This window comes from Bradysia coprophila (assembly GCF_014529535.1).
Source record: "Bradysia coprophila strain Holo2 chromosome X unlocalized genomic scaffold, BU_Bcop_v1 contig_35, whole genome shotgun sequence".
NCBI classification, from domain to species: Eukaryota; Metazoa; Arthropoda; class Insecta; order Diptera; family Sciaridae; genus Bradysia; species Bradysia coprophila.
In genome coordinates, this window is record NW_023503325.1 from 891975 (window position 1) to 1036153 (window position 144179).

Genomic DNA, 144179 nt, shown 5'->3' on the forward strand with positions numbered 1-144179 from the left:
TTAAAAAATCAACAAAAAAAAAGCTTAGAAAGATGTTACTTTATTTTTTCCGGCTGTATAGTTACATGCACCGCAAAATGCACAAGTAGCTGAAATAATGCACATTTCGAGAAGTATAATTCATTTTTGTAAGTAAACCGTACCATCATCGGCGTGAACTACAGAGATTTATACAAACATACTACCTTGCGAATCGAAAACGCATATTAAGTCCGTTTTGATGATGGCATTTTTATTAAGTACAGTTTGTAGCAGAGTATAAAAGATGAGGAGGTACTTCATATGGGTACATGTTATTTGTTTGAAAAGGTATATAAGAACCTTGCACAATCATCGATTGAGCAATACTCTTTTACGGACAGTGCCGCGATGCGGTAGTCCCATAATTCTATTCTTAAATTAAAGTTACAAGTAGACTCGAGTATAGTAAAGATAAAATAAATATATTTTTTTAATGTGTTGTTATACGTCTGAATCGTTAATAATGAGTGTTTCGTTCTTCTTCTTTTTTTTCGTTTCACATTAAAGTCTAAAGGAACGTTCATTTGATATTTGTTTATTATTGCAAAAAAAAAAAGAAAAACCATTTTCTTGATGCACAGAAAAAGTGATTTTGTTTATTATACGAATCTAAGGAAAAAAAGAAATTAATTAAAAAAAAAAAAAACAAAAAAAATCCAGGAGAGTGCTTTCTACATTTCTATACGCAAACTTTTTGGATTTTAACTTTTTTCTGTGAAGTGGTTGTTTATGCTTGTTGACTTTTTGTTTCATACACTCCGATGGATTAGTAAAAGGCTTGAATGGAATATTTTTGTGTTTCATAAAATTACCGAGATATAATTTCGTAAAACAAAACAATTTTTTTTTCGAAAAAAAAAAAATCAATTCGCCGAGTCTTTTTCGCACAGTGACAAAATACGAATGTTCTTTCAAGCAAAACCGCAAAACAGGACTTTCTTAAGTGCAAGAAATAAAATTAAAGTCAAGTGTTGAACGAACAAAAGTGTTTGGATTCGATGAGACGGCTTTCCTGAATTTTCAAAAGTTTCATCAATAGAAATTTACCGTTTCGACGATATATACACATTCATCGAGTGATATATATATATAATATTATTGAAGGTACGTGACACCCATATTTGAATGCTACATTATTAGACTATTAATAAAATTGAATCTGAATAAAATATTGGGAGTTTTAGCGTATAGGTTATTCGAAAAAAATCTGTTTTTGAAGTGCGGTGATGATGTGACGACGTTCGGTAAACGATTTGAATTTGAAATTGAAAATAAAATAGGGAACTTTTTAAGGAGTTTATTTGCGTTCCGAAGCGGAATTTCGCTTAATAGTTTTTGTGCGAGGCTATTTTGTAACGTGAATGTTTTAAATGACGTGAAAACCTCTAATTCCCTTAACTGTAAGTCATGGGTCTTACAAAAACAACGTAACACGTTCGTTCACTATGATTAAAAATGTAACGAAATGTGATAAAAAAACGTTAAAAATATTCTGCTTTTTGTTCACACTTGAGGAAATCTCATCGAATTTCAAAAATTCGACACGAAATAAAATTCTGCAGGTCAAGTTCGAAAGTTCGACCTGACGATCTGGAAGTAGTTCTCAAGAGAAACATTTCTCCTCTTTGTTTTACTCAATGAAGTATTGAAATCTTCAGGTCAAGTTCGCCTTTTTTCCTCTTTGCTAGGACGATAACTAAAGGCATATTAAACCAATTTAAAAAAATTAATGGAGTAGGAGTAGAGTACGATTCCTGAGGTTAGATTCCAAGATTTATTATGTTGGGCTAACGATCTAGCTGCATGGCATATTTTTGTAATTTTTTCCAAAATTTCAAAAAAATTCCAAAAACTGCGAACTTTAAAAAATCGAATTTTTCCATCATTTTGAACGGTTTTGTCAACTCCTGAGATCAGCCTTGTGCTCCCAATGATTTTGTTTAATTATTGCCGCTCTCATCTTTCAAATTAATCGTGCTCGACGTCATTTGAAAGATTTTTTTTTTATAATTGTTCGTTTAATCAAATCAAGTTTATACAGTTTGTTTACAAGTCATTTGAAAGATGATAGTGTCAAGAATCAACAAACAAGAATGAACAAAATCTCGCCATTTGATAAACAAAAACACTCTAATGTCAGCATAAAGCCAGGCATGTATGTGTCAGAAAATGAAACCAAAACTACGTATCGATTTATAATGTTTCAGAACATTTCGAAAATTTTCAGTGAAATTAAACAGAATTAAATTATTAATGAGAGATTAAAACCGTTCTTCTAGTAGTTCTTCTTATAATTATGTTTTCGTGGCCAGGCCATCAAAATTACATTTCATTGATATAAATCAATAAATCATTACCAACACAAAAACTATTGACAAGTTCAGACAGTCAAGGGATCTGACCCACCCAACAGGTGGGACCTAGTTTTAGATTATTATTTTTTTTACGAATTAAGAATCACCGAATTCATGTTCAATGATTTCCTCATAATGCAAAAAAATATAATTTTATTCTCATCAGATTTGAAAAGTAACGATAGACATAATAATGAAAATATCAGAATTTATAAGAAAATGACATTTTATAAAGGAATCACATTGATTAATAGAGTACATTACTTCAGGAAGTACTCACTTTGGTAGCATGCAAGAACCCAAAAAATCTCTATGGGAATTTTGAGACCCAGCCACTATCGAGAATTTTTAATAAATCCAATCCACCCACATTACATTCCATAATTTTAGGCAGTTGTCAAACGTACTATAGCTGCTAAAACAATAAAAGAAATGAAAAATTGATATGAATGAACCTTCTCGTGACGAGAATCTCGTCGTCATAAATCAATGGTTTCGATATTATTTTGACATTTGAGAACGAATATTGTCTTTAAAATAATATTAAGATCACGTTCCGTACCATACAGTGTGCGAATAGCGAAGAAGAGGCTATTCGCACATTGTGTCTTATAATACTGTGGCTATTCGGACAATGTGCGAATAGACTCTTCTTGTAAAAAGTATTACAAAGTGACTATTAGCACATTGTGCGAATAGCCAAAGTATTATAAAGGAAAAAATATCTTCGATTTGTTCCAGACAAGTAAGATTCTTGTGACGTTTAAAAATCTTTCATAAGATTCGAAGGATTCATAATTTCTTTTATTGTTTCGGCGCCTGTTATAGGCTAATTCTGGCACGCAAAACAACTGTATTATATTTCGATTATAGTCAAGTAAAGTAGAGCAAATTTACATTTGATACATTTACACGGTGAGCTTGAAACATTTTATTCGACCTCTCGTAAACAATAAATGTTTTATTAGTTTTTGTGGGGGCCGTGCAACGAGTAAGAATAACATAAAAACATATTTCGATTTTTCGGGCTTTTTGGGACTCTCGGGAAGCTTTGAAGACTGTTTGGACTCTACTGGAGGACCAGTTTGATCACAAAAAGTTAATTAATCTTAGGTCTAAGCTTTACAACGATACCAATCATGATATTCATTGTTGTAAGTATTTTTGAAGCATAGTCATTCTACTAGGTGGCTGTGATTTTGAAAGGCTGTATCACACGCGGATGATTTCTATTTTCTCTCAGAAAGTATTTTTAGTTATTTTGCATAATTTAAGGGGTAAATAAAGCTTTATTCTACAGTTTCGGGCAAAATTGGCCTATTATGGGCACCTACAATAAACTATCGTAAAACTCAAGGACTAAATCGCTTAATTAATCGCATCTCGGTACGTGAATAGACCTCCAATCTGTTGTTTTCTTAGTAGAATAATATTTCCAATAACGTTAAATTGATGAACGCCAAACCAACAACATACAGAATACATGATCTACAATCACTCAATTACATTTCCAATTGCCAATTAACAAACTTTTCCAATGAAAACTCATAAAATAGCCCAACTCTAAAAATAACAAAACCGGCCATAAATCCGTGAATCGATTTCATTAATTCCCTCAAATTTGCAATTTCAATAGATTTTCTTTAATTGAATAATCACGTTCAATGTAACAAAAACATAAAAAAAATCGAAAACAAATTTTCTTCGACTTCGTCCTTTTCATTCGTAATATTAAAGGTGAAACAAAGTTTTTGTTTATGTTCGCAAAAGGTTTTCTTTTGGAACAAAAACTTTATGATTGGTAAAAATTTAGACGAAGAAGGAAAAAAAATCCAACAATGACACCGAAATAGAAAAGGAAATTCGCGCAGTCAATCAGAAAGTTTATTGAAAAAGTTAATGTGGAGAAAAAGTTTAATTAAAATCTCCTCATATTCAGATAGAATTTAGAACTATAAACTTGCGGATTCGTTTATTACAAAAACCTTGTCATTTTAAGAAATTAATAGGCGGAACTGTGACGTAAAGATCACAATAATTTCTTCCAGAACAGAAGTCGCTACGTACTTTTCCAGAGTAAAATAATGGTTAGCAACACTGACAAAAAATATTTCTTCACATTACATGCGGCAGATAATATGTCCAATAAGATTACCTACTGATGGTAATGTTGAGAAAAGTTAGCTGACACAGGTGTTACAAGTAATATACATTATTGGCTGTGATGGGTAATGTTAATCTTATATTTGTTGGATCTTATGATCTAGCAGACGTTCGTCAGTTCAATCAAAAATAACTAATACATTTCGGTCACTTCACAATAAGTTATCTTGGTCATTTAGTTAAACCTGCATTTGTAATTCCTCCCGGATACTGTACAAACAACAGGTTATGGGCACGGAACACGGAATGTTTATTTCAATAAAAAAAGGAAATTAAAATTAAATTTGTAAAACGGTTGAATACGAGGTTGAATAAGATGAAAATAAACCGGCACGGGTAGATTGGCAGAATTGACTATGGTGTCTGGAATTCGTTGGTGAATTCTTCAGAATTGAGCGAGTTTAGAATTGTTTATGGTTTTAGAATTAATCGTGGTATTTAAGTATCAATAATGGAAGCCGGAATTTGGAAACCAATAATGGCAAAGTGAATTAGTCATGGAAACAGGAATTACTCCGTAGTGTCATTTAAAAATGGGAAAGGTGAATTTATGAGGGATAATAGAAGGTGACATACATGAATACATGAACACTTGAAATGATTCCGAGTTTCCACTCCTCCAACATTTCTAAAGGCTAAGTTCGAAGATGGGTGATTTCGTGGCCTCATAAGCACTTTAGGGTATTTCGAAGATATCTCCGAACATTTAGACGCTTCACTTCTAAATGATACGGCAAATGAAAGGTAACAATACTTACCAATCAGCAAAAAAATAGTTTATAGAAATCGGATGAGTTTAGAGCCCTTGGTGTGAACCAGGTACATGGCGCTGAATAGTTTTTGCATATAGGTTGGCCAAATTTGAACGGATCTCGACTGTTTTTGCTTTTTTAGATAGGTATTGATCAAACTAATCATTTTGAAATTCGGTTGACCGGATCGTGAACTAGGTCCTTTGGAGTGAGCGCATATCCGGCTCCTCTGTCCATGGAAGATGCTTTTACCTATATCTAGAGTAAACTTTACACGTTTTTAAATTATTTATTTTTTTGTCTGAAAGGTCTTGACGACTGTAAAGTGACAGTATTATTTCCGGTTTCATAACAAAATGGGCGCTAGTCGCCATTTTGGATTTTAGCTGTATAATAACATATTTATAGGTAAAATGGTTATTAATAGTTAAATATGGCGGTGTGTATCTTCAAATGGAGATATTTAAAGATGCTTAACAATCAGTAAAACAGTTGAAGAAGGAAAATGATTTTGAAACGATCTTCTACGGGTCCACCTCACTGTGACTGTAACGAGGTGTTTGCTATGTTTTGCTTCTAATAGTAAATATTTTGTAGTCTGAGCCGCAGGCAACCGACACAATTTCAAAGTACTGTACGTTTACGATGCAAACCACTGGTTTCTTGGTTGAGCTTAAATTTGTCTCGAAATTTGTGCAATTAGTTGCCCAATTAGTTGAGCTTATTAGAATTGAATTTATTAATTATGTTTCCATTCAACAAAGCGCCCATATTCCAGCATTATGCTACTAAAAATCAACGTCGAAACGTATACACATGTTGTGATGTCTACGATCATCAAAATAGGCATGTAAAAGATGACAATGTTCTATGTTCTATGTTGTTGTATATTATACGGCACAGTAGAACTGGTCAACAAATAAAGTAAAAACCATCCTCCGCAAAACTTTAATAAAATCCCATGTTCGCATTTTTTTGTTTGTTTTCACTCGATACAAACATGAGAATTAACTAGTTGTGGCTACATTCCCCGTACACATACATCGAGTATGATAATGCCAAATATAAACTTTTGATACCTACAATATTTAATATAAAAGTCGAACAAAAGTGCAATTTACGACATATTATCTTTATATGTTATCCATGTAGGAAAAAAACGAACCTTAGTTCGTTGACCTATCAACAAAATGTATACATTTTATGCGTACGATGTTACATATTTTAACAGAAACTGTCTTTTCGTTATTTGACAAGCGGACTCATTAATATTTACCTATACAAGGGAAAAAAAGTTTTATTTTTGCTTTAATTAACATTTTTGATAAAGTCGAAAAATTCATTTTTGTGGAATTTCTCAATATCTAATTGACTTTTAATTTTTATTTACCTTCCTTATAATGGTCAAAAAATATTCTGATCTCCGACAATCTGTAATGCATTTCAAGTTGCGGATGATCATGTTTTTATGCAACAAGTTCTGTGCGGCAAAGTAATGGTAATTTATATGCTTCAGCACAGCACTGATACTAGCATTAACACTGGTTTCTCATATGTCAAGAAGCATGTGTTGTGTGTTTTAACTCACACCAAGAACGCTTGACACCTGTCCGAATGAAAGAAATGCAAAGTCTATTACCAATAGCCTCGAAATGTCGTCAATGGATTTACCTGTCACATATGGATCTGTTATATGAAGAACGACGACAAAAATAATGACAAACTCTGGATAATATGGTCCTTTACATAGTAAAATGAATGTTCAAAAAATTGAAGTACAAGATTTGAAATTAACAGATTAAAAATACTTTGATTGATGGAAGTAATAGCCCCGTTGCTTGCCGTCTGTAATAGGTTAAGTATTAAAATTGATCGTTTATATATTTGTCAAACAGGCTAATAAATTACAAGTATCAGTGAAAAACCGTAAACAGAGGAAAAAGTGACACACTGTGCAATACTTACAAAATTTCTGATGTCGTTTGTACAGAAAAATTGTAAAAACAAAAACTTGAAGCAAAAAACTTTAGAAAGAAAATTTTACCAAAAAAAAATTTTGAGTCAAAAAGTGGCTTTTTCTCAGAGGCTTTTCCTCCAACCTATGCTACTTTGTGACGCAATTTTTGTTTTGGACTTGCGTAATTTTTAACTATTTTAAGGGTTTATGACGGATATCAGTTGTTTGGAAGTATACACTTGCGTCACTTTTTACAAAGTTTTTTCTGAACAGAGTGCTTTTTCGACGTTTCATGAGGTCCTCTATCCGAATCTGCAATAACCAATTTAATGCAAATTTCGTGAGCCCAGTTACAAAATCTCCTTCAACTTACTGTAAAATTTGCTCTACCATTATGGTAGTAACATACACATACACACACTCATCGAGGTTATATTGGAACTTGAAGGTCCTAAACGAGCACCCCCTATGTTTAATAGTATGTCTTAGAATGACTTCCAGAACCTACTCCAAATATTTTTTGATTTTTTTTTCTTGTAGTTGGACTTGCGTCACAAGAGGCTAACGTACGCCCATGATCTCATTTATTGAATTTATTGATCATTTCGATAATGTCATATTTTTAGCTTTAATCTGAAAATAACCAATATTTATCACGGCCCCATGTCACTAACGGGACCTGACAGAAGTCGAATACGAGAAAAAGAAAATTAAATATTTTTTTGTCGTATTGCGAAACATATAATGATGCACGTGAAGAAGTTCTTCCGTGAATCTGAGCATCTGGGTTCAACGCGTCCCACTTCATCAATATTTCGTTAATCTTTTGTTTGTCATCAGCCAAGTAACACATTTAATGGAGATCTTAATCAAAGTTTAAAATTGTTTCGAAGCATATAAGAAATTGGTTGAAAAAATTTTGCAAAACGGTTTAACAAGAAGAATTCTTGAAGACCACGGCTTCAGAAATCAACCAGTTTCTGTATATATTCGAAAAACCATCTTTATTTCAGATTTAACAGATTTTATGCAATTCTGGGACGGAATCAAACTGTTTCTTGCCTGTTTTTAAGAACGTAATGAAGAAGATTATTGTACGTAGTTTTAGAGTGCCAAAAAAACTCTAATGTATTTGGACTGAACCAATACTATCCTGAGAGACTTTAGTGCAATGCAAATGTTAACAGCAACAAAATCAGTTAACAGTTCATTCCGTGCCGAAATTGCATAAAACATTGTTTGCAACACGAATCGTATTCGATTCTTGTTACATAAATAACTATTTTCGAACACAGTGAAATAGGAACTTTTTTCGTTCGTACGCTACAGAACCTATTACCTTCAACGAAGACTGAATTTTTATAATTAAAAATCTTGCATTGACCAAAATTCGAACCCCTGACACCAACACTTTTTTGAACATTCGGCTATACAGTCATATAATTATACCGAACGTGTCGTTAAAGGGTTAAAGTGTATATATACTAATAATTGACTAATTGACTTTAATCAACGCGTCGCTTTACATCACAATGTGTATTATAATGCCGCCTTCTTGATCGTTCCATTGAATTTCTGTTTACACGTGAATTTTGGTACAAAATGTAGGACATGTTTTGCATAGAAGGGTGATTATGCCCCGAAATTAGGTAAAACCTTTTATCAACCATGGCAGGTGTGAAGGTATTTTCCCGCACACAACGCCTTAGCGACCTCGGCTTCGCCTCGGATTGACCAATCCACACCTAGTGCGAAAATAAACCTTCACACAATTCGTGTTGTACAAATAACTAATAACATCCACTTTCGTTTAAAAAAAATTTGCACTGCTAATTACCATATTATTAAATTGCGAACAATTTACAAATAAACCAAATTAAACCGTTCAAAAACACCCGAAAACATACTAAAGATTATTCGCATATCGCTCACGTACAACATCGATTTGTCATGTCATATAAACGACATGGTAAAATAACATATTTTCCTCGTCACATAATATAGTTTAGTTTATAGCATACCATCGCGTAAGCCTTACCATATTACCGCAAAATGTAATATAATATAACAAGCATAATATTACTTAATAATACTAGTTTTCAATTCGTGGCCAAGGTGAAAGTACCTGCACGGAATATTTTATACGCTTTCTGTGATATTATAGCGCAAATGTGAATATGTGCTTTCCAGATGACGAAAAATGTATGTATAGATCTGATACAATGCGAAATATTTCCATGAATCTGTTAAAGGAAGTGAATATGAACCTTGAACTTGACAATTTATGAAATTATTATCATTCCATCCAATTCGTAACGGTAATAATGGAGAGTTTCAATTTTCGTTTTAATTGACGATTTACTTGTTCAAATGAGGCATTCTAAATAGTACAACCTGTGCACGTGGACCATGTCAACATAATGGCTACGTTAGTTCCAAAGAGAAACTACTGACACAACTTCCTCAAGTTTGCCATTACCTCAATTAGTTGACTTTATTTTCACTGTGACAGTCAATATGTTATGCTCCTTAGAGGTTCTTTAACAGGGTCATACCGGATAAAGTATGCCAGATCTTCTTTTTTTTATGTAAAAACGAGGTATTTTTATTATTCAAAATGCAAACGTGATACGTGAAAGTAATTTGGATTTTGCAAATTCGAGGAATATTTATAAATATCCGAGGAACACTTAGCAAACACATTTAATTGAGGTTATCCACACCGATTCATGCTTGACATTTCGTTGTCATTTGGCGTGTGTTTTAAGAAATGAGAAATATAATTTTGTATCCCAATTGACTTAAGAGTCAATTTATCCAATGAAAGTATAAAGTGTGTTGACGTTCATTGAATTTATCAGACAAATTCTAATTTCTTTGCAACAAGGCCATCCCGATATTATTGACTTACAGCGCTCGTTCGGTTTGTCGGTCGATTATATAGTTCGATACTTTTTTTTCGATATTCCATCTACTCTTAGTGGAAAAAAGGTATAAGAACTAATTTATATTAATAAAGTCTCTCAAACGCGTTAATTCAGGGGCTTTAGTTGGAATTATTTTTTTATTGATAGGTGAAAAAAAGACTGCTGAAGCAGCCAGTAAAAAACCGATCTTTTCAAAAAATAAGTTTTACAATAGATAAAAGCAACGCAATTCAAGTAAAAGTGCTTTGAGTGACAGCTGCCAAATGGAATACTATTTTGTATGAAAAAATTTTCCAGATTTTTTTACAGTGCCAGTTTGACTCACTGTCCTTTTCAGTACTCTATTTAGAGTACCACTCATGCTTGAAGTGCGTTGATAAGAGTCGTCTACGCTAATTGTTCCACAGAATGAATGCAGCGTTGCCTCTTCGGTTTGCAATTGAAATTTTCTGCAATAAATAGTCCGTTGAACGCAGTTCCACTAAAGCATCCTTCATAATTGATCCTAATTTCTTAACGAAATTCATTGTTTCTGACCCCATGCACTTTCAAACTTTCAAAAGCTAAGGGAATAAATATTTGCATCACTTGGTTTCGACGAAACACACATACTTATGCAAAAATTATTCTCTCAGTATATGAATTCAAGCACATACTGTGATTGAGTGGTTTTAAGTCGGTGATGCACAAAATTTTACCCTTACCACACCATCAAATACACAAACAACAAAAACAAATACAAAGTATTTCTATCGCATTTGTACACACAAATAAATTGCTTCGCATCGTTCAAGGTGAGAATGAGAATAAAAGAGAGACCGAAAATACGCAATACAAAGCCGAATGAGTTGATGTTTCGATGTGCTACACAAACACTAATCTTTGATACGAAGAGTTATCTCCGCTTCGTCAAATTTCTCTCGTTGACAATAACACATACAAACACAGAGAATGTCCATTATTACGGAAAACATCGTTCCCATCCCTGGGTATGTTTTCAAGGTCTGCTGAGAGAGGTTAAGGGGTATTTAGCCATGAAACAACACGCGGGCAAGTTCGGGTTATCATCATCTCTAGAAATGCCTGGTCGTTGCGATTCACGCCATAAGTGCGCTACAGAATTTGAGTTTACTGTCGATCATAGTATGCAAATGAATTGATAGAAGCTAGTATTCCGAACCCAAGCTTTATGTACAATTTTTCTGATCGGACTCTGATTGCCTAGATCTTTAAGGAAATTCTTTTTTTTTCATTCGTGATGACCTTATTTGTCGTTGATTTGGCATATTTCCATATTTTATTCAGCTTCTATGCGCTTTACGGTATCATTAGAACCTCCACATTGATTTTCTTACGATCGAAGCCGTATACATAATTTTCGAAACCTAGCCGTATTGGTGGTATATTCCACTGTTTGCGAACTCTGTTTTTCGTGAAATTATTTTGTAACCACTCACCTTTTTCAGAATTACTTTGATGAGCACATTTATAGCTTCGGAAGGGTTGGCGTGTTACTGTATAGATCATATTATGAATTGATAAAATCTAGCATCCTGAAACCGAGTTTTATGTACAATTTTTCTGAATTAGTTTGAAACTACAACGAGTTGTCAACTCAACATATAAGATGAGTACACCGCGTGTGAAAAATGCATGCAAAATCGACCGCTACAAAATCTTGTTTACATCGAGCTTGCAAAATATTTGACATTTGACTCATACATTTTCTGTCATATTTTGCATGGGTCAATTTTTCACAAATTTTTCACGATCTGTGTACTAACCTTTAGTTTTGAAATTTCGGACTGTTCAATCTAGCTATCGGTATAGAACTCCGTCGTATTTCAATTCTCGGCGGCACAAATATATCTACTGTAGATCAAATAAATGTTCGTACTTAACATCAACATTTAATGAAGAGAACATCCTAATCGTGCTTTATCAGTACAACCGCCTGGACTAAATCTCGACAGTTACATAATATTTTATTACAAATGTATATGTAGCAGTAACGCAAGTGTAAGCATATTATGTATAAATAAACTCTCAAACTCCAAAAATAAACGCATACGTTACTCTACTGGTGTCCTTGATGCCAAACCAACATTAGCACGTATATTCCATTGCCCGTTGAAGACAAAACAAAAACATGAAAATACAAATTTGGTCATCAATTTAGTTGCCGAAAATTTATCTAAGGACCTGGCGGCTAAATTATTGTATTAATTTACGGTTGAATTGTGTAATTATATGACTTGGAAAAGGTAAAATTGATGGCACAGTGTAATGTAATATACGTGTTGTTAGGTGCTACATATCGTTGTTTATATTTCTTATAGCATGTGCGGATGAGGTGGTGATTGGGTTGCTTATTATATTATTTTTTACACGCTTGCGGCCAGTAAATCTGTCATTACATTCGTACCTAGAGGAATTATCTCGTTTTTAAGGATACGTTTGTGTTAATACACGGACGAAATAGATATTAAATAGAATCTATGTAAAATTTACGTAACTAAGCAAAATTTAGTCTGTGTACTTCTTCCTCTTTCTCAGCCTGTTTGTATCCACTGCTGGATGAAGGCTTCGAACGGTCCATTGCCACTTGTTGCCTGCTAATTTCTCATTTGTCCTTCCTCATTCTCCTTTATCTGTTTGTATTTTTTGTGAATTGACAGCTCATGCCTTTAAGTTGGCCGCACAGTCATCCGTCTTCATTCCGTTTTGCCTCCGTGTACTTGACAGTTGTCATTTCAAACAATAGGCTTTATTGTATTGAGTTTTAGTCTCTGCCTGTCCGCTTACGGATAAAAAGAAATGATATTCCTTAGCCTTAATAGAATGCTTCATTACTTCAGCGAAAATATCCCGTGAATTCGTGTTCATTACACGATATCATCGAGAAAAAAAACTTCTCTCAGATCTAGTAGTCATGTGAAGTGATTTCGATAATAATAGGTCTGTTCCAAGGCTATTTGCTGCAAGGCTTTCGTTCGTTTTCGGCTCGTTTTTTGTTTAATTGTTGGTTTTTATCGTACGGTGGAACAACCCTATTCCATTTTGTCGTGAGCAATGTGAGTTATTGTTTTCAAGGTTCTGGAAGAACAGGTTAAGACACTTTCGAGTTGATCACGAAGGCGGTGTGATCAAAATTTTCCTGTAGCGCCAACTAGGTTTGGAAATTTTTATATAACGATTTCAACTTAACAAAACAAAATTTGTTTTCAAGTTGACTTTTCAAACAACATACATGGCTGAAATGTCAAGATTTGTGTTTCACCCGCCTTCGTAAGTGTCTTAACCTGTTCTTTCAGAACCTTGAATGTTTTAGTGTAAACATTCTGATGGTGGGCTTGGAATGTACTTTTCAAAAATTTGCGTACAATTCTCGAATTGTGGCTATTCTACGTGAAAGTGACAGACGGGACCATGTTCTGGTAATACTTTTTCACAACATGGGCGAGAAAATAGTCATTTCCTCACCTGCGCTGAAACTTCGGGGCCGTTGTTGTGAACAATAATTTGTTACCCAAGAGAAGAAAATTAGGAAATTTCAGTTTATCGGGTGACTTGCGGCTCTCGCTACGCTCTGACCATAAACACCACCCTCAAAATGAAATTTATTACTTTTCTTCCCTTGGGCAACAAATACTACGTCAGTCCTTATTAGTTACTACTGCAACATCACAGCCCCGTGACGCAAGTCCTGCGACAACCAAAAAATTTGAGAAAAAAATCCGTAGGACTAAGAAACACACGAGCTTTATCCACTTTCCTTTCTTCTCCGAAATTAGTTTGAAGGATTTTTTTTATTAAGTTCAATAATTTCGGAGCTATCAGCGTTACAAGCTATTCAGTTATGAGAAGCGTTATTTTTGGAGTAAGAGAAAGAGTCAGATGAAATCCTTCGTAGCGTTTCAATTCTGACATTGTCCTAAAGAAAAAATGTTTGAGTAAAGTACCGATGCTTCCCAGTCCCAGCGCTGAGGCTCCCAATCCTTTGACATGTCAGAGCTCGGCAAATATAGATAGGGATTTAGCCAGTAAAATCAGTCTCAAAGTTAGTGGTTTTTTGGGACACTTTGTCGGGAATCCTCCATAGCTCGGACTGTCAAAGACCCTTGACAAAAAAGTTGTTCTGTAAGTTTAAGTTGTATAATCAACCTTTAAGAAAAACCGATTTTTAACGGCTCATGAAACCAAAAAAAAATGGTTTGGAAACTTTGACCCCTCATCCCTCAATCATATCCAATAGTCAAACTCCCGAGCGGAGACGACTTTTTCTGACATAGCAGCCCAGACTATCAACTTTACGTCAGTTTCAGATTTAAAAATATTTTGTATTGTCATTTACATCCTGAAATGCTTATTCTGCGCTATAGTTAGAGAGTATAGTAAGTAATACATACCTGCTATTGTTATACATTTAAATACATGATTTGATTGAAGATTGAATCAACAATTTTCTATTACAAAATTTGCATATAATTTTCAATTCACTACAAGATAAGATCACTTGTAATACATCACAATGCCATTAATATGTAACAAAGAAGTCAAGTTCAAGAATTCGATTCAGTTTAAGTATGTTACACATACCAATTATGAGTCATACCAGTCGCAATCATCCATTCAAGAAGAATATAAATGGAAATGATTTCAATGCTGTTAAAACAAGTTCATAGTCCTCAGTCACATACTGTCCAAAAGTTTAACACCGCACCCACATGGTAGTAATAAAATAAGCAGAAAAAAAATATCCCAAAAATAAACTAGGTCAGAACATGTTTTTGCACTTTATTAGCAGAAATGTTTTGATGTTGTTTTCGATATATTATATAAAGTTAGGTAGGCATGCATGGGCATAGCGGTTTTACAGGTATGCCATTTCATCTCATCATTGATATTGTTTTGGTGTTACCGGGCGATATTTTCAACAGAAGAACATACACACAGAATCAGCATACGGTGAATTGTGTAGGATAGGATACTCATAAATACAAAGTTATATGTTTCCAAAATGTATCATTCTTGAACTTGAAGAAACTTGAAAGAAAAACGAACGAAAGAAGTTTCAATTTTTAGACCCGTACAAAGTGCCACAAATGGCAGACGATTTCGGGTTCATAGCTACAATTGTTAAACGTTTCCTACGTGCAGAATGAGCACCAGCTGAATATCACCTTGAGGTGGGAGCTGGGTAATAAGCTCATATGATTTGTTGCAAACAAAAGGCCAATTCGGAATTATTGATAAATCAACCAGCAAGACTGCTGTATAAGTTGTCCCAATAGCATCTTCAAAAACATGACGCTACGACGACCAGCACGAAACACTTTATATATACACATATTATACACCCTGCGAGAAAACAATCAGTGAAAGAGTAGAAATTTTCTACCGTAAACTGTTGTCAGATGAAGCGTCAAGCTTTTGTTGAATATCTTCCATTTGTTAATCAAGAATGTTACGATACGAAAAACACTATTCAAGACAGCTTTCCACAAGCTGCAACTTACCGTTGAATACTATTGCCGGGGTCAAATTTATCTGGCTGTGTATATTATGGTCTATTTGTCTCTGGGACCGTAACCTGAGAGTAGTATACAACAAAAATGTTGGGTTCACATAATTTAGCCGCTGGACGGATTTCTTTAAGAGTTGGTGCTAAAACAATTGGTCGCTAAATATGCGTCACGAATCAACAATTTACTTCACTTGATTCTACATGTGTTCTTTCATATTGAGGAGGACATATAAGTAGGACAAACTTGTAGCATGCTAGTCCCTTCCCCGTTTTAAAATTATGACATTTTGCAAAATGTTAATCTTTGTTCTACTTACGTCCGTCAACAGACCGATTATTCCCCGATACAATGGTAAATCCTTGATGGATTTGAAAAGTAAAGAGTGGCAAAAATGTTGCTTTGAACGAAATACAAAATTTTATTAACGTAAAAAGAGGCTGAGATTTTTCATTACTAAATTTTCAGTTGCCTGCTCTGGAGGCTTTTGTATTAATTTATCCAATTTTATTAGACTTACACTTCCGAACGCTTCCGAACATCTTAGGTTAGGGCGCATCATCCGATAAATTTATCAGATTTATCCGATTGGTTACTGGCACAAACATTTCTTGGCACAAGGCCTTTTCACCAGAATTCATTTTCAAAAATGTACGTTTACGAATGTGTTAGCTTTCAAAAGAAAATAGATCTGGTCGTAGCAGTTTGACCAGCTCTGAAATTGCTCACGTTTCTCAGTGCCGCTCAAGCGACTACAACCAAAACTAATTTTTATTTGAAGCTAACACATTCGTAGTCGTTTTTGCACGTCGTATATTATTGAGAATGAATTCTGGTCGAAAGATATCATCAAACGTAAACTAAAATCCGGTATTTTAAAAACGCCCAAATGTGTGCTTTTCAGCAAAGCATCGATGCCTCTTAAACTGCTCACGTTTCTCAAAGCTGGTCAAACGATTACAACTAAAACTAATTTTTATTTAAAGCTAACACATTCGTGATCGTTGCGGTCGTACATTTTTCGAAAAGGATTCTGATGCAAAGACCTCATCAAAAATGAATGAACGAGGCACACAAATGCAGGCTACAATTTTAGCTAAATACCGACGTAATGTGGAAAAAGCGTTGGAGACGGGCAATTTCTTTTGATTGACTCTAAGCAACCATAAAAGCGTAAACGTAATGGTAAACTTATTAGCGCTGTCGTACGAGTCGCAGAACTGAAGAAATCCAACTCTATTTGAATTTCTTACTGTACAATTAACCTGCAATTAATACTACTGATAGATAATAAATTGCTAAAATAAACGTTTTAATCTAAAACGATGGTTAAACTCTTATTGAGTCACTTCAAACATATTAATTTATTTTCTCTACACCCATTATTGGTCTGAAACTGGTATATATGAGCAATAAATTTGAAAGATAAAATTAATCGGATATTAAATACCTACATGTAGAACGTTGACGGTTTGTAATGTTTATTGTACAGAATGAAATAAAGAGACAGCATATGGATGCGATATACACTTGTAATGAATATTCAATGCAATTAGATTGTCCCTAACCGCAACAACATCATTCACATCAAAGTGCTTTTGACTTGTTTCGATATTATTAATGCTTACCGATAATAAACGTACACCTCAAAACGATCAATATCACGCCGCACTGCATTCATGAATAAACAAGGCATTTGGTTGTCCATAATATATACTTCAGAATGATAACGAATTGTGAATATTTGTGTTGATTTTTCAATAAATATCTTCGACATTCGACATTCTATCATTCTAAGTAAATGAGGAACGGGATAATTTTGTGCGTGTATTTTCGTTCTCTAACTTGAGTTAAACGCATCCGATTTCGAAAATTCTTTTCGACCCCGTCCGGAAATGTGAAATGTAAGTTCGAAGATGAGCGATTTAAGGTTGACCACTCCCAAGCTGGGGCTCCATACGCGCTTAAGAGTTTTCGAATATAGATCATCTTCAAGATACGGTACTTTCAGACGTAACATCACTTCTAAGTGAATGAACGAAACATTTTACGAAACTTAACGGTTTCGTTAAATGTTTCGTTCATTCATTCATTTGTATGACATATGTTCTTAAACGTGGACGGCATTTCTTGACGTGGATGGCATTTCACACGGTCTTCAAGTGATCTTTCCTGACATTTGAACGCTAATAAATGTGGTTTCCACTCAACAAAAAGTACTCCGTGAGAGAGCGAGTTGTCGAGTAAACAAAGCAAAAATTGAAAAAAATCAACTTTGCCTCTCACACAAAGTACTTTTTTGGTAATCGAGTATTGTGCTTAATTACACTTACGCCGTTTTGCCTCCGTTTAACCATGCCTCTTTTTAATTGTTTGAAGAGTAAACGGAGAGCAAATGAAGTGTAAACATAGTAAGTTGATTTGTAGGCTTAAGTATGTTTTCTACGCAACAAAAAGTACTCCGTGAGAGAGCCGTGAGAACGAGCTGTCAAGTAAACAATTCGAAAATTGAAAACATTCAATTTTGTCTCTCAGAAATAGAACTTTTTTGGTAAATGGAAATCAAGCATTAAGGTGGCCTCAGAGTCGTCCGTATGCTCTATAGAATCTATTGTATGAAATGCCAACTGTGATGTATACGGAGGCAAAACGGAATGAAAACCGATGTCTGTGAATTAAGACTTAAGTAAGGTTTCCATTCAACAAAAAGTGCTTCGTGTGAGAGCCGTGTCAATTAAACAAAAATTGAAATCATTCAATTTAGTCTCTCACATGCAGTACTTTATTGGTAAGTGGAAATCAGCTATGTGGAACTTGTAACTGATATACCATGAAAGGTATTTACAATTAGGCTTCATTGGCACTTTCTTCTCAAAAAGACTTTGTAGTTGAGGAGATATTCGACTTTGAAAGTTTTCATATAAATGACTTTTCCGTCCGGAAAAACGATTTTCCATACTCCAGAAAAAAATTTAGTTCCACAACTTTTCGTGGCAAACAACATGAAACAAAGAAATATCCTAAAGAACTTAAAGCGCACGGATCCATTTTTTTCAACTCAACTTTCGCATAGGGCTAGCAATAGTTATAGTAATAATAGCAATTGGGTTAGTAAATAGTGTTGTTTTGCTCACTATATGTGAGTTTGTCCGGCAAACTTTGCCGATACGAGCGAAGCGAGTTCGACAACACATCGTCTGCGCAAAACTCCTCAATGTACTATTTTTACAGCCTTGGTCAATCGCATAACTAGGGATGGAAAAGTCACTCCCCTCCCGCTGTATGTGTAAAATACATTTCAAAATAGACCAATACAGACGCGGTGTATACTCGGTATACGTACACACCTTCAGTGCATTGGGCTATGTTGAAAGACACTATTCTAGGCACCAGCTGTAACATGAAACACACATGATGTGTCTAAAGTACCATTTATCACCGAGTTGCATACGATGTTTTTCTCTGAATGAAGGCAGCTATCCTAAAAACAGAATTTGTAAAAAGTTATTGCAAGAAACCTATCACTGTTACATTTTCTACATGCCAACCAAACTTCCTTACAACTTGAAAAACAAGTAAATTGTATCACTGTATAGTTATGTCAAACCAACAAACTAACACAATAGGAAGCTAGGATGCATTAAACATTTGACATTTGTTTTTAGCGGAAACCTGAAGATACAGCAACAAAGTGTGTTGCTTTAACGGTGCAACGATATTTTATGATTTGCGTGTATAATATCATTCTATAATATAAAGTTTAATGTTTGTTTGTTGGTTTGTTTGACTCTATATAGGAGCCCAGACGGAAAGTTCTAGAGACTTGCAACTTGGCATACCGACTAATTAGGAACGTGAGAAATAGCAATTTTTTTGCCTGTTTTTTGTTGTGGATGCATTTCTTAGACGTTGGAAGATTTTTGACGAAAATTGGACGCGTTAAAATATTTAAATGTTTTGTCAATAAAATAATCACGGGCAAAGTCAGATACACCACTAGTACAGTGTACAGTTTAATGTTTGTCTGTTTGTTTGTTTATTTGTTTGTCTCTCATACAGTGTACAGTGTACACTTTAATGTTTGTTTGTTTGTTTGTCTCTCAATAGGAGCCCAGACGGAAAGTCCTAGAGACTTGAAACTTGGAATACCAACTAATGATAAAAAGTCAGAAAGAATGCGAGATTTTTTTTTCACCTTCATGCGTTATTTGTCGCTTGTTTTTTGTCTGTTTACGTCGTGGACGCGTGAAAACATTTTCAACGAGTGAAAATATTTTTGTCAGAAATTTTGAGAAAATTTATTTTGTAAAAAATTTTACATCTCTCTCAAGTGTCCAATAAAATATTTTGTCATTAAAATAATCCCGGGCAAAGCCGGGTACGCCACTAGGCTTATATAAAATAGGTTGATAAAGTTCGGTTGGGGTTACTAACAAGGCGAAATATGATTTTATTGGCATATCATATGCCTGAAGCAGCCAATTTTTTTGGAACAATGTTAAATATGATAATATGATATAATGAAAATCTACTATCTTAGAATGAAGGGTACTCATAATTTACATTAATAATTAAATGAGATATTACGTAGAGATTAATCATTGAATCTGCCAAACAATGATAAATTATCTTCCCAGTGTTAGTTATCAAAATTACAGTGCGTATGACTCATCGTGTTTTTTTTGCCACTCTTCTTGTACTATCTAACATCTCTATTCATTTATTCAAAACATACAATTCAAACAATAGAAACTATCGATTAATACACTCAGATTAACAACAATAACTCATTCTAAGTAAATATCTGAGGCATTGAAAATCATTTAATCAATAAAATCAACCATCTTAATGTACTGTAATCAAAATGGATTTTTTTTTACTTTATATCCAATTTAATTATCCCATCAGCATAAATAATGAATATATATTCGATACGTTTCTTGTTATTATTTAAAAAAAAACACCATGTGAGACCGTGACAGACGCTGCGTCGGTAATACCGTTAATACCGTACCTTACGTAACCCTGTTGCTATTGAAGGACGTTTTTGATTCGTGGAGAACAACTGTTAGTCATACCTCGTACATATAAGAAACGTGTTCACTTCTGAAAGAAAATAGGAAATTCCAGCAAAAGAAAGGATGTGCGTCCAGAGCGTGGCGAGTAAACAAATAACTACACCATCGAACCTCTTACACACTTTTTTCCGACGTAAACACAATGTTCTTTAACGAAGGCTTTCGAACTTTCAGCTGAGTTAGACATGTTCAAAGCTATCGATAATAAATTTCGAATGAATAGAATAATAGACCTCTGGGAACTACCCTCAAACGTTCAACTATAGACCTCAAACGTTCATTAAATCAGGAAAAAAGATTATAAAACTGATGGAAGTACTGGTAATTCTTGAGTTCTAGCATTGGAAAGTAGGTGGACCATTCGGCGTGATGGAATTCTACCAACTGACCTCCAGACATCTCAATCTTCTCCTTGGGTTCTAGCTTTGGGAAGAAGACAGACCTTTCGCAGTGGTTCTAGGAACTCACGACCTCCAGACACCTCAATCTTCTTCAACTGCTGGAAATGTTAGTTTTCCTTGAGTTCTAGCTTTGGGAAGAAGATAGACCTTTCGCAGTGATTCTAGGAACTGAACTCCAGACATCTCAAACTTCCCTCAAGTCCAGAAGAAAGTTCGAAAAAACCGATGGAAATGCTCACCATTCTACAGTTCTAGCACTGGGAAGTGGGTTGACTCTTCGTAGTGATGGCATTCTAGGAACTAACATCCAAACACATCAATCTTTCCTCAAATAAAGAAGAGACAAAAAAACCTGGAAATGCTAGTTTTCCTTGAGTTCTAGCTTTGGGTTGCATTTGGGAAGACTCAGACCCAGTCATATAGTTACATATCATTCAAATTTATCATAGTCTTGTAATTTTTTGAGTAAAAGTAGTTCAAAACATTCGAAACGCTTACCAATTCACATTTTTCTGTGAAATAAACTTGTGAGAAAAGTACTGGTGCTTCTTAAATCAGTAGCGCCCGACTCTTTGATATGTCAGAGCTCGGCCAGCTATCGTTGGTAGGGTATGAAATGACCTTTCAAAAAAGCCCCCACACATCAAAATTGACGTATAATATAGAGTTGATTATTTGTGTGGACCAGCTGAAAACAGCTGAAGCAAAATGCTTAAATTTCTGTGTCTTCAACTGTAGCAACGTTGTAACTCACGACCCACAAATACAATCCATTTAATATTAGATTAAAACACTATACAATTGGGGTACCGTTTGTTATGTCTCACATGTTACACAAGACAATGAATGCGTGTGCCATGTCCAAAAAGTCATAGATAAATATACTTATGCGGCAGTGGATTTTGTGGGTTCAAAATATGTGCTATTTACGTAGGTGGAAGCAGAGTTTCTGACCTAAAAAATTATCGATATGAATAGCACATTACTGTCTTGATGTGACTTTTTTGTTGAGGAGTGTGGGAAGGTTGTATTCCCCAACAAGACGGTACGAATAAACTGGTTTTGAGCGAGACAGGAATGAGTCGTTTTCTGGGCACAAGCAAAGCACTGCTTCTAGCACGAACATAGAAAATATTCGGAGGCTGATGAAATCACAGTAGGCACTGCGTTTATGTTGTACAGATAGATGACTTGTTTTCGTTGTATGAGTTAAAACATACAATACAAACAACCCTAAACGCTCGTATCACTAAAGCCTCCAAATTCGACACTTGTCATTTCAGTGTTCATGCTAGTAGCAGTTCTGTGGCACAAGACAAAAAAATCATTATCGTCCATGCCAACAGACAGGGACTAACCTAGGGAGCATTTGTCCACCTACGCCTGCGTTTACAGCGGAAGAGAGAAAATGACTATTGACTAATGACTAAGTGTAAACCACCTCGGGTCTTTGGATTTGAAAATAGCCATAGCCAATACCCTTTCTAACAAACTTCGTATTGACGCTCGCTGTCAAAATACCACCTTTTTCCTTTGTTTGCAGAAACATACACTGCTGACTAATTTCTAATTCCCTTGACTGAAAGTCATGGGTCTTACGGATGATAAACACCCTAAAATGTTTGTCCCACAATGATCACTACTATGATTGAAAATGCATGAATGTATGACCAAAAACCTTAAATACAGAAAATGTTTGTCACACTTTGATGATTCGTTGATAACACGATAACTTGATTAATTTTCAACGGATTTTCAAAAACTTTTTTTTAATCGACGTGGAATTAAATTCCTCAGGTTAAGTTCGAAGATGGGTTATAACGGACGGGTGATCTTAGAGATATTCTCAAGAGAATTTTTGTCTGGTCGCTTGATTCCACGATAACTCGAGTAGTTTTCGACGAATTTCCAAAAACTTTTTTTTAACCGACGGGGAATTAAATTGCTTAGACTAAGTTTGAAGATGGGTCGTAACGGGCTGGTGATCTTAGAGATATTCCCAAAAGAATTTTTGTCTCGTTCCTTAATAACACGATAACTTGACGTAATCCTCAACGGATTTCCAAAAACTTTTTTTTAATCGACAGGGAATAAAATTACGAAGGCTACGTTCGAAGATGGGTCGTAACGGGCTGGTGATCTTAGAGATATTCCCAAAAGAATTTTTGTCTCGTTCCTAGATAACACGATAGCTTGACGTAATCCTCAACGGATTTCAAAAACTTTTTTTATTCAACGGGGAATTCCATTCCCGATGATAAGTTCAAAGTTGGGCTATGACGGTCGGGGGATCTCAGAGATATTCCTAAAAGAATTTTTGTATCGTCCCGTGATATTATCGTGTTATTAGTTGAGTAATTCTTAATGGTCCACAAAAGACAATTACCCCACTAAGAAAGACATTTTTGGGTTAAGCTCGTTAATGGAATATACTGGAGTAATATTCTAGGATTCATTCCAAAATTTTGTGTGTGTAATATCTTTATATCGATGATAAGAAAAAAATTAAAGTTTGGACGAGTGTGAACTTTGCGGCCAGAGCGAAGCGAGGGCCGTAATCACACGAGTTTCATTTTTATTCAATATGTAAGCAAGAAATTCGCCTCTTTCCAGGGTCTGTATCTCGTGCTGCCTTTTTGATGGTATCTTTTCATCAGAACCTTTTTTTCAAAACACACGACCACGAATGTATTAGCTTTCAACAGAAAGTAGATTTGGTTGTAGTCACTTGACCAGTTCTGAAAAAAGTGACCAGTGTACCGAAATTTTCATAAACTGCTCAGTTTTCTCAGGGTTGGTCAAACTGCTACAACCAAATCTATTTTATGTTGAAAGCTAACACATTCGTGGTCGTTATTGCGGTCGTACATACTTGAAAAATGATAATTTTGGTGGAAATATATCACCAAAAGACAGTATTTAAAAATCACCCAAATGTATACTTTTCAGCAAATCATCGATGCCTCTTAAGTAATGAAAATACGTATGAGCCAGTATATGATCAAGTGCTGGAATTTCTCATATACGTGTTTTGTATCGAAAGTAGGGTACGCATACCCTGGTATACTTTTATATACTTTTAGAGTGATTTTTTTTTGCTCGCATTACAAAAATCTTCTTGAGAAAAGTAGTCAGTCAGTCAAGGGATCTGACCCATCCAAAAGATGGGGCCTAGTTTTACATGTAAAATGGAAAGGCTACGTTGCATTTTTACCACCTTAATAAATGTAGTTAGGTTGCTAGAGAGGGTATTGCCCACGCTCAACTCAATTAAATGAGTATTTATGTCCATTCCACATGTATGCTTGTCTCGCTGGTATGATTGCACAAGTAATTAATTCTTATTTTAACTTTCTAGGAATTCTCCACCGCAATTGCAAAATGTCATTTTCAATGTTTGACTTATTGACAATTCTCATAATCGGTTGTGTGGTAACGACTCATGGTCAAGGTAAGCAAATTACAAATTTTCACAGAATACTAATACAACATAGCTTATAAGATTCATGTTTTTTGTTTAATTTTTGGATATTCTCTTGGTGGTTTAAAATTAAAATAAAGCGATATTGGTTTTTAATTATTTGACCCCAGGGACTATTTTGAGAAATCGAATTTCTCAAAATTTCTCAATTATTTCTCAAAGAATTTCTCAAAAATTTCTCAAATTTCTCAAAATTCTCAAATTTCTCAAAATTCTCAAATTTCTCAAAATTCTCAAATTTCTCAAAATTCTCAAATTTCTCAAAATTCTCAAATTTCTCAAAAATATAAAAAATTTCTCAAAAATTTCTCAAAGATTTCTCAAAGAATTTCTCAAAAATAGTCCCTGTTTGACCCGTGACTGAATCGGTTATTTGGTTTGCGTCCAGGATTTAGTACCGATAATGTGTCTCTGTATTACATGATTTCGGGGGCAAAAGCATGCGACGGTGTAGGTTTGTTACAAGGTCATTTCGAAATGTCAAATTACATCCACAGAAGGCAATATAACCTCAACTTTCAGGTTGACGAAAACTTTAACGAAAAATTTACAAAGAAATTTGTTGACATTTAGGTTATGTTCAATGAACATTGTTCATCTCTATCCATGAAATCGTTGTTGTTCGTGTTGTCAAGGTTCGGGTTTACAGTTGGGACAAACCTGTTGTCTGTCAAAACCTCGGGAAACAGGCAAACACGCCGACTGTTTTGAGACCAAACATAAAGAAAAATATGAGTTTTACGTCGTTTACCTCTCTTTTGCCTGCCCACCTAACTTTCTAGCGTAAAAACGTTGTCGCGGCTCAACGGGAAGTGCTCCAAAACAGCGACAGAAGTTTGGAGTCAAGCTCCCGGAACAGTGTTTTCGTTTTGATTTGTTTTGCCTGTTTTTTAAGCATACCTCTGGATGTTTTCACTCAAAAACCGTATGCGATACATTAATGAAAGGTATTGACGAGACGATCAGAATAACGAATTTCTAGGAAAGTCAGGCTTGTCGATAGCTATTTGCAGAAAGCAAACAAAACAGCTAGTTTTGCTTGTTTTCCCTGTTTTTCACTAGTTTTTCAATCATATCTAGGGATGTGTTCGCTCGCGACATATAAAATGAAAGGTATTGATGAGACAAATCGAAATAAATCGAGTCTATCAGTAGTTATAAGCGAGAGGGCGAGCAAAACAGCGTGTTTTGCCTGTTTTTCACTGGTTTTTCAAGCATTTCTTCGGAATTTTAGCCTAAAAAATGATGTGCGATATTAATTTTTTAAGAAAGTCTGGTTTGAATATACAACAGTAGCTATTGGCGAGAAATCAAGAAAAACTGCATATTTTCCTACTTTTCCTGTTTTCCCGCACCTCCATGCTCAACCGATACGCAATCATTTATTTTAGAAGTTGAAACACAAAGGCCACTCTTTCATCTTGAGAGTTTTTTTTTATGGGAAAATATACTCATTTTCAAACCTGTAACATTTTGGAACTAGAAGTCACTGTTAATGATTTTCGTCATTGTATAGCATTTTGTTTCCTTTTACCATATTTCAGCATAAAGCAAACGTATATGTGCACAAATTAATCATACTCGCATGAATATGATCAAACATCTCAATTTTAAAAATGTTTGGAACATCACAAAAAAAAAATTAAATTAGACTAACTTTGAACCGTAACGATTTTGCTTGAAAATTCCATTAAAATTTGTGTGAGGTAAATTTGAACATATGCTAGAGCTATTGTTGTTTCCGAGTGAATTAATCTGGTTTTTCTCCAACCTTTGCTATAATACGCATATTGCGGCTAGAATTAACTGTATTTTACGCTCAACTAGAAAATTTGAAAAAATCAAGTGCAGGGAGAAAATACAGATTTTTCACGACGACAATGAAAAATGTTATGTTGAAAGGTTTTAGTCAAAACTTAGAATTTGCTACATAATTGCGCCGTCTAATTCAAAATATGACATATACAGTGGGTGTTGAGGAATTTCGCGCCGTGTCATTCACAATAACCCGCAAAGTGACATTTTCATTAGAGCAAAAAGTCGGATGGAAGTTCGTTGAATTCTTAGGTTCTAAAACTTGGAAGATGTAGGTATCAATTTTTGAGGTGAAGAGTGTCCAACACATCGGAACTGACCTTTGACGATCACAATTATGACGATTTTTCATGGAATAGAGCAAAAAGTCGGATGGAAGTTCGTTGAATCCCTATGTTCTAGAACTAGGAAGATTTAGGTATCAATTTCTGATGTAAAGAGTGTCCAACACATACGAACTGACCTTTGATGATCTCAATTATGACGATTTTTCATAGAATAGAGGAAAAAGTCGGATGGAAGTTCGTTGAATCCCTATGTTCTAGAACTAGGAAATTTAGGTATCAATTTCTGATGTAAAGAGTGTCCAACACATACGAACTGACCTTTGATGATCTCAATTATAACGATTTTTCATGGAAAAGAGCAAAAAGACGGATGGAAGTTCGTTGAATCCCTATGTTCTAGAACTAAGAAGATTTATGTATAATTCTCTGATGTAAAGAGTGCCCAACACATAGGAACTGACCTTTGACGATGTCAATAATTGCATTTGGTGAGAAGAACACTAAAAACAACCGACAATTACCAGTCCGAGAAATGATGCCAACGTAGTTGCTCTTTAAAAATTTCGAGTTTTTGTTTTAAAATTGTTACAGATAATACAGAGGAAAAATGTTCTAAATTTAACGGAAAATTTTTATTTAGAGGTAGGTGGGAATCCTGGCTCTTATCTTGGGAACCACTAAACGGTTCAAGCTCCGCCGGGCCGATTTCGAAAGAGTTATTTATACCTTTCCAAATCACTTACTAATCAAAATTGACCAAGATTTGGCCAAGTTATTAGTCCACAACAAAGTTTTTTCCGTGACATTTGTTGGGAAAGTACCGATACAATTACCAGCATCGTTTGTTAGTCAATACGTCAGAGTTAGCTAAGCTTACCACAAACATCAGGTATGCTTGTGACAAATTCGTGGAGTGATAGGTCTGAAAATTTGTTTTTGACACCACCAATGGTTTAAACAGTAATAATAACATGGTTCCTGCAAACATAAACATGTCATCACAATAAGAAATAGAAATTTGGCATGATTGACCCGGACAATTCACGCCGCAAGTGTGACTAAAATTTGAAGTGTGAACGATTCGATGAAAATGTGAACCGAAAAGTACATTTCAACGCTTCGTTGTATGAAAATGACGCTACGTTAGAAAGACCTCCGCACTTTCCATTTTGAATTTCGACCGCACATACGGCGTGAATTATTGTGAAAAACATAATATTTCGCAAATATATCGGAAATAGTGTTTTATTCGGGGTTTTTCGATTATCTCTGCACACTTCGCCTTCGGCTCGGATATGCAATCTCTACAATTGTTAAAATAACAGTGTCCAAAGCTGGTTGCTTTCCACCTCACTTGTGAGTTCCGCTTGTATTTGTATCACAAAATTGATCCCTCATGTAAATTAATTACTTTTGCAGCATCCAAATCTACTATTCCTTGTACATATCATCGTCTGACTGTCAGGATGTGCTAACTAAGGTCACATGCATAAAACTTAATGTGCGTATAACAGCAACAATTAAAAAAGTATTTATTGAACAATGTTATGGCTTCCACCCCAATCAACAATTACAAGTACACTTCAAAACTAATTCCAAAACTTTGCAACAACTAAATTTGTTATTTAAGTTTTCCAAATTTCCTTTTTACGACTGACATCACATTGTGCAATGAAACGTCTTTTCCGAACCCCCTTCTTCATCAGTTAACCACCTTGTCTTATATACGTCTATACACTGTCTAAAACAGGGATTCGTATTTTCCCACAGATTTCATTATTAACAATTGTAATTCTTTGGTTGCGAATCCATGAATATTAAGAGCCAAAATGACACTTTGCATATGTAGACATTATCCCTTTGGGGCAGTTAGATAAGTTATCCTTAAATAAAATGCTATACTATGTGTTCGGTGTGTAGTGTGAGCTTCCACACCGCATAATACATATAAACCTTCCTTAAACAACCATAATTCCAACTAACATATTATATTTTGAGGGCAAAATCTGGATATTATGACATCCACACTATGTATTTGTATAGAGTGTTATTCTACAAGGTATAATGTGAACGCAAGCAAAACGAAAACCTTTAATGTGTGTTTGTACAGCATGTAAAAGAGGATTTAAATTGCCAATTTACATCCTTGTGGAAAAGTGTTTGAATGAATGTGTTGTTAGTTCTTATAATGAAAATATACCATGTATGGATGCTGCTCGTATTCTATGTAAAAGAATAAAATGTTAGTTTGCATTTATATCGAAAATGTGTAAGTCGGCCAATAAATTATAAATAAAAGCTCTGCTCAAACTTCAAAGCTGGTGGTATAATCGTACCATCAACCATCCGGTGAATTGTTTGGTGATGATTTAAAACCTTTTGCAGACCCAATGAATGAAAATCGATTTTATTCTTCTTCAAAGAGAGTCTCTCTGAATTGATCGGTATCAGTCAAAAACCCTGAAAAGAGTAAAAACTTACGCAAGTTCCTGTGTGTACTTCCAAAACAGCAACAACTCAATCAACGCCATTAGTCGTATAAATTTATACGTCAGAGAGAGCTTTTTTCTCCTTTGTTACGATCTGTCAGTTTTTCTATTTTGCGATTTACAGTGAACGACATCTCAAATGTCTCACTGTCATTTTTTTCAGAGAATGTCATTGTGAATTTGCAATGACACAATAAAATTCTCAGAAAAATTTGACAGTGAGACATTTGAGATGTCGTTCACTGTAGTATGGAAATGAATACTAAAATTGAGATATCTTTGCTGTTGTAAGTGGTTTTTCATATTTTTTTGGACCAAAATGTTTTAAAATGTGTTTGGAATCGATTGGCATTAACAGATTGTGTTACAATTTTTTTTTCTATTTTATTATTTTGTTAATGTCAATCGATTCCAAACACACTTTAAAACATTTTGGTCCAAAAAAGTATGAAAAACCACTTAAAACAGCAAAGATATCTCAACTTTAGTTTTCATTTCCATACTAAATCGCAAAATAGAAAAACTGACAGATCGTAACAAAGTAGAAAAAAGCTCTCTCTGACGTATAAATTTATACGACTAATGGCGTGGATACCGCAGTGTGTAAGTCGAGACTTCACATTGAATTATTGAATTGCCAGTTGTGGGTTCGAAACTCAACCGCAACACTAATTCGTTTCTTCAGGTTGTTGTCCACAATAATGACATCTGATTGAATCGGTTATTGCGTCTTGCATTTAGTACCGATAACGTCTCTTTGTGTTACATGTAAATTGTTCGTTGGTAATGTCATAGTTAGGCCAAAAGCCCGTTGACGGTGTGTGATGTCTTTTAAAAACAACTGATATCGGTGTAGGTGGAGAAAATGTTACCAAAAAAAGTTTGCGTCACAAAGTGCTTTCTTCTGTTTGAATTCCATTCTTTGAGGGCACATTTTCCTCACAGTAGTTTCCTCAACATCTGCCACTTGTGACTCATTTTCTTTCTAGAATTTTTTCGGTCAAATTTTCGTTTTTACATTTTTTGCGTACAAGCGTAGAATGCGTCGTTGTTTTGCTAGTAAACACATGTACTTGCGTCACTTTATTTTCTTTAAGGGTTTTTCACCGACTTTGACCCGCGACACTAATGTGCCGCTCGCATGACCGAGAAGAGAAAAAAAAATAAAAAAAACCTTTGGAATCTCAAAGTTCTAGAATGAGGAGTTGTGCAGCTTGAGGAGCCAACACCTCAATCATTCCAAAAGAGAAATTCCTCTTTATATCAAAATATTTGTATTTGTATTGTTGAATATTTGTATCAAAATGGGATTTTCTTTAGTTTAATGCAAAATGACGAAGTAGAAAATTCCTTTGAAAGCCTGTAGCCTGTATACAGTATAATACAGTTTCCTCGGTCATTCATTTCCTTTCCAGGTTTTAGTCTTCATACACGGACCAGTTTCCAATCTTGATAGCTTCGGAGCTACTAGCCCATATCCCTATTTATACAAGTAGATGAAGAGAAGCTGCGACGGAATTATTATTGTTGATAATAAAATATAAAATGTTTTAAATGCAAAAAGAGTTTGCAAAGTTTCAACATTATGGAAATGACTATAAATACAAATATAAACTCTATTCTGCATACTATTTGTTGGTGAGTAAGGACTTCAAATAAAAATCAAATCTGTATTGCATATATCTCAGTTGTATGTGTAGGCAGACATATAATCCAATAGTCTGGGCTGCTATGTCTGGAAAAGTCATATCGCTCGCTAGGGAGTTTTAATGTATTTTTACGATTGAATAAGATTGAGGGGTCAATGTTTCTGAATATTTTTTTTTCTGTTTCTCATGAAGTAGTAACCACCGCTTTTTCTCGAAAACCTAAAACTTAGAAGTCTCCGTCAAATCCGAATATTTTTTGATGAGTGCAACGGATTCTGAAAAGTTGATTCAATAACTGAAACTTATTTGTCAAGAGTCCAGGACACATCGAGCTATGGAGGAGTCCCGAAAAAGTCTCCCAAAAAAACGGTCACCTGTAGGAAGCATCTATAGTTTCCTCTAGGAAAATGTCAGAATCGATTAATGCTTCGAAGGATTTCAACTGTTTTAACTCTAAAAAATCGCAGGACCATGATGTCTTTTTATGATCTGCAACTGAGCATTCTTGATTCTTCCCACGCCCATCCCGAAGCTTGAACTCAAGGATAACAAGCATTTACATCACTTTTTTGCAGTTTCCTCTGAATTTGGAAAAATATTTAGGTGGCTAGAAGTCAGTTCCTAGAATTCTATCACTCCAGAAGGTCCACCTACTTCCCTGCTCTACAACTCTACAACTTTTTTAGTTCTAGAACTCGGTGATGACATGTATTTTTATCAGTTTTTTGAGCTAGTTTTTTATACAAGAAAGGCAGAAAGTCTCTACGTTCATACGATTTCATCACTCCTGAACGAAAATTCCTGAAACTCAAAGATGAAACTGTAGAGACCTTTTGCAGTTATTATATCCAAAAAAGTGCTAAAAATACAGATTGAAATGTTTGTCGTCCTTGAGTTCTCAAAAATTTCCTAAATCCAGAACAGTGAACAGATAAAAATACTGAGGCTCCCGATCCGTTGACATGTCAGAGCTCGGCCAGCTATCCGGGATAGAGTTTGAGATCAGCTTTCCAAAACTCCTTCAATCAAAGTGTAAATCATAGTCTAAATGAATTAAAGAATGGCCAAAGAAATCAGTCTCAAAGTTAGCATCCAGACCCTTGACAAGAAGTGGTTCTACAAGTTTTAGTTATTGAACTAACCTTTCAGAATCCGTTGAGATCAGGGCTTACTTTAGAGAATTTTAATTCTGAAAATTCCGAAAATTCTGAAAAAATTCCGAAAAAGTTCCGAAAAATTCTGAAATAATTTTTCGGAATTTTTCAGAACCTTTTCGGAATTTTTTCAGAATTTTCGGAATTTTCAGAATTAAAATTCTCTAAAGTAAGCCCTGGTTGAGATCATCAAAAAATATTCAGATGTGATGCAGATATAAAAAAAGAGTTCGAAAACGTTGACTCCTCAATCATATCCAATCGTAAAACTGCATTAAAACTCCCTAGCGAGCGAGATGATACCAGCAGCCCGGACTACAAGCTCTATTATATTTTTGTTATGAAATATCGACTCTTGGAAAATGCTAAAATGCATAATCAGATTATATGTATGTATGTAGGACGAGTTTAGGTATTTTACTTTTCAACGACAAGAGTGGAAACTGTGGGATGAAAAAAATAAAAAACAAAAATTAATGAAACGCTTTGTGTGGTGCATAAATTAATAAAACTTGTGCCTTGATAATCCTATAGCATTTACTGCTGAAGTTTGTGAAAATATTTCTACGTTAATGGTTTTTGATCGTTTAATCAAGAGTAGTTGCGGAAAAGAGCAAAACTTGTTATTTCGTTTCATGATCTGTTTTATTGTAATTTCTACTTTCTTATAATTGATGTAAATGGTTCTTGCAACTCAGGCAACATAAACTTTAAATTTGCTGCAAAACTGTTGTTATTGCATCTATCCATTCTCATTGAGGGTGGATTGGCAAAAAGACTGTGTGGAAGCTGATTGCCGACAATTTTCGCGAACTACGTTTTTTATTCATCTCCTTTTTTCCTATAATTTCTCTTAATGGAATTCACGCCGTAAGTGTGCCTATTTGAATTTCAAGTGAACAAGTCGATGAAACAGTGAACCGATATAGTCATTTGTGTACCTGTTTTGGACGATTGATTTTAGGCAATTTCGCGGATTGTAGGCCGAACGAAGTGAGGCTTACAAGCGAAAGTGCCTTAAATCAACCGTCCCAAACAGGTGCACATGTGAGTTTTCATGCAGAGGGCCGGAAACCCGAGAAAATTCGAAAAATTGCCCTCATTTTCGGGCCCGAAGCATGAAAAAGAAATTTTCATTACACTAACTACGAAAATTGTAATTTTCGCTTCCCGAATGAGATGCGAAAGTTTAAAAATTCAACTCTCAGTAAGCCACAACATCACAAGAGGTGCAAAAGTACTTTCGCCCCCCAAACGAGGATGCGAAAGTAAATGACAGCAACAACATGTGTTCCGTCTGGTGTCGTCTTCGGCCACGGGCTGCAAACTTCGCACACGGTTGAATTTTTTTACTTTCGTCCCTTGTGATCCAAATAACCATTCAACGCTTCCTTGTATGAAAATGAATAGTACATTGAATGACAAGGGGCGAAAGTAAAAAAATTCAACCGTGTGCGAGAGTTGATGCCCGCGCCGAAGGCAAGGGCCTCAATCGCACAGGTTGAATTTTTTTTACTTTTGCCCCGAGTCGTTCATACTATTTTTTTTGATATCAACATCGAAAGTTGATACGTATCGCAAACAGCAGAATACAGCAAAATGTTGAAATATGAAGGCATTTAGCCAGAAAATGCGGGGGTCCAGGGGGCGGCAGGCCCCTGGCATATCAAAAATTTAATTATTTAGCAATCACAACAATAACACACACAAAAATTTACAAATAACTAACAAATCATTCAGCAACAAATAGTGATTTACGTGCCTGTTTTGGACGGTTGATTTTAGGCAATTTCGCGAGTTGTAGCCCGAACGAAGTGAGGGCGACAAGCGAAAGTGCCTAAGATCAACCGTCCAAAACAGGTCCGTATACAAATTTTCATGCCGAGAGCCTAAATTACGAGAAAATTTCTGTAATTTATGCGTAAGGCATGAAAAAGTATCAACTTCGTATGTTAATTTCAATAAGAGCACTGGCGCACGCTTTATTTCAATTTTGATCGCAGTACACTTATTGACAGGAGTTGACTACTACATTATGTAGTCGACTTTCGCATTATATATATTGACTTTCGCCGAATTTCGAGGGCGAAAGTATCCACTTTCGATGTTGGTATCAAAAAAAGAATTTTTCATGCGTCGGGGCCGAAAATGAGGGCAATTTTTCGAATTTTCTCGGGTTTCCGGCCCTCTGCATGAAAACTCACATGTGCACCTGTTTGGGACGGTTGATTTAAGGCACTTTCGCTTGTAAGCCTCACTTCGTTCGGCCTACAATCCGCGAAATTGCCTAAAATCAATCGTCCAAAACAGGAACACAAATGACTATCACACTTTCCATTTTTAATTTCGACTGCACTTACGGCGTGAATAGTACAGCATCCTTAAATTGCTTGCAGTATTGTTGACACCGTACGAAGTCAAATTTAATAAATTCCTATAAACAGCTCACATAGCCAATCGTTTCTTTCGTGACAGCAAGTAAGCATCATTTTCACCAAGATATTTTATTTTTACTGAAATGCAATATGGCAGCCAGCGAATATTTTGTTTGGAGACTTGAAAATTTCCAGTGGTAATAGTATTACTTCTTTACTGCTTTTGTTTGAAAGGTATGGATGACTGTAAAGTAGCAGTGCTAACAAAATACCCGCCGGCCGCCATATTGGATTTTAGTAAAAGTGAAATATAAGAGGGAAACGATTTGTTATATATTGGACATGTTTCAGGCATCCATTTATGGAGATCTATACATAACTATATACAGTTATATTGATCTACATATAGACCTATTTTGAGCTGTATACTAGCATATTTAGCTGTAAAATGTTTATTTGTAGTTATGGGACAAGTGAGTTGGCCTGTAGAGGCGCCACATTTTTTTCATAGTACTTTATTCTCTACGGCTTATTTTCATGTGAACCAACTTCACATTGGTCATTACAGAACAAATGTCACCATAAAAGTTGGTTCACATGAAAATAAGCGCAGCTGTTGTTCCAAGCAATTTTAATGAGAAAAAGCATAGGTATAAGTGTAAATGGAGAGATTCAAAGATGCTTTGCTAGGTTTTTGTATCGCTGGGTTTTGGTAACGAATAGCTTATTCATGTATCGCTTCCACCCAATAATGAAAAAAAAACTTTTCAGTTCAGTTTGACTAGTTTATTGTTTACCCGTTGCATTCGGTTCATTGACGAACCATAATCATGGCTAGAAAACAATAAAGACAAAAAACTCAGCAAACTTTCACTTGATGGAGATTGATCTGGAGAGAATGCGAGAGGCATGTGAGAGAATTTCATACAAAATTGGTTAAATTCTCTCTCATAGGTGCCAGATGTCATTCAAATGTTTCTTCTATCACATGCTTACCAACTTAATATTTCTATGAGAGAAACTAGTAAAAACAGATGAATAAAAGACCAGGTGAGGAAAGAAAAGGCTTTTGAAGTAATCTCGTACGGGCCCATCTCACGAAGATTTGTTTGCTATGTTTCTATTTGCACTGTCCGAGAAAAGTAGAAAAACTGGTACAATTCTAAAAACACGTTTCCGGCAAATAGTCGCAGGACAAAGAAATTAACAGTCAAATTGCACGTTTTTTTGAATAATTCTAACAATTACTGTTTAATCGTTTGAGAATTTATTCGCATTCCTCGTTTTATAGTTTTTTATGCCTATGTTGTGTACCGAGTAATTTAATATTATTAAAAAAAAAGTTACAATCAAACCTGCGTGCAAAAAAAGAGGCAAACATGTTTGTAGTAGTCTCCTGTGATTACATGCACAGCCACTCTCTACGCAACATATGTCCATTTTTGATAAGTTCTTTTGCGGCTTCTTCAAACCCAATATCATGTCTTTTAATTATACATTTATCAAGACACGGGATACCCAGCAATGTGTTTTCGTTTTTCAATGTTCTGAGAATTTCCAGTTTCATCCGATTTATTAACATTTTGTGCTGCAGTGCTTTTTAAACAGCGGATACACTTTTATTGGAATGTTCGCGTATACATTTTCAACGTGTAACAAGGCGTTTAATTTATAGAAAATGATTAGATCAATTTTATTTTAAACAAGACTCGTTTTTTAATGGCTGGAAAATGATTTGTTGTGGACTATTGTGTGGGTTTTTTCCTGAAATTTTCAATTGACGTGACTTGAAGTATGACTATAATTTGTAGTATAGCAATAAGTACTTGAGATATTGCAGCTAGTGGTAGATTCTTTCGGACCTTTGAACACGTTTAAAATTTCAATACTCAATAAGTATGTCTTCGAATCGAATATACCTCACTATAAAGACATCAATTAAAGTAGGATGTAATAATAACGGATTGGAGTGGGCAGGGAATTTTGTTTGTTTACGCAACTGATTTATGACGGATAATAACGGCAGAGTCAAAATAGACCAAATCATAGTGGGCAAATGGCAACGGAACTGAAATTTCGAATTAGCCGTGTGTGTTGTGCTTTTTGCATTGATACTGTTGACACCAATCGAATTATATCTCAAGAAATATCAGAAGTCAGGAACATAGAAGTAACCTAGAGGAATTTTGACCCAGTCAGGAAGTTCGGTTAGGCCTATTTGCAAAAAAAAATCCTAATTTTCTCAAAATTTCACAAATTTCGTGAATCTTCACAAATTTCTTGAATTTTACAAATTTTCTTGAATTTTCACAAATTTCTCAAATTTCTTGAATTTTCATAAATTTTCGTGAATTTTCATAATTTTTTTCAAATTTTCTCAAGTTTCATGAAATTTCACACATTTTCTTTAATTTTCACAATTTTCTTGAAATATTTTCGCGAATATAGGTACCGCAACAAAGACGTACACATCTTTACAAGCTACTTAAAGAAATTGCAAACAAAATTCACTTCAGTCCCAATCTGAACGAAATTCTTACTAATTTTCCGAAACCATCGGCTAAGAGTATCAGCGGCTAGAAGCTCTGGAGATTCGTTGGAAAAAAAATCAAAAATATCATTTAAAACAGACCCGCCGTAAAATCTACGGAAACGACTCGTTTCAAACAATGTTTTTCAATTTTTCCAACAAGTATGGGATGAAATGACATGAAAAACGACAAAAAGAAGCTACCTTACATTGATTTCGTTGATTCTTTTATCGATCAACGAACATTTGTTGTCTAAAATTCAATTTGAAACAGGCAGCTGTAATCTGAAATCGTGTTCGTTTGGGCAGTCAAAATTCGTGTTTACAGTTACTTGCAACAAACCTATAATACGACGAATCTCCGTAAAACGCGAGGGGCAAACCACTCAAAAGAGTTGCAAAGAGTTGCACGCGAAAAAAAGAGTTGCATCGGAGTTGCAAATGAGTTGCAAATCGAGGGGTTTGCCCCTCGGTAAAACGTCAAAAATGGGTATGTTCAATTCTTCATTACAATTGGTTCAAGTTTTGATTTTTGACGTTGCAACGTTTGAATTTTGCAAGGTTCTGATAGAACAGCTTAAGACACTTCTTGATTACGAAGTCGGTGAAAGACATATTTTGATAATTTAGACAGGTCTTGTTAAGCACATTCATCACAGATTGTGTGAACTTGATAAAAAATCATTTTTCTTCTTCAAGTTTTCGTTTTATACATTCCCTAGTGAGTTTGTGTAAACAACCAATTCATGGTGCCACCCAGTGGCGGATTATGCCATGGGCAATTCGGGACTTTGTCCTGGGCGCTGGAAAAATTGGGGCGCTGGAAAAAATTATGAGCAAAAAAATGACTCTAAAATTACATAGGAAAATTTGAAATCGAAAATATCGCGCCAAATTTAGATCACTCTAGAGTGATTTCGTTATCAATATTTTAATGAAATTTAAACTTTTTATAGCCATGGCAGTATGGGCAGTATGTCACCTAAATGTTTACAAATTCTTCCAAGTCTCATTTTTATGTTGTATATTTTGTATTCATATACTCTCAAGTAATATTGACAAAGTCGGGTTTTAAAAAGCCTGGCGCAAAACTTGAGCCCAAAAAATTCACTTTAAAGGTGTTTTGGCTAAAACCATAAAAATACAAACTTTTTTCAACAAAAGCAGAAGATCTGTCGATTTTTTTATCATGAACACATACCCTAATATTTTAATACTATCACCCATCAATTTTTTATTCTGAGTTGATATAAGCTTGTCCTGCAAATTCAGGTGAAAATCTACGAGTTTCTGAAAGTATATATATGTGTCGAAGGTCACCAAAAAATACTTTATGCACTTCAGTGCGTATTTTATTGCTTCCATACATAAAATCTTGTTGCTAACTCGTGCCTATTTTGCGCATACGATGTGTTGTCAACCTCGGCTTCGCCTCGGATTGACAATTTTCACATCTATTGCGCAAAATTTCCATTTACGCAATAGTTAGCAAAATAGCTATTAAGCCATTACAAGTCCGATGAAAGTATGAAAAAAGTTGAAAAATATTTCCGAATTTCGTTTTGCATGATCATTGTGAAATTCAAAGTGAGCTCTAAAAACATGTGACCTTAAATATTGTCTTGTGAATCAGGAAAAAAATGTAACTTTGTTCGACTTAAAATCTTTACAGTGACCCGAAATTTGGTAAAACTAGAGTTTTTTGAAGCAAGTTGAAAAATCAATACTTCTGAGATAGAAACTCATTTTTTTATATTTAAGATTGATTAATAATAACTAAATAAGTCTCTTTTTTTGTCGTTTACACAATGTTGATTTTCCCACTTGTCTCAAACATATTTTACTGATATTTCGAACCAAGGTTTCGACAATAATTCTGATGTAGATCGGTAGTTATGCTGGACTTTTCTTTTTTTCTTGTTATCATCAGTGCAGATTCTGTGACTCTAGTCCGTACTACCTCCTTTCACTCATGCGAAGAAACTGTCTAACAAAACAGGAAACAAAACACCAAAAAACAGAACAAAATTGGCGCTAGATTTTTATTTGCCAGGGGCGCTACAAACGTTAATCCGCCACTGGGCCACCTAACGTTTTATAGGTGAGATAGTCAATAACTCCATAGAAATTTCAGATCAGCTGATAAAAGTGGCTGCCGCCATTTTGTCTGTTGGTTTAAGTTTCAATTAGGTTCTCTCCTAAAAATTTTTGTGTTTTAAAAGTATTGGTATTTTTAGCAAAGGCTCAAACCAAATCTCCTTTAAATTTTAGAATTTGACCCTTTAAATTTTGTTATTTAAATTCGTCACTTTCAATCAATTTTATAAAAAAAACAACACATTTTTTTTGGCATAGTGTAGAATAATTTTTAGTTGATCCTTGTATATGGAATTGAAATAAATTCATATGCGAGAGCCTAATTATTTTATTTGTTTTGTTTTGTGTGAACTAATAAATAAAATTAGCAAAAGTGAAACCATTAAAGCAACAAAATCATTGGTAGGAATCTGTGAAATTTGATGTGTGACGAGAGATTTGTGCAATTTATGGAAAAATTCGGTTGAAAACAGGAATTTCAAAAGATGAAAAAACAATAAACCGAATTACTTTTCCAAAAATCAGAAACCATTATTGCATCCAAGAACGTGTAAATAAGCGTGTAAATAAACCACAAGCCGTCTTGTGTTGTAGCCTTAGAGATATCACTTCAACTTTCAGGCCCTTTTTTTCGGTTTTGTACTATGAAAAAGGAACTCTTAAGGAAATATGTCTAAATTGTCAAAATTTGTATTTCACCAGCCTTCGTAAGTGTCCTAACCTGTTCTTTCAGAACCTTGAATTTTTCGGGATGAGTCTAAAGTTACGTAGAATTTTATTTCAAAATGTATTTCATTCAACCTATCCGAAACTGTGATTTCCCGCACTTCCCCCGGTGAAGTTACAACAGTAGAAGTCAACAAAATGCGTAATACCGATACGATTTTCGATTGAAATTCTACCTTTTCCTTGCCATTTCGTAATGCTTTTCTTGGCATGCTCTTTTGTTAAAACACGTCGGTCAAGTATGAGGAGGCAAAACGACGAGGTTCCTTTTGAGTGTGCGGAGGAAATAATTTGTTGGTGTTTCTTCACAATATCGATATTTCACAAGAACTCGTATGAATTTATGTTCATATAGAATAAGTGCAAAGAAGATATAAGAAAAATATGGCCAATTTACCTTGGCGTAAGCACTTATTCCTTTTGCTTGCTTAAACAATATTATCTATAATTCGAATAGACTTTCTTCGCTTCACGATTAGTATGAAGTGTGTGCATCAAATATTGCTCAGTAAGTAAAGTTACTTTGTTTATTTGTCTGTTTCTCACTTTTGCAATGCAAATCATTTAAAATATCACGTTTAATTAAATTTCCGCAGCAATACAGTAAAAACGTACAAAAAGAATCCATTAAAAACGCGAGATTATGTAAACGTAAAACTAGATTATTTACGTATGGTATGGATATGAAAAACATAATCATTTCGTTTTTGAATTCATGCTTTAATGCAGTGTATGTTATAATATAATATATTTCTTTATCGCGCAATCTGCAAACTGCGAAAAGTGACCATAGAACGGGCTATTAAATACGAAGAAGATTTTATTATAAAAACGTGTATACACACACACAACAAGCAAACAAGTTGTATGTTTATTTTTAAAATATAAAATAAATTAACGAGTTTCAAGAATCCTCGTATTGAGTATGGTCAGTTATTTGCAAAATGACGTAAACAAGACATTGACTTTAGAATAGGTATCATTTCCATGCACTTGTTCCGCTAAAGAAATGTTTTTTTTTTATGCGTTGACTTTGATTATGATTGAGGTTGCGTTTCTGTATGAAATGCGGCGTATTGAATGATAGTGCGATTTCTGTTGACAACTTTTCTTTGTCGGAAAGTGAATGAAAGTTTAATTGAAAGAATAAGTGTTCTTGTAGTTTTTGTACGTTGCACTGCGGACATTCATTTTTGGAATTGTTTTCTAATGGCTTTATTTCACTCATATTCACATGAAAACAATGATCCTGCTTCTTTGTGGTTCTATAAACTGACCGATTGGTTAAAATTTCCTGTTTCTCTATGACGCTAATACCAGTTCACGTAGCAATCATAGCCTGTATTGTGAAGAGGTGAGTTATGGAAACAGCTGAAGAGCACCGTTGTAAACGGTCAGTGGCCGCCATAACTCAGTGCCTCGAGGCCGAAACAGTTCTGATCTCTGATGTCCGGTTAGATGTGGCTTAACATCAACTAGCGTTACGATTCTAGTTATCTCCGTGTCGTCGGTCTGATCATTGTTCTTGTTTTGGTCAGTGTTTTTGTTGCGCTGGTCTCGTTCTCACTGTGGGATTTGTCTTTGGTGGGCAAATAGCAGTATAAATGCGAAGTTTGACATCGTCTACTGTACTGGACGATAATATCGATATGGATGATGATATCGTCCAGGCTGATAATATCGTTTTAATTTTTTTTTTTTTAAATAACTGGACGATATTATCGCCCAGGATGATATTATCAATAACTTATCGTTCCAAAAATTATCGTCCAAACAAAAGATAAAGTCGTACAGAAAATGATACTAACGATAGTATCGTCCAGCTGATATTTTCATCAAAGACGACATTGTCGTCCAAAAAACGACAATATCGTCTTCTGTACGATATTATCGTTCCAAAAAAGTTCAGGTTCGCTGGAAAGCTGAGGTCGTGTACTACCGGGGCAAATATTAATGTAAAAAAATTTGATGATAAACGGCTGAAAATATGAACTCTGGAAAATTTCTCAGAATCGATGAAACTTCGGTGAACTATAACAAGGGCTGTGACCTCCCTGATGCAATTACATGATTAAATTATTATTTAATCTGAATTTGGAGGACCTCAGCTTTACAGCGATACCCATATTTAGTAGCTCATCCAGAAAATGTTAATATCGTCCAGACAATATCTTAAAATTTTACATTTTAGACGATATTATCTAGGGTTCCTATGAAAAAAGAGAACGAAAAGAGGACGCTGTTTTATTTGGAAAAGATGATAGCTTGCCTAATATAACAGGCAAATTACATAGAGAAGAAAGCGAAATGAGCGAATTATTTTCACAACTTAGGGTACTAGGTGATAATGCCACTTTCGAATCCATACGCAAAACATTTGTGAAGTCGAAATTGAACGTAATTTAGTTTGTTACCTCCTTGAATTGCAAAAGATTTGTCATGTCTAATTGTGAAGAAAAATGCGAGCGAAGCAAGTTTTTTTTTGCACATAAAGAAAGCAGCGAAAAATTGATATTTTTCCTTCAGGTATTCGAGCCTTAAAAATTAACAGTTACCAATGTTTCATAAACTGTCTAAAGAAATGGCCGCTCATTTTATTTAAAATGTTTCCGAATCTACAAAGATTTGCTAAAAAGTAATTAGTTACATGAAAAAAGAGGACAAAAAAGGGCATTTTATGAAAAAAGTGAATTTTTGCAAAAACAAAGAATTCGACGAAAAAAGGGAACATGTATAGTATACATTGTATACTCTAAAAAGAGGACACCTGGGAACCCTATAATTATCTTACCTAAAGAGTTTTAATTGGCTCAGCCCCTTTAAGTTTGATTCAATTGCACGGTGTACCGCGAACCACGTATAATGCGAAAATTTGATGAACTATAATTATCGGCCTGGGTGAAAAATTTACGAACGATAATATCGTTTTTTTGACGATAATTGGTAACGTCGAATCCATAAGGTAATGGCAAATGTCTAATATATGGATCGAAAATAATTAAATTTTCACTCTACGGATTTTAATCAAACTAAATGGCAGTGGGTAGCGCTTGATCAAAGGAGCGTAATTAGTTTTCCAATCAGACTAAGATTTGATCAGCGATAAGACTTTCAAAATCATGAGGCGATATTTGTGTAAAAAAGTCCGTTTCGAACACTAATTGCTTTACCGGAGTCCTAAGATCATGCACTACACACACCGGCATGTTGATCGATCAAAATCTGTCGAGTGAATACTTAATTATTTTGCGTCAATTTGTGAATTTGCCGTTATCGTTGACAGTTGTCATTACCTTACGGATTCGGCGTCACCATTAGTGTTGGTGGGATTAAGCGTTAAAAAATCTGACGTTCTCTATTATCGTTCAAAAAACGATAATAAAGTTTTTTTTAACGATAATAGAGAACGTATATAGAAACGGTAACATCGTGTTTTAAACGACAATATCATTTTTCACTTACGCCCGTGCTTCAATACCAATTTATCCAATATTTCATACATTTCAACATTCGCAATATATATTTGACAGTTTATCTGTCAAATCGTATGGCGATTTTAATATGGTGTGTCTCCTATTGTGTGAGAGTGATATTACACACGGCATCGTAATCCTATGAGCCCCTTTGTGCTTCGCACGGGGCTAAAAAATAATACGCTGGATACTATCACAAAACTAAAGTTATTCTTTTCAAATTGAGACCAAGACATTTTATAAAAATTATTAATGTCAATACCATACCCATCAATGTCTCAATTGAAAAACAAACAAATAATTAATACTTCAAATTGTTTGAGAAAACTTTTGCAACAGCATTTTTGCCATTTTCCACATACTAACCCGCGGTATAAATATGAAAACAAGAACTTTTGAAAGCACTATCTATTTTCCAAACAATGTAAAAAGAAGTTTCAAACGTTCCGTTTGTTTTTTTTTTTCTCCAAATTCTGAAAATTCTTCCATTTTCTTAAGCTTTTCTTCGCCCTACAATTTTAACCATCCAGCGTGTGTACGTATTTATTTTGAAACCATTTTCACTTTTCCCTACGTGTTTAGAGAACGAGAAAGAAAACTACTTAGATGTGTATTTTATGTTATATCAAAAAATGCACAAACTTTAATTGAAGTATCTCAACAATTCGCAAATAAAACGATATAAAGCTGATACAAAGTCCTGGCCAAACCATAAAATTAGATTTTTACTTTGAAAGTTGGTAGAAAAGCCAAAATCAAGTCTTGATACATTTCTGATATGAAATAGCGAAAATAATTAAATTTATGAAAGTTTGTCTGGCACAAATGTGGATACGATGTAACACAATGAAGGTTGTTAGCTGAGGAATTGATCGTAGAATATATTTGATTTCGGCGTTTGAACTTTAGTTTGGTGCAAATTTATCTATGTATTTTGTGGAAAGTTATTCAAATTTTGTTTACAGTCAGAGGTAATGAAATTTCACCATGAATTTGATCCAGCTGTTTTGCAGCTGATCCACACATACAATCAAAACATTTTATACTTGCTTATTCGGTTGAAGCTCCGATACGCACGCGTGTGGTAGTGGTAAAATTGTATAAAGACGCTTTCATTATTTGTGTGGATCAGCCGAAAAACAGCTGAAACAAATTCATGCTGAAATTTCGTTGATTCTAATTGTAGCTTGAATTTGAAGCAAACGTGGGACAAATAACAAAACCGAAATTTTCTGCATTAAAGAAAGATATAAATTTTATAAGCAAGTCCGTACGAGTTCAACCACGGCATGATAAAGTAAACCAGACAGGAGCGCTTGATTTGACTAGGGACCTGAGTAATCTAGTAGACCTATTTTTTGCAAGTAAAATTGTATTAACATTGTATTAGGTTCCTTATTTGAAGTTTCGAAAATGAATCGCTACTGCCTGGTTTACTTCACTCTGCCGTGGTTCAACGAGTTCTCGCAAGTTCAAATCGGTGGAGATTGGGCAGGGTTATCAATCTTTCAAGAAGGTCAATTTCTATACAAATTGGTCGAATCCTCCGTTACTTTGTTAGTCCGTTCGTCCATGTTTCCAATTCGAGACCTGTCTCCTTAACGATTCATTAGAATTTCTTCAAATTTTTGGAGTAGGTACATTCTAAGACATTCTAGAAAAAAAACAATGGGTGTACCCATGCTCGCTTGGGAGCTGGGACTCCTTGAGGTTCCCATATAAGTCCCATATAAGAACACCTTTGTGTTTGACGGTATGGGCTTGTCAATGCTAGAATAAAATTTGTCGATTCGAGCGGGCCAAAAAGTTATCTTTTTCACTCAACGGTGTATAGTACGGATCCCTTTTGTCAATAAAAGTAAGGGAAAAATTTCGCGGTCAAATTTTTTTTGATTGCAGATTCGGATGAGGACCTTCTGCAATGTAGAGAAAACATCTTTCCGAATTTTTGCAAAAAGTAACGCAAGTCCCTGAGCATACTTCAAACTGTAGGTGACTTGTAGGTGACGCATTCCGCGCTGTTACGCTGAAAAAAAAAAAAAATTGACTCAAAAAACTTATGAAACAAAATTTCACGAAAAAAAATCTTTTGCCTCACAAAGTGACAGATGATGAGGTAGTACTGCCTGTAAGAACGGAATTCAAACGGTACAAAGCCAAATCATCTGTCAGAATGCGTCACCTATAACGATATCAGTTATTTTGGAAGTATACGCAGGACCTTGCGTCACTTTTTACTCTTTAAAGGGTTTTTGTCTGATTTATAATCAGTGACCATTCTTTAATGTGTCTATCTAAATTTGATATGAATTTGCAGCTTCAACGAATTCGATTATATCGTCAAGGTTGACCTATTTACACTTCATCATAAAATCACCATTTAAGCTCAACTATATACGCAACTACAGTATAGATAGATGTTAAATGCAAAACTATGTAAAATTATAACGAAAATTAATACTGAGAACACATAATATACATTCAAGTCAAATTAAATTTCTCGAAAGTTCGTTATTAATAATACCAACCCTTTTGTCTTTTACCGCAAATGTACGAGAATACGATCATTAATTAGTGTTCGGAAAAGCAATGCAGTTGGGTCCTTAGACTAATCATACATAGACAGGAAATTACGAACAGAATTACGTAAAAATTGTGGTCCCGACGTGAAATACGTAATGTTTGATGGTGCGAGTTTTCTCTACTAAATTAGTGGACAAATTAGCGCAAACAATTTAAATGTGCCTACTAGAATGATCAAAATTTTCAACGCCTAGGGTTAGTGAAAAGCTCTACGTAAAATTGTACGAAATGTGTATCGTATACAAACTGGTGTCGGGACCACATTTCATTGTACGAAATGCTAGTCTATGTGCTATTAGTCTAAAGTTGGGTCATAGTAAACATTTACTGTTTCCTGTACAAACATCATCCTTTCATTGTTCAATGTAAAGCTACCCATACACCCAACGTTATGTTCCTAATTTTACAAATAACCGAACTAATAGCGAAAATGTATTAGTTGGAGAACATTATTTTAAAGGCTGGATATTGTTGGTGCATCCACAAATTTATTGGTTATTACTTCATAACATTGAACTCTTATCCTGAAACGATTTTGATTCATAATTTAATGATAAGATTTTCAATTACATTAGGGGTCATTGAATCATCAAGGCAAAAGTGTTAATAAATCGTAAGTGCCGTCATATAATAATAATAATAATCCTAATATACCCATCCGCGATTTACATTTTACAGCGTTTTCTTAACGTTATGCATTTGAATAGAACTTCGCATTCGCATCACCACGAAGTGACTATATGAAATTATGAATAGAAAATCGCGATTTACATTCATTTGAGCTTCATTTTCGATTTAAAGCAATTAATTGAAAGTAATTTACATTCTATTGGTATGCAAATTCTTTCTATTTTGATGAGTTTAATTTATTGTAAAGGAGTTTATTACCCACACATGTGATGACTGTTCGTAGAGACAGAATAATATTCTGCTGTGTTATACCTAAGCAACGTATCGTCATTATGTTTTTGCTAAGACATAGATTTCGAGAGCTTTGAGCTTCGTTTGTATTCTAATGAAATTCCTATGGAATCTAAAAGAAGCTCAAAGCACGCTATTTTGGCGTAATACTGCAGTATTGTTTAGACCCGTACGACGGACTGTGGTCTTATAGGTTTACCACAACCAGGGGCGGATTAAGGTTTCCAGCGCCACTGGCAAACGGAATCTAAGCGCCAATTTTTCTATTCGAAATTCGTATATAAATAAACGAACATTACTGCTTGTTCAAGACGAACGTTACGTTACGGAGAGTATTGAAATGGATGATAGTGTTAAGATAGAAGTGGAATAAATGTAATTGCGAGCTCAGCGAGTAATATATCACTACAAAAATTCTGATACATCTGAAAAGAAAATGTTGTTTTGATTATTGTGGTATAGCACTGGTACTGGTATGAGTGAAAAGTTAAAAAATTTTAGTTCGAGCTTTTTCTTATTCGTTTTTTCACTTCTTATTGCGCTCTGGTATTATTTTCGAGTAGTCAGCATTCCTCCTCAAACAATCGAGGGCAATATTTATAAAGAAGGGCATATCCCCGATATCTCAGAAACTACTGAACTTTTTTAGTGAAAAATTATGAATTTCGAATCCGACATAAATTTTAGGGAAATTAGAATTATTCTAGAGTTTTGATTTTGTAGTTTCACCTTTAAAACTGAAATAAATAAAATGGAATGACCATTCATGGACTCATGCGCTTGTCAAAATAAAAATTGGGAGCTACTTGCGTGCTGTGCTTTACGAGATTATACAATGTGTATAGTTCATTCGCAAACTCTCTATAGGTTTGTGACAGATTACGAGCGCCGCAGGCAAATTTTTTTTAAATTTCAGTTTGAAACTAATAAACAATTTCTCTTCAGACAGTAATTGTCCATTCAGTGACTGAGCTCAGCGCCAAATTTTTCCAGCGCCATGGTCACGGTACCGAATTTCCCATAGGGTAATCCGCCCCTGACGCAACGTTTTAGTTTTTAGCAATCAGATTTTAAGATCGCAAAAAATTGGCACACAAGCGGACTCGACGGTTTTCTATAGGCCTTGCGGTCCTCTGTAACCTCCCAAAAGTCGCTTTCGAAAAAATGTCAGGGAATTGAAAAAAAAATCGAGAAAAACCGAAAAAAAATAAGGTAAAGTGTAAGTTTTTTTTTTCGATGTTCCGAGTTTTCCACTGATTGAGGTAGTTGTCAAAACGAATTGGCTGAATACTTCAGCGTGGCTTCTATTGAATTCAAAAATAATCCGATTCAAGTGAAATTCAGTTAACTCATTGATCATTTTTATATTTACTTTAGTAATTATGGCCCGATACGCGAGAAGAGAGTTGAGTTCGTTTCTATTTTACACATTTGTTCTTTGTGTTATTTATTGTACGAAATTTATGCCACAAAACCGGTACACTCAGACAATTTGGGCAAGACTAGAGGGTAAAGTCATCTGTTCAACAACCAATTTTTGTCATTTAATTTTTTATTTTGGTTAATTTCTTATGTCTTTGTATTAACATCGATATATCAAGATAATAACAAGATGCTCTGTGAAGACACAAGAAATTCAGTAAAACAAGAAAGGAAATGAAAAAGTAAAGTGATGTACCGATGACTTTACCTTCTAGTTTGCAGACGTCTATGGCTTCGATATGATTTTGACAATTGTCCTTTCTATAGGTTTGTTCCAAATAACTGTAAACGCAAACTTTGACAACCCGAACCACGACGATTTCATCCATAACCTGAAATTTTGAGGTGCCGTGCCGTATACTTGTTAAAAAATGTATGTTTAATGAGTGGACTCGTTGAATAAATTTCGTACATTGAATAACACAGAACAAATGGGTGTGTGAAAAATATAAATTAACTCAACTCTAGTTTCGTTTTGCGCGCAATAATTACTGAAGGAAACATCAAAATCGTTTGATCAATATGTTTGCTAATTTTACTTGAATCGAATTAATTTGAATTTAATAGAAGCCAAACTAAAGTATTCAGCCAATTCAATTCGTTTTGACAACTACCTCAATCAGTGGAATGTGAGTAATTTTAAAATCTTGTCATTGGCTGGTACTTAGATGTTACAGACTGTAGTTTCCCATTTTCACAGAAATTTAGAGTTAACACATTAAAAGCTGTAGCATGTCAAGGTGTCGTTTTTCTGTGATAGCTCGAGATACAAATGTTTCTAAAAGTTGAACTGTTGCAGTATTATAGCCCTTTGGCAGACCTTCATAAAGAGTATAATCATCGGTAAGGGTCGCCACCCGTTCCGGACTTATGACTCAAAATATGGTAAATGTGTGGACATTACTGTTGGCTTGCAACAGCGTGTATTTGCGGAAATAACAATAGGGTTCTGTAGCTGGACTTTTCTTTCCACGTATAGCACACCCCAGATATTTTGTGTTAGAAGCCAAATAAAATCTCTGTCCAGTAGACGCATATTCTCCAGTGTTTTCAACTTATTTTTGGTCGTCAAACAAAATTGTCCTGATGAACCGTGCAATCATTGGCCTTGAAAACTTCGTGGTAGGTGGAATACCTCATTTATAAGACTTCACAAAATGAACTGAAACAGAATTGCTTGCGACGAATTTGGGCTTTTTGTAAAGCATAGATGTGTCAATGAATGGTCACATAAAATTTGAAATGAAATCAAGTTTTCTGTGGAAAACTCAAGAGAAAAAAAAAACAGTCGAGAAATAAACACACAAGTTGAAGAGCGATGCGCCCGAATCATGGTGTTTGTATTAAAAAGCTACAAAATCCACGAATCGAAAGCTAGCTGGTAACTAGCAATTGTTGCGCGCTCCGGGTGAACTTTTGGGGTCAGATTATTGATAAAAGAAAGAAAATTCTTTGGTAAAATGTCGGCATTGGGATGAAAGAGTGGTCTTAGTCAAGGGGACAATTGTCATGGATAATGTCGTAATTCTATGCGACACAAATAAATTGTCAATGGGACGCATGAAGAAGGTTGTCAATGGGAGAGTTAACGTTAGTTTACTCTTACCAAAAAAGTACTCCGTGTGAGAGACAAAATAGATTTTTTTCAATTTTTTCTTTGTTTATTTGACAGCTTGCTCTCTCACGGAGTACTTTTTGTTGAGTGGAGTGGACACTTCAAAATCGTCAATTGCTCAACTAACATTGATCGAGTCAATGTGACCGACGAATGTGAGAGAGTTGTAAATGTGACGCGAACGGATTTTCTTGGTAGCAATGGTGGGAGCACAGTCTCGTTTCAGCCGTCGGCCGGTGAGGACTTGCGGCCCTTGGTAAATACTTCGGGTTCCCAGGTTTCCTCAGTGGAGTGTCGTATGTTTGAGCCAGTCTTGAAACAGGAGTGAGCTCAAATTGTGATGTAGTCATGGTTAGCTCGCCACCTTAATGGGCCGTGAAGTGAACGTGTTTTGTGAATTATACTTTGGTTATCCTACCATCTAAAAGGGAAATGCGTGAAAGACAAATAATTTAGACTTGTTTTACAAAATGGCGGTGACGCCATCTAAAATTTTGTGAACATTTGTACGCATGATCGACATTAGCGCATACGATATCTTAGACTTTTTGTAAATTGACCTGGCTGATAACGGATCAGTAGATCCACGCCACAAGGTTAGGGCTTTGCCCTACGAGACAACAACAACAACAATGGTGGGAGCAAAAAGAAAAGAATTGGTCGATGTATGGATCAATTTCTGAGACTCGTCAAAGTGTTGACAAGAAATGGCCGATGTATGGACAACATCTAAAATTGGATAATGAATGGACAGGATGATAGTCTATATATAGTTTGATGTATGGACAAATCATTAAAATGGTCAATTTATGGACAATGATTGAAAATGTGCAAACGATGGGAGAAAAGTCTTGGCACACTGACCCATATAAACCAGCATAAGTTCGTGTATGCTTGCATAAATGGAGTGGACCAGCTGAAAAACGGCTGAAGCAAAGTCATGCCTGAATTTTTGCACTCTGTCAATCTTATATCTGCCAGGAAATACATTCCCCATGAAGCACACTGGAAAGAAGAATCTTATATGAGTTAAACTCTCGAGGGAATGGCGATTTAATGTTAATCATTAAAACAGATATTGAAACACTGTTCGTCATAACTCGTACGTAATTGCCCAAAATAAACTTTCGTCACAACTACCGGCATAACTGCAATTTATGCACAAATCCCATAACAAAACGTTCTACCCAAAAACATGTTTACGAATTCTTCGTTCGTTTTCTTTGAATTGAGCTTAGTAATGTTATCATCAGTTCTGGAAAGTTGTTTCAATTAAGATAACCCCTAGGCGCATTTCCAACAAATTTGTGTTGTAACACAAGTTCTATACGGAAACGGTAAATATATGTGCTTTCACACAAAAACAATACATGGCTACACAACACTAAGAACACCAAGACAACACAAAGAATACACTATATGAAAGGGAGTGCAGGTGCTATGTTACGTCTTATAAAATAAGATAAATGTAGACTTCACAGATATTTTTCGCAACGTAAAATATCGCTGAATGTTAAATTTAACAATTAAGTTGAATTGTTTGGTTTCGAAGTACTGGAGCTGTTCTTATTTGCAGTTGGTCTTACTGTTACAGTAATTCAAAAATAAACCTAATTTTGCATTCACTGCTGAATTTTCAAATTGTTTTACTCAACAACGTGATTTTAATTGAGATTCTGTTCACGAGGCATCCTGGTATCCTGGATACCTGCATAATTTTACCTTCGTCGGGACTTTTTTTTTCTTTGCTAATGTAAGAAATTGGAAATTTCATTTTTTTACTCTCGGGAAATCGTTATAAGCGGGAAGAACTTATTGGGAAGTCTTTATGATTGAGAAGGAAAAGGAACTCATCGGGAAGTCTTTGTAAGCTGGAAGAGCTTAAGGTACGTTTGACAACTGTTTTGATCTGTGAGAAAATTAAATATGTCTTTAGACATATTGCATTAATATGCTGTTCAAAAATACCATTTCTCATCAGGCCATGGCGACAGTGGCTCTCGGAACACTATATCAATTTGCACACGAACAAGTATAGCGAATCATAATCGAAATGAAATTACAATTCATCACTATCCTTGCAGACTTGTGGCGGTCTGTGGTTAAGCCACTACAAATGCTAAACAACTTGTAGGGAACGCTTTATCAGTGGGAAGAACTTATATGGAGGGTTTTATTAGCGGGAAGAACTGATGTGGAATTCTATATCAGGTGGAAAAACTCATCGGGAGGTCTTTATGATAGGGAAGGGAAGAACTTGTAGAGCAGTTTATCAGCGGGAACAACTTGTATTTTTTATGCCCATATGTCTGGTAGACGACTTGCAATTAGCTGCTTAACAAAGTTTCTTCTCTACAAATTGAAGAGTGCAAATTCAAAGTTAGAAAGTCCCGAAAAGATTAGAACATTGAATTAACTACATTCATACTAAAGTCTTCACCAAAAGTAACGAAAAGACCGGAGAAATAATATTGACGCCACCGGGAAGTTGGTTGCAAATCAACGGCAAATTTTGGTCATAATTTTCGGATACCGAGAAGTTTTGACTTGGTTACCGGGAAGAAAATATTATTTTTATCCCGTCACTTTGAGTAAAATTTCTCAATTGGCAATGGGGAAAATGGTTTCTCATTTGTCTACCCACTTCAGCTTTACCTTGGAATGGCAGACTTTTCTTCTTCTTCTTCTTTTCCAACCTTTATGTTATCCACATCCATGTTATCCATAACATCGTGCAGTAAACGATAATATCGTATTTTGAACGATAAAACAGTTTTTCAGACGATATTGTCGTTACTGGCGATATTGACCGTGTAGAAATGTCGCCTGTTGTCAAAACAATGTCATCTGCGAATCGAAGGTGACTCAGGCATTTTCCGTTTTTGTTAATTCCCACCTTACTCCAATCCAACTTCTGGAAAACACTGTCTAGATTCGATGTGAATAATTACGGCAGACTTCACACAAGAAAAACCGTATAACAATGATCCACACATTACATTATAGTTACATACGAAACTGTCAGAAGCCTATAAAAGTGCACAGAAATAACCGTAATTAAATTCAACGCTAATTTCGTTTTGAAAGGAAGAATAAATATTTTTCTCTTCACTTAATATAAAATTACTCAGTGTTATATCCATTTAATAGCCTTCAGGATGTTAGTTTTAAAAAAACCCCAAACATTACTTGTATTTCTCATGTATAATTCCTCTATTATCGCACTCTGAATGGTCTGTGATTAATTGTTTCTAGTCCAAATGAATAATGTTAATTCTCGTATTCATTCATTAATCACTTTATAGAATAAGACAAAATTTATTTTGCCGGAAAACTATTAAGGGACTTTAATGGGTTCGTAACAAAAAAGTTTATTTTCCACTAGGTACTGCAACTTAAATACCCAGAATGTAATAAGACTTGAGACTATACCTTCTTATAATCGTAAATAGATGAATGCTACAAAATAATATCAACAGCGATGGAAGAAAGATTAATTCTTCCGCATAAAATGGTTGTTTTCGATAATAATTGTTACAGGCGCTGTGTCATTAATATTCACAAAATTTTCTAAAGGATCAAAGGAGGGTATTTTGAACTGAATTGAATAAAGTCAACAATCATCTATTGTATTAAAAATGGACAACATTTATCCTTTCCTTCAAGTCGTTCTATGCATAATGGAACCAAGACAAATGTTATTTATACCGAATCATTTATGTTCATGTTCGCACGGCTATGTGACTGTGATGAAGCGAAATGAAAGTTTAATTTCATTTTGCCAATGATTCGCTAGACTTGTACATGCAACAGGGTATTACTAGCCGCTTGTGTTGTTTACTTGTCACTGTCGCAAAGGCCTAAAAATAATTCTTTAAAACTTTTGAATTATTATGAAATTGTATTTTACTGTCGTTCAGTGACAGAAATCATGTCCCTAATTTCACTTATGGGTATTTTTCGCTAATTACTATTGTTGCGAATGTTGCCGAAAAATATTTAAAAATCGAATCTCTAGATTCAAGAAAGAATCGTATAGTTCTAGGCGTTAGATTGACCCTTTATCTATTGTCTCAAATTGTTGAAAGTTTTATTGTATTTAACTGGTCATGTAACACTACTGCAAGAGGCAGTCCTGCATTTTTAAACACATTTTGAACGACGATCTCCGCTATCAACATTTTTAAACGGGTGGAAACGGATTTTTTATTTTTCACAGTTTTACACACTCCTGAATGATTTTTCAGATTTTCAAAATTTACCATGAGTGAACCACCGAATTATGAAGGACAACCAAAACTTTCGGGGATGAAAAAACTGTGGAAACTGTTTACGCCCGTTAAAAAATGTTGATAGCGAAAGCATTACAGCAAATGTAGAGTATAATGTGTCCTTTTGGCAACCATTAGTGTAATGGCATTTGTTATTCATGTGAATATATATAAGAAAAACCATTATCAAAAACGTGGGGTGTATTTGTGAGCTGAGAGAATATGGTGACATGAGGCAGGTGTAGCAGTGTTTCAAAAATCCGAAAAAATGGCGTCAGGGAAAAATCAACCGATTTTCGTGATTCTTTTTTTGTTGTGTAAGGAATAGATGGGGGTATAAGATAGAGTACAAATACGTCACGGCGCCGGCACTGGCTCAAAGTCAAAAATTTTTTAGAAAATACGAAAAACGTCTCCATTTGTCAGTCAAATTTTTAAGCAGGTATTGTTTAGTGTCAAAAGGTAATTGCCGTAGCTTTCAAACGAGCTCCATCGTTCTACGCTTCGACTTCACTGTGCACTTTTATTTCCCTTCAAAGTCACAAGCTTAGCGTCCGAAAATTATTTCCCCTGTTGCTTGTCCATAAAACTTTTTCTTTTTTTAAATTCGATCTGAAATTATTGATGGTAGCTCCATTTAAAGTCACTAAACGCATACTATTTTTCATTTCAGACTATGAAGGAAAACTATCGTCTTACCCTTGCCAATCCGAAGGATTTCACGCCGACGAACAAAATTGTGCCATTTTCTATCGTTGTGTCGACCAAGGCAACAGCAAGTTGACGGCTTTCGAATTCTCATGTGGACCCGGTACAGTGTTCTCCACTGACCTGAACGTGTGCGTACATCCAGAAGATTCAGGAAGAGAAGACTGTGGAGCAAATTTCAATGAAATCGATAGCGATAATCGGAATCCGAATAACGATGGAGTCGCTACACCTGCTGTTTCTACAACAACTGGTACAACAACAGTACAAACTCCGAGCTCACAATCTACTTCTACGGCAATGTCGTCGACTCAAACAACTACATCGGGAAGTCAGACAACTTGCACTGAAGATGGTTTCATTGGGGATTCAGATGATTGCAGCAAATTTTATCGCTGTGTGTCGAATGGAAAGGGAAGCTATATGAAATACGAATTCAGATGTGGAAACGGAACTGTTTGGGATAATAAAATACAAGGATGTAACCATGCCTGGGCAGTTGAAGACTGTAGGAAAGCAGTTTCCAATGATTATGAATCGAGCTCACAGTCGTCAATGTCAAGTAGTCATGCATCTTCTACTTCTAGTACTAGCAGTCAGGCTAGCTCTTCTAGTAGTTCTACAAGTAGCTCAACAAGTTCTTGGAATCAAAGTTCCTCCACAAGTTCGAGCTCATCTAGCAATTCCAACTCAAATAGCCAGTCTACTTCTTCGTCGGCAAATAGTCAAACTAGTTCCAACAATCATAACGCTTCGTCTCAATCCTCAGGTAACGGATCATATAACAGTCAAAGTTCAAACCAAGGCTCATCCTCTAATCAAGGATCGTCTTCGAATCAAGGCTCGTCTTCGAATCAAGGCTCGTCTTCGAATCAAGGCTCGTCCTCAAATCAAGGTTCGTCCTCAAATCAAGGATCATCTTCGAATCAAGGATCATCTTCAAATCAAGGTACATCGTCTAATCAAGGATCATCTTCAAATCAAGGCTCATCTTCAAATCAAGGCTCATCAACTAATCAAGGCTCGTCTTCGAATCAAGGCTCGTCTTCAAATCAAGGCTCATCATCTAATCAAGGATCATCTTCAAATCAAGGCTCATCTTCAAATCAAGGCTCATCAACTAATCAAGGCTCGTCTTCGAATCAAGGCTCGTCTTCAAATCAAGGTACATCGTCTAATCAAGGATCATCTTCAAATCAAGGCTCATCTTCAAATCAAGGCTCATCAACTAATCAAGGCTCGTCTTCGAATCAGGGCTCGTCTTCAAATCAAGGTTCATCCTCTAATCAAGGTTCATCTTCAAATCAAGGATCATCTTCAAATCAAGGATCATCCTCTAATCAAGGTTCATCTTCAAATCAAGGATCATCTTCTAATCAAGGATCATCTTCAAATCAAGGCTCGTCTTCAAATCAAGGCTCATCCTCTAATCAAGGGTCATCTTCAAACCAAGGATCATCTTCAAACCAAGGATCATCTTCAAATCAAGGATCATCTTCAAATCAAGGCTCGTCTTCGAATCAAGGCTCGTCTTCGAATCAAGGCTCGTCTTCGAATCAAGGCTCGTCTTCGAATCAAGGCTCGTCTTCGAATCAAGGCTCGTCTTCGAATCAAGGCTCGTCTTCGAATCAAGGTCCTACTCCGAATCAAGGCTCGTCTTCGAATCAAGGATCGTCTTCGAATCAAGGCTCGTCTTCGAATCAAGGATCGTCTTCGAATCAAGGATCGTCTTCGAATCAAGGATCGTCTTCAAATCAAGGCTCGTCTTCAAACCAAGGCTCGTCTTCAAACCAAGGCCCGTCTTCAAACCAAGGATCATCTTCAAATCAAGGCTCGTCCTCAAATCAAGGCTCATCCTCCAGTCAAGGCTCGTCATCAAATCAAGGCTCGTCATCAAATCAAGGCTCGTCATCAAATCAAGGCTCGTCCTCAAATCAAGGCTCGTCCTCAAATCAAGGTTCGTCCTCAAATCAAGGATCTTCTAGCGCTCCAGCTGGCAGTAATGGTATTTGCGAAAGGGATGGCTTTATGGGTGACAATGACGATTGCAGAAAGTTCTATAGATGTGTAAATAATGGCAAGGGTGGATACGTAAGACATGAATTCACATGTTCAGATTCAACAGTGTGGGATCAAGATGCTCAAACATGTAATTATCCTCATGCTGTTAAAAATACGAAATGCAACTCAGCAATATCAAATCAGCCCAATCAAGGAACATCAATTCATCCCGAACAACAGACTGATTCCAACAAACCAGATAATAATAATCCCACACAAGCTACTTCATCTATTGCAGAATCGAGTTCAATTTCTCCTCCTGAAAATCAGTCAACCACATTTAGACCGGAAACGACCGTATCCACTGAAATGTCTTCATCTACTTTTCCAACAGAGACCATATGTAATAAGGAGGGGTACATTGGTAATCCTAGTGACTGTAGTAAGTTTCACAGATGTGTCGACAATGGTAAAGCAGGTTTTACGAAACACGATTTTTCTTGTGGCCCTGGAACAGTTTGGGATGATGAAATTCAGGCTTGCAATCATCCTAGAGATGTTAAGAATGAAAAATGCGGACAAAGTGGAAATTCTAACAACAACCAGAATTCCAATTCAACACAACCTAGCAGCAATGAAAGTTCCTCTACAACTCAAACGTCAGAAAATAACCAATCCGGTCAAAATACAAGTGAGCTTCCAAATCAACAATTGCAAAGTACCACGAACACCAATTATTTAACAACTACGCAAAGCTCAAGCAATTCGAATGGTCAAGGAACTTCAGGTCAATCGAACAACGAGAGTTCTGGTTCGACTGAAACTAGCCAAAGTACAAGTAATTCAAACAACGAAAATTCAGCGAACAACCAACAAGGACAGACAACAATCGAAAATACGGCAAATAATCAAGGTTCTTCTTCGATTTCTTCCACTGAGTCGAGCACCGCTGGTTCATCATCAACAAGTAATCAAAATCAAGGCAATACTTCATTTAGTAACCAATCTGCTGGTTCAGGAGGAATTTGTGAGAGAGACGGATTTATGGGAGACGATCATGATTGTAAGAAATTTTATAGATGCGTTAATAACGGTGAAGGCGGTTACACAAGACATGAATTCTTATGTGCGGAGGGAACAGTATGGGATCAAGCTGCTCAAACTTGCAATTATCCGAATGTTGTTAGTAACTCTAAATGTAATTTTGAAGAAAGCAAAAACCCCAATAGCGGGACAAATGCTAGCGTATCGACTACAGAAACAGATAACCGACCATCTACTGAAACAAGTAGTTCCAATTCTGCTGCATTATCAACACAATCGCCATCCATACAACCATCACCCACACAATCGCCATCCACACAGCCGTCATCCACACAACCGTCATCCACACAACCGTCATCCACACAACCGTCATTCACACAACCGTCATCCACACAACCGTCATCCACACAACCGTCATCCACACAACCGTCATCCACACAACTGTCATCCACACAATCGCCACAGTCGTTGTCAGGTGATCTTTGTAACAAGGAGGGATACACACCTAATTCTGAAGACTGTTCCAAGTTTCATAGATGTGTTGATAATGGAAATGGTGTGTTTACTAAATATGACTTTAGCTGCGGACCTGGTACCGTATGGGACAATAATATTCAAGCATGTAATCACCCGAGAGATGTAAAAGACAATAAATGTGGTAGTCCGGGAAGCAGCAGTCAGAGTAACAGTGATGGTAGTCCGAGTAGCAGCAGTGGTAGTACTGGAACTGGTGGTATTCCTGGAAGTGATGGTAGTACTGGAACTGGTGGTAGTCCTGTAACTGGTGGTAGTCCTGTAACTGGTGGTAGTCCTGGAACTGGCGGTAGTCCTGGAACTGGCGGTAGTCCTGGAACTGGCGGTAGTCCTGGAACTGGCGGTAGTCCTGGAACTGGTGGTAGTCCTGGAACTGGCGGTAGTCCTGGAACTGGTGGTAGTCCTGGAACTGGCGGTAGTCCTGGAACTGGCGGTAGTCCTGGAACTGGCGGTAGTCCTGGAACTGGCGGTAGTCCTGGAACTGGCGGTAGTCCTGGAACTGGCGGTAGTCCTGGAACTGGTGGTAGTCCTGGAACTGGTGGCAGTCCTGGAACTGGTGGTAGTCCTGGAACCGGTGGTAGTCCTGGAACTGGTGGTAGTCCTGGAACTGGTGGTAGTCCTGGAACTGGCGGTAGTTCTGAAACTGGTGGTAGTCATGGAAGTGGAGGTAGTCCTGGAAGTGATGGTAATTCTGGAAGTGGTGGTAGTCCTGGAACTGATGGTAGTCCTGGAACTGGTGGTAGTCCTGGAAGTGGTGGTAGTCCTGGAAGTGGTGGTAGTCCTGGAAGTGGTGGTAGTCCTGGAAGTGGTGGTAGTCCTGGAAGTGGTGGTAGTCCTGGAAGTGGTGGTAGTCCTGGAAGTGGTGGTAGTCCTGGAAGCGTCGGAAGTTCAACTCAAATTCCAATTACAACAGGTGGTAATAGTGCTTGTGATCGAGAGGGGTTTATGGCTGACAAAAATGATTGCAAAAAGTTCTACAGGTGCGTTGACAATGGAAAAGGTGGATACTCAAAACATGAGTTTTCGTGCGGCCAGGGAACAGCGTGGGACGATGAAATAAAAACGTGCAATTATGAAAATAGCGTACCGTCGTGTAATGGCTCACGTCCTCCCAAAGAAAGTTCGACATCTGCCCCAGTAGGCCCAGACCAGTCATCATCCAAACCGGATCCGTCTCAAACTGAAAATCCACAGAATTTATCGTCATTACCCACGCAAGAAATGACTACAAGTAGAATGTCAACTGAAAGTTCATTCAGTCAAACTTCGTCAACTGAAAATACATTAGGCCACACTTCATCGACTGACGCGTCATCATCAGAAAGTTCGTCAAACAAACCAGTGAACCCTGCAGGGAAAGACTGTTCAAATGAAGGATTTATGGCTGATCCTGATGATTGTAAAAAGTTTTACAGATGTGTAACCAACGGCGATGGTGGGTTAACAAAGCATGAGTTCTCATGTGGAGAAGGGACAGCTTGGGATGAAAAACATGAAACCTGTAATTATGAAAATCAGGTCGAAAGATGTAATGGGAAAAACAACTCATCTAGTAACAGTGTTGAAGGTCAGACAACTTCACCTTCGAAGAAACCAACAACTACGGCTGTAACAGAATCCACCAATTCTGGACAAACAGAGTATACTTCAACTTCTAGCTCTACGGATAAAGTTACAAATCAGTCAATCGGATCAGAAAGTACTACACAAATAGCACCGACCACAACGGGCAACATGACAGCAACCGCATCATCTATAACTTGCACATCGGCTGGATTTTTCTCCCATCCAGACGATTGTTCGAAATATTATCGTTGCGTTGATTACAAAGGTGATGGGTCTCAATTTTCGGTTTATCATTTTAATTGTCCCAACGGTACTATTTGGGACGAAAGTATAAACACCTGCAATCACGCCGAAAATGTTTTTCCGCCAAGAAACTGTTCAAAATCATCACAACCCTCGCCGCAGCCATGTGCCACAACAGAAAGCTCAACAACAGCTGAATCTACATCGGGTAATCCTTTTGACATTTTTCATTCATAATAGTGTTATCATTTATTTCTTGTCAGCAGATCCTACAGACACAATGACAACTATAGAAGGTACAACATCAAAAAATGAAGAGACGACGACGAACTCTCAGACAACAACGGAACAGGTTGCATCATCTACAAATCAACCTCAAGTAATAACCGAAGCAACACAAACAACGACAGAAGCTGCTCAGACGTCAACAGAAGCTGCTCAGACGACAACAGAAGCTGCTCAGACAACAACAGAAGCTGCTCAGACGACAACAGAACCTGCTCAGACGACAACAGAAGCTACTCAGACGACGACCGAAGCTGCTCAAACGACGACCGAGGCTGTGCAAACGACGACAGAAGCTGCTCAGACGACTACAGAAGCTGCTCAGACGACAACAGAAGCTGCTCAGACGACAACAGAAGCTGCTCAGACGACAACAGAAGCTGCTCAGACGACAACAGAAGCTGCTCAGACGACAACAGAAGCTGCTCAGACGACAACAGAAGCTGCTCAGACGACAACAGAAGCTGCTCAGACGACAACAGAAGCTGCTCAGACGACAACAGAAGCTGCTCAGACGACAACAGAAGCTGCTCAGACGACAACAGAAGCTACTCAGACGACAACCGATACAGCGCAGACAACAACGGAAGGTTCACAAACGACAATGCAAACAACTACGGATACACCTCAACCAACGACCGACACTCCACAAACAACAGAGCCAGCGTCCCAAACCACCACCGAAGTATCGCAAACTACGAATGAACCATCCGAAACTACAACTGATGCGCACCCAACAACAGAAATAGGAACAACTGAGACACCGAAGGATGGAAATTGCCCTCCATTGCAAAATGGGCAAAATCATTTTGTTTGCCCGACGGGTTTCAAAAAACATCCTACTGAGTGCAACATGTTCTATCAATGCACAAAGAAACCGGAAACTATGAACATGGACATTGTCGTTTTCAGTTGTCCGAATGGAACAGTTTACAATGAAGCGAAATGTCAATGCGAAGACAGTAGCTCCTGCAAAGTCGCTCAAACACGATCACTTGAAGAAACCTTTGATCAACGACATATGGTAAGTTACATTCGGTATTACAGATACGAAATGTACGTTTTATAAACAAAAACCTTTACTAACATAGTTAGTTTGGAACCTGACCTAAAACAAAATTGAATTCATATTTCCAGATTCAGGTACGTCACAAACGTTCAATTTGTCCCAGTGAAGGTCACTATCCGTTTGGCGATGAAATCTGCTCGTCAACATTTGTCAAATGTACCAGATCATTCGAAACAAATGTAATGGAAGGCACCATGTACAGATGTCCCCGTGGATTTTCCTATTGGAGTGTCAGCCGACGCTGTGAACGAACCGAAAAAATACCAAATTGTCGTACGTTGTCGATAGATAGCTCGAACAGCATTCCAATTGAATGGATTAATTTAGGGAAAGCGAGGCAGCTACGATTTTAGTAGGTTGAATTGAACGCCTGCTGGAGCATTCAGAAAGTGTTTCTAGTTTTAAACGTATACGCACTGACATAATAGAATTAAGATTATTTTAAGGTATAATCTCATTTTTTTCGATTTGATAATCATTTTGCATATTTGAGATTAAATGGGGTTCAAAAATGGTGTTTGGGTAGTTGTAATTATATTTTACCGCAATATTTTTTAAAAGATTTCCGTCTATGAACAACTAAAAGTGGCCTACAGCTTGCGCTAAACCGTTTTTTAATGAATTAAAAGGATTGCAAAAAAATGTCTGAACTTTTTCTTAGAGGTATCATTACAATTAAAAAAAGGAATTATCACATTTTCGTTTTCAATGGATTCTACATAATTTATAGAACCACAAATTTGACAGTCAAAAATTTCATGCAAAATAACAGTTGGCAGAATCTGTCGGTCTAGAAATATCAGATTCTACATAGAAACAAAAATGTGATAATTCCTCATTTTTTGTCACTGTAGGAAAGTGTATTGAGAATTAAAAAATTTATCACTTTTATTCAATACGACATGGAACTTAAATATATAGAAAATTAATTTTAATTTGTTCGCCATATAAACATAAACGAATCCGAAAATACTCAATAAATCGAATAATATTTTTAATTGCCAATCGCAGTTAATTTTGTGATAAGAATTTACGAATAAATTACCTTAAAAAATCATATTCGATTAACTTCTCTTTTTAAGGTATTATTTTGTATTTTAGTTTAAAAATTCAACATTTTCATTGTATGAAGAAATAGGTCCAAATAAATTATTTTAATATTAAGATTTTCTTTATTTTTGCAATTGCGTGTTTAACCAGGGTTCAAAAAATTATGATTTGATTTTTAAAACGGCTGATGTTCGCCAAAAAAAAGTTGTTCAAAAAAGTGGATTGATATTCAATTCAGGGACTAACGTGAGGAATTATTAACAGGGATGCATGTAACTCACTATTGTCACTTTTAGCAACTAACTTTGAAGACGACGATAGTGGGGTGCTTTTCAACCATTTTTCGACATTTCTCACTTTTTATTCACTTATTTCGCCGTTTCCATTTAAAATGAAAGGTTTAGTTTTAAGTCGAACATGGGCTCCAATAACTCCAAAGATATCAGACTTCACTGATTTCACTTAGAAATCCTATCAATATCATTCACATTTTATTCCCTGAAGACGAAAACTGTTTGTTTTACGAAAGCTCGAAAAAAAAAACTAAAAAATATTTCAAAATATAACCACGCATCCAATTATTAACAATGAATAGGAGACAATGTAACGGGAAGGTGGAAACATCCGAAATTAATCGGTACTTTTCACACAAATATGTTGCTTCAAAACTGAAAAAATTAAAATTTTATCTCTTTGATTTTCAAACGAAGGGTAAGCCCAAACGCGCTGCTTCGATTCATAAACAAATGTGAAAAAAAAACAATACGCTCGAATTGATTGATTGGGAGATAATGTCACGCGAAGGTGCAGACATCCAAAAAATAATTGGTCCTCAACGACAGCTTAAACGAAACTGGTTATTTGCATTCCCCTCGCCTACCCGTGGAAGTCGTCGCACCTGATGCATTTACAAAATAAGGCGTGCGAGTTGTAACATGGACAAATTCTGTTTTATTCTATTAGAGGTAATGTTTTCATCATTTTCTCTGCTATATATTAGAGTTTACGTGTTTACGTTAACTCGGTCGTCCTGCCCTTCAAAACGATTGTTTAGAAAATGTACAAGATAACAAATTTACATTTTTAAATACACAAAGCTCAAGATAAAAATGGTATAAAATTCGGGTTGTGCTTGAGGGTATTTCGTTTGAGTGCTCGTGATGCTATGTTGATGTTTTTCTTCAAGAGGAAAATGAGCAAAGCTGTGTTTAAGATAATAATAGAATAATTTCTGCATATTTTTGTAGTAAATTTATGGTTGCGAAAAACTTAGCTACAACTTTTGAATACGAAGATGGCCAAAACAGCGCGATAACACCGTCGTTATTACATGAAATGTAAATGGTTTTGTCATAGTTGAGTTAAACAAAACGTGTTTAATTGATGACGAAAATCAATTTGTGGAAGTCGTGCCACAACAGTGAATACCGATCCGCGAAATAGTAGATTACATTGGATGCTGCGGAGGTAGTTCATTACATGAGGGATCAATTTTGTGATACGAGCCGAACTCACAAGTGTGGTTATAAGCAACAATCTTTAGAAACGGTTATTTTGACAAGTGTAGAGTTTGCATATCCGAGCCGAAGGCGAGGTATGCAACTACACGAGTCAAAATAACCGGTTCCAAAGCGAGTTGCTTAAAACCACACAAGTGAGTTCGCGAGTTCACAAAATTGATTCCGAGTGTAATGAACTACCAAGCAGCGTCCAATGTATGCCGTTTTATTGAATATCCACCCGAAACATTGTTGTACGAGTACATTTTCCCACCCAAGGACCTGAGAGTTCAAAACTAAAAGTGTTCCTAGAACACTGTTCCAGTAGACAACTGGCAGACTCTAGAATATCAAAAGATTATTCTAAATTATTGTACAATTTCACAACATTTATGTCGCGCTATTTCATTCACTGCCAGACTAATACTAAATATAAAAAATACCGATACAACAAAACCAGCAAAACAATCTGTTGTTGCATTGGAACGTTATAAGTGAATCTAGTCTGCTCATGAAATCGGCTCACACTTCTTCGTAACATTAATCCCGAAAGCATCACTTACTGTTTTGATGTTGTGGGAATTAAAGAAAAGCCTATTGGTTGGTTTTGGGACTTTACGTCCACTTTATTCAACTGCTTAAAATTAACTCTCTATACATAGTACAAATCGCTTATTTATATAATCAGTCTTACACATTCATTCAATATCGGTGACATAAACATTACGCAAAATGGTTATGTGCACTCATCGTTTTCGTGTAAGTAGATCGACCTAGTTATACAAAACTATGTCGTTCTCATTACACGCCGATTACAATATTCATGACCAAGCTCATTTCCGCATAGTAAGGTAAATATAATCAATGTCAAATGCCCTAATACCCACACTCGGCCATTCGACTGTCCAGTCGCCCTCGACGGACACAAAACAACAAAAAAAATCAATTTTATAAAAAAACAAAAATTCAAATAAAAATTCTCACAAAAGTCAAAGATTTAGATTCGAACTCATCGTCATAGAAGCAAAAATCAAAATTTAAATTATACCTCGTAATATTCAAAAATATATCCGTATTCGTTGGTCATGCTTATTGATACTCAATTACATACATCATCATAATTCACTCAATTTTGTAACCATAAACTTCATTACATGCTTCCTCCATCAAATTTAAATTAAACTCAAATTCACATCAAAACTCATTCTTCATAATGATAATCTTCCAAAAAAAAATACATCTAAAAATTTCAAAATTAGTATTTCAAACTTTAACCAAACATTTCGAAAAAATCAATTTTTTTCTTCGATCAACATTAATTCACTTTCAATAATGTAAACTTCTCATAAAAACTTTAAGTTCAACATCATCGTACATCATAATTTCATTAAAAAAAATTATTCATCGTCAACAAAACATTTTATAAATCATAAGGTCATTCATATTATCAAATTACTAAACTTTTAATTCACGTCAACTTAAGTTACTTTCCAAAACATTCAAATTCCGCATTTTCGCATTTTTATTTCAGCATTCAAAATATCAAAAAATAAAGTCAGCAAAATCAGATCGCGTCATCAAAACAATAATATCGCATCATTTCTTCATTGTACATATTTTCACATTACTCTATATACATCGTAAATTAAATAACTGACCAACCTCGAAATCAAAATTAAATTTTACACAATCGGAAGAAAAAAAAATTCTTTCGTGACCTCGATATTTCGTGATTATTACTCTCTTTCAATATTTCTCTACAAAATTTTACAAACACCAAATTCTTCTAGAATCATTCCTCTTATATAACTCACATTGGTGTCAGAAGTGGGATTTTAATTAACCCGTGAAGATTCACTTTTATCAAAAATTAATTCACATTCATACCTGACCATTTGTCCATCCAATGTCTCATCGAATTTTCACTAGTTTTCACCGTTCTTCGTGCACCAGTTCATCGTGTACCAAGCCATCTGCCAGGATTTTCCATCGTGTACCAAGCCCTCTGCCAGGATTTTCCATCGTATACCAAGCCATCTGCAAGGATTTTCCATCGAGTACCAAGCCATCTGCCAGGATTTTCCATCGTATACCAAGCCATCTGCCAGGATTTTCCATCGTATATCAAGCCATAAAAATCTCGTCTCTGCCCCAACTAACTGTTGTCTCTGCACCAACCAAATGTTGTCTCTGTACCAACCAAATGTTGTCTGTACCAACCAAGTGTTGTCTCCTCTTAGATCTCCGTATTTTGTGTATGAATTTCCATCCCCTGTGCACCACCGTTACTTGTAACCAACGTCATATTTGAACACCAATTCGACCATTGCACCAACTCGACCATTGAATTCTATCGCCACATCAACTCGAAAATTGAATACCGTCTTTGTATCAATTCGACCATTAAATCATACAATATTACAAAGCAACCAACTTGATATTGCACAGTAAATTTCACCGAAATTCATAACACTACATTCACTTTACTTTAATCTTTGAAACAATTTTTTGGCCCAATCAGACCCATTGCGTAGAGTCTGACCGGTATGAGCCCCCATGTGGGAATTAAAGAAAAGCCTATTGGTTGGTTTTGGGACTTTACGTCCACTTTATTCAACTGCTTAAAATTAACTCTCTATACATAGTACAAATCGCTTATTTATATAATCAGTCTTACACATTCATTCAATATCGGTGACATAACCATTTTGCGTAATGTTTATGTCACCGATATTGAATGAATGTGTAAGACTGATTATATAAATAAGCGATTTGTACTATGTATAGAGAGTTAATTTTAAGCAGTTGAATAAAGTGGACGTAAAGTCCCAAAACCAACCAATAGGCTTTTCTTTAATTCCCACAATGTCATGTTGTCAAACTACTTCCAAAAGTTCCCACATGTAACGACCGCTTTCCGCGAGTGGGAAATGTACGTGTAACAACAATATTCCGGGTGGATAGGCAATAAAAAAAGGTTTATAGAAATCAGATGACCGTCTTGTGAGTTAGAGCTCTTGGTGTGAACCAGCCTGAGCGAGACAAAACGCACAATAAGTATATATGTGCAGTTCGTTTATAAGAAATACATTGTATTGTTCAAATACAATACTTCCCTTTACGACGAAAAATATATTTCGATTTGATTCCTATAACGGTTCGTATATTTCTACGTACAATTCAGATTATAAAGAACCACCTATATGGTACTTAGTCATTGACGAAAACATAGGTTGAATGTCACATTTGTTGTAAACATTTTGTAATGGAATTATTGATAGATGGATATACTGTGTAGCCTAGCAACATTCTCTAAAAAGCGAAATTTCTTTGTATATCATAACAAGGAAAAAAGGGGGTAATGTAAGTGATTTTGAAGGGCTGATAGCTTTTCAGCAGAGAAAAGAATCAAGTAAGAGAGATAAAGAGTTTCACATTAAATTCACTTTTCCAATTATTTCGAAAAGCGCCCGCTGCGCCACCCTACCCTTGGAACAAAAGTGGTTTACAATTATACAAAACAGCAAATTACGAAGAAAAACTTTTCAATTAAACTCGGTTCGTGTTATACATTATTTGCACACACGGCCGGCAGCCAGCGGCGATCGACCAGTATGACCAGTCTGTATCTGAACGAACCAAGGTGGAGCCGAATTTGAGGTTTAGTTTCACCAACGTCACGTAAACTCAACTTTACCTCACACCTTTCAGCAAACCAATAAATTATTCCCTTGACTGAAAGTCAGGGTCTTATCACGGAAAATAGCCTGAAACGTCCGTAGCAATAAGTTCTTTATGATATTTTGAAAAGGTTCTACATTGACAGAAAACGTTAAATAGAGAAAACGTCCGTTGTTACCGCGATAACTCGAGTAATTTTTAAGACCGAAAATACACCAGCAATTTAGCATTGGTGCGATCGACAATTGTGCGGCGTTTTCCATTGTATTCAGATATTCACCACAGGAAAAACAATTGAAAGCACAGCATAGTCGATCCTATCAATGCTAAATTGCTTGTGTATTCTCGGCCCAGCCGATTTTGAAAATTTTGGTTTTAATCGATAGACAATGAAAATCATCAGGATTCGTTTGTAGATGGACAATAATTGGGCGTAGTGAGATTGGAGTAATTTTCGAAAGAATTTTTTTCCTTGTTACCTTGATAACTTAAGTAATTTTTACCCGATTTTCAAAATTCATGAGGTTGGTAGGTAAATTCCTTGAGTCAACGCACTTCAAGCAAAAGTGCTTCGTGTGACAGCTGCCAAGTAGAGTACTATTTTGTATGAAAATTTCTTCCAGATTTTTTTACAGTGGCAAAATCTGTTGGATACGCTGTCCCGTTTCAGCACTCTTTCAGCAGAGTACCACTCAGTACCAGTCATGTTTGTAGTGCATTACTTTTCCAGAAAAAATTAAATTGCAAACGTGAATTTTGCAATCAAATACTGTTCTATTGGAACAAAAATTCTGCTGAATGATATTGAAGACTACAACAAACTTAAATCTCAGTTGAAGTCTGCAAATGTGGAATTCTTTTCTCACGATTTTTATTCAAATTAACAGTTTTCTTAGTGCAAAAACGTTTTACTGATAGTTTAGTACGGACTGCTTATCGGTCTGATGGAGGTTTTAGGTTTTCAATCACAATAACTGTGCACGAAGTGAAAAAGAAGACACCTGCAAATCTAACCTCAAAGTCGTAAAGAACAATCAACCATCAACACTTTCGTTAAGTATATTGATCTATTATATCAATTTTAATTTGAATTTCCACATTCAGTTTTACTTAATTTTCTTCTACTTTCTTTATTTTCAAGTGAATACCAAAACGAAAAACCAACACGTCAAACCTTCCGTACAAGATTACCGATCAATAGAGCTCTACTTAGTAAGACCAAACAAACGTAAGACCGAATAACTGAAATTTAGCTCTTTGATCGTGTTAATCAAGTATCGAATATAAAATTTACTTGTAAGATCAAACTGTAAGTCCTAATTTAAAATTATTATTTTCTCCCACAACTGTAATAATTTCATTCGCCAAGATGAGATTGAAAATTTACTACCAAAACGTAAACGGATTGAAAACCAAAGTCGGTAATGTAAGACGGATTTTGTTAACGAAGGACTTAGATGTTATCGTTCTAAATGAAACCTGGCTCAATCAAAAGTTTTTCAGCGAAGAACTGTTTAGCTCCGACTACGTGGTATACAGGCAAGACAGAGATTTTAGCTTAACAGGCAAACAGGACGGTGGTGGTTGCTGTATTGCAGTGAAATCGAAGTTTCTCTCTTCTCGTATGGAGAATTGGGAAACATCTAGTGATGATGGCATTTGGGTGTCATTGAAGCAAAAGAACGGCAGCAATTTTTATATCAACGTGAGGTACATACCGATTCGCAGTACCCTCGACCGTTATGAAGTCCATTACAAGGAAATCAATGAAGTGATCAATGTGAGTGAACCAAACGGCCAATTTATATTACTGGGCGACTATAACTTCGCAGATTCGATAACTTGGATTACGAATGATGATCGAATCTGTTACCCGGACGTTGTGAATGGAGGTATCGCTGAAGCTTTTGTTGATTTACTCGAATTGACTGACCTTGCCCAATTCAATCATGTAAAGAACGTTAATGACCGGTCTCTCGACCTTGTTCTGTCTAACGTTGATCCCGTTAAGTTAACGCTCTGTGAAGACCTGGATCCGATTTCTGTTGTTGACAGACACCACCCCCCGCTATTAATCGACATTGACACAGAGCCGTTGTCGACGGTGATTGAGAACAGGCCTCCCAAGTTTAATTTTTTTCGTGCCGACTATGTAGCTCTTGACTCGTTGATAAGGCGGATTGACTGGTCGAAAGAGCTTGATCAATTGAGTGTTGATGACGCCACCCAGAGATTTTATGACATTTTGCTAACTTTGTTCAGCCACGTGCCGAAGGTGAAGGTTGACAAATCCAAGTATCCACGTTGGTTCAGCAACGAACTTATCGGTTTGATTAGGGCTAAACTGGTTGCTCACGCCGAATTACGTACGTTCGAGAAACGCTGTAGGGGTCATATGAGTCTGGAAGAGCAACTACGGCATAACGAACTGAAGGAAAATTTCTCGACGTTGAGGCGACGCGCCAAAAGCCTCACTGAAGTGTGCCACAGCGATTACGTGGCTGATATAGAGGGAAAGTTGAGTAGTAACACCAAATGCTTCTTTTCGTATACTAAATCCTTGAAGACTTCTAATTCTTTTCCCGTAAACGTTCAGTTCGGTGGTGTTTTATCAACCGACAAGCAGTCTGCTTGTAACTTGTTTGCTAAATACTTTGCTACCGTGTACCAGAAACCTGACTCGAAAGTGATCGCGACGAAAACCCCTCGGAACCTCCTCCTAGCTCCCACCATTACGCCCGAAGAAGTGATCCCGATTCTGCGGAAGCTAGATCAGAACAAAGCATCAAGTCCTGACCTTATTCCAGCCATTTTTTACAAAAAAACCTTCTCTACGATTAGCGTTCCGTTGAGTCTGCTGTTCAATAAGTCTTTACAAGAAAAGGAATATCCATCTCAATGGAAGGTTGGTTTTGTGACTCCGGTGTTTAAAAGTGGAAGCAAGACAAAGGTTGAGAACTATAGACCCATAAGCGTGCTGTGTGCAGCATCCCAAATATTTGAGAGAATAATCTTCAGTCATTTATACAAAAAATTTAAATCACAGATTAGTCTATTTCAGCATGGTTTTGTCGCAGGAAGATCGACCGTTACTAACCTTCTCGAATATGTACACAATGTTGTGGTAGGAATTGCCGATGGTGGTCAAATCGATACGATATTCACTGACTTTTCCAAAGCGTTCGACAAGGTGTCGCACAACTTACTCCTCCAGGAGCTTAGGAATTGTGCAGTTGGAATCAGCTTTCTGCCGTGGTTTGAATCTTACCTGATTAACCGGTTACAATTCGTGGTTATAGGTGACACTAAATCAACAAACATCTCTCCTACTTCCGGAATTCCTCAAGGATCAATACTTGGTCCACTCCTGTTCCTGATCTTTATCAACAGTGTGCCGTCGGTTTTCGAATCAGCGAACGCATCGCTCTTTGCTGACGACCTGAAACTCTACCGGAAAATCGAGAACGAAAACGACTGCAAATTGCTTCAAGAAGACATCAACTCACTAAAAGATTGGTGTATCACGCGTAACTTGCACCTGAATGTCGAAAAATGCTTCAGCTTTACTACATCGAACAAAAGAAACAAAACCAATTTCGCCTACAATATCGATGGATTGGTTTTAACACCTTTAACCATGAAATCTGACTTGGGCGTAATTTTCGACGAAAAGCTCAGTTTTAAGAATCACATCGATGGTATCATCCGGAAGGCGTACAAAATGCTAGGATTCATTTTCCGATCGACCAAGTCCTTTAGATCACCAAAGAGCCTCATCATCTTATACAATGCATACGTGCGAAGCAGATTGGAGTACTGTTGTTCCATCTGGAGTCCCATCTACAACATGTACAGTGACAGCATTGAACGAGTCCAGCGAAAATTCACCCGCATGCTCTATCACAAATTCCATTGGCAAAAGCCGGACTATCACACACGATTAAAGTATCTGAATTTGCAGTCACTCGAAACGCGTCGGCTACAGTTCGATGAATTCCTTCTTCATAGACTGGTTCACGGCAATATCGAATCAACTCTAGGCTCTGAACTTAAATTCAACCACCCAATTCGTGTGACGCGCAACCAGCCCACGTTTTACCTGCCATTCAACAAGAAATCAAACATCCAACGTAATTCTCCTATGTACAGACTTCAGAATAACCACAACGAATATTTTTCTTCGGTTGACGTGTTGGAACCGAATTTCTTTGTGTTTAAAAGCCGAGTAAAATCTCTTTATGAAGTTTAGCGCTTGTAACTGGCTCGATTATGTAATTTTTTCTTTCTTGTTTTTTTCATTTGATTTTTATTTTTTATTCTTAATTTTCTATTGAATTCAATAACTTAATGACGATTTGTACAAAATGATAAACGATTAATATGTAATTAGGGCAGTGCCTGTGTATTGATCGAAATAAACAAACAAGCAAACAAGCAAACGACTTGAGAACGGAAAAATATGACAAATTCGTCCTGTCTGGCATCGCTAAATTGGATACAGATGAAATCGCTGAATCACTCAAGACCTACCAGCTTGAAGTGGTGGATATCAGAGAGATCACACTGAAAAACAAACGTTTTAATGATGAAGGTGTCTACATCGTCTCATTTGCACATGGCACCGTAAAACTGCCGAGCTTGAACAAAACGAGAATCAATTACACCATTCCGAAGTGGCGAATATACCAAGCATCTAAAAATAAAGTGACCCAGTGCAGACGTTGCCAGCGTTATGGACACGGAATGCAAAACTGTAATCTAAAACCGAAATGCTTAAACTGCGGGCTTGACCATTACCCAAATCAGTGCAACAGCCCAGTACAAAAATGCGCCAACTGCAAAGGGGATCATCTAGCAACTGACCTCAACTGCCCCAAACGTCAAGAGTTTTTGGAAATGAGAAAAAGATTGGCCTCCTCCAACAGGAAACCATCAACAAATAAGCCACCACCCGAGCAAAGAAAAGCCAACAGTAATTTCCAAATGAGATTCTACACAACGCAATCCCAACCAACATCTTCAAGTACCGACAAGCCCTACACAACAACTTGGTCCAGTTTGTTCAAACAGAACACAGCCCCAACCGTCCAACCAACTCCCAGCAACGACAAATTCAAGCCGGAAGAAATTGGTCCAATCATGTCAGAGCTACTAGCCGGTCTAAGGCACTGCCAAAATAAAGAGCAACAATTAATCGTTATGTTCGAAATTGCCACCAAATACGTGTATAATGTCCAACCCTAAAAACGCAAGTATCATGTTATGGAATGCCCAGAGCGTCCGTCATAAAATTGTCGAATTAACTAATTTTTTGCACACTCAAAATATTGACATAACTCTCATTTCAGAAACATGGCTTAAGCCAGGTGACAGTTGTTCAGTGCCAAACTATACTATTTACCGCAAGGATCGCGCTCCCACTAACGTTAACAAACGAAATGTAGGGGGTGGAGTAGCTATTGCGATAAAAAATGATATCCAACACAATCCTTTACCCGATCTGGGACTGGATATTATCGAAACTATAGGCGTGGAAATCCAAGGTGTACTGATCTACGCCGCATATTTTCCCGGGTCCAAATTGAATCCACAAAAGTTGAAATCATTCAAATCCGACATTATTAAGATCGCTTCATTGCGCAAAAAATTCCTTATCGGTGGGGACCTGAACTCCAAACATAGACTCTGGAATTGCTCAAAGAGAAACCAAGCTGGACAAATTCTCTTTGAAGAAATGTCCAAACGAAATTTCACCGTCCACTTTCCGGATGCTCACACATTCTTCCCACCCCAAGCAAATAGAACCACACCATCCACAGTGGACATCTTTTTGACTAGCGGGTTGAATGACATCTCCAATATAGCAACAACAAATGACCTCTCTTCCGACCATTTGCCCGTCGGTTTCAGGCTTGAATTTTTCTCTAAGCTCAAAGCTCCTGCCCCTTCTAGACGATGTTATGAAAAAGCTAACTGGAAGCTGTATAAAAACTTTATAAGCAATAATCTCGATCTTCAGGCAGCGTCCAAACTTGACTCTATGGACAAAGTTGACGATGGTATCTCAAGCCTCTCAAGCCTCTCAACACTGATCAAGAAGGCTGAAGATATTTCCGTTCCATTCTTCGAACATCGGAATCTTAAATCAAATCTTGACAACGAAACCAAAAGTCTGATTTCTCTCAGAAACTGTAAACGAAGACAATGGCAAAGAAGTGGTTCAAGCAATCTGAAAAAAGAAGTAAATTTTCTTAATAGGGAAATCAAATTCAGAATTAAAACTCACAGTAATGAAACATGGAGCGCTAAGCTATCCAAAATCAAAAGCCATTCGAGCCAATTATGGAAAGTCACAAAAATGCTAAGCAGCCCCATCAATAAAATTCCACCAATCAAGACCCCTTCCAAATTACTAGCCACAGACCTAGAAAAGGCAAATGAAATCGGTAGTGTCTTCTGTAAGGCTCATAGTACTACGTTTAACGACAAGAGTGACCCCGCCACAGAAATGGCAGTTGGTATGTCTTGCAATAATGTCAAATTCTTGCTCCCAGAAATCAAAGAAGTGAATCTACCAACCCCACGGGAAATCTCTAAATTGATACGTGGACTCAAAAATAGGAAAAGTCCTGGTGACGATTCAATTACCAACACTTTGCTGAAACAATTACCAAAAAAGGCTATCATTATGATAATGCACATATTTCGTTCTTGCCTCAGGCTATCATATTTTTCTACTTCCTGGAAATGTGCAAAAGTTGTTCCAATTCCAAAGCCTGGAAAAGACCATGCCCAAGCCTGTAATTACAGACCAATTTCCTTACTGAACTCTCTTAGTAAAGTATTAGAGAAGACTATACTTAGCAGGCTGAAATCACATATATCAGCCAATAACTTGCTCGCAAATGAGCAATTCGGCTTTCGCTCCGGTCAATCGACCAATCACCAACTTGTCAAAGTTTGTAATCATATCAAAGAAGCACTTAGGAAGAAACACTCGACCGGCATGGTGACCTTCGACATTGAAAAAGCATTCGATAGTGTATGGCACAAAGGTCTTATACATAAATTGTTTGTTCTCAAATTTCCATTGTATCTGATAAAGATCATTGAATCATTCCTACACAAGCGGTCGTTTTACGTATCAATCAATGATCATAAATCCAATGTTTTCCTAATTCTTGCTGGAGTTCCCCAAGGTAGCGTTCTCAGCCCCACTCTTTACAATATCTTTACTTCGGACCTGAAAATCACCAAAAGCGAAAAAGCATTCTTTGCAGACGACACTGCCCTATACAAGTCCGCGAAATCTCCAGCAAAAATCGTTAAAAGCCTGAACACGGCCAGTAAACAACTCACCGAATTCACCACCAAGTGGAAAATTAAACTGAATGACTCCAAAACAAATGCCATCTTCTTCACTAGAAGAAGAGCTCAAAAGTGGCTCCCTTCCACTGGTATTACGGTCCGGAATACTGAGATTGCATGGAAAAACTCTCTCAAATATCTGGGAGTCACCCTGGACAAAACACTCACGTTCAGGTCACACATTGACAATGTACAGGTCAAATCGTTGAAACTTCTCGGGGCATTGTACCCCATTTTGAACAAAAGATCCAAATTAAATACGACCAACAAAATTCGTGTCTTTAGAGCAATCATAAAAAAGTTGCCTACTATCAGCATGCCCAGTGTGGGGACGTTGCGCCATAAGCCATATTCAAAAACTTCAAACTATACAAAACAAATGCCTAAAGATAATTCTGAATCTACCACATCATCATGAAACTACAGACTTGCATAGACTCGCCTCTATCCCAACCATTACCGAACAAATTGCGAAAATTTCCCAAAAATTTCTAAACAAACTAATCTTCTCTGAAAATCCAATTATCAGAAATCTCACTGAACAACTGAATCCTGTGTAAATAGCCATGTAAATATGAATAGAAGTAATAACACGAAAAATTAGGAAATAATAAATACAAAATTCATTGGAAGTTTTTTGAAAATTTTCTTCTGCCCAAATTAAATCAAATAATTTCGCCAATAGTAATTCAAAACCAATTGAAACATCATCAGTATGAAAAGCTTAAACCACAAACTAGCTGAGCACTATCCATTGAATCTAAACATTGTAAAACCAAATGTAACAATTGCATAAATAAATAAAAAAATGAATGCCTGGTTTGTAAACATCAAAAAAAAAAAAAAAAAAAATTCTTTTCCAACGAGTAATGAAATTCTGGATTTCTTGTCTAACAATCTAGACGTACTTACCTCAAAGAGTTTGATTTGCTTTATTGATAACAACTCGAGGACTAAGATTGGACTAAGAATCTAGAACCTAAGACAATTTTTGCCTGAAATTGTATTCTTAAGAGAAGACTTATGAAAGAGAGTATTTGAACGAGTGTGAACTTTGCGGCCAGAGCGAAGCGAGAAGTAGGCAAGAAACGCCACCTTTTCATCGCATATAATATTGTAGACTAATATTCACGCCGTAAGTGCGCCTTCTATTTGAATACATACCGCATAACGGGTCATGTTAACGCTTAGTTTTTTACATTTTTTATTCGGTCTCCGCGTTATTTTATCAGCTGTCAGTTGAAAATATTTACATTTTTGGCGCACTTATGGTGCGAATTAGGAGTAAAGCAGTTATTGCTATATTTTGGTTTGTTTCCATATTTTTGTGCGGAGGATACATTTGTGCTAGGTGAATACTATCATTATCAGGGTGGTTCACCAATGAAAATAAAAGAGATGTAAAATTCATGGAGTATCAAATAGACATCGCACTTACTTACACCTGACTATCATTTTGTGATCTTAAAACCCCAACTCATTTAAAAATAGTAAGAAAACGAATACTGGAATTATTGAAAACATTAATAAGTCAGTAGGACCTGACCCACCCAAGAGGTGGGACCTTGTTCACACAAAAATCTAAAAATATACAGAGCAACCAGTTGACTAATTTACGCATAGTAAGTACGACAATCTAACAAAATATGTGATTAATAAATGATAATGGAACATAGTGGACTACGTGCAAAACACTATCGCACGAAAACGACATTGATACACGAAACCCTGTGCAGCTATGAGAGGCAACTATAAAAACTGTTCACCCAATGTATTATAATATATCTATTTTTACCAGATTAGCCAACGTAAAGACTACACGAGGAAAGTGTTGGCATATCTTGAATTGGTTTTGGTACTATCACAAGTTGATTTTAGAAAATTCTGGGATGTTTACATGGAAAATGACACTGATTGAATTCGTAGATAAGAGAAGGTGGAGCGCGTACAAGAATTTTATTTCATTCACTGACGTTAAGTTTTGTCGCTCAGTTAATGCTCTCAAAGATAACTGTGAGGTTATATTTTTCACAACCGATTTTGGTTCGAAAAGACCTTTCAGCGAAAGTTGTCATTAAAATTTTTGGTTTTAGTGCCACTGACTCTCTTAGTTATATACTGGCACTTCTAACCACACTGACCTTCCAGCCACTCTCACATTCCTAATCACGTTGACACTCCTAACCACGCTGACACTCCTAACCACGCTGACACTCCTAACCACGCTGACACTCCTAACCACGCTGACACTCTTAACCACGCTGACACTCCTAACCACGCTGACACTCTTAACCATGCTGACACTCTTAACCAAACTGACACAATGTTTTTTCTCTTGTATTTCATTTTAGTGAATCGTGGTTCCAAAGCAATCGTAGATCCTAGAATCGTAATTCATAGGTAATTGTAGTTCCAAGGGAATCGTAATTCCCAGAGAATAGTAATTTCTGAGGAATGATAATAATTATTCGAATGGAATCGCAATTCCAGAGAATAATCTCTGTGGCATCGGAATTACCAGGATATCGGAATTCCTAGAACATCGAAATTTCTGCCGAATCGGAATCCTATTGAATCGTAATTTCTTTAGAATGAAATTCCTTTTGAATCGTAATTACTGGCGAATTGGAAGGTAGGTGAATCCAGGTAAAGATAGGCGAACTCAAGTGAACCCAAGTGAAGGTAGGTGAACCCGAGTGAAGCTAAGTGAAGCTTAAAAACCATTCGGTTTCATTACTAAATAAAATTAAATAAATTTAGTTCGTATCGCCGTGGTAATTGTCAACAATTAGTTTCATTAACTCAGCGACTGGGCGACGAAAAAATAAATTTTCTAATGCTATTGAGATTGTTGGTTTTCCGTTTCAGAGCATCTCATAACTGGCATATTTAAGTACATGTTTCCACAAAAAAAAATCCAATCAATAAAAATGTTATATTTTCATTCACCAATATCAATTCAAGATAAATTATTGCTTACGATTATCAACATTTAAACAAAGTCATATAAAAACTTGTAGTGTCAGTCTATATTATCAGTATATTAAAAAAATTAGCGCGAGTTTAATATACTTGCAGAACGAAATCAATTTAAAGTTAAATAATTTATTTGTTATATTTAGTAGCTGGGATAAGCGATTGCGAAAGTAAGTTTTGCATGTTTTGTGATAATAATTTGTGATATGTTTACTACAAATTACTAAATTAGGAATAGTGAGAAAAGACTGGACGTTTCATATTTCCACATTATTGTTATGAAGTGCATGTGACTAGTAAATCACAAAAGGTGTTTTGCCAACGGCCTCAATTCGTAGTTAGTTCGACATTTATTATGAGTGCGTTTGAATCAATTGATTGGAAATGCCCTAGTCCCATTGCACAGCATTAGGTAACGTCAGATTTTTCGCCTATAAATGCCGAACAATAACACTAACACTAAATCCTAACAATAAAGGCAAATGTCAAACGATAAAGGCAAATGTAAAAATAAATAAATTTTGACTAGACGGATTCTGATCAAACAAAATGTCAGTGTACAGCTCGTGAAAACTAATTAGTTTTCGAGTCGGACTAATTCATGCCAAGCGATAAGACTTTAAAACCATGACGTGATCAATGTCAATGACATTGATCACGTCATGATTTTAAAATCTTATCGCTCAGTAGATATTGGTCTAATTGAAAAACTAATTGCTTTGTTGAAGTTCTGAGATCATGGTACGGAGGATACATTTATGGTTCTCCATTCAAATGACAGTTCGTTCAAACAGTAGAAAAGAGGCGCAACTTGTTTTAAACAAACAGTCAAGTCAACGGATTGCTTAACGACGAAATGCAATTACAGCTTTATGCACATGTTGAGGAAAGTACTGCAACGAAATCTGTTAAAATAGGGAAAAATATGCCCTATGGAAAGAATGGAGTTCAGACGGAAGAAATCCGAATCATCTGCTACTTTGTGCGCAACTTTTTTTTGTAAAATTTTCTTTCTAAAATTTTTTGGATCAAATTTTCGTGTACAGGCGCAGAATGCGTCACCTACAACGATATCAGTTATTTTGTAATTTAATTCACAAGGACTTGCGTCACTTTCACCTCTTAGCGTTTTTTGACTGATATCAAGTTGTTTGGGAATACGAAATTTTGCATTTTCTTCATTTCATACAACTTTAACACGCAATTCTCAGCCAAATCGCAGCTTGACTCGTTGAACTCGTTTGGATGCCTTCAATCCATATATGAGTCCGTTGGGATCAAAAGTAGGTTTATTCCATCTGTCAAAGTGACGTTTTAAACGTGTTGTTTAGTGTTGTCAACAGAATTAAATCATTTTATTAGATGTGCGGTGACACCGATCGTTTCACACAAAATAATTCTACCTCTGCGATAAGGTAATGTTATATGTATGGAAAATGGATGTTCAATGGAAAGGTTGCATTAACTGTGTAACAGCAATAGAAACTTGCCAGGAAGAAGCTTGCCTTCGGCTCGGGCTATAATCCCACGTTCCAAAATAAAATTTGGAAGTATTTTTGTACTTTACTATACGTGCTAGTGTTTTGGTGTGAATGGAATGACGATATACATGCATATACATCACATAAGTACTTGTCGTTTGCACCAACACATTCTCGCATGTATAGTAAAATCGCCCAAAACCACTTGCAGTGGAAGCAGAGCCTTTTTTAACATACAAAGTCGGAGGAAAAGTGCACCCCAGTCCCCTATCAGTGCACCACACTTTTGATAAATGCACCCCAGTGCACCCCAGTGCACCCCACTTTTTATAAATCCGTCCAGTGAACTTAATTGCCACATCGTTTCTTAAAACTTTGCGCTGCGATTCAAAATTTTCATTCGCTGTAATCCAAAAGTTTCATCGACCAATGATGCGACCCTTCAAATCACGTTAGAAACAACGACTCAAATAAAAATCATCGCGTCCGATTGAATTTGCTATCGATTATCAAATTATGCCCACCACTTACCCATACCCAAGCGCACTATTTGTCCGAAATCTTCGTAGAAAATGTCTGAAATTTTAATGAAAATTGTCCGAAAAATTCAGTGGGAGGTCTGACCTACCTTCACAGCTGTTAACGACAGTGCCGGCTTAGCCTATGTGCTAAGCCAAGGGCGCTGGGAATAAGAAATGGGGTGCTGGAAATGGTAGCTGTAATACGAAGCCCAGGGCGCTGAAGAGGTGCCGGAAACAGAAAACAAAAAATGTAAATTTTATGATAAACGTCGGCTTTTTTGTGAGGGCCCTTTCGAGAAAAAAATTGGGCCCTTCGGAAAGTTGTGCACCCCAGTGAAAAATCCTTATAAAAGGCACTGAGTGGAAGTGCGACGCAAGTCCCTTATTCTCTTACAAAAGAACTGATTCGGTGGGGGTGACGCTTCGAGACGCAAAAAGAAATGCGCCACAAATGACAGTATTTGAGGATAGTTACACTATTAGTGTAAACAACTCATTCAAAAAATTGGTTTTTAAAAATAAAGTACTATTTCATTATAAGGAAAGTGCGGCACACAGTGGCGCATCATATGGCTGTATGAATCGGCTCTATGAATATATTTCTTCCAGGACATGTTTTCTGTGTCCTTCAATTTTATTAACAGTCATTTCCTCAACATCTGCCACTTGCGACGCTCCTTCCTTTTAAAGAAATGGTTACTTATCAGTTCTTTTATAAGAGGATAAAGGGACTTGCGTCACACTTCCACTGAAAGTAGTTTTGGGAGATATTTGTTATTTTGTAAGTATTCCGTAATCTTTTCGATCGAAGTAGCCTTAAAAAATAAGGCACGACTAGTACGATTGTACTGTTAAACTGTTAAACTGTCTTGATATAATGAATCTACATGAAGTATATAACTCGAAACGTACTACCACTCGGGCAAGCTCTCGTGTACGTACATATCTCGTTATGCACTTCATGTAGCTGTTATCTTCGTGTGCGAGGACCCACTTTACCTCCCTAAAAACATATATAATGTCGATATCTGTTTTCGCACTTGCAGATAATAGTATATTATGATTCCTGAGAATATTACCAGCGTTAAACACAAGTGCAACGAGTGTCTGCGTAATATACAAGAGAATATTACGCATGCAATATTCTCCAGTATCATAGGTTTCTTCCAAGCACCGAAAACGCACCGATGTCATCAATAGAACCAGAACCACAATATATTTTTCTTTGTTATTTTGTATTTTGACAATTGTATTGTTAATAGTGTTGAGGTTATGGCTCTGTGGAAGACAGTTTGACATTTAATTTCATCTTGGAATATAGGTTTCATTATTTATGCATGAATATATCGACATTAAACACTGTTTTTCGGATTATTTTATCGAACATTAACTCTGCCTTAATTTGCGCTATGCGTGGCGTTGTTATGATTTACCTATAGTTGATAGGCCTACATTATTATGTCGATAAGTTGGTCTATAATAACGACGTCACGCATAGCGCACACTGTGGCAGAATTAATATTCGGTATAATAATCCAAAAAACGGTGTTTAATGTCGATATATTCACCTCAATGCAATAAAACACTAAACCCAATGTCAACAATTAAGAAATAGGTTATATTGCAGAAATGTTTGCGTAACATTATGGCTGTGCCATTTTTTCGAAACATAAAAGCGCTACCATTTCTGGTGACAGACAGCGTAGCAACAAGAAGAACAACTTGACAAAATAAAATTAAATTACCAGCGATTGGTATCGTACCATTTATATTCAGCGTTCGAACTGTCATTATTTGTACGTGACACATATTATTATTTTTCCTATCAATCGTACAAAAAAAAACGGGAAATCGTCAGAAAGGTATACATTATTGGTTGCGCATACTACTTTCTCTGCTATCAATTGTACAAAAAAAACGGGGAATTTATTTACATTCAAAAAGTCCTTATTTTGTGGAAATGTCCGAAACGAACTGTTAAATAACCGGAATGAACTTTGAGAAAATGAATTCCATGTTTCTTATATCTATTGAATCGGTGTTCCTATTTATAGATCTTCAAATATAATTATTATTGATCTTAAAAAGTTATAATATACCCGTGTAGCACTAATAGTATTTATTAAAAACTCTTTCTTATTGTTGTTGTTGCTGATGAAGATACTAATAATTTAAAAAAAAAAATTGTTGTTTTAGCTGTAAACCAATAACTCAACCAACAACAATATTAGTTTTATATCAACATAATGTGTGCGAAACGAGTATTACTAAAATTCATGACATCAGCATATATGTTGATGATTAAGCACCAATATTCAGTCTTTGCGCTGATCTTACTTAATCAACTATATCATGGGGCCTATGCTGACATAGAACCGCAGCCGAACTTGAACTATGATGACGCGACGATTCCGACGGTAAGTAAAATTTGAAGAAAAAAAAACCAACCAACCTTCATCGATCAATCAATTTAGTTCGGTTTGTTACCGATATGTATTCGATTTGTTATCGGTTTAATGTAAAGGAAGTAGGAAATGAATTTAACCGCTTGACGTATTTGAAACGATAGTAATTACAGCGGACGCCTTTCAATTTTGTGCATTATTTCGATTCAGCGGTTTGACCAGCTGGTCCGCGTAAACAAACAAAGTCAATTAATTTTATAATCAGGAGTAGATAAAAATGGCAATAGTGGTTTGTTTATTATCGTTAACAATACCTAAAACCACCCCTGATTAACTTTGTTTAGTGCACAAATAGTGCACAAAATTGAAAGTCGGTCATTGTATGAGTGTATCCTAAAAATAATTTTTATCTACTGTAGAGTCAAAATATTTATAATTTTGAGCAACAGTCTAGGAGTCTAGTTAGCAAATGATAGATATGCATGAACCGAAAGTTTTTTATTTGAAAAATGTCTTTTTGTGACGGTTAGTGCAACTCAAATGTTGATTTGACATTGAGTCTATGTAACACGTATGCGGCTCGATTTTTTTTTTTTGGCCGCTACATTGAACGGAAATGCAATCATACAGGAACACGGTGAACTTGAAAAAAAATTATTTGACCCATCGTGGACAATAAAGTTTTTTCCTTTAGACGTCACATTCTCTCACAAGAGAAAGAGCCGAAACAACAATTTTTTCTCTCACTTTTTTTTAACAAATTTTTCGTTCCCAGTTATGTCAATTTTATTTAGGAACTTTAAACCTTGAAACAATTTCGAATTTCATTTGTTATAAAGAATTGACGTAACATAAGCTAAATATAGATTAGATTACATACTTTGATTGACGACATAAAAAATGAGTGATATCACAGTGATCACTGTGATCGCAGTGTACAACCAAGTAAACAAAATATTCATTTCAAGTTTGTTGTTATGGTTTGTTCGGAATGTGACGTTTTGGTCAGCCTGAATAAAAAATAGTATACGTCACACGGAACAGAAAGATGTTTGTTCTTGACCACGGGTGGTGACAACCTGGGTCAAAAACGCAACTTTTTGATCCTAGTAGCATAATGTACTATAATTAGTGATTCTTGTAGGGGCAGTACCACGAGTCAGAATCACATTACAAGAAAATATTTCGATGGGAAATTTTTGTATTACAATTATTGACCGTAAAGCTTGTGCATAACTTCACCAGCTGATCGGCAAACATATTCTACTTGTATAATACACAATCAAAACACATTCTTAATAACGAGTTCATTACGTATGTATGCCTCTGAATTGTTTTCGATGCTGCTTGCGATCTTTGCTGGAGATGTTCAGCTGTTGCTGATTCTGCACAAGCTTTACGTTTAATAATTGTAGGTCGATTTTTCGTATTTTTTGTGATCTTTTTTGGAAGCTTCCAAGTCTGCTTTATAGCTATACCAATCATGATATTCATGACAATACTCTTTGGGATAAGTTATTTTGCATAATTTAAGTGGCGAATAAAGGTCTAAAGATACGTTTGGCTTTCATTTTGATAGAAATTTTTGCTGGTAGACCTAAACGACCATTCAATTTTCTTCGTTAAATGTATTTTTTTTAGTGAACTGAAATGTTACAGAATGGCTAATAGCCATTGGCTATGGGAGAAACTACTGGTTTGATAATATGCAAAACAAAAGAAAATACAGCCAGGAATTGCTAATTTTTCACTCGAAATAGGGCAGTTTTTTCGTGGGATTGATTTATACATAAACCTATGTCGAGTCAGAAATCTTCTTCCGACCTTCATTTACCCCTGAAATTATACAAATAAGCTAAAAAAAATACTTTTTCAAAGAAAATAGAGATCATCTGCTTGTGAAACAGCCTTTCAAATTCACAGCGACCTAGTAGAATGACTGCTTCAAAAATAAGTGGCTATAAAAGACGTCATGAATATCATGATTGGTATTGTTGTAAAGCTTAGACCTCAGGCTAAACAGCACCCATATTTTTGTGATCAAACGAGTCCCCTTGTAAGGGAAATATTTTCTTGTTGTGTGATTCTTACACGTGGAACTGTCATCTACAAAAACCAGTAAAAACATTTATTGTCTACGACAGGTCGACTAAAAAAATTTGCAAGCTCACGGTGGGCATCATAGAAGTAAGAATCACTCATCAGTGTTTTGAGTGTAAAAATGTGTTCAGAAATATACAAATGAGCGGTCGTAATCCGTAGACTTATTTGCACATCAGACAAATATAATTCTCGTCATTACAGTGCTCATAATCTGCAAGGAAATGAATTGAGTTCGTTATCAGGTAAAACTTTCTTGACCTGATAACGACCTCAACGAATATCCCAGCTGATTTTGAATTATTTTTTTGTTTTGTTTCTTATGGCCTTAAAAAGAGAACGGACTACAACCGCTCATCTGTATATTTTTTAAGTCATTTTGACAATCAATTTTGCATCAGAAATTGTTGATTGAGCAGATGTGTTACAAGTAGAGAAATGATAACAGATGGGGCTGCTGGCGAGGCGGTAGCAACGCCATCTGTTATCATTTATCTGGTCACAAGATACCTTTTTGTGATTTTGGAATAATTTGTGATAATTTCCAGGTGCCGGATAAAAGTCATGCGTCTACCACCGACAACAAATCTTCGTCATTCGTCACAGATCTTGGCTTCATTCATGCATTTGTTGCATCAATATCGGTGATTTTAGTATCAGAACTGGGCGATAAAACTTTCTTCATTGCTGCTATTATGGCCATGCGACATCCCAGATTAGTGGTGTTTTCTGGTGCAATAGCGGCATTAGGTTTAATGACTGTGTTGTCGGGTAAGAATTAATTGATTTATCTTTCCATTTTCTTTTTTGATTTAATTGACACTTATCCGATTGTTTCTCTGTTCTCTGAATACTGTAGCTGTGTTTGGTATGGCTGCAACAATTATTCCAAGAATTTACACGTATTATATCTCAACGGCACTTTTTGCCATTTTCGGTTTAAAAATGTTAAAGGACGGCTACTATATGTCGCCGACTGATGCACAGGAGGAGTTGGAGGAAGTACAATCGGATTTGAAAAAACGGGAAGATGAGGTCAGTATCTTCTTTAAGGAATCGAATTGTATTCTTGTTAGCAGAATGAGCGTTGGTTTTCTTTTCCTTGAGCATGTACATTGTACAATTTAAAAAAAAATGGAATGAATGAGGAAAACATCCTTTTTCGATGTTTACCTTATCTACAGTGATCGCAAATGTAGTTTCATTTCGTCATGTCGCCTCAATCCAATTTTCACTTCATCAAAAATAATTTGCAGTAAACCTCTCGCGTAAGCCTAATTCTATTGGGTAAAAAGTATCGCTGTGTTCAGGAGAGCTTTACTACTTTAACGGTATCTTGTAGAGTTGGTGGATATAGATATATCAGGTTGGGACGTTAATCCTTTTTTCCATTTCCGTTCATCATGTAAATCATGGTCGCCTTCCTGTTGCCGCTAGGATCCTGTCTGGAACGCCAGGTCCTATTGCAGCAATTTCTGAAGTAACCACCTCATAGTCTCCCAGAACAACCTGGGGCCACGTCTCCCACCAACAATGACTATTGCACCTTCGTGGTGGATAGTTCGTGGACTGCTTCTGAAATTTTTCTAACGAACAGAAGTAAATATTTACGCCATAGATGTCGTAAGTGTCTCTACACAAATCGGCGTACGCGACAATAGTCGCCACAACAACATCAAACGCCAATTTTTTCTGGTATGGCAACTCTAGCTGTCCATTTAGAGAGTGACGTATAGTGTCAAAATTTACAGAATTCCTTTGTTCTAATGTAAATTTTAACACTATACGTCGCCCATACGTCGCTCTCAAATGGTCAGTAAATTTCATTCATAAAATCAGATGAGCTGTCACTTTGGCATCGGCAAAATTGTTTTTTTTTTTCAATTTGCCATCGTATTTTTCCAGTGACTTTCCAATTCAGCAAATTAAACATTTGATGTAAACACTATCGACGTAGTGTAAACTTTGTGTTGTAGCGTAATTTCAGCGGTGAGATTTTTAAATAAAATGAAAATTTTTTAAATCTCGCGTAGCAATACAGCACTGGAAACCTCGCATAAGTCGCTGTGTAAGGACACAGTTAATGAGCTGAAAATTCAAAATGAAAATTGACACGGGCTAACTGAATTTCTCAACTACACGACATTCTGACTGTGCCTGCACACAACGACTTACTTGAAAATACAACAAAATACGACTGCCAAAATTTTCGGATATCGCAGCTCTTCATTGTATTCAAAAAAAATCAGATGAACTGACAATTTTGCATCGGAAAAATTGAATTTTCTCAATTTTGCCAATGTATCTTTCCGGTGAATTTCTCTCTACAACAAGAATTTGACGTAAACTCTATCGATGTAGCGTAACTTTTGTGATGTAGCGTGAGTTCTGTGTGGCGGTAAGATTTTATGAATGAAAAATTTGAAAATCTCGCGTCACAATGCTGCATTGCAAATGACGCATACACCGTGCGTCGAAATTTATTTTTTAGTTCATTTGTTCATCCACTAATTCACTTAAAACTTAAATTCTGAAGTCACTAAAACAGTGGATCGTTACTAATGTCAAATAAACTGGTTCGATTTATTCGTCATTTTTAATTAAGAGCAATGGACCCTTTGCAGATTTTTAGCCTACATTTAGGCGGGAAAAATCCTCAGAGAAATAATCAAAAAACGATTATTTTCCCGCCTAAATGTAGGCTACAAATTTGCAACATTGCTCTTATTTCCAAATAATTGCCAACAATGGTATTAGATGAAAAATGGTTTTAGAATACCGCCAAAAACGGCTATTAGTAGGAACATCATCCACTTACATCATAAATAAGTTTGTTCCATCGTACGATAAAAACTATTTTTGACAAGCCGAAAACGAACGAGATCTGTAGATGCCATAACCTCAACGCCTTTGCGAACAATTTGTCAACAATAATTTTTTTTGGTTATGGCTCTATGGATGACGCTTTGACAGCTCAAATAACCTTGGAACAGACCCAGACGATGTAAGCATTCTTACCGTGCATGTGTGTTTAACATTAATGTGGAATGAATTGGATTGAAAAGGCATGAAATGAAAAATTTGTTTGAGTTTACCGTTTATTTTGAAAATCATATTTTCATTTGATATAAATTTGCATTAACTGTTTTGCACCATTGTCTTCGTGCAAAACATTAAATGAATAAAAAGATACAGCGAAAAATCATCGGTGATCCGTTAAAAATCTCTGGTATATCTGCCGTTAGAATGTGAAAAAAGATAAGTTCTGTCAAAATATTAGCAATAAAAAATCAGATCATTTGTGGCGATAAAAAGACGCATCTTCCAAAATTTTGGAAATAACTTGACAAACTGAATAAACAGCCTCAGAAATTGTTGCTGGTGGTACACAGAGCGATGAAAATTAACGGAAAATTCAAAGCTCAGAGCCGATGTACAACAACTGAGCTTTCTACTGTCACTTTCACGTTGCAACACAGCAAACTCGCGTATATGGTACTTCGGTTGGTCTGTAGAGGCGCCACATTTTTTTTCAGTACTTTATTCTTTGCGCTCTATTTTTAAGTGAATTAACTTCACTCCCTTGTAAATTGCCATGAAACGTCATTGCAGTGAAGATAGTTCACAATAACGTAGGATCTCTGACATTAGTGATTTTATGACGAAAAAAGTAGAGTTTTCAAGCCGAGGTCTTGTAATTTGCACACGCCATATTAGATTAGTCAATGACATCTCTTTCATACAAAAATGCTGCGGAAGTGAAACTCATCACAAAATTGAATTTTTCGTAACTTCTCAGAGAGATATGCAGCCGAAAAAAACTTTTTTCCTAACTAGTGTTGAAATATCGCGAGGCGAGCATTTTAGCATGCATTAGGAAAATAACTAGTTCCGCTAGTTCCACACGCGAAGTGTGCATGCTTTGTTGTTGGTTTCTAGTGATGAAAAGTGAAATTTTTCGTAAGCTTGTCCCACTCGGCTCCGCCTCGGAAGTTGGATTGATTCTGCTGTATAAGGCTTCGTAAATGAAACCTGCATACACTGATTACAGGAATGCAATTATTGCATAAAACACGGCTCACGTTTGATGGATGCGAACAGAGATTTTTAACGCATTATTGTTGATTTAAAGCTTTTGTTTTCGGAACGTTTTTAGTACGATAATCACAAAAATTTAACTTTTGCTCATAATTTGTCAAACCGTAACGTATTCAACACAAAAATTTATTTTCTAAATATTCCTAAAATAATTGGTTTTTACTTCAAATTCAACCTCCGAAAATTCAACCCGAACCCGTGTCTAGCTCCTTAAAACAATGAAAGATGGACCGTCTCCAAAATCACTGTCCACATCGGTTACAGTTGAACCACTCGATGATGAAATTGATGTGAATGGACGTACTGACCAACAACCATCTACATCGATTGGATTACTGAGACAAGTTAGACATTCTGGAAATGATTTGGAAAATAAATCCAATTCGAATGGTGATCTGAATTCAATTGAGTTGAAACAATTGAATAAGCCAAATAATCGGGTTAGACATACATCAGTCTTTAAAAAAAAAAAAACACAAAATGGACTAATGGTTTTGAACGTTTTGCTTCTTTGTTTTAAGTTCGAAAAAAGTGTAAATCTGTCAGCAAACAAACTGTTATACACAGAAACACACATAATGTAGAGATATGAAGATAACCACAGTGAATTTCTACAGAAAATACCATTAAACTGTGGCTAATTTCAAATAATCACAAAACAAAATCATGTTTATCTTGCTAGCTTCTTAGTCTGATAGAATCAGCATTTCATTATTGGCATTTACATTAGGATATAAACTGGTAGTATCATTTCATCGCTTTTAAAGTACAAGCATAATTCATGCACTTAATTGTTTTCCTCTGTCCATATCTGTTATATGATTAGACGGTAGAACGGTAATCAAATTGTTTTCACATATTTTTGTTTTCCCTAGGGTCAAAAGTGGCTTATTACACACCTAGGAAAAACAAGAAAATTGATTAAGGTTTCAAATGCATGTAAAATCCATTACAAAACTCGGGATAAAAATGAAAAGTCTCGTTTTCGTGTGTTGTTTGACCTCGGCTTCGCCTCAGATCAACAAAATTCACACAAAAACTCAACTTTTCAACTTTTTATCCCTTCTGATGACTATTACATGACTGGGGATAAAAGGATGAAAAGTAGAATTTTCGTGTGAATTATGTTGATCGAGCGAGGCGTAGCTGATCACATGAAAGCGAGACTTTTCACTTTTATCCCGAGTTATGTAATGGATTTTACATGCTCATTGCGTCGAAAATTGTGCTTGAAACATGAAAAGTACGGGTTTCAACGCAAGTAGTATGTAAAATCCATGACACGATTAAGGATAAAAACATGAAAAGTAGAGTTTACGTGTGATTAGTGACATCGACTTCGCCTCTGATCAACAAAATTCACACTAAAACTCTACTTTACACGTTTTTATCTTTAGTCGTATCATGTCATTTTCGTAGAGACAATAATCAGTGGCCATCATAAATGACATCATATAATTTTGGGTGATTCTTGACACCCTCTCCAACTAGTCTTATTCCGTCCAAATTTGCTAATCGCCACTCGCAAATGACGTCCGTTTTCGGGATACTCGGGTATATGAATATCGAATTGCAGAAAGGAGATGTGTCCAAACATAGTGAATTATAAGAAAAATGAAACTTCATTTATTTAACTTTGTTTCCAACAGTCTGACGTCGTCAATAAAGGTTTTTTGATACTTCAGAAGGAAAAATATCGTCAGCCAATTGGAAATGAAACTAAGTCAATGAAATTTCATTTCTCATATAATTCGCTATAATTGCACATGTCCTCTTTATGTATTTAGATGTTCAATGAATTGCATTACAGGTTCGCCTCACTGTCGCCATGATGTTTACTAAATGTCCCCTGTCTAATTTGTGTGAAAAAAAAAATTTGTATGTAGACACAGCACTGCTTCTAGCATGAACATCGAAAATATTCGGAGGCTCATGAGATCACAGTAGGCACCGTAGGCACTGTGTTTCTTCTGTAAAGATTGATGACTTGTTTTCGTGGTATGAGTTCATCCTAGCTCTTATAACTAAAGCCTCCAAATTTGACAATTGTCAGTAAAATGTTAGTGAGGAGCAGTGATGTGATGGACTAGATCTCTATATTAAACTTAGAATCAATTGCTTTCATTAATGATGAATTTCAGATTCCCCTTCGTGCGTCGAAATGCAAAATACTTAGAAAACGTAGAAAACGCGCACGGCATTTACTAAATCTAGTACTTTGAGACCGATATATGTTGGTTGTGGTCAAAAAACAGAAATAGTATTTTACATGACCAGGGATAACAAGATGAAAAGTAGAGTTTTTGTGTGAGTTTGTTTGATCCGAGGCGAAGCCGAGGTCATTAAACACACGAAAATGAGATGGATTTTACATGCTGAGTTCGAAAGAAGTGCTTGAAACATGAAAAATACGGCTTTCGACGCAGGTAGCATGTAAAAGAAATTGATTCATCTTTTAGATATTTCTAAACTGATCTCATCATAAGAATGTAATTTTGGTGGGTTTCGTTTGTTTCTTTCGTTTTATTTGTTCCACACGTATTCCACCACATAAAAGTAGCGTTTGTCTTTACGTTTCTTCGATTCCACACGTATGTGTGAGTGAAACGATACTTTTTACGCTTCTTTTGTTGACAACATGTCGAACGATGTGGAACAATTAAAGCTGTAGACTGCTAACCAATTACAAACATTAATTGAGTTGAGTTTAAGCTATCAGACACCATCTTCCTCTTTGAGGAGCATACGTAAAATGTGAATGGCCCAGACTAACTCAACCACATCGATAGAATTAAACGTATTGATTCATAGCTTTAACATTTAACTCCATGTGTTTCGTTCCTTTTAATAGTCCGATCAAACTTAAATCACCAGCTTCTTACACTTACCACATCCCGAATCCTCATTATAACACCACCACCAACAGACCACAGACATTTTAATTTTTTATTTTTACATTTTCATTCATCGTAATAATAAAAAGCTTTAAATGATTTCAGTTTGAAAAAGAATCAGCATCAACATTGGTTCATGATCCGGAAACCGGCAGTATTCACAAAACGAAAAATCGAAACTTCGGTTTCATGACATCTCGTATATTAATGCAGGCATTTACAATGACATTTTTAGCCGAATGGGGTGATCGATCTCAGTTGACGACAATAATATTGGGTAATCTTATCATTCGATAATAATTATTGTAAAGAATACCGCACATCGACAGATGAACTATTCCATCCCACCCACAAAGTTTTGAGTCTGTTAGAGTCTGTCTACTGATTTATCAATCATCTAAAGAGTAAGATAATCGAAAGTGTTTCTGTAGTTTAAAGTCTGGACACCTGTTATAGCAAAGCAGTATTTGCCGTTACATTGGGCTAGTCAAAACTTGAAGTTAAGGCGAATCAAAACCACCTTATTTTGTGGACTCGGTCGCCAGTATTCAGGCTTTAAATGTCTGTGGGCGCAAAGGGTAACTGGCACAGCACTGCTTCTAGCATGAACATAGAATTCGGAGGCACCGTAGGCACTGTGTGTCTTTTGTAAAGATTGATGACTTGTTTTTGTTGTATGAGTTAAAACGTTCAATATAAACAATCCTAAGCATTAGCTCTTATCACTAAATCCTCCAAATTTGACAATTGTCAATTTAGTCTTCATGCTAGGAGCAGTGCTGTGCAACTGGGCTTTTTGTCCCTTGGACATACATTTCGGAATTTTTCTCGTAATTTAGACTCTCAGCCTGAAAAGTTGTATACGCATCTGTTGTGGACGGTATCACTTGTCGCACTCACTTCGTTCGGGCTACAACTCGAGAAATTGCCTAAAATATACCGTCCACCACCGATACGTAAATAACTATTCGCAATCTATAGAAGTATTGTTGCTTTACGATAAATCACAGGCGACATAGTACTCCCAAATAAATTGAAAACCCAAAATCATCCAGAAAACGGTTGTTGTTACTTTCGCTCTGTTATCAGATTATGGGCCCAGCATGCTTTGTGGACTATTCTAATTTCATTTTCTAAGTCATTGCATTATATTTTAGGTGCTCGTGAGGACGTATATGGTGTGATTGTAGGCGGTGTCTTAGGACATTCAATATGTACGGGTTTAGCTGTTATCGGTGGTCGAATGATTGCACAGCGCATATCGGTTCGGACAGGTAACTTTGAGATGAGACTAGCCGATTGTGATTGTAAATGTTAATTCTTCATTAATTCTCCGTCATTCAGTTACGTTGGTTGGCGGCGTAGTTTTCCTGCTGTTTGCGCTGAGTGCATTGTTTTTCAGTCCCGATGAAGAGAAACCAGCCATGAATCCTTAATTTATTTTTGTTACATCTATCCCAACGATATATTTAGAAACTATGGAAAGCGGAAAAGTATATTCGTCTAAAACATTTAATTAGAAAAATTATTTTATGTATTTTTCGTACAACTTGACAAACTGTTTCAATTTACAATAATTGAAAAAATATAGTGAATTGAACATCAATAAAATTGTGTCAAAATTAACAGAGTAAAGCAAATGATGAAATTCCGTTGTGGAAGTGCCCATAATTTTTGATTTTTTTTACGAAAGAGCTTTTACTCTTAATCCTGGGACTCAAGGATTACATTCGCTTCAAACAAGGTTTTTTAGGTTTTCTATTATATTTACAGCATTTTACGAGCAGAGTTAAGTTCCTGTAATTCCAACATTACCGTAGGAAGTTGTCAATGAGATGTGGTGAATGAAATATTTTCTGATGAGCGCCGCAGAATATTCATTCCCAATCCAAGAACTCACAGATTGCTATTCCAGGAATAGTGGAATTTCAGGACCTTACGTATGTTCACCTCAAAAATGGTACATATCCAGTAGAAAACCAAAAAAACTTGATGGAAGCGAATGTAATCCGTGAGTTCTAGGATTAGGGGTCGGATGGATCATTCAGGAATAGTGGAATCATAGGAAATCACCTCTGTTTACCTCAACAATGGTGCACATCCAGTAGAAAACCAAAAAAAAACTTGATGGATGCAAATGTAATCCGTGAGTTCTAGGATTAGAAGTCGGATGAAGCATTCAGGAATAGTGGAATCATACGAACTCGCCTCTGTTTACCTCAAAAATGGTACATATCCAGTAAAAAACCAAAAAAAACTTGATGGATGCAAATGTAATCCGTGAGTTCTAGGATTAGGGGTCGGATGGATCATTCAGGAATAGTGGAATCATAGGAAATCACCTCTGTTTACCTCAACAATGGTGCACATCCAGTAGAAAACCAAAAAAAAACTTGATGGATGCAAATGTAATCCGTGAGTTCTAGGATTAGGAGTCGGATGAAGCATTCAGGAATAGTGGAACTTAGGAACTTACGTCTGTTCACCTCAAAAATGCTACACATCCAGTAGATAACAAAAAAAAAACGTGATAGAAGCGAATGTAATCCGTGAGTTCTAGGATAAGGAGTCGGTCGGAGCATTCAGTAATAGTGGAATCATAGGATCTCACCTCTGTTTACCTCAAAACTGGTATACATCCAGTAAAAAACCAAAAAAAACTTGATAAAAGCGAATGTAATCCGTGAGTTCTAGGATTAGGAGTCGGATGAAGCATTCAGGAATAGTGGAATCATAGGAACTCACCTCTGTTTACCTCAAAAATGGTACACATCCAGTAAAAAACCACAAAAATTGATGGATGCAAATGTAATCCGTGAGTTGTAGGATTAGTAGTCGGATTAGTAGTCGGATGGAGCATTCAGTGCAATCATTGAAACTCACCTCTGTTCACCTCAAAAATACTACACAATGTGTAGTACACATTCAGTAGAAAACCAAAAAAAATTGATGGATGCGAAATTAATCCATTAGTTCTATGATTGGGAACGGGTGGAGAATAAGGGATTAAATATAATATTAAGTTCGAGTTACATGAAATGTCCAAAAGAGCCATTTTATAGTTTATAGAATATGCAAAATCTGTAAATAAAAAACGCTTTTGCTACTCCCAGTGTTTTTAGTAGTTTTTTTCTTTGTCACTGTTGGTAGTCCCAAATAGCTAGGACATTGTACCAGTCCCAGAAAAAAGTTCTTCCTTAAAATGTCGGCGATGAATCAGGCTTTAACAAAACCAAGCCACATTAGAAATTTTTGCTTTTTTTCTGAGATATTTAAGTGTTTTGTTTGTTCGTGTGAATTCTGTTGATCCGAGGCGTAGCCGAGTTATGTAATGGATTTTACATGCTGAGGGCGTCGAAAGTAGCGCTTGAAACATGAAAAGTACGGATTTCGACGCATGTAGCATGTAAAATCCATGACATAACAATGGATAAAAAGTTGAAAAGTCTAGTTTCCGTGTGTTTATTGATCTCAAATTCGTCTCGGATCAACAAAATTCACACGAAAACTCTACTTTTCATCTCTTTATCCCTAGTTCTGTAATAGTTAACAAGGGATAAAAAGATTAAAAGTGAAAAATTGAGTGAACTTTGTTGATCCGAGGCGAAGCCGAGGTAAATAAACACGAGAAAACGGGACTTTTCAACTTTTATCTTGAGTTATAAAGTAATAGATTTTACATGCTTGTGAAACCTAAACCAATTTTCTTGTTTTTCTAGGTGTGTACAAAGAGGTAATCTGAAAATAATTGATAATTAGTTCAGCTACGTATTTTTACCAAAAATTGGTACAAAAGCTCCAGATTTCAAATTATGACGGTTCGCCGAAATTTCTACTTCTATCTTGCAAATTTTATTGGTCAATATAGCTGAAAATCAGTAGAACCGCGGCGCTTAAGCAAAAGAAAAGGAAAAACAGTTTTGGATTTTGGAATGTTCTTTTTTGCTGCTCTCATTGTTTATTTTTTACCATTGTGTGTGTCGTTTGTGGTAGGTCTATAAGATTTTTACAAGTGAAATTGGGAATATTACAAAATGGATTTAGGCAGACAATCATAAATATTGTTATGAACGCTGCCATTCGATTTAAATCCCCGTATGAAGTACTGGATCTATTAAGATTACCGTTTGTAGAGCGTAGAATTCGTAAGGGAAAGAGGTTTGCCTATGCACTCCTGAACGTTCGTGAAACAGAAAGATGGAATTGTAGGATCTCATCTTTAGAGACCTTAAGCCTTTCTTGTAACCAGAAAAGAGCTAAAACCAGGTGGAAGCGTTTGTCATCTTGAGATCTAGAATAAGGAAGAAGAGTGACCTTACGGAATGATGTAATTCTAGGAACGAGCATCTAGAGACCTCAAAAATTTCCTTAATCCAGAAGAGAGTTTAAAAAAAAACTGATAAAAATACGTGTCATCACTGAGTTCTAGACCATCTGGAGTGATGGAGTTCTGGGAACTAACCTTTAGACACCTTAATCTTCCCCCAAGTTCGGAAGAGAGTTCAAAAAAAAACAGATGAAAACGTTTGTTATCAATGAATTTTAGCTTCTGGATTCTTGAGGGAACACTCTGGAATAGTCACATAGTTTCGGATCATTCCAAGAGATCAAGGAGCTCAGATGCTTCGAAGCGCTAGTCAATTATGACATTTTCTTGAAGAAAAAAAAATCGAAAAAAGTACGGACGATTCCTAGAGCTGAGGCTCCCGATTCTTTGACATGTCAGAGCTCGGCCAGCTATTGTTGGTATGATAGAAATGGCCAGAGAATTCAGTCTCAAAGTTAGAGCTTTTTTTGTGGGACTCTTTTTACAGAAGTGTCCGTCTGTTTTACGAGTTTTAGTTGTTGAACCAATCTTTCAGAATCCGTTGAGATCATCCAAAAATATTCAGATTTGACGGAGATAGGTATCTGAGTCATAAGTTTAAGAGAAAAAAAATCGGTTTTTACCGGTTCATGAGACCCAAAAACCATTTATTGTGGATACTTCGACCCCTCAATTACATCCAATCGTCAAAATACATTAGAAATACAATAGAGCCGTTGCTGGGTACTAAGTATTCGTTGCACATAAATCGAGCAACTTTCATCTGATTTTTGTTGCATTTGAAATTTCACTGCCTCTGACTTACCGTTTTTAGACCCGTACGAAGTACTGGGGTCTTATAGGTTTACGCATACGTTTGTAACACGTCGAATTGGACTCCCTGAGTAAGGGGAAACCTATTGTGGTTGTCTAGAGATGCCAAATCCGCGGGGGAAAAAATGTCCGTCTGTCTGTCTGCACGATAACTTGAGTAAAACGCATCCGATTTTGAAAATTCTTTTTTTTCCCGTTTGGTAATGTCAAAAGACAGGCTAAGTTTGAAGATGAGTGATTTTGGATCGACCCCTCCCGAGCTGTGGCCCAATAAGTGCTTTACGGTTTTTCGAAGATATCTCCGGACATTTAAACGTTAAACTTGTAAGTGATACGTCAAATAAAAGGTATTTACAATACCGATCATATGGAAATCGGATGACCGACTCGTGAGTTAGACCCCTTGGTGTGGAACAGGCACAGGGCGGCAAGCAGTTTTTGCTTGTAGTTCGGCCACATTTGAACATATTTCGTCTGTTTTAGCTTTATTAGATAGGTATTGACCGTACCAATCAGGGAAAATGTTTATTATGAAATTATGTTCTCCGGAGCGTGACCTAGGTCTCTTGGAGTGAGCTCTTATCTGGCTACTCGGAAGTACAGTGAACGTGGTGTATTTTGACAATATCTCGAGTAAATTTTGACCGAATTTCATGAATTTTTTTTTGTTTGAAAGGTATTAACGAATGTAAAGCGTCGGTACTATTTCCGGTCTCCTAACAAAATGGCTGCCGGCGACCATATTGGATTTTAGTAAAATAGAAATATCTTGGGAAAAATGATACTTAGAGAGTTTCTGTTAACATGGAAATAATTTGTTATGTGTGTGGGGTTTCAGGGATTCCATATACGGACATCTATATATACCTATATACAGCTATATTGAGCTATATACAGGCATATAGAGCTATATAATAGCATATATTTATCTGTGAAATGTTTATTTATAGTGAAATATAGTTAAATATAGCGGTATATAGCTGTTTAAATAGGAATTTATGAAATTTGACTTCGTACGGGGCTGTCTATATTGCCTCCGGCAATTTATTTGCAAGGCAAAGAGTGGATAATTCAAGTGATTTTAAAGCGCGAATAGTTTTTCAGCAGAGAAGAAAATGAAGTAAGAGAAATGAAGAGTTTCACATTAAAGGCTTTTGATACGAATAGGTGTTTCGTACGGGTCGGCGTTAGCTATGTTTATCACTGGAACCAATGAGAATGTCCAATGTTTTCATTGCATCAAATTATTTAATTAACCAAATTGTCACAAATTTAATACAAAGAGAAATATCATAAAACTTCAAAATGACACGGCACGGAAACGAATTACTTTTATCTTGTGCTCTTCATTTTTCACGGAAACGAGATCTAACCGCTGCCGGCAGAATTCTTTCTGGTCGTACCATTTGGGAAACCGGCAAAGTTCTCTTTACGCTCACTACCACCGAATCCATTGTAAATTGTACCGGACGGTTGAGCTCCAGACACGGGTCTACTCAACTTTCGCGGATTATTAAATATGGTTAACTGTTGCATGTAAAAGAAAAGAGAATTTGCAGACATTTAAAGGGAAGAATCGGTTACAACTACACTTACGTTACGAAAAGCGCCATGAGGAGCCTCTGCTTCAGCTTTTCGCTTCCTATGTAAAAGAGGTGTTAATCCAACGTTGCTCTGTCTTATGCTGAGATACGGCGATCCAGTTCTGGGGGTCGTGGAAGTTGACAATTGAATGGAGCGTGATGCTGGTTGCGAAGAATGAATCGTTGTTGCTGGAGCCGATGCGGCGGCCTAGATTAGCGACAAGTTTTGGATGAAACACAGATTCTCCTGCTACAAAGAAAAGAAAACAAGTTCTACGATCTGTTCCCTTTTCTCTGTTAGTAAATACAACAAATTTTGTCATTTTGTGCAGAATAAAGCCAATGAAGATCTACGTAGCCATTTCGTTGGCTAGTTTCGTCTATTGATACTGATACATTTACGCTCTCTCATTGTTCCCGTCGAGTTTGTTTGAATTATCAAAAGAGTAGAAAGTGACGCAAGTCTGTGTATACCTCCAGAACAGCGTACAATTTTGGTACAATTTTTTGGTTCAAATTTTTGTTTTCACAATTATTTCGTACAACCGCAGAATGCGTCACCTGCAACGATATCAGTTGTTTTGGAAGCATATACAGGAACTTGCGTCACTTTTTACACAGCTTTTCCTGAAAGTTGACCCTTCCACCTCCACTTCCATTGGCAACGTCCTCTAGAAATTCTTGAAATGGTTTTGGCAATTCCTGAGTGTCGCTCCACTGACGAAGTAAATAGCCTCAACCAGTCCGAAATATGCATCTGCACTGATAGTGAATCGTCAATCTAAGCTCACCGTATGTTGATTCACGCTTCGTCAAAGAATGTAAAGACATGCTGAACGGACTTGGCGAGCGTAACCGTGTAGGAAAATGGAAATGACTGACGAAAGCTGTCGAGCTGGCGAATCTAGGATGGGACAGTGACCTTATAGGACCGTAGCCAAAACTAGGGCTGTCTAAGGAAGCTAGGAAAACTTTTGTTGCACAATGGCTGCAACAAGAACATCAACAACTATGGACGGCCTGCCAAGGAGAAACTCATACAAAGTTCTTCCGGCCAGTTGTGAACGCATTAAACTTACGAGATTGGAAATAAGGCGAGTAGTTGGTGCAATCACGAATCACTGCAAGCTTAACGATTACCTCCACAGAATAGATCGATCCTCTCTTCTTGTGGTTTTGCACTTGAGACTGTACTGGTATCATGAACTCCAGGATGACGGTCTACCATCATTACATGGCAAGTGCCTCAACGATTTCTTATCGAAAACAGGGACGTTTCCCTGATAGAAATGTCATAAAGTAGGGAACAAAGAACCTGCAACTTTTTTAGAAACGTAGTTTGTGCACGAAAATAATTGTAGGGAAACATAAAGAGTTTTGGCAGCTTGAGCTATCATAACATGCGTGCGCTGTTTTCTCCTAAAGCAACAAAGCTGTGTCTCATTAACCGTAAACCGTTATTTCTACGTCTATTAAGGCTACGTTGATACGGGATGAAGTACACAATTGCTTGGCACATTTTTTTTTTTGGTTTATTCTGCGCAAAGCGACCTCTGTTCGTTAAGTTGAATTCGCAGTCGTCCGTTTTACGTGACGTTTCTATTGTTTAGATGACTTTTGCATTGTTTTAATTTCAACTGTCAAACAAACTGGAAAACGGACGACAGTGAATTCAATGTTATACTGACGTTATATTGAGAATTTTCACAAATTTCAGTACGACATAATTCACTTACCTCGTTTGCAGTAGTATTTAGATCATTAGACCGTTTCAATTGAGACAACTAAAACGAAAATCAGAATTTGTGTTAGAAAATAGTATATTTCAACTTAGCCCAATACACACAAGGTGCGTACGTACACTGAGCGAGAAGCCAGAGGGGATTATACACCTTGTGTGGGTTGGGCTATTTTGAACTACATTTTACTGTAATAGATGAGCGTGTGTTGGTGAAAAGGTCGCAACCGATTTATTTCTTCACATCTCACATCAATACACTCTCACCGTATGCAGTAAAGAAAATTTATGTGAAAATACGTACATCGTCTTGTAATTTATAGTTATCGCTTTCCAATGTGTTAATTTTCTCAGTTAGTTGCCTGGAAAAAAAACGAAACGTACAATCAACCGTAAGTCCAGACCGTAATATCTGGCGTGGGCAGCAGGCCCGTATCTTGTGCTAAGGTTTAGTGGACAAAGCTTATGAATACTCTGAAATCGCTCTCTGGACGGCTTGATCGACATTGATGGACCCGTCAGTAACGTAATTTTCGTCGCCATCGCTCAGACATGCAGCGATCACGACGTTGACGAAACAACAGCAGTTCGAACAGCAGTTCGATTATCAAAATGCTTAGCAGCAGAATTGGTGTCTCTTATGTCGGGTCATGCGTGAATATTGTGAACAAGACGGAATGTTGTCTTGTTATTGACAAAACGGATTGTGGGTGCAATTGTTGGATGTACCCGCGACTTAGCGTTACTCGCATTTCACCAGTTTTAAGCAATTGGATTCATACTAACGAATTTACTGTGCGGCACGTATGAGTTGTGTGCTTGTCTGCTCATAATCTTACATGGGAGAATCTTGGAATTGTGGAGCTGATAGGATACGTGGCACGAAAGTTGGTCCAATCGCTTTGTCGATATATGATCAGTTTAGACGAATCGGTTGCGGATATTGTTGGTATAGAGAGCATGAGAGCATTAAAATGTGAATGAACGTTAATGGGGTTGAAGTTTTCGAGTAACAGTAAAATGCATTGATGGTCCATAGCATAGGATAGATTGCGACAGATAATTAAAAATGGAATTCGAGGCCGGAATGTTTTCCAGCAAATTTTACAATTTGATCGAGCTATGACAAAGTTCAAAAATGGTGAGTCTGTTGTAGGGTTTCCCGATCGAAAATTTCAAAAAGAGTACGTCTGGGAACCCTAGCCTGTTGGAAATTGTTTTTCTAAGAAAATTATTTCACAAAAATCATGTGGATTGGCTGCATCTGCATCCATAATGCAGCAACACTCACATCTTCCAGAATGTTATTTCAAATTAATTACAAAAAACAATAGATTTATCGAGGAGAAGCGCCTCAGGCGAACTTTTTTATGTTATTTAAATCAGCTGGTCAACTGATTGTCTTGATCTTGATCCTGACTTGTAGTAGTCTGGTGAGATTATTGAAGTCTCATTTTAATAGTTTTAGGTGATTTTTGGAGTTGTAAATCGCTGAACGTATTTGCTAGTCTGCTTTGGAGCTAATGTATCAGGGAGGTGCGGGAAAACAGGAAAAGTAGGAAATTTTGCAGTTTTTCTTGCTTTCTCACCAATAGCTACTGTTGTATGCATAAACTCGATTTTCTTAAAAATTAAATATTTCGTCTCGTCTAGTCAATACCTTTCATTTGACATATCGCATACCATTTTTGAGTCTACACATCCAGAGTTTAGCTCAGCGTGTTTTGCTTCTTTTGGCTGTTTTTCACTGGTTTTTCAAGCATTTGTCTGAATTTTTTAGCTCAAAAATAGTGTGCGATGCGAGGGGTGACGCACTCGGGATTAAATGGATTTAAATCCATTTAATCCCATGTATTTCTTGGATTAAATGTATTAAATGGATTAAATTTGAAGAAGTGCGTGACCCCTCGGTGCGATGTGTCAAAGGAAAGGTATTGACGAGAAAAATCAGAAAATTTAATTTTTAAGAAAATCGGGATTGTACAAACAACAGTAGCTATTGGTGAGAAAGCAAGGAAAACTGGAAATTTTCCTACTTTTCCTGTTTTCCCGCACCTTTCAGAGATAAATTTATCGGAGTCGTCAAATATTGACAGAAGAACGACCGACTTTGTAACTTTCAAATAAATAATGACAAAGAACGTAACGGACGACAAGACTCGATTCGACTGTAGAAATATATGTTTTATAACATTAGGTGACTGTCCTGAACTAATCATTTCTACAGTAGTTTCAAATATGACGCTTTGATTTCAAAACCCAGCCCAACCCGAAATTATTTTATTTTTTTAAAACTTGACTTAGACTCAACCCGAAGTATTCACAATCCACCCGCCCAAAACCCGACACAACCCGTTCATCTCTAACTGGTGGAATCGTTCTGTGAACGATCGGTGAGGTCGAGCAATTTTAAAGTAACCGAGCATGACTTTAGTCGCTCAATTTTTAACGAAATATTTGAAGAAAGACAGACGTACCTGATGACGTTGACGAGTTTAGCATTTTCTTCTTGGCAATTTCGTCGGTTGTTTTGTGCCTCATCTCTGCTTCGCTTAACTTTTACGAGCTCCCTGGAAAGAGCACAGACGGTCAAGAAAATGCAAAGTTAAGTTGAAAAAAAGAGTCGTACCTTTTACATGTTGAAACTAAAGTTGCCAGGACTTTAACGTCCGATTGACCTTGTAGAATTTCTTCAACTTCAAGACTAACACTCGAGTCGATGATACTTTTGATATACTCTAAGTCTTTCGCTTCTTGCATCTTTACGTTAAGTCCTGCTTCCACCGCACGCAACCGATTCAACTCACTCTTCTGACTAGCAATCTGAGAGTTGGCATTTTGCAATTGTACCCTGGTCAATTCGAGTTGAGCGTCCAATCCCAAAATAGTTGATTTCGTTTCTTTATGCTTGTCGCGTAACTTCGTTATTTCAGTCTTTTTGGCATCAAGATTGGATCGCAGATTGTTCACTTCCAACTGTGCGTTATCCAAGTCTAGTTGAAGCGAATCCACATCGACCGATGAGCTGTTTAATTCGGCGCTGAAGTACAAACGACGCACTTGTCTCTCATCGCATCGGGCTCGACATTGTGGGCAGGTCTTTGATCTAAATTTTTTTTTGATTTATTTGATGCCAATCGGTGAGAACAGTAACGTATGGACAAACGAACTTACTGACGAAACCATCGAACTAAGCACGGCTCGTGAAATACATGGCCACAGGAAGCCGCATTAGCAGCCTCGGTAAAACTGAGACTAGCCATGCATATTGTACATTGTATAGCCATGTTTCTGGTCGCTCCTGTTCACATTCAGAAAAATTGAAGGTAAGTCAAATAATGCAAAAATAACTGTAAATTGGAAAGAGCATTTCATTTGAACACAAAGCAAATTGCAAACCTTAGGAAATTACTGTCAATGCGATGGTCAGAGTTTTAGTTGACCGGTTATCGTCTACGATCAATTTTAAGTTTTTTTTTTGATCCAATGATGTCCAAAATATTAAATAAATCAAAAAAAATAAAATTGAATGGATCAGACGTCTGTATTCTAAATAAAAGATCAACAACTGCCATTAGATTCTTCCAAGGCCGTCACACAATGCCGACTATGTCAAATGAACATATGGTCAGTCGTGTTGCAAAAACAGTGTTCTACGCCAATTTTCATTTTGACTCATAATAGGTTTCTTCCATCGTACGGTAAAAACGAATTTTGACATGCCGAAAACAACCGACCGTCATCCACAGAAGCAAACATAACCGCAACTTAAACAAATTTGTTCGTTAAAACTTCAAAGTGAGGTTGTGTTGGCTCTTCTGTGGATGACGATTGACATTCTGAATGGCTTTGGAAGAAACATGTAGTTACACTCCAAGGCTGTATACTTTGGAAAAGGTCACGCAGATGCAGACACACCACGTTTCACACAGCAAATTCACCACGCCATACAAATTAAATTTTGGTGAATTTGTTTGTATGGAAAAGGTGTGTTCCCGCGTATCTAATAAAACAGCGATCTGCGTGACCTCCCCAAAGTATACAGCCTTGGTTACACTCGAGAGTTGACAAGATGGCGCTTTTCTATGAAAATTGCTATTAAATATCGCCACGATTTTTTGTTTGGCGATTCGTCACATCTTGGCGTTTCTTCACAATTTGGCAGTTTTTCATGGCAATTCATCATTTTCGGTTGATTTGTTAAATTATCCAGAAAAATGAACGTAATGTGAAGAAACGCCAAGAAAAATCGCCAAAGTGTGCGTAAAGTCGGATTTTCAATTCTTTATCTTTCTTGGAGTTTCTACGTTATCTTTCGTGAAAGCGAGAGGGAAACAACAAGGGCGAATGGTGGGACAGGCTGCATTCGTCATTGGAGCGAATCGAATGAGTGGAACGAACGAGCGCAAATTATGAACGAATGACGAGAAAATGTGGTCGAATGGAGGAAAATCTGGGCGAATGAACAGTAAATATGAGCGAATGAATGGAAAATACAAGCAAATAAATGGAGCGAACGACGGGAAAATGAAGCGAATATAGGGACAGGTTTTTCCGTTGTTGTTTTCCCCTTACGTAAAAGGATAGTTTCCATAGGGTCAAACAAAACACATTTCCGTCACTATTTGTAAAAGTATAGTTTCCTTAGGATCAAACAACTTTTCTTCACTTTTTGTGAAAGGATGGAATCACTAGCATTACATCGAACATAACGCCTTTGCGTTATCTTTCGTAAAAGAATAAATTCACTAGGATCGAACGAGATCATCATCATTTTTTGTTGATTGTTCCATACCACAAAAAAATCGCCAGAGTGTGAAGAAACGCCAAAGTGTGAAGATTCGGCGAAACGGCAAATTTTCTATTTTATTAATGTTTCTGGGCGTTTCTTCACACTTACTTTGCCGAGTTTCCTTGGCGATTTGACTTTGACAATTCTTCGCAGTAATTTTAATTGAAAAAATAATGCAAAATGAAGATGTTTTTACATAATTTTCGTGCCGAAAAGTTGTTTGCTTTTAGAGGAACAGTGCAAAGCACCTAGCAGGGTAATAGAAAAAAATAAAGTAGTACTTTAATCGAAGTATGCGAATATTTCCATACCTTTTTTTCTTAATGTCATTGCAAAATTACCATTAAAGCTGCTAATGCCATTATTGGTATCAAAATACTACTCTATTTGACGTGTAAAAACCTCTATTACCCTGCTAGGTGCTTTGAACAGTGTCATTGACATTTCACAATAATACCGGCGACCGGCGAGGATAAATTAATCAAAATTAAGCAAACTGTTTTTGGAAGGGGTGTTCTACATTTGAAAATGTGCTAGAAAGAGACGCATGTAGTCGTCACGCGTGAAATACTTTATGTATGATTCCTGATTCAATCTAATAAAGTATAAATCAAAGTATAAAAACACTAAGTGTTTAATATACTTTTCATGTGTCGGGGCCGAAAATGATGGAGTTTTGAGAATTTTCTCTCGTTTCGTTCGGGCAAACAATCGTCCAAAACAGATACACAAATAACTATTGGATGTAAACCTGGTGTTGTTTAATGTCAACCTAAAGGACATAGATGTTTTGTAGACTCCTTTTAAGTACTATTTTAAGTAGGTCGGCTACACCTCTTCTTGTTTCATTGGCCCTTTAAACTAGAGCGGTGTTTTTTCTCGTTTAACAGAAAATTAAATAAAAACCCTAAATTATCGTATCAGCAAAACGCTAACAACACCGGCTGTCGCAGTGCTGTCAATGTTATTATTTTTAAAGGATTTGGTAACGTATTGGTAAGAACACCATACCATACGGAATTGTTATATAACTTACCAATAGAAATACTGATGGGCACAGAAAGTTTAAAAAGAAACTCAGGTTCTGATTCAATCTTAATTATTTACTGAAGATTAAAAAAAAAAACTATTTTTTACATGCTTTTGTGCTCCCAAGTGGATTATTAAAAACATTGAGGGAAAATAAGAAAACAGGTTTAGGTTTCAAAAGCATGTAAATAGTACATTACGTCCGTGGGTCCAAATTTTTATTTTGGCGAGTTGGGACGTTAAAGATCCCATAGATGGAAGGGAAGAGTGGTATTCCCACACGTCAAAATAAAAATTTGGACTAATGTACATACTGTGTTTTAAGCGATAAGGCAATGTAAATGGATATTTCATTTGAACAAAGCGTGATTTACGTTGCCGGAACACGTAAAATCTTATCTTGATCTAAGGCTTGAGATTGACCTATTACCAACATTTTAGGAAAATCTATAAAAACGTTTAGGGGTTACGAAATGTTCTTTTTTCATAGGAACTAAGTGACTAACGAACGTAGAAAATTTCAGTTGTCTATACACCAGAAAATTTTAACTTTGAAAGTTTTGTTCCCTTTACTTACCCACCCACAGTTTCTCAATCCACATAAAAGACTTCGTAAAAATGTCCTCTTTTTTTGAGTAAATTCGATACTCACAGAGTGCAAAATTTTCGCTGCGCGGCGTTAGCTAGCAATCTCAAAAATACAAGTAATTTCTTGTCTCAGAAATTTTCACTCTATCCGCTCGTCTTCTTCATCATCTTAATCTTTTTAAAATATTCTTTTACACATGAACGTAAAAGTTAGTAATTTTACAAGTGGGAGAGTAGAGTTGTGTCAGATACCAAATCATATTTTTTAAGAAATTTTGAAAAGCCAAAAAGAAGTCCGAATCGAGTAATATTCGGTGAATGTTATCACTGACAATGGGACATATTGTACAACGGATTTGGAATTCTTTACTTTGGTGTTGGTGTTAATTACACAATAGCAGCACAAAGTGCATGTACACTGGTTATAATTTCTCGCTAAAGTATAGTTTCCACTTAAAAAGAACACTCCGTTTAGCCTCCGTCTACATGACAGTTGTAAAATAAAACAAAAGAACTGTCACGCAAACGGAGCGGAAATTGAATTTATTTCAATTTTTTACTCCGTTTACGTGACAGTTACTTTGTTCTATTTTATAACTGTCATGTAAACGGAGGCTAAACGGAGTGCTCTTTGTAAGTGGAAACTATACTTAAAAATTCACTTTTCGACCTCGTTTTTGACGTCGAGATATCCTCTTTTTCTAAATTGACAAATGGGAATTCTATGTTACACGCCCATTCATACTGCTGTATCTCGCGTATAAATGTATGTGTAATCGAGCTATGTTTTGAATTTGATTTCATATGGATTGTATTTGAAGGTTGAATAACGTTTAAAACATAAAAAAATTTCGAAGCTAACTTCATCGGGTGTACACGAAATTTTGCATTTTTTCATTTAAAAATCAAAATTTTGAATTTCAACATCTCAACATCTCAATATAATCGTTACCGATTTTGACGTGTGATAATTCGTTGGATGCCTAGACAAATTACCAAGTTTGGGGTCATTAGAGCAAAGGAAGGAGAGGGGAAGTAAAAAATTTACTGCAAATATGATCCTTAGTCACTAAATAATTTGTTGTCTAGGACTTGCGTCACGCCCGCTTACTAACGTGTGGACATGATATTAGAATATTCAGTGTTATGTATGCCATTCGCGTATTGTATGAATGAAGGTGCATGTACGTACATTGTACACTCGAAGCACCGTTTCGTGCAGCTAATAGCCGTTTCTATGACGATTCCATCGAATCAGAAAAAAACAAAACCTTTAACAATGTCCGTTTTGTGTCTAGGGCCAAAATATTCGGGCAAAACGCATTTACTCACAAAATTGACGAAATCGCAGTTGGGTGAAAATGCAACATCACCGCACATAGTGCCCACAATCGGAACAAACATATTTTCGATAAAACTGCCCGCGAAACAGAAAACTACAACCAAACAAAAGTCAAGTGTTTATGCCCAAGTGCGAGAAGTTGGCGGTACAATGGCACCAATGTGGAAGAATTACTTGAACGATGTGAGGAAATTGATGTACGTTGTGGATACTTCAAATCTATGCCAGATATCAGCTGCGGGTATCTCATTTCGATAATTATGCTTTTCGTCCCACTCAGTTCAGAAACGTTTCAGGTGTTCTCTTGTATTCGCTTTTGGCTGATCCCCGGTTACAGCATGCTAAAGTCATTATAGTGTTGACAAAAATGGATTTGGCATACAGACAAATGCGGAACGAGGCTCTGTTAATGCTGCAACTGGAAAAATTGAAAAAACAGATTCGCCAAGAAGTTACAGTCGTCGAGACGAGTGCCATTCTGGATACTGGTAAAGAGAAAATCTTAGATTGGCTGGCATCATAGATTTTACACAACAATTCGTTCGAACTCTATCCGCTTTATTTGCAACTAATAATTCTAAGCTAAATTAAACTTCATCCACCAACTTGAATCTCTGATGTTGTTCTTCCGGCACAACGTTAAAATATTTTTTATAAATAGTCTGACCTTCACGGCCCGCATAATGCCGTTGAACCCAGTTGTGATCCCAATTCGGATCGATTTGTTCGCACGTTACATACACTCTTCCATGGTCCATTGCAAAAAGTGTACCGTTTCTACCGAGACCGACCTGCAAAATATTATTGTGAGAATACCAATAAGGACTAAACGTAACGTACGATATGAGAGGCTCAAATAAGCTTTGTGATTGGTGTTTTGCAGTTTTATTTGTTTCACATCGTTTCGTCATGATTGCACTGAAAATTCGACAAGTTTCAGAAGAAGAGATGAGTTTCTGACAAGCCTGTCGGATTGATGAACTCACCATTTCCTCAACAAGTTGTCATTTCTTCCCCTTTTTACATTTTGTAGAAAGAATATTCAACAATCTTCTCAAGTATACTCTTCGACTTACTCGTCATTTCACCAGACACTCACCGTTTCTTCAGTCGTCTATACCCATGAATTTTCAGTGCAATCGATTATGCAGAAAGCCTATACGCCAACAACTTACATTTAAACCGGGATGAAATCTTGGCGTTCTCTGCGTTGCCAGAATTGTACTGTTCGAAACGTAGTGACCATCCTGGACTCTCCATCCACGATGTTTCGGACGTCCTTGATTTTTGGTATTCCTTGTACTGCCGCCAGCTTTTTTGCTGGCATTGCGTATGATTGCTATTCAACATCAAATTAGTAGGAATCATTTAGTGGTTACTTTGACAGCAAGCAGATATTTTCCGTGAAATAGTAACATGTGTTCTTTTCACTATTTCCCAAAAAATATCTTTGTCAATAAACCTACCAAAGGCGGGCGTAAACACAGCGTTTTTATTTAAAAATAAGCCGAAATTCATTTTGTTACAATCTATATTTCGATGTGATCTGTCAAAAAGCGAGATCCATATGTTGACATTTTGACACATGACTTTTGTGTATGGGGGTTACAGGCGTTACAGGGGTTACACTAGGTTCACTTATTTGCTTAACAATTTGAACCGACCCATTACGCTTTCAAACAAAAAACTTCGAAAAATCAGTGAAAATCATTATCCGATTTTTGCATTCCGATCGACGAAATGCAATCAATAAATTCTGTTTGTGTATCCGTTTTGGACGATTGTTTTTAGGCAATTTCGCCTCAATGCGTACTTTCAATCAAGTGAATATGTGCTTTCGTGACATATGAGGACCGAAAGTAAAATGATGACAGTGACATTTACTTTCGGCCCGCATGGGGCGAAAGTAAAATGATGACAGTGACATTTACTTTCGGCCAAAGGCCTGAATTTTTGCAGTATTTGGCATAAAATAGTTATTTTCATTAATGTGTCGGGCCGAAAATGAGGGAGTTTTGAGATTTTTCTCTGGTTTTCGACCGGTATCCGTTGTGGACGGTAAATTTCGCAAGTTGTTGCCCGAACGAAGTGAGCTAAATAAGCTAAATAGGTGTGGCCTCCGTGTACGTGACAGTTGTCATTTCAAACAATGTATGAACTGCTAACTGTCATACAAAAACGGATGACTCTGAATTCAAACTAACTATAAGGTGACCTCACAGTCGTCCGTTTTACCTCCGTTTACATGACGTTTCTATTGCAGGCCTCCCACTCCTCATAATTTCCTTATTTTTGATAAATCCTCCGAATTCCTCCTTATTTTTCAATATTTCCTCAATTTTCCTTATTTTTCATTTGATTCTCTGCCAAAATTTTATTTTTCTCATAAAAATTCCAAAATTGAACCAAAATTTTAGCTCAAATGTGAAAAAGACGTTGGGTTCTACCTGAGCGTAACTGACGTTTTTCAACTTTATTTTGTTAATTGGCCTTTTTCGAGTTCGTCGTTAGTACTGAGTACTGTGATACTGAAATTAATTGCGGCTTGCCAACTTTCGGCACCCTGGACTTTACTTAAATAGTCGAGGAATGCCTCCAAATAAATTTCTAAAAATCCAAAACTGAATTCTAGATTTTTAGATTTGGATGTATTCCACGACTATTTAAGTAAAGTCCATGGTGCCGAAAGTTGACAAGCCGCAATTATTTTGAATTTGTTAAGATCTGAACGCAATTATGTTCTCCTTTCCAACGTTACCAAACTCGCAATGCATTTGTTACAATCCAAATTTATTCGAACGATATCCTCCGAAAAGTATTATTTCGAGTATTACTGACTAAAACCCCAGTCAACACTTGAGCGTTAAACAAGTAAACTTTCGAAAAACTTGCATTCGTAGGAACTACACTCGAAAATTCGTTCCCGGCGGCCGTATAACCCAAGTATATAAACACTGAAGGTAATGCAAATCCGCAAGAACACACGGATCCAATGTTTCGGGTGAATACAGTTTTTATAATGTTGAACACAAGTCAAATTCACTTTGTTAAGTTGCAACACATGCCAAAACTCAATACTTAACAACGCAGTTCCAACAACATTATCACGTCAAACGTCACGGATAGAACATGTCAAATCTTATATTCACCCGAAACTTTGGATACGTATTTCTTGCTTTTCCCTGTGGATTTGCGTTACCTTCAGTAGATATAACCCAATTTATTGTTCATATCTTCGGAACAACGTCATCACATTTTTCAAAAATAATGGCCGTAAAGGCTAGTACACAGATCGAGAAAAATGCGTCAAAAATGCAATGAACGTCAAAACAAGGTATGGCCTAATGTCAAACTTTATATGAAATCGCTATAGTTTCATTGGAAAAATGGACCCATGCAAAATATGACATAAAATGTATGAGTTATCTGTCAAATAATTTGTAAGCACCTAATGTTTACACTCTGACTTTGAAATATTTGACTTTTCGCATTTTGCAAGCTTTTTGCAGTGGTCCATTTTGCATGTATTTTTCAAGAACTGTGTACTCATCTTAAGGGCGAGTACACAGATCGTGAAAAGTGCATGAAAAATATTTGCAATATCCATCAAGCGTGTAAAATATTGACAGATAATGTATGAGACAAACGCCAAATATTTTACACACTTGATGTAAACTCTGATTTTGCAAGCATTTTTCGTGTCTTTTCGAACTGTGTAATCATCTTAGATGCATGCAAAGTTCGTGAAAAATGGTTGAAAAATCAACTCTGCAAAATTGTGGAAAAATGACGGCGCGAAGTTTGAAATGAGCGAATTAATTTTTTTGTTTTATGTGATTAATTGATAATTTATTTGTTGAAGTTCATTATATCGCATCCCAAAACGAAAAGGAAATAATTTCATCTAATATACTCAATGAATTACATAAAACAGAAACTTTACATTTCAAACTTTGCTCCATCATTTTTCAATATTTTTGCAGATTGTCAATTTTTGCGAAGAAAACATACTGAAGGTAACGGGAAACAAGAAATAGAGACCCCAAGTTTCGGGTGAATATGAGATTTGTTATGTTGCTACTTATGTTGCAACAGTGACATTTAACATAATAATGTTGGAACTGCGTTGTTTAGTATTGAGTTTTGCATGTCCTACAACATAACAAAGTGAATTACAATTGTGTCCAACATCATATAAATGAGCTTAACTTTGTTTAATATGAAATTTTAAAACTGAAATTTGAAGCTGAACCCATAAAAATGCTCTCAGTAATTTGTTCCAAGGTTCTGAAAGAACAGGTTAAGACACTTTCGAGTTGATCACGAATCCGGTGGAATCAAAATTTTGCCTGTTGCGTTAATTAGGTTCGAGAAACGATAATGACGATTTCACCTTAAAAAAGTTGTTTTCATGTTGACTTTTCACACAACATGTAATGACAACAAAATGTTTGAGAAAATTTGATTTCACCTTCGTGAGTGTTTTAACCTGTTCTTTCAGAACCTTGATTTGTACGAGCCTTATTTTTTTTTTAAAGTAAAACAAGAAAGAAAGTCTAACGCCACATAGTCCGTCAACACTGTGTATCGTAAACATTTCAACGATTTCAACACTATCTGAATGTCATAGAAGAAATGTCATATAATGTAAATATGTCATAATATGAGAAACTGTTTCACTGCAGTTCATAGATATGGCCTCCAGGCTGCTAATTTCGTCGAAAGAATTAATAAAATCGTTGAATAGACTCAGTTTAACCCGACAAATTGCTACGAATTTCCATACCAAATGTGAACCGTCAAATAGGTCGTTGTTGGAAATCCAACCACCGACTATAACATCGATGCGGCATACTAGCTTCTTTAACAAACGTACAGTTAACCTAAAAAACTTTCCTATTTTCGCTCATTTTAACGTTATGTAATTTGTTGTCATCCTCCACAGTATCTGCTGATCGACTATGGACCGGCTGTCTATCTGTCAGTAATCCTGGTAGGAAGAGAGGTCGTGCGAACCGACTCGGTAAAAAGAAAGACTTAAACAAGGGTCAAGTGATCGGTGTGGGAAAAACCAATATGGTGTGGCCGGGACTGAATGCTCCGGTTGTCCAGGGACGGGAATTAATTAAACAACGAAAGTTACCGGAAAATCCCGATTGGTATGTTGAACAAACATGCAGATTAGTGTGGGAGATTTGAACTAGAGTTGACCCCAAAACCTTTGCTTTCAGGGAAGGAAATCTTCGAAATGTCAGAGACAAAATGTCCGGAAAGAAAAGATTCAAACTGAGTCCTTTAGAGCGTGGATGGGCAGGAGGGAAAGCGAACGGTCGAAGTATGGGTCCGCCGGATCCAATTGGTGGTTATAAATTTGATGAATTCGATTCTCGGATCTTGGAATTAAAGCTGGTCTTCATCATGAAGGGTAACCTTGGACGGAAGCGACGTCAATCCGCGTTCGTTGTAGTGGGCAATGGAAACGGATTGGCTGGATTTGCCTCTGCTAAATCGGTGGAAGGTAGAAACGCTTTACGAAAGGCTAAGAATCGAGCTGCCCAGAAGCTCATGAATATCAAAATACACAACGGACACACCGTCATGCACCCGTTCTTCTGCCAATTCGGATTAACTAAAATTTACGTATCCATGAAACCGCCGGGATATGGACTAGTGTGCCATCGTGCAATAAAAACCATATGCGAAATGGTCGGCATTAAAGACATCCATGCCAAAATTGAGGGTGCGACAGGCGTCCAGCATGTGACAAAAGCCTTTTTTATGGGATTACTGCAACAGCGCACCCACGAAGAAATCGCCGAAGAGTCGGGCTTGCATCTCGTTGAAATGCGTTCGGAAAACGATTATTTTCCGAAAATTATAGCCAGTCCAACGGAATGTCGCAAAGCCGATGAGATTCCTAGCAACGAAAATCTGGACTTTACCCAATACATGATGAACGGCAAGATCATTCACAAAAAAAAGAAATTTCCACCATTCTTCACCAAGCATCGGTCGTGGGATATATACTGTCGCAAGCAGGAGAAGATTCGAAACCAGGACAAGGTGAAAATCGACTTGAGCGTACGTTACGGCGAAGTGCGCAGTTTTTACACAGACAAATATCCAGAATGCCGACAGACGCCGAGTAAACCGAGAGACGCGAAAGAGGCAGAAGATTAATTAATGAAAATGTGATTAAGACAACAAAAAAATCGTGTTTCATAGGGGCCGATCTCACGTTTGCTATTAAATACACAAAATATTGAGAAACGAATTTTGGTGAAAATGCTTAAACGTTGGTAGGCGTTGTTGATGATGTTAAATGTTAACATAAACTGTCGCTAAGTTATCAGAGATTGTAAACATTGATAAGACATAAGCCTCTGTGTCAGCATAGTAGGGATGAAATAGTCTTCTTTGTGATAATATCGTCTGCTGACTTCTTTGCGATAATATCGTCTGCTGAGCGATAATATCGTCTGCTGAGCGATAATATCGTCTTCTGGACGATAATATCGTCTTCTGGATGATAATATCGTCTTCTGGATGATAATATCGTCTTCTTGATGATAATATCGTCTTCTTGATGATAATATCGTCTTCTGGGCGATAATATCGTCTTCTGGACGATAATATCGTCTTCTGGACGATAATATCGTTTCCTAAGCGATAATATCGTCTTCTGGACGATAATATCGTTTCCTAAGCGATAATATCGTCTTCTAAGCGATAATATCGTCTTCTAAGCGATAATATCGTCTTCTAAGCGATAATATAGTCTTCTAAGCGATAATATCGTCTTCTAAGCGATAATATCGTCTTCTAAGCGATAATATCGTCTTTTAAGCGATAATATCGTCTTCTAAGCGATAATATCGCCTTCTAAGCGATAATATCGTCTTCTGAGCGATAATATCGTCTTTTAAGCGATAATATCGTCTTCTAAGCGATAATATCGTCTTCTAAGCGATAATATCGTCTTTTAAGCGATAATATCGTCTTCTAAGCGATAATATCGTCTTCTAAGCGATAATATCGTCTTCTAAGCGATAATATCGTCTTCTGAGCGATAATATCGTTTCCTAAGCGATAATATCGTCTTTTAAGCGAATATATCGTCTTCTAAGCGATAATATCGTCTTCTTGGCGATAATGTCACCTTCTGGGTCTGCTTTAGGTCTGCATTTATTACTCGGTTGTACCTGTGGTTGATAATAGAAAAATGTTTGTGGTCGATTATGGTATGTTTCAATAGTTATTTGTTCACCTTGGGAAGAAAAATTGGAAAACTAAGTCGGAAAGGGTCGCAAGTCACTCGAGAAAATGAAAATTCCTAGCTAATTCCCCAGGTTTCACAACCAAGATTCCTGAAGTTTCAGCTGAGGTGATAAAATGACCATTTCCTCCCCTGCGTTGTGAAAACGTTTGAAAGTCCAGCAATCAATGAATAAATGAAAAATCACACTGCTATTAAACATACATATGCGATGCAATAATATCGCCCAGAAGATGATGATATCGCTTTCTGTGGTATAATGATAGTTTTTTCGATCAATAATATCATTTCTGGGCGCCGATTTTCGTAAGTTCAAATATTCGTAACTTGACAGTTGAGTGGATAAAACTCAGAACTGTCAAGTTACGAATTCTTAAAGTTACGAACGTATGAGAATTGAGGCTCTGAGCGATAATATTGTCCAGAACTGAACATTTTCGTCTTCTGGTCGATATTATCGTTTTACATATCCACAGATCCCGTAAATTGTTTTTGACGATTTTCGACCCCTTATCAGTATTTCAGTCCGAAATTTCAACTGAACTGAAATTGCGCCATAATTTTATTTGAAAATTACAGCGAAGTTCAGTGGATTTTTCCAATAACGACCCCAGTGTCATATCCTCTTTTACGGCGGGAATTGCCGCCATGACTGTATTCACGCCGTTTGAGTTCCGTTTTTTGCCTTGACAGTTGGAATTAAAACTATGCAAAAGTCATCTAAACAATAGAAACGTCAGGTAAAATAGGCAAAACGGACGACTGTGAATTCAACTTTACCCACACATGTTTTAATTTTGAATTTTCAGCGGACCTACGATGTCAATTAAAATTGATTTGCTAATCTAGACAATAAGATGTGATTCCAACGTTATTTCGAAGTGACAAATTTCATCCACAGAAGGCCCTCCACCTCAACTTTCATGTTGACGTAATGACAGCAATGTAAATGTCGCTTTTCTATTTCTATTCATTTTGCAGATTGTCAAAACAAATTTCGGAGGACGGTGCAAAATGCATGAAAACAGTTGCAGACATTTTTGACGGTCTCCCGCGTGCCTAACTTTGATTACGCAATTTAAAACAGTGATTAACCGTGATTACTTGGGATAAAAGACTGTTATACATTAAAAAATCACGATTTGTAGCTGAATGGCGATGTTTCACCATGTTAATCACTGGTTAATCACGGTAATCACTACGTAATCATGTTAATCAAAAGAAGTGAGCTACCCTTCGGAAAAATAGGTTTCGAAATACACTCGAAGTGTACTTTCCTCGTGCTCTCGGCGGTATACTTACACACCTTGTGTGTATTGGCCTATGAAATATACTATGGCAGATGACTCATACAGTCATACTTGTTATGTCAATATCCCGCAGCTCCCACTGGTATAATGTCATCGGTATTGTAAAGTATTCGTCATAACGTTGATATGGTTTATATTTATATGATACCATTAACCTTACCGATGCAAAAACTATATGTATACCAGTTTGACATCGACATTCGGGAGTTTTGTTTTCAATTAATTCCATATCTAAAACCAATTTTCGTATCGTCGCCCAGAGCTACTTACAGAACATTTACATGAAATTAGCTCGAAAATGCTGTCAAAAATAGAGTTCGATGAATGCTTGAAAGACTCGCCGAAATTCAGGTAATTAATTCGAAACTAACACTTTGTTCAACATTTCATCACAGCGGAGAACATTGTTGTTGTTGTTGTTGTTCCATTTACTCCCTTTAAATATTCATACAATTCGTTCACGATTTTTAGAGCATTCCTTGAAGAAGAGGAAACAGTGATCGATCATTTAGAACAGAAATTGGATAAAGCAATTAAAATGTGTACGATCGCTGTAGATAGTGGAAAAGAGTATGTCAAAAATCAAAGGTAAAAGATTGGAATTTCTTACATTTAAGGAGGTCTGCTGTAACATTGGTCCATTGTTGTTTTTAGCGCCTTTGCCACGTCTCTATGGGATTTACGAACACATTTCCAAGAGGATACATCTGCACACAATGCACTGGGCAAAATAATTCATTGTCTTCAAGAAATGAACAAGTTTCACACAATTTTGCTGGATCAAGCCAGTCGAACTGTGCTGAAAAATTTAACTTCCTACGTCAAGCAAGACATTAAAGAGGTGAAAGATTTTAAACATTTATTTTCCAAAGTTTCGGAAAGTTTGGACACTGCCTTAACAAGAAACGCCCAAGCCAATAAGAATCGTATTGCTGAAGTGACTGAATCGGCAAATATCCTATCTGCCACAACTTCTTGTTTCCGCCATACCGCACTGGACTACGTGAATTTGTTGGTGATGCTGCAATCGAAAAAGAGACCGGAGATTCTTTGGACGGTAAGTCAAATTCAAAATCATGTGAATCAAAATATTAATTGGTAGGCGTACAGAGGTGGGGTCCTGATACTATAGATAGAGGTGTGAGACGGGACGCCTTACCTTTTTTGTCATATTTTGAGATAAATATGCATTTTCGGACCCGCGTGAAACCTTGCTCGTACTAAACATAGACTTTCACACATCGATTGATATTAGTCAAAAATCTACACCACTCACACCACTTGCACCACACACAACACTTGCACCACTTGCTTCACTTACACCACTTGCACCACTCACACTCAGCACAAAAGCTTTTTTTTATTTCCGTGTTCAGTTTTTTAAGTTTTTGACACAGTTTAGGCATTGCTACTTTCTACTCAACATTGGTGACTGGAAGGGATACTCTACCCGACGTGAATTTTTATTGAAAAATTTGAAACGTTTCATCTGCAAAACCATTTCCACTCGGGACCCGACACTCGTAACACCCGTCATTTTCGCGTTATGTTTCTATGTTTCGAAAACATATTTCGACTTCTCGAATTGGTCCGAAAAAATACGATTCTATGAGCGGATCTAATGATAAACAAATGAACGTAGATTTTAGGTAGACAGGAAATCTATTTTGTGCTACAAAAAAAAAACTCTTTTGTGGTGGAGATATCGTACAAACTCAATGAAACTTGTTAATCAGTGGGATCGCCATCAGATGAATTCAGTGGTATCACAATTTTAAAATTGACTTCTGTGACATAAGTCAACGGTACAAAGAAATTAGTGTCATATAGAAATCTACTCTTTGCTGTCTCAACACTGGACAATGACATATACAATGATTCGACGTTTCGTGTGTGTCACGGTCACCACTTCTTTCACAGTTCGGATCTTCACTGGGTCAAATCTTGTTCAGGTGGTATCTCAACTTAACACGACTCGTCAACACTACTATGTCATTTGCCTGGTTTGCTTATTGCGTCTCACCAAAAGCTCCTTCGCTTGCTTTCAACTTTGCAGCTCCTCTGATATCTCTCTTCCGTCTTCTTCAGAAGGGGCACTACCGTACTAACGGTTAATCCTAACGTCAGCTCCGAGCCTGCACAGCCAACTTCACTGTTCTTGCTAATTCCACGATACCTCGATTCGTTACCGATACCAGAGAAACTCAATTCTTATCCGATGAGTTTTCCAGGTACACTCTACATTTGAGAACCGATTTATCTGAAAATTTGTAGGATTCTTAATTCACTGAACCAATCAACACCTTTTTGCCCGCCGTCCCCCGAGTTTGTGAGTTAAAAGTGTCTCTGACTTGTAACATTGCACTTTTATAAATCAAAAATTGCGTACACACTTGGGTCCCTCTCCCTCCTCACCTTTTTTTTCGCTGAGTGAGCATCTCTAAACAACCACAATTGTTTTCCACTTACTCAGTGAGTCGAACTCGACATGTTACAAATGGACTGTGGCCTTACTTCGTTCGGTCTACAACTCGCGAAATTGCCTAAAACTTACCGTCCACAACAGATGCGTATGAAACTATAAGACCGCTGCAAAATTTATATTTCGCCGACTGTATTGTATTGTGTAAAACTAGGATTGGACACGTACAGCTGTTCATGTTTAAGTAAGTTGAAGTACAAGATTTGAAATCAACCGATTAAAAGTCTTTGAACGATGGAAGTAATAGACCCGAATAAAAGGCTATAAGCTTTTTAATATAATTCTTCTTCCTGTACGTCGTGTATGCGTATTGATGAAGTTTCTAAATTAGCAAAATATTTTCAGCTCCTAAGCTACTATCAAGCGTGCAATACTTTCTACCACCAGGGATCTGATTTGTGCAACGATTTTGAACAATTTTTCAAAGGACTCGCCGATGATGTAATTTTTTGAATTTCATTTTCGCCGCATTAAAACAGCATTTACGTTAATGTTCTTCAGATTAACGACATGCGCGCCGAATCGAAAGCTTTGGAGAAAACGATGCAAAATCGTCATATGTGCGTTAGCAGTTTTGTCGATGATAAATTGGAAAATCAGAGCGATAATACTCAAATCCCAAAACAAATCGAGGGTTACCTATTCAAACGTACGTCGAAAGGATTTAAAACGTGGAATCGACGATGGTTTTATCTGTTTGACAATCAATTAGTTTACAAGTAAGTAAAAAACGATAAACTAGTCTGGGCTGCCATGTCATACAAAGTCGTCGCGCTCGCTCACTAGTTTTAATGAATTTTGACTACTGACAACGACAACGACAACCCGGGCGTTCTGTTTTAGAAGAAGAACAAGAAAAAATTTAGTCCGAAATGTTTGACCACTTTACGATATCCAGTAGACTCGTGAGCGAGCGAGACGACATAATACCCTGGACTAACCGCTTAGATAAGAGCACCCGCTTGGATCGTCGATAATTTGAATTTCATTTTTTTATAGAAAAAGGGGTGACGGAGACGTCCCAACGGTAATGGAGGAAGATTTACGCATATGTACCGTTCGACCAGTTAACGATTCTGATCGACGGTTCTGTTTCGAAGTCATATCTCCAACAAAGTGTGTGACTACAATTAAGATGCTTAACCGGCCTATTCACACCTTCTATGTTACAGGTCACATATTCTTCAAGCTGATTCGGCTGAAATTCTGCACCAATGGATATCTGCATTGCATAAAGGTATCGGGGCTGCTATCAACTGTGGTCAGTTGAGTAAAGTAGATCAGCTAACGCCGGTAGGCTCTTTGCCGGGTGCAAGTAATTTCAAAAAAATGTGAGGAAATGTCTCCTAACCAGCCAGTACCCAATCTCACACCAATCCCCTTGTTTCACAGTAACTGGGAGCAATTTCTGAAAATACCCGGAAATTCTCAATGTTGCGATTGCCGTCATCCAGAGCCACGTTGGGCTTCCATTAATCTTGGTATAACGTTGTGCATTGCTTGCTCAGGTGTCCATCGCAGTCTGGGCGTTCATCACAGCAAAGTTAGGTCGTTAACGCTAGATGCTTGGGAACCGGAAATTGTAAAAGTTATGATGGAACTGGGCAACGAAATAGTGAATCGTGTCTACGAAGCTCAAGTGGATGAAGCAGTAGTTAGGGCCACAGAAAATTGTGACGGTACGATCCGAGAAAATTGGATCAAAGCCAAATATGTGGAAAAACGTTTTGTTTTGCCAATGGATAGTGGATTGACGAAACGAAATGATGGCGGTCATGAATTGTCTCTTCCACGGACAACGGTTCGGAAATGGAGTGTTCGGAAATTGAGAAGACGACCGAAAAGTAAATCGAAAGAGAAAATGAAAGCATGCGACGAGGAAACGGCTAGTACGGCGAGTGGAAAAAGTGGTGACTCAAGTGGAAGTGTATTGGTCATTGGAAAGGATCTATGTAATTCGGCGTTGAAGGAAGATTTTGCGTTGAGTTCGGATCAGGAATCAACTGGAGGCGAAGATAATTTGTTTGGTGAGTTTGATAGATTGTTGACCTCGTTCTCATAACAACCTAACGAAACTACTTATTAACAGAGGACGAAGACATATCGAGCTTAAACCCAAATTTACTGCTATATAAGTCGGCCGGCGTACATAACCTTCCTGTTATGTGTCAAGCATTTGCTTTAGGTGCAAGTAAATCTTGGACTAATATAAATGACCTAAACCGAACAGCATTACATCAGGCTATACTCTCGGTAAGTCTAGCAGTGTTTTTGATATGAGAAGACAAAGAAATTTCAATTTTGATATAAGGCTTATAAGTTCCATTGTTCAATGCATTGATCAGAGACAATGAACTGCTGAAACACGTAAACTAAGACGAAAGAATTGTCAGAATTTAACAAGGTACCCAGCTCACGATCCGGAGAGAGATTAGGGCGTCACTTCTCTTTTCTACTCTACCAATAGAGAACTATTTCACTATTTCACTGAACGATGTCGCCGCAACCAAGCCAATGTCAATCGAAATTCATTAAGTAAAAAATGTTCGAAATTTGTTCAAATTTGGTTGACCTATTTGCAAAAAAATGCTGTGCGTCCTGGTTCACACCAAGGGCCCTAACTCACGAGTCGGTCATCCGATTTTTATAAACTTTTTGTTTTGCGGATGGTAAAACCGCTGTAGAAGCAGTAGGGACGAGTAAGTCGAAAGGGTTTGAAAGTTTTAAACGACTGTGAATATTCTCCAGATAAATGATCGAGAGGGTGAAAGTCTCTATTTTGGTCGAGTCTCAAGATATTTGCTTCCCTTCCTCCCCCACCAAAATCGTGTTTTTCAGCATACTTTGGCTTACCAATGCCAAAATACAAAAAATAAAAATAATTTTTCATCTGGAAACTCTCACGAAAGTTTCCTTGGACGTAACTTGATGGAAAATTGATGGTGGTCCGTAGCAGCTGCCCAAGATCTAATTCTTCAAATTTTCGCATTATACGTGGTTCGCGGTACACCGTGCAAGAGCCAATTAAAACTCTTTGTTTATTTTAAATTGCACTAAAATATTCCAAGGTTGATTCCTAAATTTTGGGATGACAGATGATTCCACTGGCACTTCCCAACTTCCATCGGATTTTTAATGGATTTGTGTTATTTTCGATATAAGTGAGGTGTTTCAAGGTTAGTTCCTAAATTTTGGGATGAGAGATGATTTATCTGGCACTTCCTAACTTCCATCGGATTTTCGATGGATTTTGGTTATTTTCGATATAAGTGAGGTGTTCCGAGGTTGGTTCCTAAATTATGGAATGACAGATGACTCCTCTGGCACTTTCTAACTTCCATCGGATTTTTTGATGGATTTGTGTTATTTTCGATATAAGTGAGGTGTTCCACGGTTGGTTCCTGAATTTTGGGATGACAGATGATTGGTACTTTCTAACTTCCATTGGATTTTTCGATGGTCGTGACCACGCGACCAAGGAAAGTCTTGCTCAGAATTTAGGTCTCTTTGACATTGGCAAGCCATACTCAATACATAGATACTGCCGGTCTGCGGTTTAGTTATTGTTTTATATGAAAATCTCTTCTCAAGCAATATTCGTCGATTTGCCTTTTCAACAGGGTTCGGTAATGGCCTGCGAATATCTACTTTTAAATGGCATTCCAATCGACTCAGTGGACGATAATGGATACACAGCCTTACATCTAGCTACCGAAAAGGGGTGCACTTCGCAAGCATATCTGCTTTTAAAGCATCGTGCAAAACATGACATCGAAGCCAATGACAGCAAACGTCCCATTGACATTGCAGTAGACAAAGCAAATGCTGATATAGTAACACTGTAAGTATTTTGGGGTGGTGAAACGGTGGAGTGGTGAAACATAACGCAAATTGATTCCTTGATAGATTACGTTTAACAAAATTGCACGAAGAAATCGGAGTAGAGGAGCAGGGTAATGGTGAAAGCGATACATACAATCATGTGATGAGAGATTTCTCCCAAATGGCCGTCAATCAACCGCAACGCTTACAACGAAATCCCAAAACAAATGATCAATATGATGATGATGTAGAGAATGATTGATTCAATCCGTGTGATGTTAATTATTGTGAAATAATTTTAAGTAGAAACATAATTTGTAATTGAACATTTTTGGATGTGCTATTGTAAGGTAACTGTGCGGAAAATGACCGGCTTGTGAATTTTTAAATAATTGTTTGTCCAATTGGGGCAGTTAGGGAGTGGGGAACAAAGGAGCTTCTCAATTGAAGCAACCTCCCAAATCTCTTATCTATTATTGTTGTCCAATGTGCAAACATTGTCACAGAATTTTAGGAACGAGCTGCTTTCAAATTTTAACATGAGAGGCTAAGTGTGTCTGCTACTGCTTCTTACTTTCTTTCTTATTTATTACAAGTTTTGAAAAATGTCTACAATAGTCCGAACCTCACCTGTAATTACCTGGCAGTTGAGAAGCTTGCTTAACCTCACATAATGGTAGGTTGCTTTATAATCAGTGTTTTAATGGAAAAATGGTAAATTACATTGGATTTGGTGTAATGAATTACATGAGAGATCAATTTGTGATATGAGCCGAACTCACAAGTGAGGTTTAAAGTAACAAGCTTTGGAAACGGTTATTTTGACAAGTGTAGAGTTTGCATATCCGAGCCGCAGGCGAAGCATGCAACTACCCTAGTCGAAATAACAGCCTCCAAACCGGGATTCACTTGGAAGAGCTGACATTTTGGATTTAGCAATATGTCAGGATTTAGCCCATTTCAAGGGAATGCGTTAAAATACACGAGTAGTTGGCGAGTTCACAAATTGATTTCGAGGTAATGAACTACTTCCACCACATCCAATGTATGCTATTTTAATGCCAGCCTTATATACCCATGCAAACCAAATTCGTTCCTTACATACAGTTTGTGGAAGGTAGAATTCAGTTGGAACACTCAAAACTCCTTCCTCACACAGTTTTGTAGCGGAATGTGCGAATAGCATTTTTGATAATATACTGCTTGCGAACAATGACTTTTTAATTATTTTCAAGAGTTTTAATATGTCGCGTGCGAATAGTGTTCATGTTGACTATTTGCACTCGGATGCAAATAGTCACTTCGTTTGAGTAAAAATTGGCTAACATTCTTGCATGACCCCCTATAGACAAAGTTAGCCATTTCAATTTCAAACAGTTACCACAAAGTCCATTTTTGGTTGCATTATAGTTTGTTATGACCATTTTTAAAAGAAGTATTATGTTATCCAATATCAATTGTTAATGTTATGAAGAATGTTCGTAAATGTATTGTAACATATAAGTCGACTTAGAAATTGGATGTTTTAACGGAGACAAATTGTTCAATGAGTTTCAGTTTTGTCTTGAGCTAGGGGTCGTTCAAACGTTCGTTCCATTTTGAAGCGGGTTAATAGCCTCAATAATGTTGCAAACACATTTATTGTTTGTGAAGGCTGAGACATTGTAGAAGTTGAAACAAACAGCATGAAAACACGAACACCCTTACAGTCCAATTCGAATAACGTTTAACACTTGAAAACGCTAAAATTTCAAGTTTTTTGTCAACTTATATGAACTCTTGTGCATTCACGCAACATTGTTATGTTTGCATCGAGTTGCTTAAATTTTTTATTTGTAAAAAAATATTTATTTTACTTCCAAAATAAGTAAGATCTGCTAAAAGGAATTATCTTTTTATTCCATCATTTTCACAATCAACATTCTTAATTTAATTTATAAATTTTATTTTATTAAATAAATACATTCTAATAATCAGTAAGAGTGATTTTTCTTCGACAAAAATTCATTTATTATCAGCATTCGTACATATTTGTCAATTTCTACAAATAGCAATTTGTGCGACAATAGACGCTATTTAATGAATGTACAGAGTTTCGTTACGATATGTGACTTAAAGGCTTAAGAGCAATGGACCCTTCTCAAATGTGTTGCCTACATTTAGGCTGAAAAATATTCGTTTTTTGACCCATAATCTATTTTTGAAAAAGTAAAACCTTAGAAAGTTTAGCCTTATTTACACTTACTTCTTTCAAATTTATACTTTTATACTTTCACCAATTTACTATTTTTTCGAAGTTCGAACGGGATAAAAAACAACCGCTTTTGCAGTTAACGAGTTCAAAATCTAATCCAGCAAGTTTTTAATCTTGAGGGTGGGGTCAAGTAATAATTAACGCCGTAAGTAAGTCTTAAATTTCAAAAATTTTGTCGCATCGAAAACTGATTAACGTCCACCCTACAAAAACGATAGATAAAAGTCAAAATAAACAGTGATGCATTTTATTTTGAATTTTGAAGCGCACTTACAGTGATAATTGTTGAAGCAAAGCTTTGCTAAGAATCTAATTGAAGCCTTAAACGCGCCCAAAATATTCAAATTTTTATCGTGATAAAAGTGAATTTTACAAAAACGATACGTCAAAATAAACAATAATGCGTTTTATTTTAAAGTTGAGGTGGACTTCCGATGTTAATTGCTGCATCTTAGAATAATTTCGATTTTTATCGAAAAATTTCTCCTCATTTTTCCTTAATTTCAACTAAAAATTTCCTTATTTCTCCTTATTTTTGTGCTAAAACCTCCTTAATTCCTTAATAAGGAGTCCAATTTTTTCTCCGTGACGTCATTTATCCCACTACGAGGCTTTGAAAAAGCCTCTCCAAGATTATGATTGAAAAGTCCACTTCAGAAAGTATGTAGCCTCTTCGCGAGCCACAGTCGAGTAGCGAAAACCTGATCGTGAGTTGCTTCTTATAAATTGTGTTACGATGGTTCTAATACAACCAACTATCGGTTCCTCTCTTACTCTTGTTTTTCTGAAAACATTGAATTTAAATCCAAAACCTTTTTAATGTGTTAATTATTGATTAATTTACGATGCCAAAGGATGATTCTTCAATACAAAACTGATATTTGCTCCTTTTTTTAAAAAGTTTTCAAGCAATAACGCTTCGAAAGTAAAGGTACTTCGATTACCCCAACTCTCGGTTTAATACCTTACCTTTAGTATTACTGAACTTTTGAAATTTCTTCATCATCTTTTGAAATTTAAAATTATGAACTCTTCACCGCTCTTCACACGAAAGTTTTTTTTTTGGTAAATAAAACATTTATTGAAATCACTCAGGTTATTGCATTGTGTTTGTGCAATCTAGAAGCAAACTCAAGTGGTCAGCTAGGATGCAGCTTTTCAAACTTTAAAAACGTCTTTATTTTGTTATGGAATAAAGTTCATTAATTAAATAAAGAACTGGACGTTGGTATTCATTTCATTAGGCTACTATTCTAGTGTGTCTCCTCGAGTGTTCGACTTGAACGAGTTATATTACTAGTATAACTCCAACAACGAGTTGCAGATGATTCGAATTTCTTACGTTTGAATTCCCTTCCTCTCTACACTAGTACACAACCAGTCGGTGAAATCAATTTTGTTGGAATTTCACGGATTCCAATCCGGAATCTAAAATAAAACGACCAGTTTGTCGTCTCGAAATAGACTGAATTTATTATAGCAAATACACCGTATTTATATGATTTTAGTCCTTAACTAAGGTTACTAGATTTACTAATTCAATTAGATTACTATGTTCATTCACTCAACATAAGTTATTATCAAGTGATATCCAACACTACCCCTCAATTGATAATAATTTATGGATCCACTTAATGTTTCCCGCAGTTCTCCTACTCAAATTCGCTGTTGCCACCAATGATATTCTCGCTACCGTATGTCTTCAACAACCTCCAATCATTAAGCAATCCATTGACTTGTATGTGCCAACGACCACACTGCCGCTTGCTTTACCGCTATGCCCATACACAGTCAATACCGCATCTTGCCACCAAATGAATTCACTGTTGAGACCATCGGCTACCTGTCATTGACCTCATGCAACCATTGTCTGCCAGTGACCACCTCCTCAGACGAAACGATGCCATACCAATCGCCATACTTGGAATACTCCGCCACCGGCCCCACAACTTTCCACAGACCACACAACACAATTCAATCGTACAGCGAGTGTTATTGACACCCCTTCCAGTGCAAACTGGCGCTGTAGATTAATTGCCACAGTTTAATGTGCCTGGGCCCATAACCTGTTGGAATTTCACGGATTCCAATCCGGAATCTAAAATAAAACGACCAGTTTGTCGTCTCGAAATAGACTGAATTTATTATAGCAAATACACCGTATTTATATGATTTTAGTCCTTAACTAAGGTTACTAGATTTACTAATTCAATTAGATTACTATGTTCATTCACTCAACATAAGTTATTATCAAGTGATATCCAACAAATTTCTCATACCTTTTTCTCCACCAGCTGAACAGCTTGACAGATGGTCCATACCATTTTGTGTGAAAATTGCATTTCACTGGCTGGTTATATACTCGCGGGTTATCGGGACATATTTTAACAATTTTCCTAACAGTTTCGTCAACGTCTGCCACTTGTGACGCAAATATTTTTTGGTTTAAAATTTGTAAAATTTTTGGGTCGATTGTTCTTTGATAAAACTTTTGCGTGCAGGCGCAAAATACGTCACTCTCAGCGATATCAGTTATTTTGTAAAGGACAGAAGGACCTGCACCTGCGTCATTTTCACCTTTTAAGGTTTTTTTTTACTAATATCAGCTATTTTGGAAGTTTTGAGGTTGATCATAAATGCTTTAACGTTTATCATGACCCTTCGTTAGTGAAGGGCCGCGATGCAAGTCCGGTCACACTAAAAAAAAAAATTTCTGTAGGACCGAGTAACATATTATTCAGGAACTCTTTGACGTTTCCTCCTTTGCTCCAGCTGCCCCCAAAGTATTTTATTCGTACTCTAGGCGTCTATACAAGTTCAACGAGCTATCACATGTTAAAACAGGTTAACATTTGGCCGAGATATTGAAATTGATGAATTTTACCAACCTTGCTACAGTGAAACTTTTGAACTATTATCCACTCAATAATTCAAAAGTTTCACTGTAACAAACTCACAAAGGTTGGTAAAATTCATCAATTTCATAATGTATGAAAATCGGCTGAAATTTTTAGAGTATGTCAAGGACGTAATTCTAAGAAACTAATTTGAAGGGATTTTCGTAAAAGCTTATAACTCAATTCGGAGCTATGAGCGTTTTAAGCTATTGAGCTATGGGACCTATAACTCAGAAAATATGGCAGATAGAAAGTTCGTTTAAAAGACAAATTTATATAGTTTTACAATCTAGTCGACATGTGTTCCAGAGTTTTCTCCAAAAATCGCCCATTTGGGAGCTTTGACCGTTTTAGAAAGTTCGTTTGAAAGACAAAGTTATAGAGTTTCATATCCTAGTCGACAGGTATTTCCGAGGGTATATCAGGGTTTTCCCCAAAAATCACCCATCTGCCACTTTGTGACAGAAATTTTTTTGTTGATTTTTTTCTTTCTTGAATTTTTTCGGTTAAATTTTTGCATTTCTTTGCGAGTCGAAGCTGTATGCGTGATCCCCACCGATATCAGTTCTTTACAAAAAAAAATTGGTCCCTACGAAAATTATCCGTTTCATAGGGGTAATTTTTCGTTCATTGTTTTGAGGTGAGTGGACATACCAAATTTTTGTGCCCGCCCAGCCCAAAGACCAAAAAGCTTTGAAAAAAAAAATATTGTCCAGCCTATGTCCAAGTTTAAAAAAAATGCCGAACCCATATTTTCCGATCTGGCTTCTACAAGGTTGTAATGACAAACTTAATGTCGCTTGGCTCTCAATTAAAAGGTGCATTTCTTATCAGATATCGATATTTCAAGTATAATGAAATCTCAAAAATTGGCATTTATTGACAAAAATCGTTAATATCGATGAACTGTCCCCCAATCGGGGGACTTCGGAGTTTCCCGAAGCTTCTATTACCACAACTGGAACAATTTTATGATAAAAGCAAACTCCCGTTTTTGAGCAACAAAAGCTTCGGTAACTGTTTTTCGACAAGTGGAGTGGAACTTAAATAAAATTAAATTTCATTTATTTACAATTAATTAGAGCTCGTTCAGTAATTCTTCGTTTTAACCAGTGAATTTTGACAAGTCTACCCAACCAATACTTTCTCTAGCAATCAAACTACTCTTTTTAAGGTGGTGAAAGTGTCAATTTGTCTTTAGAATTTACGCTGCAATCAGTCAAAATGTTGAATAGTGTTCGTAGCATACAAAGAAATAAGATGTGAATTTGACACAAAGAGCTGAGAGTTTGCTTGCTAGAGAGAGCATTGATCCAACCAATATAAATTGTATGGGTAGACGTATCAAAATTTTCACAGTGAACTTCACCGGACTGTACGTACTCTTAATTGTGGTTCTTAGTAACACGCCTGTAATTATATTCGTTCTGTTTTGTTACATTATTTCTCTCTCCTCTCTGCATTTTCACTTTATTCCAAATAACCGACGTTACAATAGTTCCACTTTTTTAGTTCCACTTTTTTTCTTTACCTAAAAAAATCGGAACTATCTTCCTATTGCGTGTGTGCAGTGTGACAATAGTTCCACTTTTTTTAGTTCCACAAGCAAGATATTTCTAAATATGTTTGCTTACTACATCTGAAAAGTGGAATTATTGTCACACTGCACACACGCAATAGGAAGATAGTTCCACTTTTTTTTAGTAAAAGAAAAAAAGTGGAACTAAAGAAGTGGAACTAAAAAAGTGGAACTATTGTAACGTCGGTGTCCAAATATGCGATTTTGAATTAAACTGAAGTGAATTGTCTAATCCATTCACGATAGTACGAAACTTGGGTATAAACACCAGGATACGGTGCAACGGTGCATGGTTTGACACTCCATGACACTATTCCGACTTCGATTCCATTCACCAAAAGCGGACCTGTTACAACAAAGCCGACTGTGAGTCCTTATTGATCACTGGATCAGATAACTATTTCACATACCGCCAGAGTCACCCTACGGAATTTTAAGCATAAATTTAAGTTAAAAATGTTCGACCACCCGAGTCGGTAAATAACAAAAAATTGATTTTGAACGGCACTTACACTGCACTGTCCACGACCACCCTCTGGAACACCACCACATATAAACGATGGGTAAATCATGTCATCATGACGATGTCTACATTCTTCGTCAGAAAACACAATTAAGTCGACTTCTTGTAGTGTTTCCTGTACAGTACCACCAGTTTGCTCTAACCCCCATCCGAGCAATCTACTGGGCGTTTCATGGGCTACATCGGCAAATTGGTGTGGTATGATGGCGTATCGATTAACATAGACTGGCTCACTTAACTAATTCGGTACGAATTCATTCAGGCATTTCGAGAGACCGTTTTTTCTTCATAAAATAAAATGAAAATATTTACTCGAATCAATCCGATATCGTGCAGATGTGAGTCCTCTGGATCATAGTTGGGATGTCTTATAGTTTCAGCCGCTATTGTAACATTTACAACTGCATCAGATGAAATGACCGTCGAACTATGCTGAATTCTATAATAGCTTGCTGGTGAGTTCATTAGGCAATGTGCCGCAGTCAAAACCCAGTACGGATTTAAAAGAGTTCCACCGCACATGTGTGCACCCGTGATTCTTCTAACGGAAACCATATATGGATAGTTTTCAATATTGCTGTCTGTACCGTTCACTACCAGAGATCCAAGTTCATCATCCGCAAATGGTGCAGCTTATCGGATTATTGTAAAATGTTTATTCACTTTGTTTGAATACATTTTTTTAGGTTTACCCGTAACTGCCCCCAGACCAAACAGAACCGCTAAAAATATTTGCTGCAACATCCTCTCCGATTTTCCAAATTCTGCGAAATTGTGTGTTTGCTCGATAGTCAGCAGTGAGTGCTAAATTTAAATGTACGCAAACCACGCGAACTGATCGGCACTTAAAACAAGATTAGATTGTTGGACATGTAATCAAATTGTTCATTGAACAATTGAACTGAATATAACTACGAAGAATGTGTCTGATTTTTGTTGGCATTATCGAGAATTACTCGTGCCGATAAAACTAATTTTGTTGCCTATCCCCTACGGAAACATGTTGTTACAAGCACATTTGCTCCCATCGAAAGTATGTGTTCCCGTGAGAACACATTTGCGTCCGCAAGGTAAAGAACCTTCTCTCACTTGTAAGGGGAAGTAGATAACTTTCCCTCGCGATGCTATCATGCTATCAAAGTCTATAACTAATGCTTGCTTTCCACTTACCAAAAAAAGTGTTCTTTCACTGGCTCTATCACTGAGTACTTTTTGTTGAGTGAAAACCATACTTAAAAATATGGCTGTGAATGGAGTTGAGGAATTTTGCGCCTCGTCATTCACAATAACCCCCAAAGTGACATTTTCTTTAAACAAAACGTAGTCAATTACTGTGAATGACACGGCGCGAAATTTTATTCAGCACATCTTCACCTACTAATTACAAAACGATGGAAACATGGCACCAATACAACAGTAGTGACGTCGTCACAATATTAAACGATATGAAGTCCTCGTGGGGCAAATGTACGTGTAACAACAGGTTTCCTTATTGGACAGGAAAGAAAACAGCGTACATTGAAAATAATTAATTAACTCGGAGTCAATTTGTTATCTCGTGAACTCAATCGCTTAGTCTTAAGCAGCTCGGTTTGAAAACTGTTATTTTTATCGGCTCGGATAAATGCAAACTCCACACTTAAGACCTTTCGACCACTGTTTCGATCTGTGAGAAAATTAAAGGTGTCGGGGAATCTCGCACTCGCGATCATAGTATGCGTCCTTTTACGACATGTAACGAAACGTCATGACTGTGCGAGATTCACCACTTAGAGGTGAATCTCGCACACCATGAATTTGTGTGGTGTGCGAGATTACCCTACCCCAAATTAAATACGTCTTTCGACGTTTTGCATTAATATGTAGCTCAAAAATACCATTTCTCATCAGGCCATGGCGACAGTGGTACTCGATACAGTGCTCAATCGAACACTATACCGATGTGCACACGAATAAGCCTAGTGAATCATAATTGAATTCGGTCTCAAACTACACTTGCCTGCACTTGTTAAAATAACAGTTTTCAAACCTTCAACTTCAACCTTCAAACTCGTGAGTTCCGCTCGCATCACATATAGACCCCTTATGTAATGAGTTACTTCCGCCGCACCCAATGTATTCTACAATACAAACAATTTTTAACTTTCTGTTGAATTTATATTATATTTTAAATAGATGTAGTGTAGCTGTATTTTCATAAGATTTGTCAGGTGATGATGAATATAACTCGTCGATAGGATAGGATATAGTGGGTATGATCCTTATTCAGAGGTTGTGAAACCGTTGTACGAACGTAGTTGCTGTGACGTTTCAAACAGAACGATTTTCCTGAATAAAGTAGTAGCAACGTTGCAGCAACTGGCTTCGTAGAAAAAGTTGGGGTCGGGGCTGTTTTAGCAAAGTTTCTCCGAGCATTCCAAAGGACTACGGGATCCCACCGTAAAAGCATTTAGATGACATTTCGAGCATGGCCTAAAGTTGCTCTTGCATATATGATGATGCCGTAATGTTTATGAACATTTCTTTTTACCTATTGGTACATTTATTATCCTTTGCTTAGATACATTTGAATCTGTTTTATTATACTTACAAAACGTTTTTGAATTTGAGAAGAACAACACCAAAGAATTCTGGAATTTGCCTTCGACTTCTTTACCGAATGTAACGAATGTTGTTGATGAACTCGTTTATGTTTGTAGTGTATGTTCCCCTGAGCTAAGAGAAGTTAAGCTCCTCAACCTGTAGATTTCCCTGAAATCAAGATACAAGCTCGTTGATGAGTTAGTGATAAGTTGTCACTGATCAATAACTTCGTCTGACCTGATGTTATCTGAAAAATCATTATGGATGTTACTGTTACCTATGGAGTTCATCCACGGGAGGGATATTCGGTTCGGCCAACGGTAGGCTGATAGTACGATTATCCTGTTTTTATTTCATTGATTACTCGTTGTAATTCACAATTTACTTATTGTTACTATAATTATTCTGCATTTGAGCAGAACTTGTTGAACGAACTTCACCTAACTCATGTTCGTACAAACTATGACCTGTATATATACTTCAGCTATGCTATGAAACACTCATCGCAATAACTGACCATTGATAGCAAATAAAATGTTTACCATTCTTAAATATAATAATCGCATATTGATATATGCAATGTCGAGCGAAGCATTTTTACGCTTCCTCGATTATAACCATAACACGGAACATAACCATTTGTAATGTATGCAAACCTAAATTATGTTTACATGTACTCAATTATTACACACTCTAATCTCGTTTTGTTTCGCCGCTAATTCTCTTCTAGTTTACTTATTCATGTCTGTCCTTTTTTATTGTTTCTTTGGAACCCACGTTCTACACTCTCTAGTCCAACAATAGATCTAGTTCTGACCACACGTCTTCTTCTTGCACTTCTTCGGTTTTACTGTCCGATGTTGCTTCCAAATTGAATTTAGTTCAGTCAGCAATTTTAAAGCATACCATGCTCTGCTACCATGTTGTGAATCATTGTTTCTTCTAGACATGTTCACTTCCAAATAATCTTCTTCTTTTAAAGTAAGGAAGAACGTCTCGAAGATCGTCCTTCGCGTACAAAATTCCTGATGTAAGTCAAACAGGGAATTAAACATTGCGACGAATTTGTATTTTGAATAGAGCCCGATACGTTCAGAATCCGTTAATTCAATTGCAATCAGGCATAATAATGGATTCCAGGTTGGTACATAAGTAAAATAAATTAAAATGGATGCGCTTAACGTATGCGGCAAATCCACGCCATTAGTCGTATAAATTTATACGTCAGATAGAGCTTTTTTCTCTATTGTTACGATCTGTCAGTTTTTCTATTTTGCGATTTAGTATGGAAATGAAATGTGTTTGGAATCGATTGGCATTAAAAGATTGTGTGAAAATATTTTATTATTTTGTTAATGTCAATCGATTCCAAACACACTTTAAAACATTTTGGTCCAAAAAAATATGAAAAACCACTTAAGACAGCAAAGATATCTCAATTTTAGTTTTCATTTCCATACTAAATCGCAAAATAGAAAAACTGACAGATCGTAACAAAGGAGAAAAAAGCTCTCTCTGACGTATAAATTTATACGACTAATGGCGTGGATTCAGTTTCGTGCCTTTCAGTAATATGACGATAGTATCACGTTCTTATTCACTGAAACCATATTAAACGGATACGTCGATTTTACCTCGCTAATTGTTTTTTAGACAAACCTATCGACGTTATAATAATCGCACACGGAATCGAACAAACTGACAGGTGCTCAGTTGTATTGGTAGAGTTTAAACCGCATAAAGTATATGTCTCGACTCTTGGTGGATTTATTTCTTTAAAAAAAAAATTCTTCGTTTTATTGACATATCCATTAGTCCATATTATTCCATGAAGCGCCTACAATTTCAATAAATCGAGATCCTCCATTTAATTTAGGCGACACAAAGTCAAAAAGACAAATTTAATTTTAAGTTTAGAATTTTAGTTAGACATTCAAAGAGATCGATTGTTCTAGGATATATACGAAGATGCATTAGAGGGTGTAGTGGATGAATATGTAAATTGAACGTAGAAGGAAAAGTTTGCTATACTAAATTATGTGAATGTTACATGTCGTTTAATGTGATAAAATGTATATATATTGAATCGAGTACATGGTACTTAAGGACTTATGAGTCAAGCGTGTTGTATTAAAAATCTCAACTATAAGTTTGGTCTAAGTGTTTGGCACACTTGTTTTTGGACAGAAGATTTTTTGTTTTGTTTATTTATGATATTCGCTGATTACTATTGATAGAAATAAACATAGTCCCTAGCTTATGAACAATATAATAGTGATTTGTATAATGAATACGGGCAGCGTATATAAGAATTTTATAAGTGTTACACACCAATAACAATAGGAAAACTTGTAAAAAGAAGAATTTGTAATAATAAATATTATACCAAAAATTGACATTTATTTTCGCTTTTTTATTTACCATTCAGCCGAGACACTACTTCAAGAAAACGTTGCGTCACAACAAAAATAAACAAAATTGTAAAAACCCGTAGGACAGAACTACGCGAAATATGTTTGGCCGAGAAATTCTTCAAATCTATTTGAATCTACCATGAAGCCATGAAGGTTATGTGAAAGTGTACAAAACCAAGGTTCTGAAAGAACCTTAAATACAAAACTATAGATCATGCTGTGTCTTCTAATTTTCTTTACACAAAAATGAGCCATCATAGCTTCTTGGTGAAAAGTATGTTGTGAGTCGGTGTAGATCAAGCAAATTTTCAAAGAATAATCTATCCCCTAAGGTAAGCGAGGTAGTAGCTGACCGGCTAAGAAATTTTTCAACTTTGGTCATCAGTATCTCAGGATGATTTCGATGAAGCTAAGTTTTTCCTTCGTCAGAATTTAATTTGATCTGTTCCCATTTTGACACATTTTCTATAGCTGGGAACGGTCGTGACCTCTTGTGAAGTACAAATTAAATCTTGGGTGACCATTTATTGACTGTAAATGAACGATGCGCATCTCTGCTTTACAAAAAGCCCATATTCGGTGAAAGCAATTGAGTTCCTGATATTTTTATGAAGTCAAATAAATGATGTTTTCCACCTACTACGAAGTAGGAGGAAAGCAACATTTTCAAGGACAATGATCGCACGGTTCAGCACAATTTCGAGCTGAACATGTAATTTTGATTTAGTTTATTTCATTCCTATCGCTCCAGCCTGTTTGAACACCAAAAACAAGTTGAAAACACTGAAAAATATGGGTCTATTGGAGCGACATTTTACTTCGACTAACTTTGTGGCTTGCAACACAATTTTTCTGGGGTGTATTATACGAGGAACGAAAGAGGGTAAGTCCAGCTACAACACCCTATAGTCAGTTCCGCGGAAAAGTTCTGTTGCAAGCCAGCAGCACTGTCCAAACATTCACCATATTTTGAGTCATAAGTCCAGAACGGGTAGCTGTCCTTACCGATGATTATACTCGTTTTGAAGGTCTGCTAGAGGCCTATATTCCTACAACATTTCACATTTTAGAAAGATTTCTATCTCGAGCTATCACCGAAAAACTGTTTTCACGACCCATTGACATGCTATTACTTTCACGTGTTCACTCCGAAAATGGGAAACTAACAGAAAAAGTAAAAGATCCCTATTTCTCAGAATTGAATGACGATTCAAACGAGCTATAGCTTGCCCGAATCGCTGAGCCGTTGTTTTGAAATTGGTTCAAGTTTTGGCGATATCACTCTTAAATTAGACCACACCGATCTTACGATTTTCTTAAGAAATGTGCAACTTTGTACTGAGATGGTGCACTGGTTTCATTTTATGGTTTTATGAAATAAGTAAACATAATAATCGCATTATTTTCATGAAAAAATTAATCTTTAGGCTCGGTCAGCTATACCCTCGCTTACCTTAACTAAAACAAACTACACAACAAGAAAAAAATTAAAATTACTTCGAATTGTTGCCAACAATAAAATAAAGAATTAGTTAAGGTGCCTTTGGTGTCTTTCGTAATGCCTCACATTCTGATCATTTTCTCCACTATTTCTAACATTTTACCAATTTTGAGCGTTTCTCATTAAAAAAAAAACAATTTGTGCATCCGACAACTGAAATACGACCTATTTTGCCATGATTTTTCATTAAGAAATGTCAGTTTTTCCCGAACTATATATCGTGAGGGAAAAAACTTCTAGTTATTTATTTACCAAGGTAGGTATGAAGGTATTTTTTCGCACTAGATGTCGATTGTCGACCCGAGGCGAAGCCGAGGTCGACAAGACGTCGTGTGCGAAAAAATACCTTCATACCTACCGTGGTAGATACAACGTTTTTCACAATTTCGGGCCATAATCACCTTTCCAATGCAAAACATGTCCTACATTTTGTTCTAAAATTCTTGTGTTTACAGAAATTCATTTGAACGATCAAGATGGCTGCTTTATAATACACATTGCAATGTGATGTAAAGAGACGCGTTGAATGAAATCGAGTAGTCAATGCTTAGTATATACGCTTCAACAATACGTTCGGTATAATTGTGTGACTCTATAGCCGAATGGCTAAAGTCGCTGCTTTGTGCTCAAAAACCTTTTGGTGTGGAGGGTTCGATTTCTGGTCAATGCAAGATTTTTATTTATAAAAAATTAGCCTTCGTTGAAGGTAATAGGTTCTTTAGCGTGCGAAAAAAAAGTTGATATCGCACTGCGTGCGAAAAAAAAGTTGATAACGCACTGCGTGCGAAAAAAAGTTCATATTGCGCTGTGTCCGGGAATACAGTGAAATAAATACCTTCAAAACGACATTAAATGGATGCATGGAAAGGTGATGATTATGGACCGGAATTGCGAAAATTTCTTTACGATTTATAGTGCGGGAAAAGAATTACATGAATTTTTCTATGACTATACGATTGATTAAATTTAATATGGTGAATGTGAAGTGTGTATGTTTTCAAGTAAATTGATGTGTTTTGTCTATTTCAGTTGTCCGATGCACAAAACGTTGTTCGTACCTCGACAGGAAATGGATTTTTTCAGCACACGTCCTAATTTTCCTTACTCGCTTCGCTCGTAAGGAAAACTTAGGACTGGTGCTAAAAAAATCGTCATTTCCTGTGTTGGTACGAAAAATACTATTTTGATAAAGTTTAGGGCACTAAATAGTTATTTGTGTATCTGTTTTGGACGTTTGATTTTAGGCAATTTCGCGAGTTGTAGCCCGAACGAAGTGAGGGCTACATGCGAAAGTGCCTAAAATCAAACGTCCAAAACAGATACTCAAAAAAATTTTCATGTAAGGGGTCGAAAACCCGAGAAAAATCTCGAAACTCCCTCATTTTCGGCCCCGACACATGAAAAATTCATTGATGCATTTTTTTATTGGACCAATTTAATTTACAAAAAAAAGCTTTCCTTTCCCTAAATCATGCATGCAGGAATATTCTAAAGGATAACAGCAATGGAACTATCTGAAAGATTTTAACCTGTTATCGATAACGACGTCAAAAATATTGACAAGTTCTGTTTAATATGGTCCTTCATATAGTAAAATGCATGTTAAAAAATTTGAAGTACAAGATTTGAAATCAATAGATTAAAAATATGTACTTTGATCGATAAAAGTAATAGATCCGATAACAATACTGTCATATGCTTGCCGTCTGTAACAGGTTAAATATAAAAACATGCGGTCAAATATAAAACAAATATTTTTACATGCTACATGCGTCGAAAACCGTACTTTTCATGTTTCAAGTACTTTTCTGGCGCCCTCAGCATGTAATAGTATTTTACTATGCTGGTGCATTTTACATGTATAGGCAATAACCTTTACATCACTCGCATAGTAAAACGTCGTACTACACACGGAAAATAAAGTGACATCTCGTATCACGATGAGTAAAAGTACCTCGGGCTGCCGCCCTCGGATACTTTTTCTCATCTGGATACGAGATATCACTTTACTTCCCTTGCATAGTAATGTACTATTACATGACTAGGGATAAAAAGATGAAAAGTAGAGTTTTCGTGTGAATTTTGTTGATCCGAGGCGAAGTTGAGGTCAATAAACACACGAAAACGAGACTTTTCATCTTTTTATCCCGAGTTATGTAATGGATTTTACATGTTGAGGGCGTTGAAAGAAGTGCCTAAAACATGAAAAGTACGGTTTTCAACGCATGTAGCATGTAAAATACTATTTCAGATGCAGATGCGAATTTCAACAGGTGAATTTTCCAAGATCCATGGTGAATTTGCTTTTTTTAAAGTATTTAAATCTATAAAATACAGGTGGAAATGATTTCAATTTCATGTAAAATAGAGTACTTTCTGCAGCTGACCACTATGATCACTTTTGATTGAAGTGCGTTGGATCGACACATTCAGAATTTGGAGACGCCAGATGCCAAAAATACATTCAGTAATCATAACAATTCGATAGATAATTTCATCAAATTGTTTGTTTTGAACCAATTTTCGATGGCCTACGTCGTTTACAACATTTGTGATACAAGGAATGTGAGGGGGACTATTGTTTTGTATTCGTTTTTTACTCATTTACCTGTAGTGCTGGCGGTTGGAATTACGAAAATTACAATCAATTGCTTCCAACAATTTTCATTTTATCAGGCTGGCCGTCACACTTTTCATTTTGTAAATTAAATTCAGAAACAAACAGTTGAACAGCCAACATATAAAACTGCCACGACACACTTTCAACGATTAAAAATAAAAAAATGTTTGTTCTCAACGTACATAACCGATTACGTTCAATGATGTCGGTGTTCAGATGGACGAGATTATGGAGAGATGACGAGTCAGACGCTCATCAATTGGGAAGGAATATATTGCAATTAACATTGTTCCTCCATTATGTCACATCAACATTGATTATGGCCCGCATAAGTAACAACGCCGACGAAAGGAGATTTTTTCTGGCCGCTTCGATCATAATCGTAAATGTAACCATTCGGATGTACTACATATTGTGGAAGAAGAAAGAAATCATTGAATTAACAAACCGGATCGGTGCTGGTTTCTTCAAGAATCGAGAAACGTTCAATCGAGCCAACGAACGAACGAACCTGTTCATGAAATTTGCTACTGGAATGCTGGTGATGAATTACAGTTCCAACGTCGCTCTTATTATTTTCAAGCTACCGTTTTTTGGGGCTAAGAGACAATTGCCGGTGAATCTTTATTTTCCATTCGATTGGGAAGTGAGTGAACTCTATTTTTGGGCTGCTTATGCATTTGTTACTTATGAAATGATTTTGTGCGCAACATGCACGTTACTGAATACAATAATTTGGTATCTTATGATGTGGTTGGCTATAAAATACCAAGCATTAGGCGGCGATTTCCGAACGATGGGAGTCTTCAATACTGATGATGTAACGTCAGAACGATTTGAGGAGGAATTAAGTGCGCTGATAGAGCAACATAAGGATCTGCAACAGTAAGTTATTATTAAAAGGCCACACCAGATGATATTAATTTTTTGTAAATATCCTAACAAGAACAACAGACAGCTTCAAGAAATGTTTCGCTAATTTATTTTTTATTCAAATTACCACAAGTGGAATTGGCATTTGTTTTTCGATCTATCTGCTAGTGTTTGTAAGAAAATTGAAAGTTAACAAAGCTTTCCATCTAGATTTTACCATCTCTCTAAAATGGGAACACTTTATTTACAGAATTCAGAGGAGATTCTTCTTAATTATCTACTTTATATGGTTGTCTTGGTGTACAATCTCTTCGACATTTTCATGGTCCTGTGGCTAGGGAACGAAATAACGCTATCGAGTGAGCGTTTATTGTACAGCTTATTTGAATCCAACTGGATTGATCAATCACATGCCTGCAAGAAGTATATGCATATGCTGATGATATTTTTCGAAAAACCGCAATTGTTAATCATTGGGAAATTGTTTCCATTAACTTTCGACACATTCACATCGGTGAGTTTTTCTTGCCAATTATAGGATTACTTACCGTTTATTATGGTAATAGACTAATGTTGAATATTTCCTCACAGATAATCAATTTTGCTTATACCCTGTTCAATGTGCTGAAAAATGTTAAATAAATAACGTGAAATGAGGTGGGAAAGGGGAGAGCGAATTTGTGTTTTATTCCAACGTTCCCGAGCGAAAAAATGTTTAAGAATCAGTACATTCGTACACTGTTTTTTTCAGAATAGATCAAGGACCTGATATATACTTGAACCAGTCAAGCATAGATCAGTGTATAAAAGTATACCTACCGCTAACCACTGATCTGAGATGAAACTCCAACTTAATGAAACTTTGGACTTTTACTTTTACTTTGGGTGGCGCTGCTGGATACAGTAGCGCTGGCGCTTGTACAGCCCCTTTAACACAAATTTTTTTAAAGCGATAGAAGCGCTTTAACGCAAAAATATTAAATTTTTATTAATAATTTAGTTATCAATGGCAAAAGAATAATGCACTTCTACGAAATGGCTTGCCGGGCTGGCCAGCCAGATTGTAAAGTTTTTACAAGTCTTTCAATAAAAATCTTATTTCGTCGTTTGAAAACTATGGCAGCCCACGTTAGTTCCTTCATTTTGTTTAAAAACGTCCAATAAACGTTTCTCGTATCATCAATAAAATCATTTTTAATAAATGTCAAACTTACGCAAATGTGATTCCAGCCTTGCACGTAGAATTTGCTTCGTCCCAGTGGTATCCAGACCCAATTTTCTCAGCTCTAAAATTAACGCCGCTTTTAGCATTCTTTGTGGATCCATTTTTTCTGCCTTTCTGCATTTCACAAATGAAAACCTCAAAACAAAATGACCCTTTTTGTACATACCGTTGCGTTGAGACTATTGCGCAATAGTTGCCTGTTGATTTAACAAGGGTGTCCAAAATCTCGACTCAATATGTTTAGGACGGAAAATCAGACAACTATATTGTGTTGGAAATTAGTGAAATCACAATCGTTTGACTCGTAAATACGGAGATGGAGTAATATTTCACAAATGGATCAAAAAGAAGTCACTTTATGCTGAATTTACCTGTGTGCTACATTTGTAGAAATCAGCAAATGCTCGAGTCTTCAAACTGTAACTTTTTCAACTCAGTGACGAAATGTGAAACTTTCGTTGCTTTTTTTGAGAAAAACGTTTTTGGAACTCGGTCATAAATGATTTACAGTGCGAAATTACTCTCACAATGTAGGAATTTCGCGCTGACGTGATTCACAATATGCCTTTCGTAAAAGGAAAATTTCATAATGTGAATAACGCCGGCGCGAAATTCCTAAATACCATCTACACTAGTGCCTAAAAAGCATTTATCACTCGGTTGCATAAACTACTATTTCATCATTGTGTACATTGTGAGCTTGAATGTTTGAAAAGTGGTTGTTAATATTAGTATTTTCTTATTTTCTTATATTTGTTTTAGTTTTTGCTTAATTTGAAACAGTGCTGCAAGCCTAAATATTGACGAATCAAGATCGAGCAGTTGAATTTCAACTCTAAATTTTTGTTTATTTACGTTTTATTTAAAAAGTCAGAAGGATTAATCGAATTTGTAACACATATTTTCCACTGTTTCATTTTGGTGTCAGATTAGATGTTTCTGCCTTAAATATTTTAAAGACCCTTCTCAGACCAACCGTTTTTGGAATGAAGGAGAGGGGTTAAAACGATGTTATAATAGTTATTTGTGACATCCAGTGGAAAGTACTTTATCGCATACGGTGTGTTTAAAACAAATTTTATTTCTTCTTTAATTTCAACTTTAAATTAAGTTTGATTCTAACAAAAATTCTGTAACACCAAAAATTTGCTTAAAAACAAAATTGTGGATAAAGTAAACTAAATTTAATATTGATAATATGCGCCTCACGCGTAGTCTAATTTAGAAATTGTACATTTGTTGAATAAATTAAATTAATATCTAGCAACGTCCATTCAAACGTCTGAAAGTGATTATTGACTGAATATTATGCACCTCTTTTGAAGGATCTAATAAAAATAGTTCGTAGGTTCCTTCAAATCTTTTACAAACTGCAGCTATCCGTCGCCGTATATTCATAGTTTTATTCCGTGTATTCTTTTGCTTAACGTATCGCTTAACGTTTGACCTCTCTCTTCAGTTGATTGAATATAAATTTTGCTATCTAGTTAGCGGGTCCCTAACCGGCGACAATCGCTTATATTCATTTTTATCGTTTTTGGCGAATAACCGATGACAATTTATCTTATCACACAATCTGTAGAAAAATATAATTTCACATTCATTCTTAGATTAGGTTGGACACTGTAAAATGGGGTTTTCTGTTTTATATAAAAAAAAAAAATTCTCGTTCATTTTGCCGTAATGGTAAGTTAAAAAACAACTTGTCGAATTACAAACGGCAATACAAAATTGACGCTTAGTGTGGTGTAAAAGGACATTTCTTTTCAGACAAATCGAATGTGGGATAAATAGGTCGATATTTACAATTTGATCTGAAAGATATTTCACGATGGTGATGGACAATGGATACTTGTGGGTTGCACTTTAAACTTTTTCTCAAATTTGTTGCATCAAAGTTCACAGTACAGAACAGTTAGAACTGAAAGATAATTGCCAAAAGCATCGTTTTGCTTATAAGATGTAAAGTCGTGTGCTTAAATATTAATGGTACCTCTACTTCATTATCTGCTGATTCTGGTGCTTGCGCATCATGCTGTGATTTTACAGTATAAAGTCTGACCAGATTGTTGTTCATTTTTGAGAATTCAGTATTTTACGATTGGATAGAAAGGTGGTAATAATGGAAATGATGATCTCGCTGTCTCAAAGGATCCAATTGTTCACTGACGTGTTCTCAACATAATGTAAATCTAAGCCAAAAAAATGTTCACATTCGATTTGTCGTCGATAAAAAAATAACAAAGCAAGCAGGAACCGACAACGAAAAGGAAAAACATCCGTGAAACAATAACCAAACAGCTCAGCTTTTTCAACAACTTAATTTATGTGCTACGGCACTTCAATCACATAATTCTTGTCAAAAGAAACTGAGTTTTCCAACTTAAACTAATTAACGTCTCTAAACACTTACATCCACTTCGAGATACAATAAGAATATCGATGTAAAACACAACAAACGAATATCAATAAACAACAAACTAGAAATAAAAGAAAAGAAATTTTGTGTTCCTTTGTCTTTCCTATTTTAAGAAGCTACCGACGAGCCCACTGTATACTTTCCATCTTTGAATACTATGACTAGTACAGTTATGTTGTCCACCGAGCCCCTATAATACGATTCAAGCACTAAACTTTTGGCACCGAAATTCGGTTCGTGTAAACGGTCTTTTATAAATGCTACAGCTTCTTCGTTCGAAAATGTATCCCATAAACCATCGCTAGCTAATATCAGAAATTTCGGCCTAATGGTAGACGAGAGATAGTCAGTTTTCATTTAAAATAATAATTAATGAAAATTGTAAAAGGTAGATGCTCACTTGTTGTAGCTGAGGTCGAATGACAGAATGTCAGGATCAGCAATTACGAACTTTTTGTCTTTAAGTGGATAATCTCCTGCGGAAACAATTTTCGGTCAAATTCAATTTCAGTCTGTGGATATTAAATTGGTGCACGTACC

General features: G+C 36.4%; 9 protein-coding genes and 1 long non-coding RNA gene across 26 annotated transcripts in view; 6 read left to right on the forward strand and 4 right to left on the reverse strand.

The window, feature by feature from the left end:
• Positions 1–353: 353 nt before the first annotated feature.
• Positions 354–62714, forward strand: LOC119069476 (serine-rich adhesin for platelets). 14 transcript variants are annotated; one of them, XM_037173539.1, is made up of 6 exons: positions 354–1125; positions 24537–24629; positions 54800–58159; positions 58295–60430; positions 60486–61531; positions 61645–62714. In XM_037173539.1, the coding sequence occupies exons 2-6, from the start codon at positions 24560–24562 to the stop codon at positions 61927–61929; spliced, it is 6897 nt and encodes a 2298-aa protein (XP_037029434.1). In that variant the 5' UTR covers positions 354–1125; positions 24537–24559; the 3' UTR covers positions 61930–62714. The 14 variants fall into 14 exon arrangements, with proteins under 14 accessions (XP_037029434.1, XP_037029428.1, XP_037029431.1 ...); XM_037173533.1 differs by having other exon boundaries at positions 54800–56467; positions 56522–60430; XM_037173536.1 differs by having other exon boundaries at positions 54800–56467; positions 56576–60430.
• Positions 62715–78340: 15626 nt separating this feature from the next.
• On the forward strand, positions 78341–93315 carry LOC119069502 (transmembrane protein 165-like). Of its 3 annotated transcripts, none has more exons than XM_037173575.1 (8): positions 78341–78460; positions 82349–82569; positions 85206–85428; positions 85517–85692; positions 88962–89195; positions 91755–91926; positions 92807–92923; positions 92994–93315. In XM_037173575.1, the coding sequence occupies exons 2-8, from the start codon at positions 82399–82401 to the stop codon at positions 93083–93085; spliced, it is 1185 nt and encodes a 394-aa protein (XP_037029470.1). In that variant the 5' UTR covers positions 78341–78460; positions 82349–82398; the 3' UTR covers positions 93086–93315. The 3 variants fall into 3 exon arrangements, with proteins under 3 accessions (XP_037029470.1, XP_037029469.1, XP_037029471.1); XM_037173574.1 differs by lacking the exon at positions 78341–78460 and adding an exon at positions 81925–82014; XM_037173576.1 differs by lacking the exons at positions 78341–78460; positions 88962–89195 and adding an exon at positions 81929–82014 and having other exon boundaries at positions 92994–93260.
• Positions 93316–98017: 4702 nt separating this feature from the next.
• On the reverse strand, positions 98018–103724 carry LOC119069503 (E3 ubiquitin-protein ligase TRAIP-like). The gene is made up of 8 exons (XM_037173577.1): positions 103510–103724; positions 103285–103411; positions 102740–103216; positions 102588–102680; positions 100415–100472; positions 100109–100156; positions 98386–98580; positions 98018–98316 (listed from the first exon to the last, which is right to left on the reverse strand). The coding sequence occupies exons 2-8, from the start codon at positions 103395–103397 to the stop codon at positions 98158–98160; spliced, it is 1143 nt and encodes a 380-aa protein (XP_037029472.1). The 5' UTR covers positions 103398–103411; positions 103510–103724; the 3' UTR covers positions 98018–98157.
• On the forward strand, positions 102100–124729 carry LOC119069523. Its single transcript, XR_005086346.1, has 3 exons — positions 102100–102112; positions 102534–102543; positions 124436–124729. It is a non-coding gene; the product is annotated as an uncharacterized LOC119069523 (long non-coding RNA).
• LOC119069512 (ADP-ribosylation factor-like protein 16) lies at positions 107670–108410 on the forward strand. The gene is made up of 2 exons (XM_037173589.1): positions 107670–108102; positions 108158–108410. The coding sequence occupies exons 1-2, from the start codon at positions 107670–107672 to the stop codon at positions 108382–108384; spliced, it is 660 nt and encodes a 219-aa protein (XP_037029484.1). The 3' UTR covers positions 108385–108410.
• LOC119069517 (39S ribosomal protein L27, mitochondrial) lies at positions 108403–109436 on the reverse strand. Its single transcript, XM_037173595.1, has 3 exons — positions 109328–109436; positions 109037–109200; positions 108403–108652 (listed from the first exon to the last, which is right to left on the reverse strand). The coding sequence occupies exons 1-3, from the start codon at positions 109377–109379 to the stop codon at positions 108449–108451; spliced, it is 420 nt and encodes a 139-aa protein (XP_037029490.1). The 5' UTR covers positions 109380–109436; the 3' UTR covers positions 108403–108448.
• Positions 112503–114135, forward strand: LOC119069499 (28S ribosomal protein S5, mitochondrial). The gene is made up of 3 exons (XM_037173570.1): positions 112503–112733; positions 112807–113020; positions 113093–114135. Exons 1-3 carry the CDS (start codon positions 112556–112558, stop codon positions 114039–114041), a joined length of 1341 nt encoding a protein of 446 aa, XP_037029465.1. The 5' UTR covers positions 112503–112555; the 3' UTR covers positions 114042–114135.
• On the forward strand, positions 116634–123962 carry LOC119069482 (arf-GAP with coiled-coil, ANK repeat and PH domain-containing protein 2). The gene is made up of 11 exons (XM_037173549.1): positions 116634–116798; positions 116919–117035; positions 117102–117504; positions 119275–119370; positions 119431–119648; positions 119929–120045; positions 120102–120260; positions 120322–120956; positions 121019–121182; positions 122550–122770; positions 122836–123962. The coding sequence occupies exons 1-11, from the start codon at positions 116746–116748 to the stop codon at positions 123011–123013; spliced, it is 2361 nt and encodes a 786-aa protein (XP_037029444.1). The 5' UTR covers positions 116634–116745; the 3' UTR covers positions 123014–123962.
• Positions 124730–129291: 4562 nt separating the features above from the next.
• LOC119069458 (trypsin-like) lies at positions 129292–130976 on the reverse strand. Of its 2 annotated transcripts, XR_005086334.1 has the most exons (6): positions 130697–130976; positions 130317–130636; positions 129994–130242; positions 129892–129904; positions 129491–129827; positions 129382–129405 (listed from the first exon to the last, which is right to left on the reverse strand). XR_005086334.1 is itself a non-coding variant. In XM_037173509.1 (5 exons), exons 1-5 carry the CDS (start codon positions 130746–130748, stop codon positions 129691–129693), a joined length of 771 nt encoding a protein of 256 aa, XP_037029404.1. In that variant the 5' UTR covers positions 130749–130976; the 3' UTR covers positions 129292–129690. The 2 variants fall into 2 exon arrangements, 1 of the variants encoding a protein (XP_037029404.1); XM_037173509.1 differs by having other exon boundaries at positions 129292–129827.
• Positions 130977–143547: 12571 nt separating this feature from the next.
• Positions 143548–144179, reverse strand: part of LOC119069464 (protein phosphatase 1L-like) — a 5999-nt gene continuing 5367 nt past the window's right edge. The window contains exons 5-7 of the mRNA XM_037173517.1: position 144179; positions 144040–144115; positions 143548–143964 (exon numbers count right to left, since the gene is read on the reverse strand). The exon at position 144179 is cut by the window's right edge and continues 96 nt beyond it. Coding sequence (XP_037029412.1) covers positions 143748–143964; positions 144040–144115; position 144179 — 294 coding nt within the window. The 3' untranslated portion in view covers positions 143548–143747. The remainder of the gene's footprint in view (positions 143965–144039; positions 144116–144178) is intronic.

What these genes read in the sequence shown, in the direction of transcription:
- LOC119069512 (XM_037173589.1), top strand. Translation starts at nt 107,670, where the DNA reads ATGCCATTCGCGTATTGTATGAATGAAGGTGCATGTACGTACATTGTA. An exon ending in ATGCCAGATATCAGCTGCGG is followed by an intron (nt 108,103 to 108,157) that starts GTATCTCATTTC and finishes GAAACGTTTCAG; the next exon opens with GTGTTCTCTTGTATTCGCTT.
- LOC119069499 (XM_037173570.1), top strand. Translation starts at nt 112,556, where the DNA reads ATGGCCTCCAGGCTGCTAATTTCGTCGAAAGAATTAATAAAATCGTTG. An exon ending in TACTAGCTTCTTTAACAAAC is followed by an intron (nt 112,734 to 112,806) that starts GTACAGTTAACC and finishes CATCCTCCACAG; the next exon opens with TATCTGCTGATCGACTATGG. An exon ending in TTACCGGAAAATCCCGATTG is followed by an intron (nt 113,021 to 113,092) that starts GTATGTTGAACA and finishes CTTTGCTTTCAG; the next exon opens with GGAAGGAAATCTTCGAAATG.
- LOC119069482 (XM_037173549.1), top strand. Translation starts at nt 116,746, where the DNA reads ATGCTGTCAAAAATAGAGTTCGATGAATGCTTGAAAGACTCGCCGAAA. An exon ending in AAAGACTCGCCGAAATTCAG is followed by an intron (nt 116,799 to 116,918) that starts GTAATTAATTCG and finishes CACGATTTTTAG; the next exon opens with AGCATTCCTTGAAGAAGAGG. An exon ending in TCAAAGGACTCGCCGATGAT is followed by an intron (nt 119,371 to 119,430) that starts GTAATTTTTTGA and finishes AATGTTCTTCAG; the next exon opens with ATTAACGACATGCGCGCCGA.
- LOC119069517 (XM_037173595.1), bottom strand. Translation starts at nt 109,379, where the DNA reads ATGAATTTCGGCTTATTTTTAAATAAAAACGCTGTGTTTACGCCCGCC. An exon ending in TGTGTTTACGCCCGCCTTTG is followed by an intron (nt 109,201 to 109,327) that starts GTAGGTTTATTG and finishes GATGTTGAATAG; the next exon opens with CAATCATACGCAATGCCAGC. An exon ending in GATTTCATCCCGGTTTAAAT is followed by an intron (nt 108,653 to 109,036) that starts GTAAGTTGTTGG and finishes AATATTTTGCAG; the next exon opens with GTCGGTCTCGGTAGAAACGG.
- LOC119069502 (XM_037173575.1), top strand. Translation starts at nt 82,399, where the DNA reads ATGTGTGCGAAACGAGTATTACTAAAATTCATGACATCAGCATATATG. An exon ending in GTTGACGACAATAATATTGG is followed by an intron (nt 91,927 to 92,806) that starts GTAATCTTATCA and finishes ATTATATTTTAG; the next exon opens with GTGCTCGTGAGGACGTATAT. An exon ending in GCGCATATCGGTTCGGACAG is followed by an intron (nt 92,924 to 92,993) that starts GTAACTTTGAGA and finishes TCCGTCATTCAG; the next exon opens with TTACGTTGGTTGGCGGCGTA.
- LOC119069458 (XM_037173509.1), bottom strand. Translation starts at nt 130,748, where the DNA reads ATGTTGCAGCAAATATTTTTAGCGGTTCTGTTTGGTCTGGGGGCAGTT. An exon ending in TGGTCTGGGGGCAGTTACGG is followed by an intron (nt 130,637 to 130,696) that starts GTAAACCTAAAA and finishes TAATCCGATAAG; the next exon opens with CTGCACCATTTGCGGATGAT. An exon ending in ACGATATCGGATTGATTCGA is followed by an intron (nt 130,243 to 130,316) that starts GTAAATATTTTC and finishes GTACCGAATTAG; the next exon opens with TTAAGTGAGCCAGTCTATGT.
- LOC119069503 (XM_037173577.1), bottom strand. Translation starts at nt 103,397, where the DNA reads ATGGCTATACAATGTACAATATGCATGGCTAGTCTCAGTTTTACCGAG. An exon ending in ACTATAAATTACAAGACGAT is followed by an intron (nt 100,157 to 100,414) that starts GTACGTATTTTC and finishes TTTTCGTTTTAG; the next exon opens with TTGTCTCAATTGAAACGGTC. An exon ending in CTCATGGCGCTTTTCGTAAC is followed by an intron (nt 98,317 to 98,385) that starts GTAAGTGTAGTT and finishes TACATGCAACAG; the next exon opens with TTAACCATATTTAATAATCC.
- LOC119069476 (XM_037173529.1), top strand. Translation starts at nt 24,560, where the DNA reads ATGTCATTTTCAATGTTTGACTTATTGACAATTCTCATAATCGGTTGT. An exon ending in GGTAACGACTCATGGTCAAG is followed by an intron (nt 24,630 to 54,799) that starts GTAAGCAAATTA and finishes TTTTCATTTCAG; the next exon opens with ACTATGAAGGAAAACTATCG. An exon ending in AACAGCTGAATCTACATCGG is followed by an intron (nt 60,431 to 60,485) that starts GTAATCCTTTTG and finishes ATTTCTTGTCAG; the next exon opens with CAGATCCTACAGACACAATG.